Source organism: Peromyscus eremicus, chromosome 12 (assembly GCF_949786415.1).
Source record: "Peromyscus eremicus chromosome 12, PerEre_H2_v1, whole genome shotgun sequence".
In the NCBI taxonomy this organism is placed as follows: domain Eukaryota; kingdom Metazoa; phylum Chordata; class Mammalia; order Rodentia; family Cricetidae; genus Peromyscus; species Peromyscus eremicus.
In genome coordinates, this window is record NC_081428.1 from 11,574,888 (window position 1) to 11,719,066 (window position 144,179).

At 37.5% G+C, this 144,179-nt stretch overlaps 2 long non-coding RNA genes across 19 annotated transcripts; one reads left to right on the forward strand and one right to left on the reverse strand.

The window, feature by feature from the left end:
• Positions 1 to 51,238: 51,238 nt before the first annotated feature.
• Positions 51,239 to 54,798, reverse strand: LOC131922417 (uncharacterized). Of its 2 annotated transcripts, XR_009382272.1 has the most exons (3): positions 54,739 to 54,798; positions 52,203 to 52,252; positions 51,239 to 51,690 (listed from the first exon to the last, which is right to left on the reverse strand). It is a non-coding gene; the product is annotated as an uncharacterized LOC131922417 (long non-coding RNA). The 2 variants fall into 2 exon arrangements; XR_009382273.1 differs by lacking the exon at positions 52,203 to 52,252.
• Positions 54,799 to 60,192: 5,394 nt separating this feature from the next.
• Positions 60,193 to 105,489, forward strand: LOC131922794 (uncharacterized). Of its 17 annotated transcripts, XR_009382401.1 has the most exons (11): positions 60,193 to 62,890; positions 63,911 to 63,985; positions 64,765 to 64,799; positions 75,854 to 75,919; positions 85,569 to 85,668; positions 88,770 to 88,845; positions 88,928 to 88,981; positions 91,017 to 91,177; positions 97,209 to 97,390; positions 102,121 to 102,226; positions 104,554 to 105,489. It is a non-coding gene; the product is annotated as an uncharacterized LOC131922794 (long non-coding RNA). The 17 variants fall into 17 exon arrangements; XR_009382394.1 differs by lacking the exon at positions 91,017 to 91,177 and adding an exon at positions 73,573 to 73,618 and having other exon boundaries at positions 88,770 to 88,981; XR_009382396.1 differs by lacking the exon at positions 91,017 to 91,177 and adding an exon at positions 73,573 to 73,618 and having other exon boundaries at positions 85,580 to 85,668; positions 88,770 to 88,981.
• The last annotated feature ends 38,690 nt before the right edge of the window (positions 105,490 to 144,179 follow it).

The following is a 144,179-nucleotide window of genomic DNA, read 5'->3' on the forward strand; positions in this document are numbered from 1 at the left end:
CAATCAGTGATTTATTTACTGACCAATCAGCAACACACTTGACATACAGACCATTCCACAGCACTTCCCCTTTTCTTTTCTTAAAAAGGAAGGTTTTAATTTTAATATAGTAAAATTATATATAACAAAACAATTATCAAGCAAGAATTATAGTTACAGTATTAAAGAAGAGATCCTATCTATCTTATATTTGTAAGTTTAAGGTTTTATATCTAACTTATCTTTTATTATAATTAAGGAAAATTGTAAGTATCTAGTCTTTAACCATATCAAAGACCTCAGAAGGATATATTATTACCTGAGAAATGGAGAAGGATATAAGCAACTTTTAGGAGTCTTGTAGGGTAGACAGAGACAGCTGGCAGCCTGGACAGTCATTCAAAGTTCTTTTGTAAAGTTGGGGCATCTGTCTTTAGCCCATAGGCCTAGAGTCTCTTATTTATTTTTTTCTGTGTCCTGTAGAATGTCTGGCAGTTTTCTCTGCAAAGCAGGAACCTGAAGGACTATTTTGTCAATTAAAGTTCCATGGTCATCTTTGTATGGGTCCTGTATGTCCAGTTGATCAGGCAGTCCAGGCAAGAACAGTTTCTTGCCCAAATGGCTATTTTTGTCAAGGTGAAGATAAATTCCGTATGGAGTGTCTTTGATGCCCATCCTCCTCTCTGAAGTAAATCGGTGCTGTCAGGAGCAGACATGTCTCATTGTCCAGAAAGTCTAAATTTTTAAAATATTTTAAATGCCATATTCTGTAGGTCTTTGAAGTGTTTGAAGACTACCTATCTATCTGAAATATAACTATGTATATCTAGAAGATTTAATTAACATGGCTATAAATATGATTATCATAGATGATTAATTATTAATCTATTTTTTAATTATCCATTATAATTTTAAATGAGTTACATAAACATAATACCTCAAACAAGAATAGAAATATATATATAGTATAACAAAATTAAGTTTAAATTTGTATCAATAAATTAAAATCTATAGCAATGTAAAATATTTTAAACAAGTTGTTATTCTTTAAAAGTAGGTTCATTAATCTACCCTTTTTATCCTATCATATCTAAAATATCCCCCTTTTTGTTTTAGAAAGAGATTGTATTTATAATCAACCTGATTTAAATAAAAATATTGTTTTTTTTCTGTCCCACACCAGAGGGCTCTTCTGATTTGGGACATAAGAATCTCTTAACCATTTTTTTTTTTTTTGAGCAATATGTCTGGGTTTAGAGGGGGAGTGAGCCAATTCCATCTCTAAAGCCAGCTTGGTATATTTGGGAATTTGGGCGTAGCTTCTCTTATTACTTCCTGCTGGAGGGGGGCGCTGTATCTTCTGGAGACAGAAAGAAAATTTTAGGATCATGGAGTAGTCCGTGAGGCTGTATATCTGAGCCAGTTGCCTTGAAACGGTTCTGGATGTTGGATCATCTGGGTCATGGTGTCATCGGAGACCTTTCAGGTGGTCTTGGCTGGTCAAACCTGATGTATCTTAATCTGGAACAAATCCATAGCCTCTGGCTTTCTGTGGAAACAAAATCAGAGCCTCCTTTCCAAAGCAACATATCCTTACATCCAAATTTTGAAGTCAAGGTACCTTTAAAATATACATTTTGGCATAACTCAACAGCTTTTACAATCAAATGTTTTTCTGCAGTTACGAATATCAAAGAGAACATAATCCAGATTCTCTGTGTGGTAGCCATCTTTACGTGGCTTATTTTTTTATATTAGCTTGAGCCTATTCCTTTTAAATTGCAGCCTTCTAAGCCTGAAATGGCGCAGTGGCTGCTGGCTCCACCCACTTCAGCTTCCCAACATGGCGGTGGTCCGCTTTCCGCCAGCTCTGGGAGCCGTAACTCTCAGAAATAGTGGGTCTACACTTTTACCAAATTAGCATGTAGCCCAGAAACCTCTTTTTTTTTGTTTTGTACTAGCAAAGGCTAAATGCACCACACAGCTTAATGTGCGACTTGCAGAGGCCTCATTCCCACCATACTGCAGGTCAAGAGCGCACGCTAGGAACCCGCCAGTAGCTCAAACCGGCAGCTGCCGCTTATTTGAGAGAGACAATTAGGAAGCTGTTTTTAGGTCCGTTTTAGAATCTTTTTTCTAAGTTTTTAGGTGGAAACTCTTGCCCCACGTTGGGCGCCATTTGTAGCTGGAGAATTTCTCTCCAGCTCCCACCACCAAGTCCCGCCAGTCCCAGAGCCCACTTATAAAATAAACACACAAACTCTTACATTATTTAAACTGCTTGGCCATTAGCTCAGGCCTGTCACTGTCTAGCTCTTACTCTTATATTTAGCCCATTTCTATTAATCTTTACTTTGCCACATGGCTCGTGGCTTACCGGGACCTTCCCACACGGCTTGTCATGGTGGCGGCTGGCAGTGTCTCTCCCACTCAGCCTTCCACTTCCCAGAATTCTTTTCCTTGTCCCGCCTATACTTCCTGCCTAGCCAATGGCCAATCAGTGATTTATTTACTGACCAATCAGCAACACACTTGACATACAGACCATTCCACAGCAACACACACACAAACCTTGTAATATATAACTTGCTCAGTCTCTATATTACTTGTATGCATGTTTTCAGGGCAGAGCATTTGGTATTGGATTTGGATATCCAATTGGTGTGCTCTTCCCCGGGAAAGACTATTTCCCCCACTCTTTGGCATTCTTTAGTTCTCTGTAGTTCCTTGTGTAGGGTTGAGGCCTCAAGACCTTTTCCTTACTCACTTTAGCATGTCCATTGTTGTCCTTGTTCAGCTTATATTTAGGTAGTCATGTTTATGAAACTTTATGAATGTAGCTTCTGAAATCGCAAGGACACACAGTCTCAAAAAAACCTCTCTGATCCTCTGGCTTTTACAATCAGTCCTCATCTCCCTCCTCAATGTTCCCAGAGTTTTAGGTGCAGGAGCTGTACTGTAAAGATATCCGCAGGGACTGGGCTCCACAAATCTGCGTTTTGACTGGTTGTGGTCTTCTGTAATGGTCTCTCTGTTGCAAAGGGAAGTTTCCTTACTGAGGAGTAAAGGCTGCACTCATCTGTGGTTATTTCTTTTCTTTATGATAACATCTCTCATCAGGTTTTTAGACTTTGAAGAACGTGTCTTCCATTCTAATTGGGCCATCCTCAGCTTCTCAGCTTTGTGTTGAATCTGTGAGTAAATGGCAGCCCATTGTTGCACGAAACACCCCCAAAGATGTGACAGAGCACAGATAAATGAGGCAGAATGCGTTTATAGGTGCTGTGATTTGGTTTTATATTACATAAATTCTCAAGCACGGGATAGTAAGGTACTTTTAGAATTCAATCCAGCTTTAGGCTGCCACATTTCTGTTTAAAGCTTGACATCATCCTGAAGTATATTTGCCAGATTTTATAACATTAGGAGTGAAAAAACAGTTATGTGCAATTCATGTTGAGCACATTTAAATAATTTAGATATAACTTACTCCTTTGCATACCACCAGAGCTTTCTCCAAAGGAAGAACATTTCAAAATAAAAGAGAAGTTCATTTTAAATTATGAAAAAAATGAAAACATTTGAAAAAAATGTCCCAAGGCCCGAACTCAAATATACTAATTAGTTCTTTATCAGTTCAGTATGTTTTGCCAAAACAATATTCTGCTTGACTTTAATCTTGTTTTTCACTGAAGATCAGTTTTTTTGGATGTCTTTCATGAAGAAGTGAAAAGAAAAACAAGAAAAACAAAATAGAGCTAAGAATTATTTGCATATGACATGCAAATACTTGGCCTATGGTTACATCTCAAAGTAGGTGCCACGCGCAGCTTTTTACACAGTTGTACATGGAGATAACCATATAGGTTCCTTTCTGCTTGGATTTTCATAAAACCACTGTGGCAACTGGACTCCACACATTCTTCCTATTCTACCCTACTGCTGTGAGCCACAGAAATGTGAAGTAGGAACTCAGCTGGCTTTGACAAGGCTGACCCACCAGAGTCAAGGGCTCTGGTGCAGGTTGAAGCCAAAACACAAGCCTACCTCACCACAGTCAGAAAACTGGTGAGCATCTCTGGATACAGACAAAGGTGTATCCAAAGGTGTATCCATCTATGGATACAGACAAGTCTAATCCAGAAAAATTACAGAAACGGTGTAGAGGAAGAGAAAGCAAAGGGATATGTGATAATTGTGTTGTCCTTGGGAAGTAAAAGAAATGAAATTAGGGCTATGTGATTTTGATAGAGGCAGTGGATCTCAAAGGTTCAGATTTACACACACACACACACACACACACACACACACACACACACACCACACACACACATATATTCATATGACTCAAATTCTGGAGAAGATTTTTTCCTGACTTGCAGATGGTCTTCTTTTTTTTTTTTTCTGAGACAGGGTTTCTCTGTGTAGCTTTGCGCCTTTCCTGGAACTCACTTGGTAGCCCAGGCTGGCCTCGAACTCACAGAGATCCGCCTGCCTCTGCCTCCCGAGTGCTGGGATTAAAGGCGTGCACCACCACTGCCTGGCGCAGATGGTCTTCTTATTGCTTTCTCCTCATATGACCTTTCCTAGTGGAAAACAAAGGCTTTGCTCCCTATTCCCTGGTGTCTCTTTCAGAAGGACATCAATCATACTCTATAAGGACCTCACTTTTTTCCCCTGCTATAATTCATTTTTCTTTAAAGACTCATTTCAAACCCAATCACACTAGGTTCAGGATTGCCACATGAATGTGGGCAAAATGTGTGATTATTTGTTTCATGAGGTTCTCTGAGTCACCTTCAATGAAATCTAAAACCCAAGAATCATAGGAAAACAATGTTAAATTGTTTTTTATTGTTTAGATTTTAATAGACTGAACGACTTAAGAAAGTTATGAAATTTTGGTCCTGAGATAATAACTATGAAAATCTGAAAGGAACCAGTTTAGCTGGATTAGAAAAACATGGGTCTCAATTAGAAACACTTCTGGGCAAAAGGGTTCTAGTATAGACAGCTGTCTATACAAGAATATAGAAGAGCAAGTGTCTAAAATATGAATTTTCAGAGTGTAATTAATTTTGGCACTTTTGATAGACTTCCGTTTGTATCTGTTTGCTCATTCTATTTGTTGCCTAAAATAGATTCCATTTTGCCTCTGGGACATCATTGCTTCCTAGTCTAATTTAGAGAAGGTATTTAAAATGTGCACTATTACTGCTCATGTGGAAGTTTATTTTAATTGGATTTTCTAATTAATCCCTTTGTTTATTTATGGTTTTACAGATACTGGATTTTTCTTCATTCTTGATCATGCTATCTACTCTATAGAGTCCTCTTGCCTGTAATCTTTCTGTTGAAACTCATGTCATTTTGGTTTAGATGATTCTTCTTACTGTCTGGCTTCCACAGCTCTCATCCTGGGATAATGATTCAAAACTTCCTTAAGTGGTTAGATTTATTATTTTCTTGATCTATCACTGCCTTCCTTTTGATATTTCTCCTTACTTTATCATAACATACTAGTTCACATTCTATTAGAGAAATGAGCTTCTAAAGATTAGAAAACATTGTCTGGATGAAGCCTTAGATGATCATGGGAACTGGTGAGGAAATTTACAGAATGCTGTTGCCACTGAGCTTGGTATTAAGACTGAAGCTGCTATATGTTTTACAACCAGGAAAAGAAAAGTTAGACATAAAGCATCAAAGAAATCAAAATGCAATCAGCAAGGGTAAGTGAGAACATTTAGGCAAGAGCCAGAGCTGCGGTTTGTACCCCCTTTCCAGTTTTATGGCATGCATGCCTTGTTATAAAGGAATAGTTACTCTCACATGGAACATGTGCACTGGAGGCTGAAGTACAGGAACTGGCAAGAGCTGAAAGAGCTGTGGGCCTTGCGGCTTCTCCATGCATAAGAGGGGCCCTCACAGATCAGTAACTTCATGTGCAAGATGCAGAAGTGTCTGGCTCCCTGACACCTTTCATGTTCACAACCACATCACTTGCGTCATTTACATCTTAGCTTGTATCTCTCTTGGGCCACTGTTTCTCAGAAACATATGAAAACAGACACTACGTGAACCTTCTACAGTCTTTCCTTGGTCAGTATTATACCAACATACAAAGCCTTTTCATTTCCAAATAAAGACCATCAGATTGTCTTTCAGTTTAATGAATGAGCACATAATATTCACCTAAGATGGTTACAGTCACTAGGAGTTTTGCTCTACAAAGTTTTGTTACTTTGGTGTGAATTTACCTTTAAAAAAAATCTTTTATTTATTTATTGATTGATTGATTGATTGATTGTCTTTGGAGTTTTCCTGAGAACTGCTTCAAGTTTTTTTTTTAAATCACTCTTATTTTAATTTACTACCAAGGAAAATAGGATTCAGAAAGTATCTTATGCCACTGGCAGTGGTTCAAACTCAAGTTTGTATCTTTCTATAGTAACTGTATTATGACATGCTACCTTTTCAAAATTTAGTCTTTAGTAATGGACTAAAGTTGAACAATATACTAATACAAATACCAATGGATTCCCTTTTCTTATAGCTGTGGTTTTGAAAACCACACAATATCACTCAAGGGACTAACTAAATGAAAAGTTCTGTGCTTTAGTTCAGTCTTACAATTAGAGTCATATAAAATTATCAACAAAAGTAATTATTGAAAGACTTTCTAGACATTTTCCATGACCCATTTTAGCATTAGAAAGAGTTTTGATTTTTAGCCTTCTTTTGTGGAAGAATTTGGCTTTGTTTTTTTGGTTTCTGGGTCACTAAAATTAGCCTTAAGTCTGTGTGCTTCAGACCCCCTCCTTCCCATGTCTATATTGGAAAACTAAATGTGGCAACTCATTTTGTTTACTAAAGGATTTTGTTCATCATTTTGAAGTAGTAATGATATTTATTGAACGGATCCTTGAAAGCTGTGGCCATGTGCTTTAGGCCTACCAAACTCTTACTTAAAGCAAGTTTACAATAGGAAAAGAAATACTTAAAAATGCCAATGCAGTTATTTTTTTATTAGTGGACATTTGGACAGGAAGGAAAAGTTTCACATTTCTTTGGATATGAAGTTAAATTTTAACAAGTTATTATTCTTATTAAAAAGCTTCATAGTTCAATAAGGAGGTGTCTCAGCTTTGATTTTTTTAAAGATTTATTTATTTATTTATTTATTTATTTATTTATTTATTTATATATTATGTATACAGTGTTCTGTCTGCATGTATGACTGCAGGCCAGAAGAGGGCACCAGATCTTATTATAGGTGGTTGAGAGGCTCCATGTGGTTGATGGGAATTGAACTCAGGACCTCTAGAAGAACAGTTAGTGCCCTTAACCACTGAGCCATCTCTCCAACCCCCAGCTTTGATTGTTATGTGGAAGCTAGTTGCTATGAAATCTGTTCTTCATTGTAATGGGTCTATTTTTACCTGAGCAAATTCATTTAAGGTATTTTTTTTTTCTATTTCACTTAACACATATCCTACTCCTGAAATAAAGCATGGAGCATCACGCATCATGAACAAATTGTTTAGCCCAGCTCTATAGCAGCAATCATTAGACATTTCAAGAAGATTTAAAATAGAGTGATAATTTCATACTCCCTTACGTTCTATTTAGCATCTGTACAAGATACTTTCGTTTCATGTATTTCCATATTCACAATATTACAGGAATGGCTTTTATATTTCTTTTTCTTGATTGAAAAATCCAGAAGCAGTGTGAACAGCTCTTGAAGCAGATGAAATCAACACAGAACAAACAGATCATTACTGAATATCTCTTGAGTAATAGGCCAATGTTGATAAGTGACACCTGGAATATAAGTGAATGTTCTTGATAGAATTTAAGAAGGAGTACAGAATCTGGAGGTAAAGAGTGAGGCAACTTTTTCATTTGGAATCACAGTAGCTTAGGCTGATTTTTAAAATTTTTATTTCTGTTGTGTGATCACATTATGTCAGGAAAACTATTCCATCCTTTTTAGACTTGCATAGATAATTTCTTTGTCTTCATGTCCTTATTTTAAATCATATATGTGATACTGTGTATGAATTTAGTTATTCTCTTTCTCCAGGAATGATTTTTTAAAAAAAAAAATCAGCATTTTTCAAAGAAATATTCCTGACAGACAGAGTAGACATATTTCTGTGAAATACAATTGAAAACCAGGGCACCGTTTACAAATACACACAAGAAGGTTGCAAGGTGCAGAGGAGGAGCCAGATTAGCTAAGATTTAGACTTAAAAATGGCATGGTGGGGAGTTCTCTTAATCTTCTGTGTTGCAAGTATATGAGACTTAGAAATGAAGGGGATTAGAATTCTCAGAAATCATCAAAAAATCATTTGTGGTAGTATTGTGTTCCCCAAAATATTGTGCACGCTAATAAACTTATCTGGGGTCAGAGAAGAGAACAGCCACAATATTAAACATAGAGGACAGGCAGTGGTAGCACACGCCTTTAATCCTAGCATTCCAGAGGCAGAAATCCATCTGGATCTCTGTGTGTTCAAGGATACAGCCAAGCATGGTGACTCACACCTTTAACCCCAGAAAGTGAGCCTTTAATCCCCGGGAGTGATGGCAGATAGCAGAAAGGTATATAAGGCGTGAAGACCAGAAACTAGAAGCATTTGGCTGGTTAAGCTTTCAGGCTTTCGAGCAGCAGTTCAGCTGAGATTCATTCTGGATGAGGACTCAGAGGCATCCAGTCTGAGGAAACAGGATCAGCTGAGGAATTGGTGAGGTGAGGTAGCTGTGGCTTGTTCTGCTTCTCTGATCTTCCAGCATTCACCCCAATAACTGGCCTCAGGTTTGATACTATTAATTAGACCCTCTAAGATTCCTGCTTCAAATCATAGTATCTGTATTTAAAAGAAAACTTTTGTATAACGTCTGCTATTCTCTGGTCAAATACCAGAGATAACGGTGGTCCTTACCCCCTACCCTAGTAGGCAAAGGCTAAGTAGGAAGGTTTGACTTCCATTCTTGCCTTACTTGTAAGTAAAGATGTCCTCCAAACTTTTACAAAAGAGGGATGCCATGGTCTCCTATTCCTTGTTCTCCCTCTCTGTTGTTGATCCAGCTGGGATCTCCCGCTGCTCCCCCAAGCTCTCTTTCCCTCGGCCCTCGCCCTTCATTACCCCAACTCACGTCCAGGCTGTTCACGTAGATCTCTTCCATTTCTCTGTCATTGGGTGATCCCCGTTTCTTTCTTGGGGTCCTGTTTTCCAGGTAGCCTCCCTGGTGATGTGAGTAGCAGTCCAGTCATCCTTGTTCCACATCTAGTATCCTCCTATGAGTGAGTACATACCATGTTTGTCTTTCTGAGTCTGGGTTACCTCACTCAGGATGATTTTTTCTAGATCCATCCATTTGTCTGCAAACCTCATGATGTCATTGTTTTTCTCTGCTGAGTAGTATTCCATTGTGTATATGTACCACATTTTGTTTATCCATTCTTCAGTTGAAGGGCATCTAGGTTGTTTCCATGTTCTGGCTATTACAAACAATGCTGATATGAACATAGCTGAACAAGTGCTCTTGTGGTGTGGTTGAGTATTCCTTGGGTATATGTCCAACAGTGGAAGAAGCAAAGTGCTAGAGAGGCCCACAGAAATCCACAAAGATACCCCCACAACAGACTGCTGGCAATGGTCGAGATACAGCCAGAGCTGACCTACTCTGGTGATAGGATGGCCAAACACCCTAATTGTGCTAGAAACCCCATCCAACTACTGAGGGATCTGGATGCAGAGATCCATGGCTAGGTGGATCTCTGGGAGTCCAATTAGCGAGAATGAGGAGGGTTTATATGAGCGAGAATTGTTGAGACCAAGGTTGGATAAAGCACAGACAAATAGCCAAACAAATGGAAACACATGAACTATGAACCAATGGCTGAGGGGTCACCAACTGGATCAGGCCCTCTGAATGGGTGAGACAGTTGATTGGCTTGATCTGTTTAGGAGGCATCCAGGCAGTGGGACCGGGTCCTGTGCTCATTGCATGAGTTGGCTGTTTGAAACCTGGGGCGTATGCAGGATCGCTTGGCTCGGCACGGGAGCAGGGGACTGGACCTACCTAGACTGAGTCCACCAGGTTTATCTCAGTCTGCAGGGGAGGCTTTGCCCTGGAGGAGGTGGGAATGGGGGGTGGGCTGAGGGGAAGGTGAGGGGGGCCGGAGCGGGGAGAAGAAGGGAATCTGTGGCTGATATGTAGAACTGAATTGTATTGCAAAAAAAAAAACAAAAAACAAGGGATGCCAGAGAAAGCTCAGCAGAACCTGTAATTTTCATTCCTGCTAAGACTGATCAGCTGCCCTGGCATCTTTACTAGCATCAAGGAATACCTCTAAGGGAATTTGAGCTTTCATACCCACCCAGCAATAAAGAGAACTACCCTATTTTCTTTCTAATGGTGCCAGGAAAGCCACAGTGGTGTCAGGGATTACCACCTCAAAAGCTTGAGCTTTCATGTTCATCCAGCAGTAAAGATAACACCGCCATTTTCTTTACAAGGTTGCCAGGCAAAGCCCAGAGGAGAATTAGGATTTTCATCATTGTCCACATTCTCCTCTGCAGTTTTATAAAGGACATACCAGAAGAAGTAATAAAGCCCACTTACTCTTTCTCACCAGAATAATATATGCTAATGATCAGTGGTGAAATAGAATGCCCCCAATCCATAGTCAATAATAAAAATGATCCTTTATGTCCCTTGAGTGTTAATGGAACTTAAGTTGATCTGAAATTTTACCTTTACCTCCACCACACCCTCCTTCAAAGTACCATAGTTTTGATCCCTGCAGAAGAAGCCCAGTAAAACATATCAGAAATACTAAAGTTTTAAAGACTGCCACTCATTAGGACAGCAAATATGAATATTTCTAACAGAGTGCAAAAATACAGGCAGTAGATGCCAAGACTAAGAAAAGGGAGATGATAGGACTCAAGAGCCCCAAATTCAAGGCAGTCATCTACAATTATCCTTTAACAGGCAGTTAGAACAACATTGGAAAGAAAAAACTGAGAAGTCACTTTTGTTAAAAAATAATAAACCAAGAAGGTATAAATAAAATTAAAATAATAAATTGGAGCTGGAGAGAGACGCAGAAGTTAAGAGTGCTTGCTGCTCTTCCATAGGAGCCAATGCCCATGTTGGCAATTGCTAATCATTGTAGAAATGCAAATTAAAACCACAAGATATCATGTCATCATGTTTAGAATGGCTGTCCTCAGAAAGGCAGAATATCTCTGCATGGTGCAGATGTGGAGAAATGGAGGTGCTCACACAACTACTCTGAGAATGCACACTTACTATGGCCATTTTGTAAGACAATATCAATATTCCTTTCAAAAAGCTGGAGATATAATTACCATAAACTTTAGTAATCACAGTACTTGATGTACAAACCCAAAGGATTTAAAATTAGTGTGTTAGAGATACTTGAATTCTTCTATTAATTGTAGCACTCTTTACAACTATCTATATATTAGATAAACTTATTTTTCATTGATGGATGAATGAATAATGAAATATGGTATATTTACTTATATATACAAGTTGGTATTATTCAGCAATTAAAAATATTACATATTGTTATTTGTAGATATATAGATTGAACTGGGAAACATGTTAAGTCAGCCATTAAGGGACAAAAAAAAGCAATTCTCATGCTTTTACTTACATTTGGAAATTAAAAGATTGATTAAGGAAGGAAGTTTAGTTTATACTATCGGTTCTCAGAGCATGGAGAAGGTTTCTAGATCTGACATAAAAGGCTCCTATCCAGGGACTAGCTTTCATGGTACTGCAAGGCATCATGCAAGCTTCCAAAAAGGGAAGCAACTGATACTCCTACCTAGCTATAGTCCTATAAATCAGGACAATGGCCATCATCACACGATAATCTTAGGTGTGCTGTAGGAGCATGTTCTCTACTTGAACTTAAGATTCCCTCTCTGATACCAGGCACCAATCTGGTCACAGGAGACAGCTACTTATCCACTATTGCTTGGCATCTAAGCTGGGATCCTCCCCCATAGACTCCTGGGAGATTCCCCTGTGCAGAACCAACAGCCAAGGAGCCTGCATGAGACTGACCAAGCACTCTGTATATATGTTACAGTTGTATAGCTTGCTCCTCTTACAGGACTCCTAACAGTGGGAACAGGGGCTGTTTCCAACTCTTTTATTGGCTTTTGGGACCCTACTTCTCATACTGGGTCGCTTTGACACGGAGGTGCTCAGTCTTACTGCAACTTGATATGCCATGTTTTATTGATACTCATAAGAGACCTGCCCTTTCCTGGATGGAGATGGAATAGGAGGGGATTGCAAGGTGAGTGGAGGGGATGGGAGAGAGAGACTGGAAGGGGAGGATGGGGTGGGGAGACTCTCTAAACAAGAGGATCATGCCTGTTCCCGGAAATCTAGCCAATTATCTAGGGCTGATGAAGTCATAGGTCATGGAGGAGAACCTACAACCACTGCTTTCCTAGACCAGCACAATCCATAACTACATTCTAATACCTATCCTTATACCACAGATAAGTGTAATTCTTAGAATGTTTGGAAAGAAGATTGTTAAATAGGCACTAGGGTGGAGCTGGTAAGAAGAACAACTTCTAACTTTCTACAGGATAGTAGATAACTACAGTTATCTGAAATAATTGATTGCATACTCCAAAATAACTAGTATAGATGACTCTGAATCATCTCAAAGGAAACAAATGATACATAATAAGTGTCTGATATGATCATTAAACAGCATATACACATAATTATTACACTGTACTACATAAACATGTCTAATTACTTTGTGTCAATGAAAATTAATATATATTAAAATGACTTTAGAGTTGAAAAATAAAATAATTGAACTAAAAATTTATTACAGTTATTACAAAAGACAGAGAAGAAATAATGTAAGGCCAGAAACATCATGAACAGTTAAGTTGGTGGGAAGGGCTAAAAAGAACAAAAATGAAACTATAAAAGTTTTATTAAGAGACTTGGAGATGACATGGATTCAAGCAGATGATTCCATACACACTACGAAAGAATTCAGAGGAGAATGGGGGAGAAAGGATAGAAATATATTCAAACAATTTATAGCTTCCAATAGATTCACAACTGTACAACATTAGTATATGGCCTAGATAACATCATGCTAATAAGAGGCTCAGAAGTATTATGCAAGTGAAAAGGAAAGTAACACCAGGAATGGAACCCGTAGCAACGAACACACAGAAACTGGAAAACCTAACTTGATACCCATGGGACTAGGAAGCACAAAATTGACAGTGTAAGAAATGGACAGGATAAGAAAATGTTAGAATAGGAAGATATAAAACAGAAGAACTGAAAACAAAGAAAAGCTAAACACAATTTAGAGTTGTTTGTTTGAAAGGACAATCCAAAGTCCCAAACTATTAATCAGACTAAAGAAAGAAAGAGCCAACAAGGAGACGAAAGGAAGAAATAAAGTTTCAAATCAATAAAATAAAAGAGACATTACAACAGAAACCATGGGAATTAAAGGTTCAGGAGAATACAATGAACTATATTATACATCCACAAGTTAGACAACCTAGAGTAATAGATGAATAATTCTAAAAACATATAACTTTCACAGACTAAATAATGAAGAGCTAGAAAGGTCTGAAAGATCTTTAGGTAATATGGATTTGCATTAGTAACAAAAACCTCTCAATGGAGTAAAATCCATGATGACTTGCTTCACTTTTTTTTTTTTTTTGGTTTGTTTTTTGTTTTTTGAGACAGGGTTTCTCTTCAAAACCATCCTGGCTATCCTGGAACTCATTCTGTAGACCAGGCTAGCTTCAAACTTACAGAGATCCCCCTGCCTCTGCCTCCCAAGTGCTGGGATCAAAGACACTTTGATTTTTTTTGATTTTTGTTTTATGTGCATTGGTGTTTTGCCATGGGTGTCAGGTGCCCTGGAACTGGAATTACAGACAGTTGTAAGCTGCTCTGTGGGTGCTTGGAACTGAACCTGGGTCTTCTGGAAGAGCAGTCAGTGCCCTTAACCACTGAGCTGTCTCTCCAGCCCAACTTGCTTCACTTTTGAATTCAACCAAACATTTAAAGGGAAATTCAAATTAATTTCAAATCCTTTTCAAATTCTTTCAGAAAACATGGAGAAAACACTTCCACACTCATTTTACAAGGCTAGCATTATAGTCACACCAACTCTGACACTACAGCAAAGAAAATTACCAGTTGCTTTTTCCATGATTTTTAATTTAAGATCCTCAACAAAATATTAGCAAGAGAAAACAAACAAATAAACAAACAACAACAAAACACAAACCAAAAACAAAAGCAAAAAAGCTACCAGACTGTAACACGAGTCTTAAAAGGTCTTATAAAATAAAAAAATAAGAAGCCAAATATAGGGGTGAAAGCCTTAGATCAGGGAAATAGGGAAAGCCACCAGCCAACCTTACCTCACCAACTCTGCAGCTTCCAAATTTGTATTACTTCCTGTCTACCCACGCCTTTATTGCCTTGCTGTTCTGCTGTTTTCTCATTGGCTATCTTAGCCCAGCTACCTCACTTCTTCTCCCTATGCAGCTCTGTCACTGTCTGTCTGTCTGCACAGACCTCCAGGCCTCTATGATTGGTACTGGGAATAAAGGCATGTGTCACCACACTTGCCTCTGTTCCTTAGTGTGGCCTTGAACACACAGAGACCCTGCCTGCTAAGCGATAAGATTAAGGGCGTGTGCTACCACTGCCTGACTTCTTTGTTTACTTAAAATGACTTGCTATTTCCTCTGATCTCCAGGCAAACTTTATTAAAGCACAAATAAAATATCACCACATTTCAGCACAAATAAAATATCACCACACCAGACCACTAGTGGGATCGTACACTATGACTAAGGGAGAGTTATTCCTGGGATACAAGTACATTTCAACATGTGAAAATGAGATAATATGCTGCATTAACAAAATAAAAGTTTAAAAATCTGATTGTATCAATCAATTCAACAAAAACTCCTGACAATACTTAATTACATTTCATGATAAAACAATTTTTCAACAAAATAGAAATTGGAAGAAGTTACCTCAACATAATAGAGCCCTAATATTACAAGCCTAAACTTGTTGTACTCACCAGCATAATACGAATCTTTCTTCTAAGACTAGGAGCAAGGTAAGGATCCCAATGCTTTCAGTTCTTTGCAATGAGAGATAAGAATAACAACAAAAAAGAATATTCATTTCAAGTTATATACCAGAATAGGGGTTAATCAATAAAGTATGTAAATAACTAAAGACTAGTAATAAAAAACAAGCAAAAACAATAAATCTAAAAATTCATTATAATGGTCTCAGAAAAATAAATTGCCAATGATGACATACCAGTGGCTAATAAATCTATCAAAACCATGTTTGGCATCAATAGTTTTCAGAGGAACAGGAATGAAAATCATGATGAAATATCATCCTTTTCAAGATGGCTAGTGAAAAAATAATGACATATAATTTTGTCATAAATAGGCAGAAGTGGGATCATTTCTACACTATTGGTGGGAGTACAGAATTTTTTAGCAACTATACAAAGCCATGCCTCAGTTATTTAAAACTTAAAATTATAATTTCTGCATGACACAGCAACCCCACTCTTTAAGGTTTATCCAAATAATTAAAATGAAGATTTTTAAGAAGGTTCCAGTAACCTTATGTTTCTGTATCAATATTCACAATAGCCAAAATATGGAAACAACATATATGTGCATCAACAAGTGAATAGGCAGAAGAGATATGGCATATTTACACCACTTAGGCAGTATAGCATACAACTGCAAGGAAGGGATTCTACTATATGACAAAATGGATGAATCTTGATAATATGCTTAGTACAACTGTTTTATTATTTAATTTTTCATGTAGTTATATATTGTATATTAATCATATTCTCTCATGCCCTTCTATCCTACCATGGATTTTCTTTGATTCCTTACATTGTTTTCCTTCTATTTTCATGTAACACATATGACTTTATGTATCTTATAATACGTACAATTATAACCAAGGGAAAGCAATATAATGACTTTATAAGACTGTGTAAGCTCATTTAATAAGATTATATTGAGTTGCATACATTTTCTTGCAAATAACATCACTTTTTCGTGGCTGAAAAAATTCCACTGTGTATATACTCCATTTTTTTTTTGTATATTCAACTGTTACCAGGTACCTGTACTTATTTCACACCTTAGCTACTGTGAACGGTGCTGCCGAAAACATTTTGTCCATAGCTTTTTCTGTAACATGAATGTTAAAAGGTCTTGTACTAAAAAAACCCAGTACCAGATAGTGGAGTAAAAGCTGAAAGATCAGAGAGACAAAGGAACAAGACACAGACACCTCTTACCTCCAGGACTCTTTGACATTTACCAGCCTTTTAAATTTGTTTCCTTCATGGCTGCTATTCTGAATAGGGTATGATGGAATCTTAGTGTACATTTGGCTTTCATTTCTCCGGAGGCTAGTGAAACTGGACATTTTTTTTAATAAGCTTACTGGATATTTGTATTTCATCTTTTAATGGCTTTTCATTTCACTTGCTCGTTTACTGATTGCCTTGTTTGATTTCTTATTGTTTAGTTTTCTTTTCTAGTCTAGATATGAACCCCCTGTCTTTTTATTGCCAAGATAAATGTGTCATTGTGCTTATGTAGTAATATTTCATATTTTAATTTTCATTCTTGCCTCTCAAATTTCTTTTCTTAATTTGTCATTTCATTGAAACATTGTTCTTAAGCATTATTTTATTTTCAATGAGCTTTCCTTTGTGTGTGTGTGTGTGTGTGTGTGTGTGTGTGTGTGTATGTAGTGCATAGGGCTTAAACATGCTAAGCAAGTATTCTACCACTGAGCTGTACCCTCACTCCTTTTGTCTATTTATAATTTTTGAGACAAGGCCTCATTAAGTTCTTCAGACTTGCCTTGGAGTTTCTCTTTAATCCAAGCAGGCTGGGATTTGAGGTCTTATTACCTCAGTCCTCTGAGTAGCTGGGGGTCACAGGTTTGCACTACCAGGCTCATTTCACATCTTTATACATATTTTGAATTGATAAGTGAATCTAATAAATTCAGCATCTGGGTTTCCTCAACTACATGTCCTGTTGGTTCTTTTTCTTTTTTAATCTCTTGTGGATAGGAAATATATTCCCATTTCTTTAAATAAGTTATTACTTTTAAAAATCTGGATATGAATTTTATATCATATTCTGAATATTGTATTTATCAAGTTCTGCTTCCATAAAGTTTTGTTTTTGCTCTTTCTGTCCCTGAATTGTTTTTATAAAGTCTGCATTCTTTGTTGTGTGCACACATACACTTCACTAGTCATGGAACTTGGTCACTGATTATTGATTTTTTCAAAACTTCCTTGAGCTGATTCATCTCTCCAACATCTCTGAAGAACTCTTCTCACATGTTGGACATTTCTTTGTCCTGTGCTCTGGCATTTTAAGACTTCTAAGTTAGCCATTGTTGTGTTTTCTATGTGGAAAAAGTCTGATACTCTGTGAGTTACAACAATGATCATTCTTACAAGAAAGAGTGGGATGAGAATAACCAACCACTTTCTGATTATAGTTGGGGTCTGATCTACAAGTTGAAACTCATACTTGGGACCATTATTTGGGCTGAGAACCTGTGGCTAGAGAGGTTATAGGTCCTAGGGGAGAACAGACTACTATTACTCTCCTAAATGGACATAATATTAAACAGACTTGAATGACTTATAATGCTCTATAATACTTCTAATAGCTTCCAATACTTTTGGCTAGTGCATCTGTCAGCCCTCATCAGAGAAGCTTTCTTTTGCAGTATATAGCAGTTAATATAGAGGCGCACAACTGGTCAAGTTACAGAGAATACATGACAATGAAATACGCGGGCCAAAGTAAGACATTTATATCACACTCATCCTCCTAAGGTTTGGAAACCATTGTGGAAGAAGAGGTGGGAAGATTATAAATGTCAGGGATGGTAGATAACTATGAAACAACAATGCTTTCTGGACAGAACAGGTCATTCATATGTGAATTCACAGCAATTGGGATAGCACACACAAGACAGAATTCCAGCTTGGAGAGTAGAATTAGGCACAAACTCCAGAATCCAACTAAGAAGCTACTAATAATTCATGGAAACTAAGGAATCAGAAAGACTAAAGTAACATTTAAAAGAATAGAAAAAATTGGGAGCTGGAAAGATGGCACAGCAGTTAGAAATACTTACTGCTTTTGCAGATGACTTGGGTTCAGTTCCTTCACAGTGATTCACAACCATCCATAACTTAAATTCTAGGGGATTGGAAGTTCTCATCTGACTTCTGTGAACACCAGGCGTATAAAGTAGGTCTCAAATGACCCATTCATTGAAAGGTTAGTCCCAAAGGCAATATTAAGATTCTGGATTGAAATGACACTAATTTTGTTTGTAAGCCAACCCATTGGTGAATTAATAGCAGAATGAGATATCAGAAAGTAGGGTCTTGTTGGAGAAAGTTAAGTCACTGGTGACATGCCTTTGCAGATACGCTTGTCTATTGTTCCTGTCTCTCTGCTTCCCATTTACCACGAAGTGCAAACATTTTCCTTCATTATGTCCTATATCCTTCCATCATTATGTCTTTGCCTTGCTATAGACCTGTCCTAGTTTACTATCTGTTGCTATGATGAAACAGCCATACAAAAAACTATTTGGGAGCAAAAGGAGGTTATTTCATCTTACAGTTCTGGTTAAAGTTCATTACTGTATCAAAATCAAGATAGGAACATCAAACACTAGTCATAACATATCAGAAGTCAAGAGCAGAGAGAAATGCATGCATATAGGTTTGGTTGCTTGCTTGCTTTATTACACTCAGCTTGATTTCTCACTTTAACACAGTTCAGGACCACCTGTCTAGGGGATGATACCACCATAGTTGGTTGTGGTTTTGCACAATAATTAGCTTAATATGGTCTCCCACAGATATGCCTACAGGCCAATTTGATATGGACAACTTGTCTTTGAAATTCTTTTCTCATCTGATTCTTGGTTATGTCAAGATGATAATCAAAGTTAGCTATTATTGGGCCTAAATTAGACAGCCTAGCTTACAATGAAACCTTTCAATACGAGCCAAATTTTCTTCAAGTTCTGTTACTTAGTTGTGGTTCTACAGTAACATAAGTTACTACGAGATTTGGTAACAAAAAGTGGGGCTATGGATCAAAAACCTTAGACGGGAGTTTGAGGAGCGAGTTTGAAAAGTTTGGAGAAGATAGTGAAAAAAGGTTTGGAATGCTATAAGCAAAGCTAATGCTTTTGGGGCTCAGAGCACCCAACACTGATGTTATTGTAGGGAATAAAAGCCATACTTACAGGGTTTTGAATGCAAATGACAACTCTTAGTCTCCTCAAATACTAGGCATCATTTTCATTAAATTATGGCAATGAACTTACCAACATTTTGTTTGAGTCCTTTGAATTTGAGTGAGGCAGAGTTTGAAGGCAACAAATGAATGAATTTGTCAAAGGAAATGTCAAGAAATCATAGTATTCTGGCAGTAGTGAGGTTATGACTGCCCATGTTTGGCCAAATTTACATGAAAATCGGGAGCAAAGAAGCAGAAGAGAAAAAATGTTACAACATTCAGTTTGGCTAGAAAGGGAGTATGCTTCATATTGAGGCCAAGGAGGGTGTATTTAAGAGATTTTAAAATAGTGGTTAGAAAGCATATGAAATGGGTTTGTGGGAGGAATTTGAAAAATGTGGATAAGCTAGTGAGAATGCTATACACAATGCTAGAGCTGTCAGAGCTGAGAACACCTGAAAGCTAATATGAACATGGAGAACAAAAGCCAGACTCACAACGTTTCAGATTGACGGGAACTGTTTGGAGACTAGGAATAGACTCTGTTTGCCTTTAATTCTGGCAAAAAATCTCTGCCTTACTAGCGAATTAACATGTCATGTTAGTAGATAGGTCACAGTTCTTATAAACACAATATTGTACAATGTGAATAAATTAGTTCTTAGTAGAAGAAAAGTTACCTTCAGAGAAATAAGTCATTTGCTCAAGATTATAAAAATAAAGCCTAGAAATGAACCCAGAACTCTTCTTCTGAAATCTTTTGTTCTGGGACAATTGGCTAGGAACCAAAAAGGAAGGAGGAAAGGAATGGCTGGGTTTAGCATGACAAAACTTTGAAATTAGCTTCCATATGATCTAGTGTCCAATAAAGTTTTGATCAATAACATGTGGCCACAATCTCAGATAATTTACTATTATATTTTCCTTACACTAATACAATTAAATAAACTAATCCTATTAAGTTTAGCATGTCAGTATTTTTGTTTCATAACTGTCAATTTACCAGAGTCTTCAACTGCAACCATTTTCCTCTTGAGTGAAAGGAACAAAATTGTTTTTTGAATGGGAACTTACAGTTCATGTTCTAATAATGGATGTACTAAGAGTTTTTCTTAACATTTCAGCATTATTTTTTCTAATGTACACTGCATATTAGCAAATGATTCTTACTAGATAGTTCTTTTTTCTTTCTATTTTTAAAAGTCATTAAGTAATGCTTCTTGGAAGGAGACTCTATCCTAACTGTTCTACTATCGAAACTAAAAAAAGGTCATTGAAGACAGTGTTTCCTTCAGTGTGTGATTTTGAGAAATTAAATAAATATGGTCAATATCATAGAGAAAATATATTTTCTTTGCCTATTCCACAGACAGCTTCAAATTTACGTGGTCATGTAATCATACTACTTCATGTTGAAAAGGGTAGTAAAATAATTTCATTCAATTTGTCATTGAATTATAGCATAGTTTATTAGCATAGTCTAGCGAAATTCAATTATCCACATGAGACTTTTTATACATAAATGTATTGCACAAAAATTCATATATATAACATTTTATAATACATATAAAATATATGAATTTTTGCACATACATATGCAATTTGAGCTTACTTCTTTGGATAACTTATTGTTGACAATTTTTTTTCTTAGCAGAGCAAGAAGTCCCAGTGATGTGTTCTTCTACTGGAAAATAATGCTTTAATTTACTCTTTATATTTTAGTCAGGTCTTACTAATTCTGGGGCACTTCTTAGAACTGTTGTAGTAAGTAATCTGAACATAACATTTAATGACATGGGCATGCTCTTTTCTGACTTTTTAGAGGTAACTATTTTTAATGAGTTACATAAAAGAATTATTTTAACTGTTCATATAATATAATAATATTAATATTAAAAGAGAAATTAGTACATTCTTTTCATCATCTTCATAGAATTGTATATATATTATATATAATATATACTCTTATATATTATATATAAAATTATGGGTGCCCATTTTTAGACTAAGTTGACATCCATTTGTAAAAATAATAATTATTCAATAAACAAACCTAACTACTCTTGATAAACATTAACATTATTTTCAGTTTAATGCAGCATTTAAGAGTTGGTATATAGTTGATAAACCATGGCTGTATAATAAATTTCTGTTCATTAGTTGTTTTGTGTACTCTATGGGATTGCACTTACAGGTTTTAGTACGCTTTGCATTTGGGCATCTGTCATAACATATGGTTATGGGTAAACGTATATGATGAGTTCTGACATTAATAGATATTTATTATTATAGTACTTTTCTTCATTGACTCTGGGAGAAGAAATTTATTTAAGTTGTGCAACCACAGAATCGCCTCTAAGTTGGAATTTGTGGCTCACTGTCTGAAGTATGGTCTAGACAATTTCAAATTCCTCAATTCTGAACATGCTGCAAAGAACAAATTGCCAACTTGAACACTGATTTAGCTGAACCATTGAATTTCATATTTCAATGCTTCATCTATTTGATTTTACTAAATGTTGGACACAGAAATACAACCCTGGTGTTCTGGTTCCATGATCTAGGCACGAATTCGTACTTCTTGGATACAACCCAGACAACCTTGCAGTTTGTCCAGCACAGTGAATACCAGCTCCTTGACTTTAAGTACTGTGTGGTGCTTTCCACTTTGCTTCATGGTAAAGGCTAAAGAGAAGAACAGTGTCTTTAATGAATCCAGTCCTTCTGGTGTAATAGTTATATCCTTGAAACTGTTTTGGTTATGTCAGTATTAAGAGTTAATTGACACGAGCCACTAGGGATATTCAATATGCCATTGATTGAAAAGTATTCAAGGCTACACAATTGCTTTCAGGAAATTTGATAAAGGCTAATAATATAATTATTTGTATTTGAGCTTAGATATGAAAATCCAATTCAGTATATGATTCAATCATTCAAGTATGATGTCTATTATATGCAAAATATTATCCTCAACGTTGTTAAGAATTCGGAGACAGTCTATAATCTATCTCTTAGAAAATTGTAATCAAATTAAGATGTCTAGATATGCAAATATTTATATGTGGGTGATGGTATACACTAGTTTCCTCTACATGTAGAAAAGTGAAGGCAAAGTATAATCAAATTATCAAATCTGAGACAAACAGAAATTAAGTAGAAGAGAAATATCACTCTGTGGACAAGATAAGGCTGACTTCAATTTACAAAGAATGAAAAGTGAACTACTGAGAAAATATAAACATACAGGACAAAGAAGTAAATGAATGATTTGAGAGATAAGGACCAGCTCTTCTGATGATAGAACAGAAACTGTAGGTATGAATTATGATTCTTGTTGGCATTAGTTACATACTGCATTGGCCACATGGCTTTCTCATGTATAGGATTAGGGTAAATTAAAAGCAGTGGAATTCCTTCCACAGACATTTATGACTTAGTGAACTCATCATCCCTCAATAATGTAGTACTTTATTTAGTAAAAATTCAGTATTTCTTTACTTAAAGTAATTGGATTTCCCTAAAGAGTAAAGAAAACTTTTATGTCCCTATCCTGTTCATGTTTAGTATACCTTTCCAAAAGACTATAAATAATATACAAACAGGTAAGAGAACCAGTAAACATAAGTCAGATTTTTTTTTTTTGATGAAGCATGAAGGTTTAGAGAAGTTGTCCAGACTGGGTCACATAGTGTACCAGGGAGGAGATAGAATCTCTAGAGTTCAAAGTATCATTTTTTTAAATACACTGGAGAGGGCAAGGATGAAATGGATAAATGTAGTGGATTCCAGACACAGAAGATTGCATGTGGGAAGTCTGAAAGTGAGGAAGCATGGAATCTTATGGCCAGAAGAGTGACGTGGAAAGAAGGGTAGTTGGTGCTAAGGAAGGCCTAAGATGATATGTCATACTCCACTGACTAATTGTTTAATATCAACATTAGTCCATGTAGTTTGATATAAACTGAGCACAACAATATCTAGATTTCTTGGACTATGAACTTATTTTCAGAGTTTTACTATAAAGATTAGTGATTGATATATTAGTTATGTAGGAAACCAACAAACCAAGGGTAGGAAATTCATGTGTCAGGTCTATGCAAAGTACATTCTGTCCTGAGGAGGTGCTGATGAATGAATCGGGGTTTAAAAGTAAAGTACAGAGTGTGAAGTTACAGCCGATAGAGGAAAAAAAGCAAGAGAGGTTGCCAGGAATTATTCTATAAATTGGATTATGTTGGAAATTTAATTAGTTAGATTTTTGTTATGTCACCATAATTAATTAATTTTCACTTGGTGAAAATGCATAACTTGTAATCCCAGCACTTTTTTGGTGGATGCAGGAAGGTCAGGTTCTCAAAGTCATCCTCAGCTACTGAGCAAATTTGATACCAGCCTTGGCTACACAAAACCATGTCTCAAATAATAAATGGATAAGTAAATAAGTAAATAAATGAAAATATGATAGAGATTATGTTTTATTTGGTTAATGGCTGGAATTGTACTAATTGTTAGTGATGATGGAAGACCTGAGATTTGAGATTTAAACTGAACACAAGGTAGCATGCTACTAATGCCTGAGTGTTATCAGAGGTGTGATGCTTCTACGTCAGAGTCAAGAGATTCTACTACTCACTGCAGAAAGTACAGCATGAACGTCATGCTTAGGTTGTTTTTTGTTTGTTTGTTTGTTTGTTTGTTTGGGTTTTTTGTTCTTCTTCCAAATCTTAGTGCAGCTATGTAAGGGTGGGGTTCCATATCCTCCATATGGCTGCTTATCTTTTGTGTCTGTGGTCTGTGACAAACTTAGTTAAATACGACCATTCTACCTAACGTACATCTTCCTAGAGAATTACTGCACTCAAGTATGATGTTGGTAATATCTGAATTTGAAGATAGCTGGTCTGAAATAAATGTGGCAAATGTAACCTCACACATTTTTTTCTATTTATCTATCATATATCTATCTATCTATCTGCCTACCATCCATCCATCTATCTATCTATCTATCTATCTATCTATCTGTCTGTCTGTCTGTCTGTCTGTCTGTCTGTCTTTCTGTTCACCATTGTCATTATCTATCATCCATTTCTATGTGAAGTATATATGTGGGTGTGGCTGTACATTGCACGCATGTAGAGGTCAGAAGAAATCGTATGGAGTAGGTTTTCTTCTACTCTGTAGTCTCTGATGGTCAAACCAGGTCCTTAGGCTTGGAGGTAAACATCTTTACCAGCTCAGCTATATTTTGGCCCCTTCAACTCTCAAATAGGGTGTTGCTGAGACTGCCTCAGAATGTCTGTTTGTATAATTTTGGGTTATGTAACTTTCTTGGGTAGAGTTTTAAGTATTTGTTTTTATTTGGACTAAAATAAGGAGTATAGAATTTTTGAAGTGATACTTTTATTTACCATGTTTTTATTTAATATGCAATTCCTTTTCCAAGGCAGAAGAGGTAAATACAGTACATTTTATTTGTTTATATTCTTTTACCTCTTTTCCTTACAGATATTGGGCACACCTTTTGCAAGCTGAGAGAAATACAGACTTTACTTAGATGATATTTTCAATCAGAAATTCAGAAACACAAGATGGCATGTTATAGCCAAAAGATTTAAAAAATCAAATACTTTAGAGAGTTACCAGTAATGCTATTTATTTATTGCCATGGAACTACTCCAAAAACTAGTAGCTTGAAACAGAACCTTTGTCTTTCTCTCTAGTCAGTTATCTAGCCAGGTAGAGCCAATTTACTCCTTTTCTTCAGGATCCCTCACCAATCTCAGTCAAAATGTTGGGATGTCATCTCACCTCAAGGTTCTATTAGGAAAGGAAAACTTTCCTAACCATTTACATGGATACTGTAAGGACTAGTCCTCTGTATATGCTAAATTGAAGAACCTTTTTTATTGCCAGATGGAGTCCTACCATTGGTCTGTAGCAAAGGTGGAATGGGGACAGTATCCTACAGTCTCGTTTGGTAGGATCTTGTAGGGAAGTGATACCCATCAACTTGGCTCTATTGTATTTTGTTGCATGATTTTTAGGAAGATGTCAAAAGACCATATAAGCACCTTAGGAAAAACCCCAGAAGATCGAAAAAAAACTGAGGAAGAATAGGTAGGAAAGGAAAGTTACAGTGACATGGAAAGTGGAAAGGGGCCTGATTGAATACTTTTATTTATTATGTATACAATGTTCTGTCTGCATGTATTTCTGCAGGCCAGAAGAGGGCACCAGATCTCATTACAGATGGTTGTGAGCCACCATGTGGTTGCTGGGAATTGAACTCAGGACCTCTGGAAGAGCAGTCAGTGTTCCTAACCTCTGAGCCATCTCTCCAGCCCCTGATTGAATACTTTTATCAGCTTAGAATGAAGAATTTCAGCACAGACTACACTTACTGTGGAGGTTGCTGACATATATACATGCGTGCATGCGTGTGCCACACACATATGCACACAGACACACATACACACTCTTTATATTGAAATAACAATGAACCAATGGTCACAAGTGCTGAGTATAAATAAGTGTGAAGGTGCAGATGGCTGTGAGTCACCTGATATGGGTACTGGGAACCCATCTTGTAGCCTCTGCAAGAGCAGCAAGCTTGTGTAACCATTGAACCACCTCTTTCTCTCTAACATTCCCTCTTAGAGATTGGCTAGACCTTAGTGGAAGTTGCAAAGAACACTGGGAATTACAATCTTTATTATGGAATGCTGTGTATGTAGATGAAATGTGAGGGACTTTGGAATTAAGACAGAAGAGAAAGAAAATTGTGTCTGACTGAGAGTAATGGATTTGGCAAAAAAATTTTCACTTTCTATGCCTTAGCTGGTATTGATAAAACTAGAAAAAGAATGTTTCCCACCAGGAAATGGAAAGTACTCAGCACATGGCAGGAACTACATAATTTGAATTTCTTTTCCTTATTCTTCTGTCATTACTGACCAAATTCAACCTTCCACAAAAGTGAGAATTCTATTATTGGCATTTTTTGTAAGTGAGTTGTCTTTGGTATAAACTTTGACAATATGAGGCTTGTTTTCTTAAAAGTCAACTTAGTTCATAGTTTAAAATGTCTAATATTTGGAATATTTGACTCTATATTGATCTTTAATTAACTTCTAGTTGCTTCCACTAATTTATTTTTTAATACCCACTTGCCATTTAATTATTTTACAAAAATTGATAACTAGTGATAAAAATAGTTGCAAATGTATGTCTGTGTTATTACACAATCATATATTACTTATTTGATTTATTACTGTAGACTTTATATTATATAATAAATTCAATGTCATGAAATCTTAAGACAACTTACTGTGACCTTAAGAAAACGAGTTATTCCTGGAGGTCTCAGTCATTATCTCCTTTGCTTATGGACTATCTGTGTCATGCAGCTCTTGTCCCACTATCTTTCTTGCTTTAGTTTCCAGTGGTATTATCCTCTGCATAGGGGGATGGCTTCCCTGGTTTTGGAAGTGATGCTTTGTAGTCATGGCTCTTTTCTTCTTCCTCAAACCAGCTACGGTGTTGTGCCAGTACAGAGATGAGTCAGAGTGATTACTAATCAGGGCTTTCAAGTTGCTACAGGAGGACTCAGGCTAGTCCCTTGATACCCATTCTTTAACAAGATTCCAGCTGGAATCCTGTAATACAGCTACTCCCTCCTCAGAGACTTATTTACACTTCCTAACAGCATATGCCAGCCCTATCCATGCTGATTGTCTTCAGACCACAAGGCCTCCCTCAAACTTTTAAGGACACATCTTTTTGGAGATTTCAATTAAGAGTCCAAATACGCCGGGCGGTGGTGGCGCACACCTTTAATCCCAGCACTCGGGAGGCAGAGCCAGGCGGATCTCTGTGAGTTCGAGGCCAGCCTGGTCTCCAAAGCGAGTTCTAGGAAAGGCACAAAGCTACACAGAGAAACCCTGTCTCGAAAAACCAAAAAAAAAAAAAGAGTCCAAATACATCGATAGATAACCACACCCTTGTTTAATTAATGTATTTCCTGGTCACCCAAAACAAGAACATTCTGCATTTATCTGCATATTCCTACCCCACCTTATATCAGCATTGTGTTTCTTCCACTCTGATCTTCTCCATCTTTGAATCTATAGTTTGACTGAATAAACCTGCCACCATCTACGGATGTCTTTGGTTCCCTAAATCACGAAATTGCCCCTAGAGCACGAGTAGCTCTTGGGCTTGTTTTGAGAGGCAGTCATCCTTGCATACTGGGGGAAAAGTAAGGCTCATTATTTTCTGGATTCTCATTTTTTTAGAGCATCTCTCCACACCAAGATGGACCTCTGGCTGATCTGTTACTGTTATTTTCTGCTTTTTTTTTTTTTTTTTTGGCATTTCTTCTTAATTTTATAGATGCTTAGGAATAAGTTATTAATGAACTTACTTTTCTTGCTAACTTTTGTTAAAATCCTAAGGATTTAATTAAGTGCACACCTCCTGGTAAATGCCATTATGACTTCAAGGATTGTTTTAAATCTCCATGCAAATTTTACCTTAAGTCCTTTCGATCATATCACTTGAAAGAGCAAAGAGTACTCTATTATTTTACTGTTTCAAACTCCTTAAATTTCAAAATGCAGAATCATAGGTGGGATGGGAAGAGGTACATCAATGCTCCCTCTCGCCTTCAGTTAACATGAGAATCAGCAATCCCCCACTGTTTCGTAATTTGATCCATATTTGACATTGGAACACAGGTGGTTTTCTGAGCCATTTTCTGTGACTCAATCTATCAGCCCCAGTGACTCCCATTCTTACTGCCCTTGGTGCCAAATGTTTTTACAGTCACACAAAAAGTATTTTTGTATTTCAATTTAATAAAAGTCAGCAGGGGAAACAAACAGGATGTCAACTGTCATGTATATTTTAGATAAAAACAATTTGGCCTCCTCCTTCCCCCTAGTATTGTGAACTCCTCTCAGGGTGACTGTGGGTTTTGTAGACTTCACAAATCACAGAAGAAACTGAGAGAAGGGAAACAGTGTGTAACAGATAATTTCGTCTGATTTGAAGAGCTTTGGTTTGTACTTGTAAGAATCCATGCCTTAAAATGTTCAAAGCTAAAGATTTCCAAAATATTTTAAGAGTTTTATTTCCTTGTGTGTATGTGTGTGTGTGTGTTTGTGTGTGTGTGTGTGTGTATTTGCTGTATATAAATGAGGGTTCTTTATATATATATATATATATATATATATATATATATATATATATATATATAGAGAGAGAGAGAGAGAGAGAGAGAGAGAGAGAGAGAGAGAGAGGTTGTGCCAGCATACCTTGCTGAGAATTTGATTTTTAATTTTTTAAAATTATTTCATCTGTATGGGTGTTCTGGCTGTATGTGTGTCTGTACACCGCATGCCTGCCTGGTGCCTTCAGAGGCCAGATCCCCTGGAACTGTAGTTATAGATGGTTATGAGCCACCACATAAGACCTGGGAATTGAACTGAGGTTCTTTGAAGGAGCAGGCAGTGCTCTTAACTGCTGAGCCATCTCTCTGGCTCTGAGAAATTGATTTTTTTAAAATCAATTAAAGGATTTCTTGTCACCAGGCTGCGGTGATGCATATCTTTAATCCCAGCACTCAGGAGGCAGAGCCAGGCAGATCTCTATGAGTTTGAGGCCAGCCTGGTCTAGGGAGAGAGATCCAGGACAGGAACCAAAACTACATAGAGAAACCCTGTCTCGAAAAACCAAAAAAAAAAAAAAAAGAAAAAAAATTTTTTCTTATTGCCTTGAATCATGGTCCTTCACTGGAACAGAAAGCGACCCTTTTAGCTTGGTTAGTTGCTCAAGGAGCTCTCAGGATCTCAGGATCTGCCTCTCTCCTCCTGGTTACAGGCATGTGGTCATGGCCAGATGGAGATTTCAACTCAGTTCATCATGCTTGCAGAGCAAGTGCTTTTACTTACCAAACCATCTCTCCAGCCTCTATTTGGTTTTGAATTAAGAAATTATTGTACACACTTTGGAGATACAGTTAGGTATGTCTGGGTTCAAATCCCAGATCTTCAAAAAAATGAACAAAACTTAGTGTGGTGATTTGAGTGTAATTGACCCCATAAGCTCATAGGGAGTGGCACAATTAGGAGATGTGGTTTTGTTGGAGTAGGTATGGCCTTGTTGGAGGAAATTTGTCACTGTGGCGGTGGCCTTTGAGGTTTCTTTCATTCAAGCTTCCCTCAGTGTGACACTGAGTCCACTTCTTGTTGCCAACTGATAATGATGTAGCCAGCACTGTCTGCCTGCAACTGTAAGTAAGCCATGGCAATTAAATGTTTTCCTTTATGAGTTGCTATGGTTATGGTGTCTCTTCACAGCAATAGAAACCCTAAGACACTTAGCATTGTGTTTTGGTAGTTACCTTGAGTGCAAAGACTAGAACATGTGATGTATAAAGACCTTATCAATAAGACCAAAACCACATTCACTATCCAGGTCTTTCACTTCTTAACTGGCTGAAAATAGTCCAGCCTTCACTGCTTTCTCATTGGTGGGGAGAAAGGATTGCATGAGAACTAAATACAATTATAAACCACTTTCATAACCTAGGAAACAAATTTATATCTATCAAACTATTGAACTAACAAATATCTATCTGTCTAACAAACTCCACTAGTCATGAAGATGACTGACTTCCTGTTATCTTATTTATCCAATTGACATTCAAGAGGTATATAGGTGCTGTGGGATGTCCTGTATGCTGTAAATATATATTGTTATGATTGATTGATAAATAAAATGCTGATTGGCCAGTAGCCAGGCAGGAAGGATTGTGTAGGCGAGAAAAGGAGGAGGAGAATTCTGGGAGGTGGAAGGCAGAGGCAGTGAGACGCTGCCAGCCACTGCCATGGGAAGCAGGATGTAAAGTACTGGTAAGCCACGAGCCACGTGGCAAGGTATAGATTTATAGAAATGGGTATAAGAACAGCTAGTGAGAAGCCTGAGCCATTAGGCCATACAGTTTATAAATAATATAAGTCTCTGTGTGTTTGCTTGGGTCTGAGGGCTGCAGGAGCCAGGCAGGAACAGGATAACTTCAGCTACATATAGGTAAGCAAGCAGGAGAGTGCCAGACAAGCCATAGAGAAACTGCTGAAATGTGTCCTATAACTTAATTTGAACCTATACACAAACTTGACCATCAATATTTATTTATTCACCAATATGTATTTGTTCATGTGATTCTCAGAGGCAAAATTCACTTATGGCTAAATATCTAGAGGTGAATTATTTTATTACAGTATTCTGATATAGACTAGTAAGACAGTTCCTTTGACTGTCAATTTCAGGATCCTTTATCCTTTAACACATGTGTTTCTTTGACACATCTGTGCAGTAACGAATGAAGCATTCCCAAAATATTTTTTAAATCTTAGAAAAAATCAATTTGGGTGTAATTTAATTTCCTTGTAAGTGTGACAAATACAAGCTCTTCCAGAAAAGGGGAAATGTATACACATTTTTCTTATACCTAATGATTTTTGATCCAAACTGACAAGTGTATTTTAATATCAATTTAAAACTCTATGACTGCCAGCTATTGGCACTTGTACATTGTGAAATGAGTTTAGTGCTCAGGAGAATTCCAAGTCTCACAGTTGTTGAAGTAAAAGTCAGACTATGTCTGTAAAGCAAAACAAATACTACCTTGGAATCACAAACTGTCTGGTATTCTTAACCACCTCAAAACATTGAAATATTAAAAATATTTGATTTGGTATCAATTGTGCTGTTTGAAATGGCTCCAATACAATATTGATAGAAATGGTGATTTAGTGCCTATGCATTAAGTCCTGGAAAAAACTCATGTATATGCCAATCAAACCTGTTGAGTTTACTGTCCAATGTAATAATGGTTAGCACAGAGATTGGCCCACAGTGAAACATCAAGGATGTTAGCAATTGCACTATTGCTACTAAGGGCTGCTCATCAGAACAGGCTGTGGGAAGAATAGATGGGAAATAACCACAAAATTCTGCAAGTTAATGTATTCATAGATTTCTTAAACTAGCAGAAAGTTTAAAGTACAGAAGAAGGCTATGAGATTCAGTTCAAATACACAGAAAATGAATGTTATATGTGCTCTATTGATAGTCAAATTGTACTGTATTATATAGATTAATGTTATTTGCACCAGATAGTTGAAAAGAATAGATACAAATACATATATACATACTCATATATGTATTTATAGGTACACATATGTACACACACACACACACACACATATATATATATATATATATATATATATGTACACACAATGTTATATATATTCAAGCACAGTTAGAATGAGATAGCTAGGACATCTGATAAGTTGCCAACATTTTGGTTTATTTTTCTTACCTTTTCTTTTTCCTTCCTCCACCTTTCTCTCTCTCTGTCTCTCCCTCTCTCCCCCTCTCTCTCCTTCCTTCTTTTTTCCTCCCCCCCTCCCTCCCTCCCTCCCTCCCTCCCTCCCTCCTGGGTCTGGGGCTAGACCAGTAATTGATTGGCCACTCCCACAATCTTAGTGCCACCCTTATCCAAGCACATTCCATAGGCCAGACAGACTATAGGTCAAAGATATGTGGTTAAGTTGGTGTCCCAATCCCTCCACTTATAGTCTCACCTGGTCACAGGAGGTAGCCAGTTCAGGCTGCATATCCACAATTGCTAGGAGTCTTAGTTGGGGTCATCCTTGTAGATTCCTGGGATTTCCCTTGTATTACCAGGTTTCTACCTGACCCTAAAATGACCCCCTTTCCAGTTGGCTCTTTCAGTAATCTTTTCCCCCACCCCACCTGATCCCTCATGTTCCCATCCTCACACACCCCAGTCCACCCACAAAATCTCTTCTATTTCCCCTTCCCAAGAAGATCCGAGTGGCTCCCTTGAGCCCTTCTTGTTATTTGGCCTCTCTGGGACTGTGGATTGTAGCACAGTTATCCTTTATAGCTAATATCCATTTATAAGTGAGTATATCCTTTGCCTTACAGAAGCTTTTCAGTTTCATGAGGTCCCATTTATTAATTGTCAATCTTATTGTCTGTGCTATTGGTTTTATATTCAGGAAGTTGTCTCCTGTTACAATGTGTTCAAGGCTGTTCTACACTTTTTCCTCTATCAAGTTCAGTGTATCTGAATTAATGTTGAGGTCTTTGATTCACTTAGACTTGAATTTTATGCAGGCTGATAGATATGGATCTATTTGCATTCTTCTAAATGGCGACATCCAGTTATACCAGCACCATTTGTTGAAGATATTTTTCTTTTTTTCCATTGTATAATTTTGGCTTCTTTGTCAAAAAATCAGGTGTCCATAGGTGTGTGGATTTACATCTGGGTCTTCAATTCAATTCCATTAATCCATCTGTCTGTTTTTATGCCAATAACATGTGGGTTTATTACTATAGCCCTATAGTAGAGCTTGAAATCTGGGATGGTGATTTCATCATCATCCAGAAGTTCTTTTATTGTACAGGATTAATTTAGCTACCCTGGGTTTTTTGTTTTTCCATATGAAGTTGAGTATTATTCTTTCAAGCTCTGTAAAGAATTGTGTTGGGATTTTAATGGGGATTGTTTTGGAAATTCACAGTTAAGCCATACCAATTAGCTTCAAAATCAATTTAAATTGATTTTGTATAGAAGAATAAGGAGTGGATAAAACTTTGGCTCCCTCAACATGTATCTTAGGGCATATCTTCAAAATTAATTGCAGTCAAGTGTCTCTTATTGCTGTTAAGCAATATCTACACAGAGAAAATTATATAGTATACTTAGGCAAACCTAGATGTTTATATATCACTTTTTCAATGAGTCCTCTTAGTGAAATCTGAGGCTTTACTGAGCGGGAGATGCATGAATGCTGGTATTCACAGTGTGTTTAAAGCACTCTTTTGTGTTGTTCTGTTTTGTTTCATAGAGTAAGAAAATACTTTTAAGATGATAATGAAGAGTTTATTGTAGTAAATATAAAAACCAGTAACATAATCCTTTGTTATCATTATCAGGCATTACATGCTACACAGAATTGTATGCACCATAGTTTTGCATGACAGGAAGTACAGTGTCACCATGAGTAGATGAGCAGTGAGATATCTCAGTGGAAGATGCTGTTAGCCAGGGGCTGATGAGATGGCTCAGTGGTTAAGAGCACTGGCTGCTCTTCCAGAGGTCCTGAGTGTAATTCCCAGCAACCACATGGTGGCTCACAATCATCTGTAATGAGATCTGGTGCCCTCTTCTGGTGTGCAGGTGTGCATGAAGACAGAGCATTCAAGTAATAAACAAACAAATAAATAAATAAATAAATAAATGAAAAAAAAGATGCTATTAGGCATAGGAATTTTTAACTCTGTTATAATCTTTTGATACCACCATCATGGACAGAGTCTGTCTTCCACTGAAATGTTGTTAGGTGACTATAATTATACATAGAAGATATTTCTGATGATGGGTGGCTAAGAAGCCAAGATTGTGTATGTTGGGCACTGGGTACAAGGTATATCATTATAGAGCATTGACCTAATTCCTTTAACTAGGCCTATCTCCTACTTTCTACCAACCCACAATAATTTTATTAGTAGGCCATCAATGAGTCAATCTGTTGACTAGAGAGAGACTCATGGTATACATCTTAATAATGAAGAAAGCTGGAAAGAATTCACCTATGAACCGTGTGGGTTTTCTAGGCCTGGTGAGCTCTGGAACACCAGCACAGCTCCACCCTAGGTCCCTAGACTTGAGGTGGGAGGAATTCACCCATGAGCCTGCCTGGTGCCCCTGGTGCCAGGCTGTCAGGCACCATTATGCTCTCTCAGCAGAATCATCTTGCCAGTCCAGATATCTGGATAAGTGACTGTTTTTTTTGAAGCTGCATACTGTGACCTGGAATAGAAGATAGGAACCTGCACAGTGCCAGTAAGACTGAGCAGGAGATAAAGATCTACATGCTGGTCTGGTCTCTCTGCCTTGGACCTGGAAGAGAAAATACAGTCCCACCCGGTGCCTGATGGGCTCTATTATGGTGAGCAAATATATGGTGCATTGTGGAAGAAAGAGAGATAGAATGGTTGATGTCCTGTGGAGAGAGGCAGATCTAAAGAGGTGAAGGCAGTGAGGAGCAGGCTGAGGTGGGTGCCCTACTTGCCACCTGGGGCCAAGATGCTCTTCAGGCTAGAGCTATGGCCAAGGGCCATGTCTGTGCCTGTGGCCCTGTTGCAGCCATGGTTTGGGTTGATGTACTTGGCTCCTATTACCCCTGAAGGCCTAGAGGGTAGGGCTGCACAGAATTAGATCTGCCCCTTACTGGTGCAACACTAGGGAGAATTAGACCTACCTGCAGTGCTGGAGAGAGTGAGTGGGTCCTGTACCTCACCTGGGCAGCATGTCAGAGCTGACCCTGTTGGTGAGGGCTGGGGCAGGCTGGCCCTTAGAGCATGAGAGTGGGAGAAATGGTCCAGGCAATGCTCCCTTGTCTGCCATAAGTAGTGAGGGCAAGGGAAAGATTTCTTTCCCCCCTTGCCTTACTATCTGTGACAGACAAGAGAACTGACCTAGCCCCTCACCAACTGAAGCGCTAGAGAGAGCAGGCTCTGCACCTCACCTAGGCAATACAATGGAGCTGACTCTGTTGACAGGGATGCAGGTGAGCTGGCCCCGAGAATGTGAGCATGGGAGATCTGGCCGTGTCCCACATCTACCATATGGTGGTGTGAACAATAGGAACATCTCCCCTCCCCCATCCTCATCACCTCTGGCAGGTGGGAAAGCTGGCCCTGAGCTCAGGAGAACTGGTGAGCTGGCCCAGCATCTCACTGTCTGCAGGACCTAGGAAAGCAGACCTTGCACCTCACCTAGGCAGCTCGGTAGAGTTGACCCTCTTGATAATGATGCAGGGTAGCCTACCCCAAGGGCATAGGTGTGGGAAAGCTAACACCAATTCTCATCTATCATGCAGCATGGGCAAGGAAGAGATGCCCCCCCCCCTTTGCCCTTTGCCCCTTGCTGCCTACAGCACTCAGGAGAGCAGGCCCTGCACCTCACCTGGGCACTGTAGTAGTGGTGACCTTGCTGGTGGGGGCATAGGTGAGCTTACCCTGAGGTTGTGAGAGTGGGAGAGCTTGCCTGAATCCCTTGTCTTCCATGTGGAGGTGAGGGAGAGGGTAAGATGCCTTCCCCCTACCATGTCCCTGCCGCCTGTGGTGGACAAGAGAACTGACTTTGCTCCTTACCTGATTCAGAACTAGGGAGAGTGAGCCCTATACTTCACCAGGGCAACATAATAGAGTTGACCCCACTGATGGAGGTACCACTGATGGGTAAGTTGGCCCTGAGAATGGGAGTATGTGAGATTGAGGCCCACCCCTTATCTACCATATGGTGATATGGGCAATGGAGAGACCCCCTCCATGCCCCTCAAGGTTTGTGGTAGGTAAGAGAGCTGTCCCTGAGGTCGCTAGAGTGAGAGAGCTTGTGCTGCCTTTCATTAGCTACAGCACTAGACTGGCAGGGATGCAGGTAAGCTGGTCCCAAGAATGTGAGCATGGGAAATCTGGCCCTACCATATGGTCAGCTCCGGTCAGCTCCACTGTGCTGCCTGGGTGAGGGGTGGGCCTCAGTCTCACATATTCACATTCTCAGGGCCAGCTTACCCATACCTCCATCAGTGGGGTCAGCTCTGCTATGTTGCCCTGGTGAAGTGTAGGGCTCACTCTCCCTAGTTCTGAATCTGCCCTGCCTTTCATCAGCTTCTGCACTAGACAAAGTAGCCCCTACACCTCCACTACACAACACAGAAGAGCTGGTTCTGGGGGTGTAAGTGTGGGTGAGCTGACCCAGAGGACATGAGAATAGAATTAACCTGCCCCTTGATGCTTACTACATAGGGTGAGCCAGTCAGGGCTTACCCTGGTGTTGAGGGTGAAGAAGAGCTGGTGGGGGCAACCACCCAGACCCAGAACCAGAGCTATGAGTTGGCCCATCCCATCATCCACCTCATCTATGATCTGCTGGAGCATGTGAAGGGGTTGGTCCTGCAGATCCAAAGTGATAGGATCTCCAAAACACAGGAAAACAACAGATATCCAAGAGGAGCCCCAGGGAGGGCCCAGTATTGATGATGTAGCAAAAGTCAGAGACCTCAAACCAGACCAATGACTCATTGCAATGAACACTTGCAAGTAACAATATATGGACTAAAGAACTGTGTGACTCAATGTGTTACACTACAGCTTTCACAATGAGATTTTTTTTCTTTTTTTTTCTCCTTTCTTTTAAATTTTATCTTGTTTTATCCTGGGTGGGCAGTTGCAATGGTAGAGGGTGGATGGGAAGGGATGGGGAGATGAGTGGGATCAAGGTGGGTGATGTGAAATCCACAAAGGATGAATAAAAAATTAAATTTGAAAAAAAATAATGTAGAAAAAAAATAAAAATAGAACATTCCAGATGATAGTATGCTTCGTGTTTTTCCGTGGGGGTTTCTTTGTGTGTATGTCTGTGTGTGTGTGCATTTGTGTGCAGTGTACATGAATGTGAATGAAGGACAAATGATAATATCATGTGCTATTCCCCAGGAACACTGTATTCCTTATTTTTGAGACAAAGCTTCTTCTTGGCATGGAATTTGACTATTAAGATAAGCTAGATGGCCAGTGAGCACCAGGAATTTTCCTGCCTCTACCTCTCTGGTACTGAGATTGAAATTGCCCGCCATTGCACCTGACTTTTTCACATAGGTTTTGGAGATCGAACTCAGGTTTGTTCTTGGCTTGTATAGCAAACTCTTACTCACTGAGCAATTCCCCCAGCTGTTTCTGTATTTATAAAGCACTAATTAGTCAACATAGTTAACTTTCCTCTCCAGTGTTAACAACCCGGTCCCACTGTCTTCTTGCTTCTGTTGTTGATGTCTGAATTCTATGAAGGCATAATACACAGGATAAGATAAGGAAGTGACTGCGTTCCAAATGACAAGTTGCCAAAGAGGTTCTGGTTTATGTAAATGCTACACTGGAATCTTGGGGGCTCTCACTATCTAGAAACATAAAGCCAAAATGAGTCACCCAAAGAGAAAACATATTTTCTATATGTCTTTCTTGAATGTGTGATTTTCTTCCCATTTTACTCTGCTCCTGTTTATTTTTGAAATTAATACGTTAATCTATTTAGTCTCTGTGATCTCTTCCTTTAGTCAGAGCTCTAGTTCCTGCAGACAGCCTTCCAAATGTGTCTTATGTGCACTTTTTGTGTGTTTCTGAAAAAAATAGACGTACTTCATATAGGTGTGCTTTTAACTTCTGAAATGTTTTCTATTCAAAGCAATATATACATTTTTATTGAAATTATGGCTTTAGTGGGGGAGATGGCTCAGTCAGTAGAGGGCTTGCCCTGAAAGCATGCATCACTGAGCCAGATTCTTTGAACTTCCATAGACACCGGGTGTGGCGGGACATGCTTGCAGCTTATAACTCAGGACTCACTGGCCAGCCAGTCTAGCCTACTTGAGCTACAGGCTAGTGAGATAATTAGTCTAAAAGCAAATGTTTTTAAAAAGTAGATGGTCCCTTTGCATAGATTCACACATATGTCCACTTATCTATTCACAAGAGCAAGTGGGCACATACACAGAAACACAGTCCCACAGTTACTCTCTCTCTCTCTCTCTCTCTCTCTCTCTCACACACACACACACACACACACACACACACACACACACACACACACACAAGCACACCCACTCTGTTTTATGATTCAACTAATGGGTGGACTCTGCCTTTCTCTTGACAAGACCTTATCCATTGTAGGGTATGTGGTGCTGTCCTTAACTGACATTCACCTCCCTCCCAATTCTTATAGTTAAATCTGCATTAAATTCTGGGTTTTTTTTGTTTTTGTTTTTTTTTAGAAAACTTCAACTTTGCTTCATTAGAAAAGTAAGATTCCCTGGGCAGCGGTGGAGCACACCTTTAATCCCAGCACTCAGGAGGTAGAGCCAGGTGGAGTTCAAGGCCAGCCTGGACTACAGAGTGAGATCCAAGACAGGCACCAAAACTACACAGAGAAACCCTGTCTTGAAAAACGAAGAAAAAAACAAAAGAAAAGTAAGATTCAACCATACTGTTTGAGAACAAAGAATCCATTCCTTCTAACCACTGAGTGGTACTACACGCTGCATTCACCTGGCCATTCTCTGGGTGGTGGACTTGCTCAGTGCTATAAACCCTCACATTACCCTGAACATCCCACGTATTTCCCTGAGCAAGAGGAAGTTTGATCTGTCTCACAGAAGAACTACTGATCTTACAGTAATGCTGACTTTTCCATTCAACTTATGTAAAGGAGAGATTTGATCTTTTTTGTTGCTTTTTTGTTTGTTTGTTTGAGACAGGTGTTTTGTTTTTTTTTAAATTATTTTCATTTTATGAGCGTTGATTGGTGTTTTGCCTGCATGTCTATTTGTGTGAGGGTGTCAGATTGTTTGGAATTGTAAAATGCCATGAGGGCACTGGGAATTGAACCCTGGTTCTCTGGAAGAGCAGCCAGTGTTCTTAACTGCTGAGTTTTCTCTCCAGCCCCAAGAGATTTGATCTTCAACATGACTTTTCTCATCAACAACAGGAAGTGTTCCATATACTTGAATTTCCTCCAGCACACAATATCATATAGCTCTCTATGCTGTGTGATAAAGTATACAAGTGCTAAGCAGCATTCTGTTTTAAGTTAGCTCACGAGTAATGATCAATGGTTTTAGATGATTTTTTATGTGTTCGATACCTTTCCTTGTTTCTTCTTTTTTTCATGATTTTTAGCTTTTATGTTTTCACCCCAGGAACATTTTTATTTTCTTGTTCATTCATAGAATTGCGTATTATTTATTTAATATTTTGAGAAATTTTAAACATCTGCCATCTTATCATCCACCTTGAAATTGGTTAAGATTCAATCGACTAAAGTTCGGTGCAAGAAGTTATCACTCTTTGTGGTATGTTTGTAGTTTTGATATTTTTCTCTACAGTTTCTTTAGGAGGTCCTGCCACAGACATGATAGGGAATTTCCTCTGATCTACACAGCAAGTTCTAAGCCAGTCCATGCCACATGGTGAGACCCTATCACAAATATTCTTTTTCTGTATAATGTTTATCTTTCCCACTTAGCAGTTAATTGATCATGTGTGTGTGGATGTGAGTGTACTGCATGCATGCATGCATCCATGTGTTTGTCTCTGTCTCTCTCTGTGTGTATGTGTGGTATCTGCAGGTAAGTGTATGTGTGATTTTATGTAGGAATCTGGGTTTTTCACTCTTTGTGGTATGAAACCTCTCAGGTACAGAGCAGTTTGTAACCACAGGATTAAAAACATCATGAAAAATTTAAAAAGAAATATGGCATTTTCAATAAAAATCTCCTTCATAGTCAAAATAAGTACAGACCCAGGAAGGAGAAGTTGTTGGACGATCCATGCAAATTTGTACTCTGCCAAAATACCACGAGCTAGGCATCACTGCTTCCTATTTGATGTTTCGAGAGTTGTATTCTATCAGGAAAACCAAAGACTTCACTAGCAGAAACCAATTTAAGGGGTAAGATTTCCCCTAACTCGTAATGGTTTTCACATGGGCTTTGACTGAGAGAAGGAAAAGGGGACCCCTTCTAGCCATGTGATCTACTACTGAGCTGCATCTTCAGCCCATGTGGAAACCTCTTTCTGATAAAGTACAAACAGTTGCTCGAATCACTCTGACTTCACCTTGACCCATTTCTAAGTGATCTAGTTCACTCCATAAATAGCTGCAGCACCTTACTGACAGGGCTTCACTTTGACAGCTCTTTATTCCTGGCCTTCTGGCCTCCGTTTCTTTACTATTTATATCTTTAGAGGCTGGCACTGCTTTTTCTTAAAACAATGCAACAATGACTTCTAAATGTAGATTTTTTTTTAATCTTCTGCCCAACCTGACCAAAAGTGCTGATGCTTAGAATGCTGTCCTGTAGACAGACAATCCATCAAATGTGTGCTGGCAGATGGGCTGGCTTCTGCTTTTATGGAATTCAGAGCCTTGCCAAGTAAATAAATATAGCAAAAAACATCCCAAATTAAGCATACCCTTAAATAAGTTATTACTGGAAAACTGCCAAGAGCATTTCTTTTGTTTCTCATTCTGCCTATGTTCAAGGTTGAAAGGTCACAGCTCAGTGTGCCAAGGGAGCCCAGCCTTCACTTGTTCCACTGCACCAAATGAACTTCCATTCTTATCAGAGCAAGCCTGGGGAAGTCTGTCTGGATTTACTGATGGATTATCCCGCAGACTTGCCAGTGCTTCTTGCATATTGTTCATAAGCAGCAGTTACCTCATCCATGGGTCCAGAACACCCCTTATCTTCATCAGAAAGATAGATAAGGAGGTACTTAGAACAGTGATGAAAAGCAAACTCAATGAAGAGCTGTTTGCAGTCTCAGCTCCTGGGTCAATCTGTCTTATATCTAAATAGATCTGCTTTTGTTACAGAAATTGCCCGATTTAAAGAAAACAATAGAGGTGAGAGGGAAAGAAAACTTTAGAGATGGAGAAAGAGCTTGGATTACAAGTAACTCAGAGTGATATGCCTTGCTTCTAAAACCCGCAGAAAGAAAATTTTTACTCATGTTTAACTGGCATGCCCATCGAGCTCATAATGGTTTACTTAAAAGTATGTTTTCAAGTTATTTTATATGCATATGGATGTTTTGCTTGAATGCATGTCTGTGTACCATATGCATGCATTGGGACTGTGGCGGCCAGAAGAAGTGGTTTGATCTCCTGGAACTGGACTCAAAAGACAGTTGTGAGCTGCCATGTGGGTGCTGGGAATCAAACTTTTGGTTCTCTGGAAGAGCAGCCAATATCCAAACCACTGAGCCATTCCAGCCCTTTATAATGATTTCCTTTTAGAACAGCACAAACCAAAAGAATTTACCAAGGAGATTTACCAGGCATTTCTTAAAAGAATCACTAAGCATATCCCTTCTCTATCTTTAAAACATGAAATGTTTTATATCAGAATCTAATTCTGGAAGCTGATGATCAATTAGGTATCTTGAATGCCTCATGCATGACTAGAGCATGATGTGGTGTATCCCACTTATCTGGAGCTCTAGGGTCTGACAGCCTTTCTGTCCATGAGCACTGTTGTGAGCTTGGAAATGAGGAGTGAAAACGCATGAATGGCCAAGATTAACACTGCCAAGCCTTGATCTGAAATCCAACATAAACTCTAGCGAGTCTCATGTTGTAAATCACTGGGACTTAGGTCTTAAAGGTACTTTCCCATTTTACATCTGAAAAAGCAAGCAGAGCAGAGCAGAGGACCGGGTCTGTGCTTATTATTCTAAGACTATTGTAACAATCTCTTTACGGATGTGAAAACTCAAGCTTCTGAAGGTCATATATATTGTCCATGAGCACTACTAAATAACTTAGTCTTTAGTGGAGGATGTGTTTGGAGAACAGTGAGTGTCTGACTCTCAGTCAAAAGGGGAGTGTAGAAATCTTTGTGAAATGAGAGGAGGAAAGTTGGCTGTCCCTGGCCCTCCGGGTGGCAGCTCTGGGGGCGTGGCTCTGGGGGCGTGGCTCTGGGGGCGTGGCTCTGGGGGCGTGGCTCTGGGGCGTGGCTCCGAGACGTCAAATTGTTTCACCAGTTTGTAACAAGCTATTGACATAGATTAGAAGTGGGGAAAAGAAGACTGAAGGGCATGGTGGATGAAACAGAAATGAGAACCTGATTTGAGAAATGATTTGGAATTATATTTGAGACTGATAAAATGTGAGCATCTGTCACTACTATTGCACAGTTCAGGGCCCAGCCCAGGACATGGAGCCACGCATGGTCAGGGTAGCTCTTCCTACCTCAACTAACCCAATTAAGAAAATCTCACTGTGGCATTGGAGATGGATCAACAGTGAAGAGAGCTTGCTGTTGTTCCAGAGGACTGAGTCCAGTTCCTAACACCATTTTGAATATCTCATAAAACTGCTGGTAACATCAGCTTCAAAGGCTACAATACCACCTTCTGGCATCCAGAGGCACCCTCCCATCTCTCACACTCATACATGTCCACACAGAGAGACACACATACACATAAATTAAAAGAAATGAAGTAAAAAAATAAATGTTAAAAAAGAGAAAAATCTCTCACAGGCATGCCAACTAGATAACTCAGTACAAACAATTCCTCATTGAGACTCTCTTACTGGGTAATTCTTGATTGTGGATTCTTGACATCTAAATCAATGCATCGCACTTGTCAGGAAAAAAAGAGGCTAAATTCATGGGTTTGTAAGGAACAGCCCATTTAAAATGGTACAGTGCACAACGTTGTTGAGGGGTTGAAATCCAAAGACATTTATGGTCTATTTCATTGGGTCTGAAAAAATATTTAATTCTTAGCCTGTCCTACAAGACACATTTTTATTTCAATATAACTTGTTTATTACAATAACTCATTTCCATCCCTTTAAATACTCCTATATAACCTTCCTTGTTTCTTTTCAATTCACGGCCTTTTTATGAATTGTTGTTACTTACATATTACACACACATACACACACACACGTTTATACATGTGTGTAATATATGTAAATACAAACTTCCCAGTCTGTACATTATGATATGTATGTATGTATTTATGTATGTATGTATGTATGTATGTATGTATGTATGTATGTTTTCAGGACTGACCATTTGGCATTGCATAATAATTGATGTGTTTTTCACTGGGGAAGACCGTTTCTCCTGCTCTCAGCATGCCTATAGTTCTTTGGAGACATATTTTGAAATGCTAGCATTGTTAAAACTAAATTTTCAGGTGAGGTAGTTGTATCTTGAGGCAGCAGATAGTGGAATAATTTAAATATACTTGCTTAATGTTAGTGTTACAGATATGACTTTTCTCTGCTATCTAGAGTAGTTGTAGGAGGCTGTTGAGCGAAAAACCTATGTGTTTGAGATGATGCTGAGGGCAATGAGTAAATAATTTTTGGATATTTAACTGGTTTGCTATAAAAGCAGACTTCAGTATTTGCTAATTCAGTGTTTTTTTTTAAAGAGTTTACAGACGTATCTGTAAATGGTATAAAGAAACACTTCATCAAATCCTGAAACAGATTTCTTGCACAATATCACAGAATAGTAACCAAATGTTTGACTAGTTAACCCAGGATAGTTAACCCAAGAGCAAGTTTCATTAGCAATAAAAAATACATACCACAGTATGTGAAAGATTATAAAAAAAACCCCACCAAAATTATATTCTTCCAACAAACAATGACACAGAATATACATTTACATTCAAAAGAGATAGTGATATGTGTTTCTGGGAAGCAGCAAAAAGATATAACTTTTTTTTTTATAATCCAAGCTTTGTTATTCTGTGCCTTTTTAATAGGGAAATAGAGACCATTAATATTGAGTAATTATAAAAGTGTGTGTATCCATTCCATAATTTTGTTGATTTGTTTTCTCAGATTTCTTTTGATCACCTACTCTGTCATTGTTTATTTGTTCTCCAGAGCTTCCTGATCATGTTCACCCTTTTCATATTGACTTATTCCTCCCAGTATTTTCTATAGGGCAGGCTTAGTAGTCGGAGATTCTGTTCATCTCTTCTTGTCATAGAAAGACTTTATTTATTCTTATAGTCTGATGGTTTTTCTGGCAGTAATAATCTGGGTTGACAGTTGTGGTCTTTTAGGATGTAGAATACATCCTTCCAGCACCTTCTTCTGGATTTCAAGATTTCTATTGAATAATTCAGTGTTATTTTGGTGAACCTGACTTTACAAATGACTTGACATTTCTCTCTTGCAGCTTGTAATACCCTTTTTTTCATTCCTTGTTTTAAATGTTTTAATTATAATATCTCAAGGGAAACTTATATATGGATGATATCTCTTTTTCCAGATTTGGGAAGTTTTCTTCTATGCTTTTACTAAAGATGCTCTCTACACCTTTGTTATGGTTTCTTCATCTTCTCTGCCCATAACTGTGGGTTAAGTCTTTTCACTGTATCCCCTAAACTCTTCATGTTCTGTTCATTTACTTTAAAATTTTTCTCACTGTTATTTACTGACTGACCCAATTTCTGTATTTCTGTCTTCTATTCCAGGCTCCCTGCTTTTGCTGTGATTCATTCTCCAAGTGATGCTTTCCAATGAGGTTTTTAACTGGTTCATTGGGGTTTCATTTATGGAATGATTTCATTTTGGGTTTTCTTTTAAAAATTAGGGTATATTTAAATATCTTGGATTGAGTTCCTCATTTAATTAATCTATTTGTCTTCTTTGAATTGCTTGATCATAGTTATAATAATCCTTTTGAATTTTGTCTGGGAGTTTTTCCATGTAATTTTCAATAGGAGCCATTACTAGGAGATTTATATTTTTTTTTGTAAGACATGTCATTTTTTCTGTTGTTTTTATTTATGTGTTGAGATTTGTGCACCTAGTATTAGTTTGTTGGTTATTTCTTTTTTTTTTTTTTAAGTAGAGGTGTTTACATAACCTATAGCATGACTGGGATCTCTATTCCTCTATCTGGTATTTAGGGATACAGCCTCCAGCTCAGGTCTTCTGCTTGTCACCTACAATCATATGCCTTCAGCAATTTGGTTAAGGAATGTGAAACAAGTTTTCCCTGGTTTATGGACTAGTTCTGTGTCTCAAAGCTGGATGGCGCAAATGGAGGTTCCTAGTCAGGGAGCTGGCAGGGCTCCCAAGGAGTCCCAAATGGAGAGTGTGGCCCGGGTCTCTCAGCCTTGTGTAATGGCTTTAGAGTCCTTTGTGGGGAGCATGCTAGGAACTGGTGGGTTCCAAAGGGGGAGCCAGGTGCTGATAGGAGGTAGTGATATCTGGTAAGCATTTGCCATGCTTTGGGGTAATCTAAATCAAAGGGAATTGGGAAGCCGAGTGTCAATAGTCTATCTGGGTCTCTGTACCACATGGGCTGAAGTATCCTTGGTGGGGAGTGGTCTAGGATCTGTAAGTCTCAAAGGGAAAGAGAGGTCCAGGAGAAGGTGTTGCCCTGGCCAGAAGCTGTAGGTCTTTACTGTGCCCTGAGGAGGTGGGCACTTAGGAAGGAGGGAGGTTTGTTTATCCGGGTCTCCATCCAATGCTGACTGACTTTCTGTGTTACTTTCCAATTTTCAATATATGTGTAGCATCATTTCTGAGGATTTGAAACTTTTGAAAAATTAATATATTTGCCAAAATTCCAAATTGAATGATGCTTATACTGAATCTACAATTGTGTATGAATAGCCCTTAAACCAAACATGATCTTGAGTTTAAATTTTCAAAATATATGTAACAACTCTAGTGCAGCCCAATGTAGTACCCATATTTCAACTCAATAGATTTATGCCACAAGTCATAGTATATTTACCCTAGTTTGAATAAACATACAATATAGATAAATTCATGTCAGGCCATTGGTTTGTAGCCAAAAAGAATTAAAAGAAGATATGATTTTCAGGATATTTTAGATTTTACCGTCGTGGATAAGGATTGTGAATATACACCTGCTCCTCCCATCTTTACTTTACTGCCTCCACTTAACCAAGTAATGCAGTTCTACTGGAGAAAGTTGTAAACACAGAGAGAAAACTGTCTTCTTATTAAGCTGTCCTTCCCTGTGCTTATAGAGGCTCTGGATATCACCCAGAAATTCTTACAAATTTTTTGGGTCTTGCATAAAAATTCCACTTAAAAAGTCCCTTCTTGGCTTTTAGATGATGCTTTTTTGAATGTGATTATAAGGAAGACGAAGACGTTAGGAATCCATTTCCCATTTTTTCTCATATGAGAATGATGCTTTTGCTCTAATGAAGGGGTTTTCCACATCCTCTGAATAAGGAGGATGATCATGCTCCGTGTTTGAGGCCCTAGCCTCTTTATCACTTCTGTTAGTGCCTCCACGTGTTAAATGGAATGACTTGTTGTCTGCTTTGTTGTTGCTGTTGTCATTATTGGAGGACAGTGATGATCTCGGTGTCTCACAACAGTTGGAAGATGATGAGCGTGAAAGATAAAGTTAATGAGTTTATTAGATATTAAAGGAGTGCTTGAACCAATGTAACCAAAGGTTCATTAAGCTATCTGTGGAGGTTTTGATCAAAATTTCAGACATGTTTCTAACTGACCATAGAAGCAGTAGAGTATGAAGAAGGGAGACAATAGTGAGGTAGCTTCCTATCACAATGACAGGTGCCTGAGATAATGAACTTAATAAAGAGAAAAGTTCATTTTGGTTCAATCTGTTCCTTTGGTTCTATTGCTACTAGTTTTCTGGAGGTATCATATCTTGGTAGAAGTATACCAAAAAAAAAAACCCAGTTAATTCATGTCAAAGAGGCAAAACAGCAAGAGACAATACCCACACTCTCTTTGGACATTATTTCCTCAGGCGATCAGTGACTTATCAATGAGATGTCCCCCCCCCCATCCCCAAGGATCCAACCACTTCAGAATCTCTCTCCTCTGGGGACCTGACTCTAACACATGGAATCGGGGGACATTTTAATACCATATTCCAGCAGGTTTATGTCTGACCACTAGCTAGATGACAACAAAAAGGGTACTTTCAAAAGAGACAGCCTGAGGGGTGGGATGTCAAGACATTGTACTCTCTGCATGGTTACAAATAATCCTTTCCAAAATTTGACTGTAAATAGGAAGTTGGAGCTGAGATTTCAACCAGAGAGCTGAAAAGAATCATGTAGAACTTTTTTTCTTTCTTTCCGGAGCCCTGGAGCCCTTTACATTATAGAATAAAGAATGTGTTTCTTCCAAGGACCAAATCATATGTTCCTAATTACCCTTTATTTTATTCAGTCCATAAATTCTATTTTATTTTTTAATTTGTGTGTATGATGTAAGTGCATGTATGTATGCACATTTATGTGTGTGAATGTTTCTATGCATGTGTATGCCATGGTGTGGGGTGGTCAGGAGATAATCGTAGGTGCCTATCCTCTCCTTGCACCTTGTTTGAAATAGGGTCTTTTTGTTGTTCGCTGCTGCACACTCCAGGCTAGCTGCCTTGAAAGCTTCTGGCGATTCTCATGTGTCTACCTTTTTATTTCACTCTGGAGAGCTGGGGTGACAGATGTGCTCCACAGCTGGCTTTAGGCTGGTTCAGAGGATCAGAATCTGGTCTATGTGCTGATGCAGGAAGCATTTCCTCAGAAACTATTTAAATTTTAAGTTCTCTCTGTTAGCCTAGGAAAGAAAAGGTTGAATGGGATGTAGTTGAAATCCAGTGAGGAACTTGTCAAACATATTATGTCAAACATTATACTGGATCCTGTCACTGCATCTGTTTGATTATATGGATATATATATATATATATATATATATATATATATATATATATATATATATAAATGTAGTGATAATGCCCTTTATAATTTTTTTGTGTGTGTGCTTGTGCATTCCTATGTGTGAAAGGAAATGTGTGGAGTGTATACATGAGGCCAGAGGTCAATCTTGGGAGTCATTTTTAAGACTGTTCATCTCTTTTATTTCTTTGAATGCAGAGACCCTGCCTGGGCTGGGTCTTCCCAAGTAGGTCAGCCTGTCTAGCCAGCTATCTTGGGCATCTGTTTGTCTTTCCTGCCAAGAAATAGGATTTCAAACATGCTCCATGACATTCACTATCTTTATACGGGTCCTAGGGATTGAACTCAGGCCTTTATACTTACGCAGCAAGCACTGTACCCACAAATCCATTTCCCCAGTCCCAGTGTTGTCCTTCATTATGTGTTTAATGCCTGAGGTCCAAGATACTGTCGACATTAATACAGAAAACTAGCATAAACCCAATGTACCACCTCATCCTGATTATGACAAAAAGTCCTCAAGTGGGTGAACTGCAAGGCCTCAGAGCCCAGATTTCAATATTTATGATTCAAAGAATGCTTCTGAAATTATTATTTTTGGAAAAGACAGGACTCATCAGTAAGATTTTCCTTGATATTTGTACCATAAAAATCACATTTTTACGCAAAAGACAAATTATAATTATGAAAACTGATAGAAGAAGCCCTTGAAGGGCTTCGTTTGTTCTGGCCCTTTCCACAGTGCTTCTTGGGTGCTTTCAAATACAGTTTGAAAAATATATTGCTTGCATCCTTCAACCTTAGTTAATATTCTGTTACAAAGATAAGTTCAGAAAAAAGTATTGCATGGAAATATATCTCAGGTGTACTAAGTAAATGTTTAAAATTTACATTGAACTCATGTCCTAGTTGAATTATTGCTTACATTTTGAATTTTCCACCTTCTGGAGTAAGTCTAACAAGCAAATAGGTTTCTTTCAGTGTTATCATCCAGGAGGGATCATTACCATGTAATATATGATCTGTTTATGGTTTCTACGGAGGGCATGTAACCTAGAAAGTGAGTGATCATGGTGAAGCAAAGCAGATGGGGAGGGATCTGGTTTGTGTCTGAGAATAAATGTTCAAGACGTTTCTAAACTCCTGAGATGTGGCTCACCCATAGTGGCCCTGACATGCTATGGAAAGCCCTTTCAAGCTTGAAATCATCAGGAATTTCCTGAGGAGCCCTGGCATTATAAAAATATGGCAAACCCCATCTTTCTTGTGTTTTTCATTTGGATTATTTAGCATCCTATATATATATACATAAATATAAACACTTAAAAGAAAATAAGAATCTTTGCAATGAAGTGATTATGCCAACTTTGTAATATGGGATACTTGAACTTCAGTTACTATGAATTAAACGTTTTAGAGAAGTTAGTGTAAGCTTTGTTTTTAATGTTGGTGTAAGTTTTACCTTGTGGCTACATTTTCAAGTTCCTTGGGCTAGAGCTGTGTTTTATAGACTTTGGCATAGGGTTTGTATTCCTGACCCGATTTCATCAGTGTGTTCTGATGACATTTCTGTGTCTTCATACAGTAAGTCTGAGAGGGTAGACTTGTTGTCCCATTACTGTGCCCTACCATTTTGAGTGCATGCAATACCATATACAGTTTTTAATGAATGAATTGAAACAGATTTAATACATGTGTCTATTTTAGGTTAAAAACAAAAAATAACTCCCAAATTGTCTTCTCATTTAGAATGTATCTGTTTCTAGCTAGAGTTTTTCTCTCCGGGTCCTGCCAAGCCCGGCAGTCCCGTAGCCCACTTATAAAATAAACATACAGACACTTATATTATTTAAACTGCTCGGCCATTAGCTCAGGACTACCATTGTCTAGCTCTTATTCTTATACTCAGCCCATTTCTGTTAATCTATATGTTGCCACATGTTCCATGGCTTTACCTGCTGCCTTTACATGATGCTCCCTGGATGGCAGGCTGGCGTCTCCTCCAGACTTCCACCTCCCAGAGCTTCTCTCTGTTTGTCCCGTCTATCCTATACTTCCTGCCTGGCTACTGGCCAATCAGCGTTTTATTTATTCACAACATACAGGACATCCCACAGCATCTGTTTTGTATAGCATCAGGAATGAAAAGTACTTAACAACATTTGTACCTTCTACAGTTTACTTAATGATCGTATTGTATTAACTATGCCCAATTCTAAAATAAATGTGAAATGTTTTCAGTTATAGTAAACAAGAGCTATAGATTTGCATCTGTTGGTACAACAGAATCAGTGGATGATTATGCAACTATTCACTCATTAAAAAGCATGTTTAAATTTTATTTTTACTTATAATTGTTTCCATATACTTTCCTTAGCACATATTTATTTCAGACAACGTCTCTCCATATAGTCCAAGGGGCCTTGGACTCACAGCAGTTCTCTTTCCTCAGCCTCTGGGTGCTGGTTAACAGGTGTGAGCTACAGTGTACTATCTCTTAGTACTATGATTCCTATAAAGCTTGAGCAAATTAGCCTTTCCTACAGTTTCATGTTCAGAGTCAAGCTATCTTAAAAACATGCTGTTAATTGTAGAAATAGGAGGACCCATTGTGGTTGATTAAGTTTAACAAGATGGACTTGTGAATTCCAAACTTATACTTAAATTTCCTTCCACCCAAAACCATCATGTTCATTTTCAGACTGTTTAAAGAGATAATAGAATTAACTGTGGCTTCCAATGAAGTTTATTAGTTGAGATGTCTTACATGCACTTAAGTGCAAAAACATGTAAAGAATTCTCTGGGAAAGTTTTACACGTGGCGACAACTATGTAACAGGCAGTCAGAGCAACACATGTTTTTTGAGTTTCATATGCTTATCATACACGCACAGTTTTGTTTTTCGGACCTGACAATATTATGTCTGCATAAATCCATAACACTCTACTCAGTAACGATCCAATCTTTCTCATCAGCTGCTTCAGGGAAATGAATTAAAAAGGTTTCATCTCTTTCTACCCTATCAATGTATAGTCCCATCTGTGCATGTTGTACAAATTCTACTATTTATAGATATTTGAGTTGCTTTTAATTTTCTTCATTATGAACACAGCTGCTGTAAAAATTCTCATTTGTTTATTTCCATGGATGCAAGCCTTATTTTGGTTAGGTATTTATGAAATAAATGAGCCATAGAAATGCTATTTAAAATTCTTAAATGTGATAAACATAGTGAATGTGCCAGGATCAGGATTTAAAAAAATATTATAACATCTAGCTTCCCCCGAAGCCATTGTACCAGTTAACACTTTCATTAGTAACACAAGTGTTCTGGTTTTCCATACTTTTAATGACCCTAGAGATTGACCATTTTACCTCTCAACCTTCTTGTGTGTGTTCTAGGATTTCCCTTCATAGTTGGTTTGATTTTGATTTTTTTTTATTATTAATTATGTTGATCACTTTCTACAAGTTTGCTGGCCATATGTTCCCGTATTTCGTGCTGTTGTTGTTGTTTTTCTTCTTCAAGTTTTCTACTTTTCAACTATATATTCCCTTTTCTTACTTGTTTATAAAGTCTCCATTTCCTCTAGGTAGTATTGCTTTTTCTAATTGATGTGTCTTAAAAACTCTGTTTCAGTTGCAGCTTCTTCTCATTTCTCTTATCAGTGACTTAACAGAATCAGAATCGATTAATTCGAATTAAGAGAAGTGTGATGGTTGGTGTCAGCTTGACAGGATCTGGAATCTCTTAGGAGCCTGGTGCACCCATGAGGGATTATTAAGATGAGGTGAAGGAATATCCCAGATAGGTCATTTGAGGTGTTAAGACTCACTCTGAAAGTTGGAGGCGTCATATCCTAGGCTGAGATCCAACACTGTATGAAAAGGAGAAAGTTACTTGAGCAAAAGCAATCGTATCCCTCTGCTTATTGACTACAGTTACAATATACCCAGCTGCCTTGAGTTACAAAGTATCATCTCTGCCACAGTGGGATGTACCCTGGAACCACAAGCCAAAATATATCCTTTGTCTCTTAATATGCTTTTGTTGGGCATTTTATCATACCATTGAGACAAATAACTAATTCATTCACTATGAGTTGCAATGGGAACCATTTAAAAAAATTAAATATCTCGTATATTTCTTATTATCTTGTGTGCATAAGTAGAAAATTAGAAAATGTAATGATGGGCTTGGCAAGTCATTTAGCTAGGAGTAGGGAGCCCTGGATTTGATAACTCTGTAGAAGCCAGGCAAAATGCTGTATGCCTGTAATCTCAGTGCTCAGAAAGATGAGGCAGGAAGACAGCTCAACTTTAAATGTAAAGTTGTTCGAAGTGTTCATTTATTCACACTTTGTAAGAAATGTGCTAAGAACAAACTCACCATCAATTATATAGTTAATGTGAGGCCAGCCTGGGTTGCATGTAAGCCTTCTAAAAAAGAAAAAAAATAAAGAAGCAATATTAACTTAGCCCACTACAGTGTTTACACGTGCACAGAAAGGATTGACACATGCAGGAACATGAATAGGTCCCAGAAGCATGATGGCACATGCTGTGTTTTTTTTATGCACATGCCATTCTAGAAGAAGATAAACCTTTCAAGTTTTAAAACACAGGTCCCTGCTTTCCAGTGATCACAGTACAGGGATGACGTTGCTTGAAAAGAGTCATGGGGAAGTTTTAAGGGTGGTGATGTTCTATGTCCTGTTGTTGTGTAGAGAGGAAAGGCTGGGGGCTGGCTGGTCAGATTGTACACAGGAAGCAGAATGAACGGGAAGTAGGGTCTGTCTATAAAGCTACATGGCCCACCCCCAGTTAACCCACTTTCTCCAATGAGGCTTCATCTCCTTTAACTTCTATGAATTCCCTAAACATTGCCATCAGCTATGAACTAAATGTACTAACACGTGAGCTGATGTGGGACATTTCACAATCAAATCATAACACTCCACTTCCTTTTAAGTGTTTGTTGCCTGTTCAGTCATTTAATTTGCAACATAAATTGAAGCTTTAAAAAAGAAAAGATTGGGGGTAGAGAGTTTGCTTGGTGATTACTAGTACTTGTTGCTATTATAGAGAGCCTAAGTTTAATTTTCAGAACCCAAAAGGTGGCTCACAACTGTTTGTAACTACAGTCTTGGGGAATCCAAACTCCTCGTCTCATCTCCTCAGTCACCAGGCATGCATGTGGTGCACATACATACATATGGCAAAATAACTCATATGCATGCATTAATAAAATAATTTGAAAATATTTTTAGAAAAGAAAATATATTTAAAAAAACATTCATTTTATTTAATCACAGCCAATATTTCCATTCTATTACTTTGCTGAACACATTCACTAGTGTTACATAAAATTTGAGAGTCTGTGTTGCAAAATCTGGAGTAATTTCTGCTTCTAATGTCTGTTTATTTGTTATGCAATTAGTATGTCAGCAATTGTAAGTATCAAAAAGATCAGTTCCGTGATCATGCAGAAAAACAGACTGTACTTTCTGAGTGTGCTTGGTGTAAGAGTTCACAAACAAGCAACAGCACATGCTTTGTGATTACAAGTTCATTCCATATGTCTTAGTTACTTTTCTGGTTGCTGTGATAAAACACTCTGATAACAGTTACTTAAGGGAGAAAGGGTTTATTACAACGTATAGCTTCAGGTTACAGTCCATCATTATGGAGAAGTTGTAGCAGAAGATATTCTAGACTGCTGGTCACATTACATCCATTGTCAATAAGCAGAGAGTAATTAACTCTTTGTTTAGCTCTCTCTCTCTGGTTTTTATTCAGTCCAAAACTCAGCTCATAGAATGCAGTACCCACATTATACTAAGTCTTTCTACCTAGAAATCAAACTGATATTCACTTGGAAGCTTCATGACTACTGGTTAGCTTTCAAGGTGCTATGCACATTGCTGGAGGAGAAAAATAAACCTCAATATCATCCATCTGTGAACTGTGTAAGTACAACAATGACTGGCATGAGAAGATGTACTCAGTGGTACAGTAGTAGCACAAGTGTTACAGGAGTAATGACCCACTTTCTGATTGGATGTAGTACAAACTCCATGCAATGGAACCACTATCCAACACTTATAATGAGGCCAATAACTTGTGGCTAGGTATGCCCTAGAACCTAGGGGAGAACCCAATATTATTATTCTGCTAAATGAACATGGCATTAAAATAATGACTTATGGCTTTACATTTGGACCAGAGTATCTTTCAGCTCCCATCATAGAAGCTTCTCCTTGCAGTGGATGGCAATTAACACAAACCCCCAACTGGTCGTCATGCAGAGAATAAGAGACCATGGAGTGCTCAGCCTTAAAAGGAACATACCTATACACCTATTTCATCCAAGGCTCAGAGTCTTGCAGAAGAGTGGGGGGAAAATTACAAGAGACAGAAATAGACAAATAACATCAAGGAAAGATTATTTTCCAGGTGCATCAAGGCAACTGTACGTATGATCTCATAGCAGTTGTGACAACATGTATAATATCTGTGTTAGTTCCAGCCAGATAAAATCCCAGTATAGAGATGGGAAGAAGGGTATGAACTCTTACTATTAGCTGAGGAGCTATCAGATAACCACTTGGGAGGCTCTTCCGTGGGGAAGACCATTTCCTTCTTGTTGAACCAGTCTTAAGTCCACTAAGAGGGATGTTGATTACCAAGATATTTGTGCCACTGCTGCAGCCTTCTGGTTCTCACACCATGGTAGTCATTGCTGTGGTTTGTAGGCATCATAGCTGCATAGACCTGTTGGTTGCTTCCTTACCTCCTTCACAAGCTTGCATGGAACCTTCTGGCACCATAAAAGCTAATCTGTTTGGAGGAAGTCTTCAGGTTAGATACAGCTTGGTTCCTATAGGCCCTGTGTCTGAAGTACATCTTCAGCAGTAGAGACTTACCCTTCATCTCTGGAGGTCAACCAAGTGCAATAGCAATCGCCTGTAACATTTTGGGAGTCTCAACAGTGAGCTTCTCATGCCTGGTGTTAAGATTTCGTGAGGTAGTCCTTTGCTATTGGAGGGATCTGAAGGTAGAAATGGGAAAAAAAGAGGGGTCTCCAGTTAAGGAGGAGAGGGGAAAATAAATACAGAAGAAGGAAGGAGATAAAATAACAAGTTGTCTGAAAAAGTCACAAAGAATAAAACTATTAAACTTCTACTTAAACATACCTATAATAAGTGTAAGTAAGTGTATAAATAACATGTGTGATTTAAGTAAAACTCACCAGAGTTTTTCATTCTATTCATTTTCAATGATACCTAACAATTAGAGTCAAGAATGTATTATTCAAAGGAAAGGATAATGCCAGAAAAAAGGAACTGGGAGAAAAGAGAAGTAAGAGACAAGGTGAGAACTGTCAGCGGAGACAGCCCTCTGACCTCTATGGGTCATGGCACATGTATTGTATGTATGTATTGTAAACATGAAAATGTACACATATAGACACAAAACACACTACACATATACGCATATGCAGGTACAGTCCCCCCTCTCAACTAGCATGCCTGTTCACCCAATCACATTTTTATTTTGCTTATATCATGTCTTTATAATAGAGTCACCTAGTCATTACATTGTCTGTTAATAGTTTGCCTTTTTCTACACCCTGATTCCCTCCTTTTCTGAAAGGGGGAAGGTAAACTGTAAGTCAGTAGGGATGAGGGATTCAGCCTGCTGTGGGATGTTCTGTATGGCAAATATGTTAATAAATAAAACACTGATTGGCCAGTAGCCAGACAGGAAGTATAGGCAGGACTAACAGAGAGGAGAATTAAGGGAACAGGAAGGGAAGGAGGAGACTGCCTGCAGCCGCTGCCAGGACAAGGAAGATGTAAGGTACCAGTAAGCCACAAGCCACATGGCAAAATAAAGATTAATAGAAATGGGCTAAATATAAGAGTAAGAGCTAGACAATGATAGACCTGAGCTAATGGCCAAGCAGTTTAAATAATATAAGCTTCTGTGTGTTTATTTTATAAGTGGGCTAAGGGACTGCTGGGGCTTGGCGGAACCTGGAGAGAATACTCCAGCTACACAGCCTCCTCCACTGAAAGTCATTGTGTGCTCACAGGAAGCAAGGTCTGATTTGCACTACCTTCATCAAGAGACTCGTTCTAGAGGGTAAGGCATGTGGTTGGACACCTGTGGCATTTAGTTTTCTCTCTCTCCCACATCCAAACTTGTGTTCTCCATGAAGTTTAGTACCAGTAAAGGAAATACCAAACTTCACACCTTCTCCTTCCAATTTCTCTGTCTGTAAGACATTAGCTCTGAGCAGATTAAGTACTATTACTTCTTGTTTGACCCCCTAAGCCTCAGCATTCCTCTTTTATAATGTCAAAGATGTCTTTCCATGGACACATCCTTCTACAACAGTGAGCAAATCAGCTACAGTTTACCACCAACCATGCTGTCCACTTTGTATGTTTTCTTTTTCTTGATTTTGTTTCCCTTTGTTTTGTCATGGAACCTAATAAATTATATTCCGTATTTGCTTTTTCAATGGTTTTGTTCACTTAGTCTTCTAACAACACCATGGAAGCCATTTTGGAGAAGTCTTCAACATTTTCTAAGTCCTTTATCTTTTTTATTTGTCATCACCTTCCTGGAAAAGAACAGGTTTGATTTGTCTGAAACTTTTGTGGGTCAAGATGAGTAAGTGATAAGACCACGAGTCTGAGCATGACCATAATAAACCTCCTGTATAGAGCCCCTCATAATGCAGGGGGCCATAGCTTCACTTGAACAAACTGACAAACTTTCTGTAAAGTGTTGGTTAAGATTAGGACTAAGCAGCTAAAGAACAGCTGGTCAGGTGTAGGTATTTCTCTAGATGAGATAAGATGTCTCAAGGAGCATAAGCAGGCAGGGTAGTATGTCCCTATATTCTTACAATGCTGGAGTATTAGGTAGAAGGATTTTTAAAGTTTAAGGTTAGCCAGTGCTAGAGAACTAGACCCTATCTAAAGGAAAAAACAAAAAGCAAAACAAAACAATATCAACAAAACATTAAAAGACTGATGAACAAAAGGTGTTCATGAAACACTGACGTCTAGAATAAGTACATTGGTGCAGTTTTGGACTCTGCATGGAGATAACTGGTTAAACTTTTAAAATATAAAAGTAGTATTTCTAATCAACTTAGGTTACATTATGAATGTCCAGTCAACATCTCACTCAAATTTAAAAAAAAAAAGAGATTTAACCTGTGTCTCTTTCCTAAAAAGATTTTCTTGGATGCACCATCGTTTTATGACCAAAAGTTTAATATTTTCATCACTATCTTTCTTCATTTGTCTTTTCTTATGCAATGTTGTGTATTCATGATAGTTTCACAGTTATAGATGTGATGTTCTTGAGCAAGTAGATATTGATTTGAAGATAAGAAAAGCAGGTTAATATTGATTAGGAAAGATGTAGAGGATTTTGTGTTTGTGAAGATGATGAAAAATTTGAAATGATTCTGAGCAGGTACAGAGTGGATCCAGTCAAAAGATGTCGGTGGAGAGTCACAATGAAAACAATTTTTCCACATTTCTGTGTGTGATTTTTTTACAGTCTATATTTTGAAACTGTTTATAGTATATGTAAGTTAATATGAGTTCATGAACCTAAGAGACAGAGCTAATGATGGTTGTATAACAATCATTAGTCAAAAGGCTGTCCTGGGGCATCATATGTTACAGCTCACTAGTTCCACAGAGTTCTGAGACCATACCACATAAATCAAGTCTCATGACTTCACCTCACTGGCCTTCTCTGTTTCTCTTAAAAACCTGCAGTTGAGAAATGATACTGCATTGTCCTAACAGAAATAGAATGAAAAAACAAAAATGTGTTTTCTTACTTCAGTTACTAGAAATTAAAGGAAGACTGATGAAGTATTATTCTTAGTGGTGAGTTTAGGATCATTGCTATCTTTTTTTTTTTTTTTTTGCCAAGATAAAACCACAGCAGTGCCATTTTGCTGGATCTCAGAGAAACTCACTATTACCCAGTTTTGAATCAGTACATGCATACACACATGTGTGTACACGGAGACAAACATACAGACTCAGATATGTACACACAGAGATAGATAGATACAGATAGACAGATATCCCAATGGGAATGAATCTAAGTCATTTGGTAACTTCCTTATTAAAAAGTACCAAACAACAAAACTCAAAACATAGATTTTTCTTAATATTCTTGAGGCTAGGAGAAAATTAAACTATCTTTTGAGATAATTTGGTTTATCATCAGAAGTTGTTGCTCTTTCAAAGGATTCCTGCTAGGTTTGTGACTTTTTCTTAATAAAAGCTATAATATTGGCTACTTAGTTTTCTGAAATAACACATTTACTTTAAAAAGTTGTTTTAAAGTAATATTTTAAAGTTATTATTACTATTATTATAAGTATTATTTATGTCTATGTACAAGTACAAGGACTTTAAGTGGAGGCCAGAGGACTACTTATGTGAGTCTATTCTCTCCTTCCTCCATGTGAGTATCAGAGGTCTACCTTGAGTTCTCAGACTTGGTGGAAGGTACATACATGTCCTTATTCAGTCATCTCACCAGCCTGCATTTCTGTTTGTTTGTTTATTTTTAATCAAAATTGAATTTTGTGTTCACAGGTATACTTTGGTATTTATTCATTTATTTTTGAAGATTTTTTTATGTGTACGTCTGAGTGCCTATATGTCTATATGTACATCATAGGTATATCTGGTGCTCATGGAAGCCAGAAGAATGTGTTAGACATCCTACAACTGGAGTTACAGTCAGCTGCCATGTGTGTTCCAGGAACCAAACTAAATTCTTCTGTTAAATCAGCAAGTGCTCTTAGCTGTTGACCCATCCCTGTATGCCCTGCAGTGTTCATTTTTAAGGTAAACATACTACTTAACAAAGCTGCTGAAGTCCAAAGAGGAAGTTCTAGAACTGAGAGGAAAAAAGTGCACACACAGAAGTTACACTATGGACTTAGGGGATGTAGGGTAATTTAAAAGTTAGTGTTTAAGAGATAGGGCAGAGCTCAGGGTAAGAGCACCTCCTCTGCATGAAGACCATGACTCTACCTCCAGAAACCTCAAAAATGTGTAGGTTTGTTATAACTGGAAAGAGTGACTTAAGGTTGTTCTTCTGGATCTGGTCCATAACATTTCAAGGAAAACAACAGTTATTTCAGTCAACATGATCCCAATCCAACTTCTTTCAGTCAATTTTATTAATGTGTTTCTAAAAAAGAAACAATTGACCAATTCTTGGGAAACTAATAAGTTTGTTGACAACAACTGATTTCAAAGTAATTCCAATTCAATCGTTAGCCAAATGGCAAAGAGTAATTCAAATATCTTGGTATTTTAGGATTTGGGGAAAGTTTGGAAAATTTAATTGAACTTTTATACTTCCTTTATACTTTTCTTATCCCTTAAAAGAATGAGTGTTTTTGGTAGGTGTCAAATTCTTGGGACTATTTTTTTTAAATTATGCATGTACACGTGTTTTAATTAATGTTAATACCTTACAGGTTGTTATATTTATAAATATAATAACAGTATTATATCTCATTATCTTGTCCATGATGTGTAACATTTTTTTTTCTGGCTAAAATTAATAGCAGTTCACCCATGCTTCCCCTGTGCAACTGTTAATTCTATTGAACTGATAAGTCAGAGTTCTTCCTTTGTATGTAACAGGTAAACTTGCTTCATAAGAGTTCCTTTGGACTTGTTCATTGCATGATCTTCTATAAACCATAAACCTTTAAGAACAAATCTCTATTTATAAAATAGTAAAGTGGAAACATAGATTAATTACTAAAATTGTTAAAATTAAAAAAAAAAGCTTCATATTACTGTAGTGACCTGGCCATGTATGTTTCTGATTTTAAATGTAAAATTCGTGAAGTTTCTGGAGGCTTAACTTTTGACAAGGCTAACCCATTTCTAAACCAAAGAATGGTTTTATGACAACGTGGACATACAGACATGTTTACTTGGCTTTTGGGGAACATCAAATGTTGTCACCATTAGCTGCGTGTTTGCTACCCTCCCATGTTTTAACACAACTGCTCTGTGGAAGCTAATGTCTACATATAAAGTCTTACAATAAAGATGGTGGGCTTAAGTCATGATATCAAAGGATATTTTTATTTATGTCACTTACTTATTAAATGTGTGACTTTATGCAATTTACCTTTTCTGTGCTTCCAATTGTGTTTCTGGAAAATGATTCATTTCGTAGGGTTTGATGATTAAATGAGATGGTATGTGTCCTTGGCATATGACTAATAGCAACAGTAGGATAGTGATTATGATGTCACCACTAACTAAGCCAGGCTTGGTGTCAGAATCCTGTAGAACTAGTGTCAGGAAACACGGGGAGCAACATTGGTTGAGCCCAGGAGCTGGAGTCAGGCTCGGCGGCATGGAAAGAATAAAAGAAAAGAAAGCTAAGTAAACTTATTAGTATTTAGTACTATTATTTCCCTGTAGCTGGCGTTTCTATTTTGGAGGGTTCTGATAACTATAAGATGTACGGCTTGATTGAGGAAGTATGTCCCGAGGGTGAGAAAGTATATCTTGCCTAGGGCTTCCTCCACCTTTGTGCTTCTTACTCTCACTTCTTGTGGACCACAAGTAGGGTTAGCCCTTGCCACATGGTCCTACTGTCATTCATGATAGTCAGCTCCACCATGATCCAGAGCAGGCAGGGCCAAAGACTAGAGAGTGAGTCTTCTGGAATCAAAAGCTAAAATAAATCTTTCCTTTCTGTAGTTAATATCTTGGGTATTTTGGTCAAAACTACAAACACATGCCTGCAAGGCTTTGGTTAAATAGATCTGGGCTTCAGATTTGGTGGTCTTAAAGAGAGATTGGGACAGAAGCCAAAGCTCTGGAATGGGGAATACGTTACAGGCTCGCCTATCATTAGTTCGGTCATCAAGAAGGTATAGACTCCTCTCCTTCTTCTGCTTTCTTTCCATGAAGTGTGCACCCCTCACCCTTTTCTCTCTCTATATCTCTTCCTTTCCCTCTTTCTCTCTCTATCCTTCCCCTCACCCCATCAAATAAAACTCTTCACTGAGAAAAAAAAAAAAAAAGAAGAGACAGATTGTTTGGCTCCACTTTCTGCCACCAAGAGACCACATAGTTTACAAAATGCAAGTTGGCTTTCGCGGCCCCTAGCTGTAGACAGTGAGAATCCTTAGTTTACAGCACTGGTGTCTACTTGGTGTCTGCTGAGGTCTGAACGCTGCTTCAATCTGTGGCAGGAAGCAAGCTGGCCCTTGAGCATGCCTCAGAGATGGCGAGATTCAAGGAGCAGACCTGCTTTATAACAGTCTGCTAATCCAGTGGAACTGGAGAACAACTTACACCCCACAAAACGACCGTAAATACTTCTTAAGAGCGCAGCCCCTATGACTACTGCAAAAACTCCCAAACCTCCCAATATCCTCAAACTATGAACTTAATATGAAGTGTTTTCAGACTGACATTGTCCCCAGAAAGAAAGCCTATTTCGTCCTGAAGGTAATTTCATCTAATTCTGAAAGAACTTCATGAATGTTCTTATATCAACAAGCGTGTCCCTCTAAAGTCCCAAAATACAAAAGAAAACCAAATGCTATGAGCAAGGGCCAGCAGGGCAAGAATAAACAATAAATGCTAATCATCACAGGGTGCAAGTTACATGATTCGAGACAGCAAAAAGTAGCTCTGATAGAAATAAAAAGCAAAGGAGGTTTTTGAAAATCTGAAAGAAACAAGAAATGTTAAACAAGGGTGAGCGATTCAACAGCATACTTGTTTTAGAAAAAAAAAATCAAATTTCTAGAAATAAGAAAAACAAAAACAAAAACAAAAAAACCCAAACCAAACCAAAACAAAACGAAAAACCCAAATGACTGACAATAAAATATAGTCAAATTGAATCTCATTGAAGGCAAAGAATTTCAGAGTAGACAGCAGAATAAAATTCTAACTACATGCTACTACTGGAAAGACATCTAAAACCAGAGGATGCCACCTTGCCCAGCCTTAATACATGGGGAGCTGCTTAGTCTTACTGCAATTTGATATGCTGTGTTTTGCTGATATCCATGGGAGGCCTGCCTTTTCCTGAACAGAAATGGAGGAGGAGTGGATTGGGAGGTGGGGGCAGAGGAAGGATTGGGGAAGGGATTGAGAGTAGAGGAGAGAGAGAAAACGGTGGCCAGGACATAAAATATGTAAGTAAGTAAGTGAGTAAATAAATAAATAGAAAAACAGACCAACAAACAAATATAAATAAACAAAAACTCCAAAGGACAGAACAGTTTAGAGGGGAAAGAAGAAAGAAAAATAAACTAATCTTGAATAAAACCCAATGCAAGCACTTTTATCAGAAAAAGTACACTTTAAACACAGTGGTTCAGTCCTCATTTCTGTCTGGATTGCTTTATTCTGCAACACAATGGGAAGAGCCAGCCTTCTGTTGCCCTTTCTATGAGTTTATGAACTTTGTTTTGTGCACACAAAGCTGGACAGTAACCATGACAGAGATGACCAGGGGTTTCTGCAAGCCAGGAGCAAACTGATAGCAGTGATCACCAAACACTTTCAGAACTTTCTTCACTGAAACAGATGGGCTTTCATCTTAGAGACAAAAATAAAAACTGTCAGCGATATATTGAAACTTAATGAGAAAGCATGCTTCTTGGTTGGTGCAGAAATCATTTATTTATTGAAGAATAATTTAGCTGTAATGATGATCTCTCTCTTCCTCTCTCTCTCTCTCTCTCTCTCTCTCTCTCTCTCTCTCTCTCTCTCTCTCTCTCTCTTTTGCAAACAGGAATTAGTGTATGTGGATCCTTTGTACTTCCTTGAACATAAATCTGAACCTGTTTAAAAATTGTTTAGCATAATCCTACAGCATCATCTGTTTCATTCTGTTTATTTTGGCTCTGATGCTCTCACAGATGTTCATGATTACAGAATGAAAACACGAGAGCACTGTAGTATGTGGCTCACCATGGAATGCAAAAGCAATGCAGGACATGAAGGACCCCAGTGAACTTTACAAGTGAGTTTATATATGCTCTGGTCATGAGTTAGTACGCACACATTAGCAACTTGTAAGGGCCTGGTTTCCTTTCAGGACCCCGAAGCAAATTCACTTAACCCAGGAGAAGCTGTTGAGATAACTGAACAGTTGCTAATGGAATGGGGGTGGGATTGCACAAAGGTGAAATTGCCTTCAAAGGGATGTTTTGCAGGATCTGGGAAAGATAAAATACCCAGCTGGCTCCTTATCATTTTCCCAGGCCAGTGTACCTTTACTCCAACCTGGGGAATTTGGACCTGGAGGTTATGTTCTGTCTTCACTTGGGAATTCTGCATGACCTTGTCAACTCTGAGAGCAGGATGATAAACAGCCTGGAGCTCTCAGGAATGACCATGTTTGTGAAATTCTATAAATGGACTTTATGGTTAATAATTAAGCTCTCAAGTCTGTCTAGGAGCTGAACAACGACACCGCCAACTTCTAAAGCTAATTCCCACACAGTTATAAATCCTGAGAAGATTGGTTCAATGTTTTCTTTATCCTGCCTATTAACAGACTTTATTGATTTTCACCCTGGATTCCTGAAAAACTGTACACACAGAGAAGACAAATGATGATATATAAGATTAACTCCTTATGCATAAGTCTAACTTTAATGAACACATTTAGCTATTGTTTGTAAACTCACATTATTTATAAAATTTTCTTAGCATTGCTAAAATTTACAATTTCACTTCTTTAGTCTATTTTTTTCTGTCTAATTTTAGCAGCATGAAACTTCTTTTTCTGAACCCTGTCTCTTTAATCCCTGAAGAATGTGACTTAACTGTCATAAGCTCTGGGCCCCTTTTATTCACTTCAAACCTCAGGTCTCCAGATATCAAGTAAATATTTTGCAAAAAGCATACTAAAATATATTTTTAATAATATATATTATTTTACATATAGTAATTTTATTATATTACACCAGCTTATATCCTATACAAATACAACAACCCACAAACAATAATCCTCACACAACCATGTCTTTGCATTCAGGATTGATTTTTCTCTGGAGCAAGACTGGTCATAACATTTGTCATACAGAACTTTTCATTTCATGAGGTTCACAAGGTAAGGCAACTGTTGTTGCTAGGGGCTCCTTGCCAGGACATAATACATTGTTACATGGAATGAGCCATTGCTGTGGTTTACATTGAAATGGATTGGTTCTTTGGATCCCAAAACATGCTTGGGGTCATGAAAATATTCATTCTCTTTTCAGTTTAAACACTCTGAAATCATGTACCACTCTCAATTTGCCATTTCTGTGGCCATTTCTCATGTCCACCCTACATTTACTGTTTTGCCGTCATCTCTTCCAAGTTATAATAAAGTTTTACTTTCTTTGAAATACTGCTTTAAGCCGGGCGGTGGTGGCGCACGGCTTTAATCCCAGCACTCGGGAGGCAGAGCCAGGCGGATCTCTGTGAGTTCGAGGCCAGCCTGGACTACCAAGTGAGTTCCAGGAAAGGCGCAAAGCTACACAGAGAAACCCTGTCTCGAAAAACCAAAAAAAAAAAAAAAAAAAGAAAGAAATACTGCTTTAGAAAAGCTGATTACTCCTGAGCTCAAGATGCTAGTATGGCACAACATGGATGGTATGTTCATGTTTTATAATAAAAAAATTAAAGTTTAAATGCGTTGCTCCCTGGTAGAAATCTTGGCCAGCCTGGACAAGGAACATAGTTTAGCACACAGAACCATAAATAATTAATAGATAAATATATAACAACTACTATTAGATACTTAAATGTTGTAAGCGGTAGATAATCTTGATATCTGTTCTGTTTGTTTAATTCTGATTTATATGCATTTTAACGAACATAATTTGTTGTCTATTATTCACACAGAGCAAAAACAATTATGTGCTTATCAACACAAGCAGGTATGGATTATCATGAATTTGAAAGATAGACTTTCAAAATGTATAGTTGGAGGCATTTTAATACTAAGGTTTTGGATAGTATGTCAGTTGCTGGTATCTTAAGTCCCCGTGTTTAAATAATTAAGTCAGGAAACAAAATATGGGGAGAAGGTTAAACTAGATACAGACTCGAATTTGCAGTGTATTTCTTTGTCATGACATAAGATTTTTAAAATCAATCTGACTTTCATTTTAGTTCAGTCAGTGCTATGTTGTAGGTAGTTGTGTCAGGGACAATGATGAATGAACTGGACTTCGCTGGTTAGATATCTCATTGCTGGTTCCCTATGCTACCTTGGGTTGACTACACACAGGTGGGGTGCAAAACTTAAGCTTTATGAGAACAGAAATTCCCGCCTCTCTTATTTACTAATGATTTTGAACACTTGCATACAGGCCACAGCATTATTAAATGATAGAACACAAATTCTCCATCTGAATGTTATGTACCACGACAATTATTACATTTATAGTATTGCATATATTAATAAGATTGTTCCTGAGGACCACATAAACGGTGGTGCCCATAAACGAAGGTATGTCTGGGATTTTATTTCTGGTACCTTCATTTTAAGAAATACTTCAGCGTGCAATGCATTTAAGTTAATCATCTTACATGACAGTCTGCTGGATATAATAACATCTGAATCCAGAGATTTTTTTTTACCTTATTGTTATTTAAAAACATAGCCAGTAAAATTATGCCCCTCTTTTGCAGAAGTCAATACAAAATTGTAGACTTGAGAATCAATCATGCAAAGCAGCACATCTGTGTAGTGTGCTAAACAAAGGAGGCACCAGATACTCAAAGTAGGCTCTGGGATATATCAGGGTGTCTACAGCACAGTACTGCTTTGAATGAAAACATTCCAGAAGACACTTTGGCTGTGCGTGTCATAACAAGAGGGAAACAAGCATGGAAGGCAGAGAGGATAACTGAATTCCCTTCCCCTGCCTATTCTTTGCCATGCTATCTTCATTTCTGGGAAAGTGAAAAATCCAACCCATTGTGGGAAAAAAAATCAAACTCATAATAACACATCATCATGTAGTAGAAAAAACTCAATGATAATGAGAACACGGACGCTAGATTTGAAACATGAGGCAAGTGCCATGCAAGAGAGCCATGCATTAGATGAGGGAGAAGCAGCTAAGTTTTTGAAGGAATTACTTAGTTTAGCATATAGAATTTGCTGGAGTGGAAATATGCATGAAACGTATTCCAATGAATGCATATTGTCTGATGGTAAAATGTAAAATATGATTTCAGTTAACAAGCATTTGTGGTGTGGCTAACCTTTTCCAAAACACCATAAAATCGGCCTTCAGTTTTTCTTTATGAAACAATAAAATAGTTTAGAACGTGCATGTATCCTGTTAACTGGTGACACGACAGTGTTCACACACATCCACTTATAAATAAATATAGCACCCTCTTTCCTCTGTATTTATTACTGATTTTGACTTCTAAAGGTCACTCCATGATTTAGCATTCCACATGCTTACAAATGGGAGATTTGGTGATGCCTTACCACCTAACAGCCTAAAGCCCTTACAAACATCACCACTCCAACCATTTCTGGTCATCACCTACCTTAAAGGATTTGGGTCTGATTTTGACATATGGTGTTGCCTTACATACAAGTTTCAATTTTCTTAACTATTTTGCTTTTTTAGTAAATAATTTATGGTATATGCTTTACTAATGGGACTTGAGAAAGATTTTCTTACTTGAAATTCCTTCCACTCAGAAATTTTAAGGTAATTATTAGCCATTTTGTGCCTATATCAAAATACTCCTAAATAAATAAAAATGAATCATTGCTAATTAAGAGATTTTTCCTTACACTATTGATGATATATTTTTAAATTTAGATAGAAGAAAATACTTTCTTCTAGTTGGCCTCACCACATTGGCTTGTGATCTAGACAAAAATTACTTGCCTCTGTTAAATAATATTGATTATAATTTTAACAAATTCAATAGTAGCTTAAATAATCAACAGAAAATAAACTTCACCAATGTGAAAACATTCAGTAAGTGTAGCAATAAATATGCTATATATGAAATGAATGATGCACACAATCTTTTGTTCAAAACGTGCTATAATAGTAGATTTCCTAAAAGCTTGGAAAGTATAAATGCATTTTAAAATTTCCTTTACCATCATGTTGCCATTTATTTATTTTGTCATACTTCTAATAAGCTATGAAATGCTTTAAGAAGGTAGCTCATTTTTATACTTCCTCAAAACCAAATTTTACTCTGTGTGTTTTTCTTTTACCCAGATTGGTCTTTAATGATACAATCATCAATAAACTTAATGAGCTCACATTCTATAAATCATTAATTAATTTAATTTAGATTATTTTTCCTGAGAGGCCCTGGAGTCTCATATGTTGGTTAAGACTGAGAAAAACAAAGTAACTTGAAACTTGGGGCAGTAGTTTTGGGGAAGCTTTTGACCCCAAACAAAATGGAAAGAGATAAATCCTTTGCTGTGGTTTTAAGTAGTGTGGCGCCTAAACAGTATGATAAATGTGCTGACATTTACAGAGACTCTAGTTAGAGCCAAGATATCTTAATGCACTCCTTGGCATTTCAGAACACACATACTCTGTATGAAGGACTCCTCAGTTTATGGTGAAATGCAGCAGAGCATGTGGGCCACAGCCTTTTCTTATAGCATCTGGAGAGATGCACACTTTTGTTCTGATCATTTCTCGCTACATCTTTCCCCCCACTTCTCTTACATGCAATCTTCTCCCTCATGCCTTCTGGTTTCTATTTGCAATAGACCAAGAAAGATGTTTAGACCCAGTTTTATTCTCATAATGAGGATTCCTAAACAAAAGTAACTGGAGTCCTTCCTTCCCTACCACTGAATATATTCACTCACTCTTAAGTTTATTTTCAGAGAAAATAGGCTGAGAACATGGACAGGATAGGTATATTAATTTCTTCTGAATGTTGAACTTTATAACATTTATTACACAGAAATTTTCACTTACGACAATAATGTTTAAAGAGTGAAAACAGGGTTGGTGAGATTACTCAGTGGATTAAGACGCTTGCTGCCAAGGCTGGAGAACGAAGTTTGACTCTTGGAAGCCGTATGGTCGAAGTAGAGAACTGACTCCTGACACTTGTTCTCTGACCTCCACTAGCACACCATGACATGCCCATTCCCCCCACCAATTAAATAAATAAATGTATTGAAATTTTTAAAGAGGAAAAAATCCGAATAGCGTTATTGACTTTTGAAGGTCATGAAGATCCCTAGCTATTTCAGTTAAAGGATTTTAAGAAAAATGACTGGACTATTCAAAGGCTGTATTTGATTTTCATCTGGTTAAGAAATGCATTGTAATTAATCATGATGTATTAGATATTTATAGAACATTTTCTGTGTGCAAAATACTGTTCATGGAATAAAGCCAATTATTTTAATGGTAGGTGTATCAGAATAGTTTTGAGGATTTTGTTTTTAAAACTACCAAGCCAATTGGAAACAAGTTAAGTCTCCTTGAGATCTTTAATCTGTTGAAGTCATGTGGATTGAACACTGATCTTAGGTCCAGATGGTCCATTTTAATTCCACGTGAATATGCTAGCTGGGGAAAGTTCCATTCCAGAGTTTACTCTTTTATCAAAATAAAATTTATGATGGTTACTGTATCTGAATTTATTTTCAAATACTTACCTAGTTGTAACTTTATGCATCTTTTGAATTAAGTAAAATCTGAATCCTTATCTGTGAAAGAGATATAATTGCTGTGGGATGTATGGCAAATGTGTTGCTAATTAATCAATAAAACACTGATTGGCCGTTGGCTAGGCAGGAAGTATAGGCGGGGCAAGGAGGAGAATAAAGCTGGGAAGTGGAAGGCTGAGTCAGAGAGACACTGCCAGCCGCCACGATGAGAAACAGCTTGTGAAGATGCCGGTAAGCCATGAGCCATGTGGCAAGGTATAGATTAAAGGAAATGGATTAATTTAAGCTATAAGAACAGTTAGCAAGAAGCCTGCCACGGCCATACAGTTTGAAAGCAACATAAGTCTCTGTCTTTACTTGGTCGGGTCTGAGAGGCTGTGGGACTGGCAGGTGAAAGAGATTTGCCCTGACTGTGGGCCAGGCAAGAAAACTCAAGCTACATATAATTAATAAGTTCATCTTATTAGTAAGTAAATCACATCTGTTAATCATAATTCTGTTGCATTTGATTTTAAAATTACTTCATTTTAATTATATTTCATACAATATATTAAAACACTTAAAATAATTCTATATGTCCATGTTCACTGAAAGTATTTCTATTTTATGATATTTACTTTTATAGTATAATCTGTAGCTTGAGTTTTCCTGCCTGGCCCACAGTTAGGACAAATCTCTGTCACCCGCCAGTCCCACAGCCACTTAGACCCGACCAAGTAAAGACAGAGACTTATATTGGTTACAAACTGTATGGCCGTGGCAGGCTTTTTGCTAACTGTTCTTACAGCTTAAATTAATCCATTTCCATTAATCTATACCTTGCCACATGGCTCGTGGCTTACTGGCATCTTCACAAGCTTTTTCTCATCGTGGCGGCTGGCAGTGTCTCTCTGACTCAGCCTTCCACTTCCCAGCTTTATTCTCCTCCTTGCCCCGCCTATACTTCCTGCCTAGCCAACGGCCAATCAGTGTTTTATTGATTAATCAGCAACACATTTGCCATACATCCCACAGCAATAATCTGAACATACCATGGGCACAATGTCTGAAAAGTTGGGCTTAAAGGATGCACACTTGTTTCAGAGTACTTTTTAAATGTACAGTTTTCAATATTTCATTATATCTAATATTTCAGGTCTTTAGCATTTAAAATTCAATCTTTATTATCATAGACATTTGCGCTCATGGGAGACACTATCTAGTTTTTTGTATGTATATGAATGATCAACTAATTTTTTTTTTAAATTTTTATTTTGCAATACAATTCAGTTCTACATATCAGCCACAGATTCCCTTGTTCTCCCCCCTCCCGCCCCCTCAAATTTCATATATTTTGATAATATTATTTCCCCTCCCCTAGCTCCTTCTAGACTCCCCCTACCTTCCTACCCACCCAACTTTATGTCCTTTCACACATAAAAAAAATGAAAATCAAAGCAAACAAACAAAAACCAAATAAGACAAAAAATTACCAAAGCAAAATAAAAATTACACAAGATAACATGGAGTCTGTGTTGTATAACTACTTCTGGCTGTGGGGCCTGCTCTGGAGTGTGGTTGGTATAATCAGTGACACTCTATCAAAGAAAACTGATTTTCCTTTTCCAAATATGTATCAATTACAAATAGTTTCTTGGTTAGGGGTGGGATTTTGTGGCTGATTTCCCTTTTAGGGTTGAGTTTTTGTCTAGTTTGAACCTGTGGAGGTCTTTGGTGTTCTGTCAGTCTGTGTGGGTTCATATGTGTTTCAATCCCATGGTGTCCAGATGATGCTATTTCCTTGGATTCATCCACCACCTTTGCCTTAAAAAACAAATAACAACAACAAAAACAAAAACCAGAACATTCAGAAATAGCGTAAATCAACTGAAGCGTGGGTCCTCTTTTCTCCACCATTTCTACCTGTCTTGTTCAAACTTAAAAGAGATGGAAATTGTTTGAATTGTTTAATACTAAAGTTTTTCAACATGTTTTCAAAGAAGTAGCTTTTTGTCATTTTTAAATGTTAATACAGAAACTAGTTAAGGGTTATGATTAAAATAGCAGCTATAAATGAAACAAGACATTGGGGAAAAATAATTGTCCATACCATCCAAGGGTAGTGGGTGTCAGCAAAGCAAAGCAGAATTTCTATAGGGAGTGGGGGGTGCGCACAGAGCTTCACCTGCTGCTTTCAGAGACATCAGTGAATTAAAGATATAAGTAGAATAAAATAAAAATGTCATTAATTGCTTCTGTGATAGATGTCATATATTATAAATGGTTATGTTGTATCTGTTACATTGATTCTGTGAGGTAGTAAGTTTAAAATACCTATCATACTTAAATCTCAAAACAACTGGATACTCTTGAGAACTCTGACTTACTAAACAATACAGGAATAGTTGTTTGAATAATATTCCCAGGGTGAGAACAAAACTCTTGAGTACAGGATCTAGTTAGGGGCAATGTTTCTAAAAGCAGAAAATGTCTCAATAATCCCTAAGTACTTGAAAAACTAATTAGACTTATTGGTACAAATATAAATTGTGTTTCTTACTATTATAATCTTATATTGACATCATTATACAATTGTATCCAAAGTTGTTTATTAAATTAGGAGAAATCGATTGCAATTTCCATCTAACACAACTTTCAAAACAGTAAATGTCCATTTTAGAAATTTACAATTGGATAGGAAAGGGTAAAGTCAACAATTAGAGGGATACTTACAATCCTACTATTTAGTTATAATTATCTCAATTCAATTTTTTATATGTTCACATAGGTATCTCTGTATATGTATATTTATGTGTACTTATGTCTTAATAGGACAGTTTTATTAAGTTGTGAACTTTTTGGTGATATACAAGAACTCATTCTAGGATGGCATATCATTTCAAATCTCGGGCTTTGGATCTTGTCCTTCTGTGAGATCTTGACAAGTCCAGCATCCCCTAAGTCCCCACCTACCAGTCTGGAGAGTGCTAGAATAACAGTAGCTCTCTATTATCAATGTACAGAGATGATGCACAAGACACATCAAATTTGTCTTTTTTTTGGTTGGGGGGCTTCAATACAGTGTAGGCCTGGCTCCTAGGGAACTAGCTCTGTAGACCAGACTAGCCCCAAACTCAGAGATCTGCCTACCTCTGACTCCCAAGTGCTGGGTTAAATTTGTTTTAATGGCAGCCTGCTGTGTGGTAACTATTAGGTACCTTATTTAAACAAATAAGCTGTTTCCTACAGAATTCTCAGAGGAAATATATACATGCTGATGTGTTTTAAAAAGTCTGAGGTACTTCAGTTGTTACTCAAGCTCTTTATATAAAGCAATTAAACCATGAAGGGAGAACTTCCCAGTAAAGAATGAAGGTAGAAACCAACTACACTTACACTACGTAGCTATTTGCTCAAGGGGCCATTCTTCTTTGTCATATCTGCTTCTTTAGATATTCTGTTGCCTATTGACACAAAAGAGATCACACCTCTCATATTTGTAATGTGTTATTCCAGAGTGTGCTGTGGGATGTTCTGTATGGCAAATGTGTTGCTAATTAGTCAATAAATAAAACACTGATTGGCCATTGGCTAGGCAGGAAGTGTAGGCGGGACAAGGAGGAGAATAAAGCTGGGAAGTGGAAGGCTGAGTCAGAGAGACACTGCCAGCCGCCATGATGACAAACAGCATGTGAAGATGCCGGTAAGCCCCGAGCCACGTGGCAAGGTATAGATTTATAGAAATGGATTAATTTAAGCTGTAAGAACAGTTAGCAAGAAACCTGCCACGGCCATACAGTTTGTAACCAATATAAGTCTCTGTGTTTACTTGGCTGGGTCTGAGCGGCTGTGGGACTGGCAGGTGAGAGAGATTTGTCCTGACTGTGGGCCAGGCAGGAAAACTCTAGCTACAAGAGTGTGATCAAGGTTTTGAACTGGTTACTAGATTTGTGGACAGAAAATGTAACAGATTAATGAAGCATGAAACAGTGTTAAAATTGTCATTCCTGGTCTAACACTGCTGTTAATATTTTACTGACTCTCATGTTTTTCCTGTTCATGCTTACTGAATCCCTTAAACCTCATCATTCAAAGAAATTAATTAACTCAGTCACTTTTTGTAAGCATGCTATTTCTGGGAATTAATGTTTCTATAATAATATCTATGTCATTTGTTGCATTGACTAATACTACGGGATGAGGTTGAATCACACGATTTAGTTAATTTTTAAATATCTCAATCACCTATTATAGATGTGGGAACTTGAAGCTTCTCAAAGGTCAAATGGTGAAATTCCCATGGTAGATTACAGGTTGAGTTTATAAGTATCACACAATGTTTCTCAATTTCTTCCTTTTCTATAAGGTTTTCATTGAGCATGTAATTCACCATCACATGACCTTGCTTGCCTTCTACATCTTTCTCTTTCTGTCTCTATACCTATATGAATGTCTTCAGTGTTGTAGGCTCATCACTCTCTCAGGCTCCATTTTCTCATGCATTATTTAAAATAAGAAAGGCCAAATGAAACACCATCATAGAATACTGAAACTTTCATTATGTCAATCATATTGTCTTTCATTCAAAGGATCAAACAGTGAAGTATGTCCATTGTCTAAATATAGTTTAGGATTTTAGTGTTCTCCTGGAAATACCTAGAAGGCTAATTTTGAATTACTATGATCAAACAGTCAAAACCATCTGAAACAATATTGAGCAGACAAGAGATCCCAGGAATAAGAGTCTTGATTCCAATCATGCCTTTTTCTTTCCAGAATGTCCAGAAAATCTGGCAGGTTTTCTTCTAATTTATATACAGATAGATATATTTTTATATTTCTTTGTATTCTGAATATGCTTCCTCACCTATAAGAGTATTATAAATATTTGTTCAATATGGAAATGAGAAAATAAATTACTATTTCAACCTTTTACTTGAATGAGGAATCATTTGAATATTCTGATAGATGGGTACTTAATATATTTAAACTTAGAGCCAGGAATCTTCCCATTACATATTTCAAATATTGTCCCTTAGGGCACTGAGTCTTACTTCCTTTTTGGCTGGAGATTGGAGAAGGAAGGTAATTGCATTTTGAGTTAATTTTATCATGTCATTCATCTCAAGACTGTGGAGAAAATTAAATTACTTAAGGGCTGACAAGAGGGTTCTAAAGATACTTTGCACCAAGGTTGTTGACCTGGATTTGATCCCTTCTAGTCATGTGTTAGAAGGAAGAAACCAACTTCTAAATGCTGTCCTCTTCCAAATGTATGCCATGGTAATTTTGCACTGGCTTCTCCCCATAAACACACTCTATCTTTTTTGGTTTGGTTGTTTTTCGAGACAGGGTTTCTCTGAGTAGTTTTGGTGCCTGTCCTGTATCTCTGTAGACCAGGCTGGCCTCAAACTCACAGAGATCTATCTGCCTGCCTCTGCCTCCATTGTGCTGGGATTAAAGGCGTGGGCCACCACCGCCCTTACTTCCCTTATCAGCCCCTCCAGCCAACTGCCTCCACAATGAGGCATCTAGTTGTTTATTAACTCAGATACGTCCATAGCAGATCTAACTTCTCAGGCTATCCTGGCTCACTCGCCCACCTCCCACTACTCTAACTCCCAGGCTGTTCCAGCTCACAGAATCCTTCCACCACAATCTGTCTCCTTAAAATTGGCAGGTTCTCCCTACATTTTTTTTTGCTATTCTCTCTGCTCACCCCCCCAGAGGTAACCTTGGCAGTTTGAATAAACCTTTCTTTCTACCTACAGGGGAAAAAAACCCCCACAGACCTCACAAACAAATTAGTAAATGTAATAGCACCTCAAATTGCTTAACATGCAGACGATATCCTGGTTAGTTTTGGGTGCATGTTTTCTGCTCAGTATCTTGCAGTTCAATGGTAAATTGATTGTTTCCTCTCAGTCATTTGGTTACTTAGAAATGAAGTGTTTTTTTTTCTAAACATATATATTTGAACCATATGCTTGCACAAGTTCTTTTTTTTCTGGATTTTTATTTGACTTTGTGGTAAAAAAAAGCAGTAGGTATCTTTAACCATTAGAATTCACAAGTGTCTAAATCTCTCATGTTCAAGCCACCTGGGGTTGTGCTCCAGGAAACCATTCAGCAAGGTCACTCTCAGATCCATACATTCTTTCCTACTTGGTCTTTTGTCTCTCTAGGTTATGATATTTTTATTTTTGCAGAAGAGACTCACAGACAGTAAAACATCATAGTCTATATTTCTTTTAAAATTTTGTTTTCACACTTAAATGAAAAAAGGTTGCACCTAGAATTGAAAATTCATTGTACTTTCTGAGATTTGTGATCTTTTCAAAGTACAGTGGTATGAGGAAGAATATGATGTCTAAAACCCTCCTTTCTGAAGTTCAGCTTTTATAATACAGCAAGGTTCTTTCCAAACTGTCAAGGGACCAATAATCTTACCCAGCTGTGACAACTATAAACCTCAATGACAAGCTGGTTACTTCTTGGCCTCTCTGATCTAGCAGATTTTTAACCCCTACATTTGACTTCCAAGTCTTTGTTGGTAAATAGCACAATAGAGACTTGGTTTAAACCTCTATATTGCAGCCATGGCAGAAGGGCTACTGAAGGGCCTCCAGGCCATGGCCTGAGTGGCCAGTGGGGTGCTGACTGAGGACTATGGGGCCACAGTTGATAATTAAAATATCAATAGATTCCTGTACAGCTGCTAAGCTGACAGAAAAACATCACAATATTTATCTTTTTATTTTAGATTATTAATCTATGATTGATAATTTTTATTCTAATTCATGTGATAATTCTGACAATAACATTTTAATTTCTAAGGAATTTTCTTTTTTCTCTTACTGCTTATTTTAAGAAGTAGCCTGATTTAGTTTAGGAATGCAATACCCTTCGGCTCTTTCTGAGATTACATGAATTAAAAATAAATTTGTAGTTTTGGATTTTTCTCTCAAATCAGTTGCCTGATTTCTCTAAGACTTTATGGTTGTTCAATCTCACAGCCTTCTCATATTTGTGAATTAACAACTGATTTATACTTTTGCCCACAGGGTTTGCCATGGAATTTGTATGTCCAGTCTAAAGAGTTCCTCCACTGTGGTGGAGTCCTGACTGTGAGGCAGCTCAGGTGTCAGGCCGGCTTCTCTTCAGATAGCAGTCAGCAAACCAAGCAGGCAGTGAGCACAGGGTGGCTCTGTTGTGAGTGTGGAGTGCTTGGAATGGTTTGTTTCCAGAAATGTCTAACTCTCGGAGGAGATCCTGAGCCACTCTTTACGATTCTGCCTCTCCTTTCCACTGATGCTCCAGCTACTGTGGGACCACCAAGAGGAATTTCTGCTCAGAATACAGGGAAGAGCTGCAGCTGGGACTCAGGTAAGTGAGCTCCTGTGTACACAGCAGGTGGAGAGTGGGGACTGGGTGTCTTGCTAGCCTCCTACAAGGACCCTTAAGTTGTATCAAGTCATCTGAACTTTCTCAAGCTCTCTAATGCTAGGAAGTCCAGACTTAGTGCTGTTTATTTTGTTTTTTCCTTCCCATCAATGACAGCATCTTGACTTACCTGAGACCTTCTTCACCACTTGACAAACTCAGGTGTGACTCAGTTAATCCAAGTCTGACTTCTCTCAGCCCCTACATTGTTATTGTCTTTTAAATTTATATTTGCAGTTATTGCCTGTTTTTCCCCCACCAATATCAGCAATATCACGGCTTTACTTAACTTTAGGTAAGCTATCTTTGTTCTCATTCAAAAGTATGTTGGAAATAGGCTCTTTAATATGAAACAAAGAACATAAAATTATTTTTTCTTTTTTCTTAATATAAAAAAGAAAATTTGGTAAATATGTTACATAATGCAACTCATGGATGTGGGTAACTATGTACCAGGTTCTATGCCTTTCTTCTCTTATTTTACTTTTTGATAGAGGTAGCATTAAAGAAATTAGTAAATGATAGTTGTTTCCAGATTCAGTGAAACCAATCAAATTCAAGGAAATCAACTTAGGAATGAATACTGTAGGGGCCAGTAAACATGGGCAATCCTTACACCACAAGACCTTTATGAGCATTAATCCAGTCATAGAAAAGAATGGCTAAAAGAAATCAGCCTTTGGTAGAGAGATATAGTCATCAACCCGAGAAGGGACCCAGGGAGATATATACTTTATCTCATTCTTTTCCCTTTTCGCAATCTATGGGAATTCCCATTATTTGAATTCTACTGATGTTACATGATGCAAGAGCTCCTTCTTTTATACCCATGAGGAACTTGAAAGGGAAATCCCAGGGTTTTCCGAAAAGGCATTGAAGAGAAAGAGAATAGAAAGTAGAAAATGAATAATTAACATAACACTTTCTGCTTCAGCTCCCATTTCTGATGAGTCATCATGCCTAATTTGACTAATAGCTGCTTTTCCCATTACCTGGGCTACTTTTTTTTTTTTTTTTTTTTTTTTTTAACCTCTGCCAGCACCTCAGATGAGTGGTGTTTTATAGGTGCTGAACTGATTCTAAATGATCTATAGCCATTGTGCCCTTTTCATTGTGTTGTTATCCTGTCTATTGTCCAGGACTCTTGGTAAGAATGTATCAAGAAGCATGTCAGGAAATCTCTTGGGTTCCGCTCATAGATTTACTGGTTCCAGCGGGAACTCATTCTCACTGTGCCTTGAGTCATATGAAGAATGCCCTAACCTTTAATGAAACAGCATATCGCTGTGTGCTCTGATGGAAGTGTTGCTTCTTTAGGGACTATGCCCTCAGCGTTGTGGTTATGAGAAGTAAAAATTCTAGTGAATTCTAGTGGGAGTTGTAAGAAGACTTACTTTTGTGATCATATTGCAGTACCTTGTCTGATAACTTCTGATTACATGAGTAATAAATTCATATATTGAGGGTTACTTTGCTACTTAACACACTCTGTAGGACACAATATTCTAACCTAGAAGATTACTTCTTCCACTTGGTTACTCAACTGAAGCTTTAGACCTTGATATTGGTATATCAAGTCCATCGAGCTCTGCTTTATGAGATCATGATACGATCAATAAAATTTCTGGTTGTCATCCAATTGTTCTGCTTTCTCTATTGAAAATGTGTCCCAATTTGGGAGGTGAGATTTGAGTTCCAGTGCTGATGGAGGAAGTAAACAAAAGAGATCTTCTCCGAGGCAGAACATAGCAAGAAAAATGAGGATCAGATCGATAAGGACCAATTAAAAATAATTGGGCACACAAGAGAGTTTTACTGGCTGGCAGTTTAGAAAGACATTGAATTAAGTTACTTTCTTGATAATTGTCACTATTAAAAGAACAATTGGGTTATTGTTAAAAATCAAATGTGAACAGGGAGATAAATAATGTAAGTTAACTGAAATGCCGTAGGAGCAACTGTCTTAGTTACTTTTATATTGTTGTACCCAAGGAAATTCATAAAAGAAAGAACTTATTTGAGGGGTTGCTGACAGTTTCGGAGGGTGAGTCCGTGACTGTCAGAGCAGAGAACAACAGCAAGCAGTCAGATATGGTGCTGAGGCAGTAGCCAAAGGTTATGTAATGAGGCAACAACCACGAAGCAGAAAGGGAGAGCTGAATGGTGTGGGGTTTTGAAACCTCAACGTCCACTCTCAATGACACACCTCTTCCAACAAAGCCACACCCCTTAATCCTCGCCAAACTATTCCATGAACTGGGGCAAAGCATTTAAAATATATGAGGCTATGGGGACCGTTCTTATCAAACCACCACAGTAATTAATGACTAATACAGTAATAATATTGATTTGGGCATCAAAGTAGTTGTATTAAGTTGCACATCCAAAGAATGTAGACATGGAGTTTTCATATACTAATCAAATAAATCTGACATTCAGTCATCTGAACACCTACCTCATGACATGTACTGTACAAAATGCCAACTGTAGAGGAATGAAAAGTGAAGGTACCAACAGTCTTGCTCACTGAACACACACACAAATTAGCAGTTTTTACTATGTACCAAGGAAGAAGAAAAATGGTTCAATGTTCCAAAGTGGAGAGGGGAAAGAAAGAGAGCTAGGGAAATTTCACAAAATATTTTACTCTGAGTGTGATCTAAACATACAATAGAATATAAAAGAAAGTATTATCTAAAAATGCAATAGAATAAGAAAGAAAGAAGGAGAACTAAAAAGAAGTGTAACAATGGGAAGGATGACATTTTTAAGGTAATAGTTCAGTATGGCTGTCAGAGAGCATGTAAAGGACAGAGAGGCTATCAGGCTAGTGAAGACATAAGAGACAGAAAGCCAGTGAAATTCACTTCTGTTGTTCTTTCCACTGCTATGTACAAATGACTGGCATATGGAGGTTCTTGGAATATGGACCTTTGAGAATTTGATAAACCATGGATGATTTTTCTCCTTTCTTAGCATCACCTGTCAACTTGGCACAGGCTAGGTTTGTCTGAGCGGAAAGTCTTGATAAAAGGATTGTCTGGATGAAATTGTCCTGCAGACATGTCTGTGTATGTTGTCTTGATTGTTAACTAATGTAACAAGTTCTCAATGGGGAGCACCATTCCCTGGGAAGATGGTTCTGGGCTGTATAAAAAAAGCTACTTGAGTGTGAGATCAGGTGAATCAGCAAGCAGTGTTTATCCATTGTTTCTACTTCAAGTTCTTGCTTGAGTTCTTGCCATGATTTCCCTAAATGAAGGACTATATCCTGTGAGTGTAAGACACATTAAATAAAAACCCATGTGCTCTAAGTTGCTTTGGGTCAGACCATTTTATCACAGTAACAGAATTATAACTAGAAATTACTCTATTGCGTGTTGTGATAACAAAAGTTTTGATTATGAGATAGCCTTTATGTATACAGTCAGTCACTTATCATTAAAAAATGGTATCACCTGGACCACTCTAATATACATATATATAATACGTATTTTTTATATATATATATATATATATACATATATATATATATATATATCATCCAGTTTCCTGAAAGCTTAAGTGTATTTTCATGATGCTTTCTGAATCATGCACACAATCACATATATGCATATGTATATCTGTATATGCTTATATCACATGGCAAAGAGAAATACAATTTATGTAAAGTACTTTAATTTATTAGGTTATGAAGAATTCCACTAATTTTTTCAAGACTTCCGTACTTCTAACTTCATTCTATCTCAAATCCTTAGGCTTAGTAAGCACAAAACTAAAGTATGTCATTTTTGGAAGACATGTGAAAAGTGTCTATCATTTTTCATATTTTTATTGGACAAGAGAGTGAGCAGAGTCCCCAGGGCCCTATTCTGAGACATTGGCCACAATTCCATTCCTAAAGTGAGCTTGAGAACAAACAGTTCAAGTACATACATGACATAGTCCTAGTATTTTTTTTTTTTTGGCAAGGTTGCAGAAATGTTTCCAGAAACTGCTGTATTTTTCTGTTTTTATTTTTTCTAATACTGCTGGTAACAGAATATGCTTACTTTTTTCTCTGATTTAATTTCTTTTGCAAAAAAATGCATTTTATACAGATACAGAACAGTATTGCCGTATAAAAAGAAAAATAAGTATATAAATACCACTCTGATCTGACAGCTGTGAATCAAGTTTTCTTATTTGTTTACACTCTATGACCTGAACTAAGAACTGAAAACATGGTAGCATACATCACTTGTGTGCATATTCGTGCACTCATAAGTGTGTTCATATGCACTAGCAGATTCCATGCATTGTTAATCAGCTTTACTTTTCAAGTGTGAGTAAACGCAAAAGGAAACCAGCAGCGAGAACATGACATGCATCAGGGTTAATTCTCAAGAACAGATGACATTATTCATTGATTTTTCCCTTTTGAATTTGGACATTTTATATAACAGCTTACTTTCTCAACCTTTTCCCTAGGGAATGATGATTGCACTGTCTAAAGAAGTCTGAGAGGAAGTGTAGATGACATTTGATTCTTTTAACGGGGTTTCAATAATAATTTCTTTTCATGCCCAATTATGCAAGGCACTAAGAATTGTTCTCGAACTCTTTCTAGAACAAAGTAGTATATTAATTTTGAAAGGAAGGGGAAAAGTAGTAATAATATTTCAGAAGAAAGTATCTGATTGTAGTTACTTCTTAGGAAAAAGGTCTTACATAAATAATTAAAGTATGTTTGCATAATGTACCACAAATAATATTTAGGATATCAGAGTATGAACTTCCTTATATACAATTTCATTAACAATACCTTATTATTCTGACAGTATATAAAATTACAAGCCCCTTAAATTATATTAAAATATTTTGAATGCTATCCATGGATTATATTATTTTTTCTATTTAAAATTTTAATACTCAGGTCTTCTTTCCCAATTATAATTCCTATGAAATATATCAGTTTAATGAAACCATATACAACCTAAATCAAATAACACATTTTAGCTGACACAAATTTGACTTGAGGAAATACCTGTGATAGAATTACACACATAAATAAATTAATACATTTCCACTTAAAATACTTTTTGTGTCCCGGACACTAAGCAATGCCAAGTTAAAACTTGAATATGTTTCAATATCTCCAATAGTGCTGTAATATAATAGTGTACATGTTGCTTCAAGGCCTTTAATAGTAATTAAATAACAGTGCAGCAGTGATTGGTAAAGTACAGAAGTTGAAGAACGGTACTCCAGTATTTCTATTGGGATCATTTAGATGGCTATGGACTCAGCTCAACCCATTTGCCGCTTATGGTTACAGACTCAGATCAGCCCATTTGCTGCTTATGTGGAACTTGTGAATTCAGTCTCGTAGATAGCTGCAACAGAGAGTCTAATTAGAGATGAGGAGTAGGAGGAAGGGATGGAAGAACACATGGTGAAGATGGAGAGAGGGGGCAAGAAGACAGAGAGGGGAGAGAGAAGAGGGAGGGAAACAGAGAAACAGAGACAGAGAGACATAGAGAAAGAAGGAAGAGAGAGACAGAAACACAGAAGAGGAGAGAACCTCTTTGCATTTATGGTAGAGAAAGAGAATTTAACAAAGGAGGGTTGAATTGTCTTTGCTTCATTGTTGCTTCTGGAATGGTAGAGGGCTGGCAGTGATGGTTACAATCTGGTTATGCTTCAGTGTTCAGACTTCTAGACTATTCACCTGCAGAGCATTCAGTATCACAGTTCCAAGAAACAGGACTTTGAGCAAAGTCTAGCTGTTTTTAGATATCTTTTGTATTTAGTTTTAATGTTTTTAATAGCTTTCATCATTGCATATTCTTACATATGTGGCATACTTCGTCTAGTTTCTCCTCTTTGCCCACTGCCCTCCCCCATACTCACTGTTTTCTTCTTGCTGATCTCCTCATCCTTTTGTTTTGTGCTCATGTATCACATGTACCCCAATACCCTTTCCTTTCCACCTGTCTGAGTTACAGTTTCTATTCCTATGGTAAACGCCATGTCCAAAACTAACTAGGGGAAGAAAAGGGTCTGCTTCATCTTACAGCTTGTAGTTCATCATCTAGGGAAGTCAGGAGAGGAACCCAAGTCAGGTACATGGAGGCAAGAAACTGAAGAGTTAGTGAACATTTTTATATTCTCCTATTTTATATTTGTAACTCATATGTGTCTAAGATTTAGTCTATTCTAGATTTTCCAGGATTGGAAGGTCAGAGGTTGTTTCATATATTCTCAATCAATCTACCAAATTTCACTGGAATCTGTTCTAAAAGTTCCTGGTTATTTAGGTTTTTAATAAGTTGTATTCTTTTGGTGGTATCTTAGTGTCTTTTCTGTTACTGTGATAAAATACCATGACCAAGGTAACTTATGGATGGAAGAGTTTATTTTTGCTTATGGTTCCAGAGGGTTAGAGTTTATAATGGAGTGGAAAGAGTGAGAGAAGTTGGTAGACATGGCTCTTAAAAATTACCTCCAACAACATACTTCCTGTGGCAAGGCCACACCAGCTAATTCTCCTTAAACAGTGTCACCTTCTATGGATGAAGTGTTCAAGTTCCTGAGACCATGGTGAACATTTCTTATTCAAACCACAACATTTTACCTGCTGGACCCCAAAGTTTTATGGGCATATGATGATGCAAAAGTCACTTAGTCAAACTTCAAAAGTCTCCACAGGCTTTCATATTTAAAATTCCAAAGTCTGAAGTCTCTTTTGAGACTTAAGGAAATCTCTTCATTGTAATATTTTTGCAAATGCAAAAGTAAATTAAATGGCTCCAAGATATAATGGCACAGGATAAATATTAAAGTTTTCAAAGGAAAGAATGGGGGAACAGTGGGAAAATACCGGACCAAAGCAAGACTAAAACCCAGCAGTGAAAACACCAAGTCCTGTATGTATGTTCTTTATCAAAGGGCTTTGACGGCTCTGACCTTCCAGCTTTACTGCCTGTAACATGTCTCTCTTGGGCTGGCACTATTCCCTGTATCTTGTTCTCCTTGTCACATGTCCCATATTGTGGCATTGCCGTATCTTGGCATCTTCATGGCAACCTAGGCTTCAAATTCAGCTTCATACAATGACCTTTCATTGTTTTTTCTCAGAGGAGTCACTCCCTTGCCACACAATGGCTTTGGTGGCTCTCTGAAGTCATGAAGGAAAATTCTACAACTTGTTTACTCTCATATCTTTCGTGTTTATAAAGCCACCATAACTTAAGCAAGACTGCCCAGTTTGACTTCCACCTTGGGGTAGACCCTGGCCTCCTTGTATCTCATCAGTAGCAGCTTTCTTATGGGGAGTCTCTGCAAGTGTCACAGCTGGCTGGGAAATGATCTGATTAAGGTTAAGAATGAAACTTGGAGTCCAGTAGTGGTGCCACATGCCTTTAATCCCAGTACTTGGAGGCAGAGGCAGGCAGATCTCTGAGATCAAGGCCAGCCTGGTCTACAGAGTGAGTTCTAGGACAGCCAGGGCTACACAGAGAAACAAGCAAACAAACTAAATACAAAGAACAAAACTTGGGTCAGCATGACTTTAGCCCATGCTGGGTCAAAGACTTCTAGAGTCTGACCAACTGGCTTGTTTTTCTTACACATTCAAACACAATGAAGCTTTGGAGAAAAGTTTTCTTATGACAATTATCAGTACAAATTATTAGGCATGTCTACAACTAAACTCCCTCAGAACATACATCTCTTTAGTAAATCACCATAAGAATGGGTTCTTGAGAGCTTGTTTGGAAGTTCTAGCAGGGGAGCACAGCTAGCCTGGGAGGAGGGGACTATACCTGCCTAGACTGAATCTACCAGGTTGAACTCAATCTCCAGGGGAGTCTTTGCCCTGGAGGAGATGGGAATGGGGGGCAGGCTGGGAGGAGTGAGGGGGCGGTAGGGGGGAGAACAAGGGAATCCGTGGCTGATATGTGAAATTAAATTAAATTATAAAATAAAATAAAATTTGAAAAAGGAATGGGTTCTTATTGACAGAGAGACAGTGTTCAGGATAATGGCCTAGGGAGGCAGGATATATAACTAACATAAGGGATCGGTTTTGCTGACTGAGAATGCAAAATCCATGGGACATCCTTCATAAGAATGGGTTCTATTGACTGAGAGACAAAGCTCAGGATTAGGGCTTAAACAATGCTCAGGATTTGGGGAGATTCAGGTGAAGACTGGCTCCATAAAATAGGTAAAAGGTCACCAGGTTGTCCGACAACATCCATGCTAGACTGCCAAGTGAATAGATGTCATTTCCTTTCCTTGAAGAAAATGTCTGTGTTCACCTATTTTGGTTTCTCTGGTGGTTTATGTAAGTTGTGACCTTTACACATTATGATTCAGTTACTGTTTAAGTAGCAGAAAACTGATTAGACTCTTGTATATAAGTAAGAAACTTAACTGGGTGGAGTCTTTTGCTGAGGGTACCTTTCCCTTTATTCCAGTGCAGTGGAAGGCTTCTCCTTAATGCCATTAATCTCCTTATCTCTTGCAGCAAAAGTCTTTGCTGCAGTTGTTACTTACTGGGCTTGAGAATGGACCATGAGATACAACGAAACCCACGTTGAGAGTTTTATTAAGGGGGGATAGGGTTAATAGTATATAACATACAATTATGTATTATTTATAATTATATGTTATAAAATATATCATCTCTCTCTCCCCCCCCTCTCTCTCTCTCTCTCTCTCTCTCTCTCTCTCTCTCTCTCCCTACACACACACACACACACACACACACACACACACACACACACACTTCTAGATGTAGAAAAATCCTAGTTGTAAACAGTACCTTTAAAGACTCAAGCATTTCACTTAAAAGCTTATGTGTGTCCATCAAACTCTTACCTAACTTGTTTATAATTCTAAGGCAAATGAATTACCATGACAGCTGTTGACACATGCATATGCACAGAGGAATAAAAAATCACATCCTGAGGATGTTGTCAGGAATCTTCATTACACTGGAATCCAGGATTATGATGGTGTTCAACAAAGCCTACTGAGCCAAGTTTAGAAGCATATCATTTCACTTTTCATACTAGCTGCCACATCTTTGTGATTGAGTCTCTTGTTGTCTCACCACATAGCATAAAATAATATATCCCCTGCTAGGTTGTTGGTCTCCATTTAGCTATGTATGGTATGTACCCAATAAATGCTGTTGACATTGCATTCTTTATATGTCTGCATTGTATTTTTCTGGATAAAATCAGTACATTCTGTTTCCTTTGTTTGCAATAGGTAATCACCAATGTTTTACAGAAGTGTGGTCTAAGGAAGAATTATGAGGGAAAAAATCATGGGATACCCTATGACAAATGCAGATTTCTGATGCCCAGTCCAGGTTTATTGAGTCAAAATGTCCTACAGAAGAGATATTAGAGCATTTACTTAAAAGAATAATGTGTTTTTATATAAGTCAAATATAGAAAACCAGTGCAAAAAGTGTACCTTTTCTTTTTTAATTGAACAAAAAGGACCATATTATTATATTATTGTTGTCATGTCTATGTGTTAGTTGACTGATATAATAACCATAAAAGTGTATCTCATTATTTGCTAAATTAATCAGAAAATTTCCAGGGAGAAGAAGATGATGGATACACAACCACAGACTGCTACAATCTCCAAGAAAGAAAACAGGAAGGAACTGGGAAATGGCATCCTACACAGTGAGTGATGATGGAGAGACTGAGTTCAGTTACAAAGAGAAGGAAAGTTTACAAAGTAGAACAGGAGAGAGACTTCTTAGGCCAAAGAGATAGTATTCATCTCCAAGTGCTGGGTTAAAACAACCACAGAGTTTCATTCACTGTTTAGAACAAAGAGACAGCCACAGAGACATCACTATGAACCACCAGCTAAATGACAGCATGTATCCACTTGTCTTAATAGGCACTGAATGAAAATGCTGCATCATCACACTCTGAAAGTTTCTTTAAAATCTGATGCATAGTAAGTTTTAACAAACACAAGGTAATTGAAATACTTATTTGTAGTCTAAATGCTGTAAAAGAATAAAAGTGGAAATCAAGAGCAAAAGAATCTACAGAAAATATGCAAACTTTAGGAAATTGAAAATGAAAAGGTCATTGAAGAAATCAGGTTGGAAATTTAAGAATCCACGTAATTGCACAAAAATGAAAACACAATACACTAGAACATATGAGAGAAAATGAAAAGTTCTAGCAAAAAAATGAAAATTATAAACTAATCTCCCTGTGATGCAAAAGTTCTTAATGAAATACTCGCAGAATGAGTTCAACAACACATTAACGTACCATTCACTGTGACTAAGTTGGCTTCAAGTCAGAAGTGGCCCAATGTATAACATCAATAAATATAGTACAGTACTTAAATAGAATTAATGGAGAAGAACTATATGATTATCTCAACAGATGCAGATAAGACCTTTGACAAATCTCACCTTTTTTCATGATAAAATATCCTTGAAGATATTAGGAAGAGAAGGAGAAAAACTCAATCTAGGGAAGGCAATGGATAATGGACTTTTAGCCATCATTATAGTAAATGGAAAAAGAAAATCCTCAAATCATTTCAATGAATATTAGGAATGGGACAGGGTTGCTATACTCTCTACTCTTATTCAGTAAATTTCCTGAAGTCTTAGTTAACAATAAGACAGAAGAAAAAAGTAAAAGGAATAAAAGTGGGAAATCAAGAAGTCAATTTATCTCTATTTGCAGGTGATGTGATCATATACATAAGAGACATTAAAGAATCCATCATAAAACCCTTAGAACTGATGAACACATTCAATAAAGTATCAGCTAACAAATTTTACATACAAAAGTCAGAATCAGTAGCTTTCCTATGTACAAATGATGGACATACTAAGAAAATAAGAAAAAATACTCTTGTGCATAGTAATTTCTGAGAAATAATAAAGGCAGGAGAGATGGCTTAGCCATTAAAGTCTAGGCTCACAACCAAAAATATAAGAAACAATACACCCCATGACAAAACCTAGCCATAGAACTGAAAGACTTACACGATGAAAAATTTTAGTGAAGAACAATAGTTAATGAAACCTAGAAGGTAGAAAGAAAAACCTTGCTCATGAATGGACAAAATTACCAGCATGAGATTATCTGTATGGACAAATGCCAACCCCAGATTCAATACAATTTCCACCAAAATTTAAATTACCTTAGTCACAGAAAATAATCTTGAAATATATAGGGAAGAAGAAAATATAACTACTGCCACCACCCTAAGCTGAAAGAGCCAAAACAATCCTGAACAAAATGAACAATGTTGAAAGTAAACAGGTTCATACTTCAAGTTATGCTACAGAATCATAATATCCAAAACTGCATAGCACAAAAACAAACATGTAGAAAAGCAAATCAGGTGCAGGGAGGCTTAGAAACAAGCAAAATAAAACACTAGCAAAATCACAACAATAAGTTAAGATAGTCTCTTTCACAAATGGTTGCTGGGAAAATTAAATACCAACAAGTAGAAGAGCAAAAATAGAACCTAATCCTTCAGTTTGTGAGTATATTAACTCAAAATGGACCCACGACCTTCATGTAAGACATGAAAATCTGAAACTGCTGAAGGAAAACCTTTGTAAACCACTTTAAGATATACACATAGGCAAAGACTTTCTGAAAAGGTTATCCACAGCACAACGAGCAACTCTAATGATTGACAAATGGGGCTGTACAAAAATAAAAAGTTCTGCACAGGAAAAAGAAACACACTCCACCATATAAATGTACATCCTAAAAGTGGTAGAAAAGCTTTGCTACTTTTATATCTGACAGAGGATGGCTAACCAAAATCTGTAAAGAACTCAAAAGTAAAAACATCAAACTAAACAATCCATGTAGTTAATGGGATAATGAACAGATTGTTCTCAAAGGAAATAAAAATGGCCAATAAACATATGAAAATTATTCAACATCATATATATCAGGGGATTTCAAATTAAAACCACAGTGAGATTCCATTCCATCACTGTCAAATCATTATTACATGAACAACAGCAGCCAAGACAATGCTGGTGAGAGTTGGGGGCTTTGGAAGAAAGAGAACCCATATATACCATTGGCAGCAATCCAAAACAGAGTAATTATGTAGCTGAAGTTTTCTCTGGTCCTGCCCAGCCCCACAGACCCCACAGCCACTTATAAAATAATCACTCAAAAGCTTATATTAATCAAAACTGCTCAGCCACTAGCTCAGGCCTACCACTGACTAGCTCTTACATTTAAATTTAACCCATTTCTTTTAATCTATATGTTGCCATGTGTTCTATGGCTTTACCTGTGTGCCGTTACATGCTGCTCCCTAGATGGTGGGCTGGCATATACTGACTCAGCCTTCCTCTCCCAGAATTCTCCTCCTCTCCTTATCCTGCCTATACTTCCTGCCTGGCTACTGACCAATCAGATTTTATTTATCAACCAATCAAAGCAACATATTCACAGCATACAGTGCAACATTCCCATCATAACTATTTTGGCAATCAGTATAGATAGGCCCACTGATTTTACCCAGTGCTTGAATATGCATGATATAATACTGACCTGTTAGGTGTCCTCACTTTGTAATAGTGGCATGATGGTTCTGTGGTAACCAACTACTTTTTGATCATATTTGCAGCCTGCTCTATGAAAGGAATCTATGATGACTACTGTAAATCTTGTCTAAAGCCCAGGGGCAGAATCTATAATCTAAAATTGTTTAGCTATATGGTCATGCTGTTAAACAGCCTTCTAAATGTTTGTACCTTACACTTCAGCTACTTACAGCCTTTGTCAGAAAAGCATCTATCTGCAGTGGGCAACAGTCAAGTCAGAAACTCATAACTGATCAAGGTATTGAAAATAACTGACTCTAATTACTGGGCCCTAAATGGAACATCTTCATCACACACTTATTCCCCATTGCCTTGTCAAGACACAGGGAGGACTGAGGAAGGGAAAGAAGAAAGAATGTAAGAACTATAAGAAGGTAAGGAACACTGTGAAATATGGTCTTCCTGGCATGAAATGGCTACAACAATAATGAGCTCACAGCATCTGTGTTTTAGATTTAGATCTGGTTGCCCATGATCTAGACAAGATCAATCCAGTCAAAACTGGGCTGTGGATTTGAGAGTAACTCATGAGGCCCCGTGTCTAGTTGAGGATCTACTGGCAGTTGATAGCTGCTGGAGGGGAGAATTAATCTTTAGGAATTTAGGTATGTTGCCCATGCTCTAGTAGATGGTCCCAGTCCCGTACAGATATGTTCAGCACAAATTGGACATAGTGGATTATGAGGAAAAAAAAAGAAGTGGAGATGGTGTTAGGAGAGGAAAGTATTGGGGTGGTAGTGGGGGAGTTAGATGGGGCATGAATATCATTATACTTCATTGATTTAATTGTATGCATACATGGGATTCTCAATAAATTTCATATGAGAAATCTGTATGGAGATTTTAAGGTAAAATGTCCCATCCCACTTTTGGATTTTAAAACATACCCAAACCCACCAATCCTATGCCTGAACACCCACCAATCCCTGAGTTAGAAATCCTACCAATCTCTGAGCTTGAAATTCCACCAATACCCACCCAGGAAATCTCCACCCTTGAAAGCTACTCACAAAGAAACCATATACAAGCCTGTCTCCTGCTCAGTTTGCAGCTACTTCTTACCTGAGTAGAGGCAGCCACTGTCTTGTGTCTTTCCAAATAAATCTCTTATGTGAGGTTTATTGTACAATGTGACTTTGTGGTATTCCTTGGCTCCTGACTGCCAGGATCTTTCCCCTCAGAGCTATAACACTTCAACTGGGGAAGCCTTTCCCTTAGAGCTGTAACACAAGAATCCTAAAAAAACAAAACAAAACAAAACCAAAAAACCCTCAAAACCTAAAAGGATTACTACATGATCAAGCTATATTACTGCCGGAATACCTAAAGCAGACTAGGTTAGCATAGTACAAAGAAATCCACATATTTAATTTCACTGTGACACTATTTGTAATTGTTAATATTCTGACCTGCCCCTTGAAATCCCACCCCTTGGTGCCACCCTGCATCCTCACATACAAACCTCATTTTAAGGGAAAACCCCTCCCATTCCTCTCTCTCTTTTCTCCATCCCCATGAGGTGTGCATGCTCGAACCCCTACCCTCTCTTCCTCTCTCTTCTTTCTGCCTTTCCCTATCTTTCTCTTCATCTCTCTGTTATAATAAACTATCTCCACATGGAAGCAGTGCCTGGAGTGTGAATGACTTTCCATCCACCGCCCCCCGCAACTGCATCTGCCCAGCATGTTTTCCCTCACACGTGGGACACCCTGGTCCAGCCAGTGGGGGGCGGGGTCCCCATGTGCAATATCATAACAAATACATCAAACTTAAACTTCAAATATAAAATCCTATTCTAGTTTATAAACATCAGCTTATAAATCCAGATGTGGAAAGAGGTGAGCTAAGGACACTGTACTTGTTCAAGGCAAATGGGTTTAAGTGGTTGCTAGAAAACTACATATGAATTGATAATATGAAGTTGCTGCCAAACACGGGGAACTTGTTTTTACCTTAGCCACAATGCTTTAGTAAAATCAGTTCGAATAAAATTCACCATAACAACATAATGACCTCCCCGTTACACAATGTTAATTGCTTACCACTCTCTTGCAGGCTTTGGCCACAGACTTGCACCATCGTTCAAATAGCCTAATTGTAACATACACAAGATTATTCAGATGTAGTTTTTCTACCTGATACTCTATCATAAAGTGTGATATTCAGCTATACTAAATACAGCGAAATGCTTAAGGCAAGAAAAATAGTATCCAGACTTTGTTTCATGCGTGCCTCTGGCATACGAGGACACATCTGGAGATGAGCTTCCAAACAACATGGAGTTTAAAAAGATATGTTCTGCCAGGAAGAAAGAATCTTAAGAAAGCATGAGAACTGTTTTTCTGTACTTGAGGGATTATTTTGTGGAAGTCCGTAGTACCATTCCAATTTTTCGTTGTTTGTTTCTAGAGATCCCAATTAGATATATTGGAGTCCATTTCAAGAATCCTTCAACAATGCTCTTATTCCAGACCTTGGCTTGCAGTTGAGGATTAAGTGAGGAAGATAGAACATATTATCTTCCATAGAAAATCTTGTGGATGACTAGAGAAACTACCACTAAACACCAAGTCAGTTTCTTTTAAAGCTTGCAAAGTAAATTCCCAAATATTCTTAGTTTTCTCCCCTATTACATACCATGTTGTTGTTGCACACTGTATTTGTAGTACGTATGTCTGTTCATACTACTAAGTGCCTTCTATTGGTAATAATGAACTTTTAGAAGTGTTCATGTATCTCCATGGAGAGCATATGCCTAAGACACAAAAGGAAATGCAGGGCAGATTTACTCAAGTAAGCATTAGTGTCAATACATGAGAATACTTTTAATGGGGTTAATAGAATAAACATATTAGTGCATTGACTTAGCAGCAAAAAAAGCGAATTGTCAATTTGGTTATTCTTAATAAAATAAATTTATTCTCCTCTCTTCACCAGAGAAAACAAAGAATGGCATTGGTTCCACCTATTAAAAGGGCAGGGCCCCTACACTACCCCTGGACACAGATAGATATGTTCAAGGAAGAAACAAGTGAAACATGGTGGTGACTTATGTGGCTGTTGGCTTTCATTAGGAACAAAGACCTTTCTGAAAACCTCTCCATATGTTCCTGTAGAAGTCTGATTTGTACTGAGTACTATGGCCACATGAAAGTAGGAGATTCTGGGAGGGGGGACCTGGACAGCAGTGTTGGACCAGAATTTCTCAGTGGAGATCCTTCTGGCTATATGGACAGGAGAGTTCTTCACCATTTCAAAATATTTCATGTCCTGTTGACCAAAAGTTAACAATTCTTCCCAAACTTTTTGAGTCTATTAGTATACTCAAAGTATATAACTCCTGGGGGGTGTTTGGGATTATGTGAGTGCTAACATCTTACAGAGAGTTAATTATAATTCAAGGCAGGAACTTTGAGAACTCAAATATATGTAGAAAGAAAGACAAGAAAGTAAATATGTGTCAGGGAAGCAGCATTATCTGCCATGTTGAGCTTTCAGACTATAATTAAAAATATATAATTTAACATGAAACCATTTAAACAATTTAAACAAATTTCTATTGATTGGCCACTTAGCATAAGTAAGATAGGCTACATCCTCAAAAGAGACACCACTAATGCAAAAGGGGATCTTTTGATGATTAAAATGTAACATGACAGCAAGGAATTATTAACTATGCAATGCAACTGGAAATTTATAATCTAGAGAGGGAGAGAGAGAGAGAGAGATAAGAAAGAAGAGAGAGGAGAAAGAAGAGAGAGGAGAGAGAGAAGAGGGAGAGAGAGAGAGGGGGAGATTTAGATTTATAGGGAAAATTTAACTGGGATGCAGTCACATTGTATCATAAAAGTTACAAACATTTTGCATGGGAAGGAAATTTGAACAATTATCTGAATAAAAATAAATAGGTGGTGAATAGCAACAAGCAAAATGACACTGTGCAAGGCTGTGGAATGTATATTTTCCTAAATTTCCCAGAGGCCCAGTAGTGTCTTTAGAGAGTCGAGTATATAGAAAGATATCCTTGGACAACAAAACCATTACATAGCTCGCTTCTAATTTGAAGGAAAATGTATTGCTATTCCTCATGTTGACAAATCCACATGTGCACAAAATAAAACCACATGGCTAGGAGATTGTCATAAATCTTAATTACACCTAAATTCCATATTGTAACATTTATGAAATAGTTGCCTGTTACTTATTATATTCTGGGACTGCATTTGACAAGTGTTTGTTGAGATAAGCTTCATTTGTATATTTCTTTTTAAATTTACTCATATATATTATTGTTTTTCTCATGTATTGTCTTCTAATATATTATGTACCTAAATAATTACTCTTAGATTGTACTTTTTTATATCACTGTGTATGTTTTATACTCAATATATATTGTTGACATTGCATTTCTTACATGTTTGTTTCATAGCTCTTTGGTTTTTTTTTTCCTGTATAGTAGAAAACTACTGATGATTTTGAAAAGTTTGGTCTAAGAAACAATTCTGCAGGAAAAACCTGGAGGGACAGATGCATTCGCTCATGAATATTTCTGATTCCTAATTTGGACCTACTGACTTGAAATGTTCTATGATTTCTAGCACGATTTCTCTTCTGTTGAGTGGGTCTTAAGTCCAATTAGGGAGGTGCTGGTTACCACAACACAAGTGACATCATTTTACATTTAGTGCTGTCTTGCTTTGCCGGTCACTGTTGTCATTCATTGATGTCATAGCTGGGTAGACTAATAATTGCTTCTCTCCTTTGGTGGCATGTGTAGTAATTACCATATGAAAGCTAGACTGCAGAATTTCAGGTTAGACTCAACTGGAATCGCCCAAGTCCTATGTTCTAAATGTACAGTGTATTTAGCAGTAGGGATTTATTTTCCACTTCTGAAACACAACCAAAGGCAGTGACAATGGTCTATATTGTCTTAATTGGTTACCCAATACAGAGTGCTCAGCCATGAAATATGCACACACAATGAACTCATCAGGTTGTAGTTATGGATTTGTGCATATGTATGAGTGTTGTTATATTTATGTATCAATAGGAATAAAAGAAAAATAAGTTATCTATTTTGAGAATGGAGGTTTTGAGATAATCTGGAGGAAGGAAAGGGAGGGTTCATATATATTTGTAACTAATTGTCTATAATGTTGAGTAGCATTTCATGGTTAAGAATACATAGGATAGAGTAGTATTTCCAATTTGTGCTCCACATCTTTCCAGGATGCACTTGAAGAAATGAGACCAAATCAATATTACTGCTGGTTTGATATCTCTTCTGAGGCTGTCTTTTGACAAAGGATAAGTCATCTTTTACAGTGCTTGAGTCACAATGATCAGCCTCTTTGAAGCAAGGGCTTGAAGACTGAAAATGACACACTTTCTCTGTGGTCCCTCCTTGAATTTTTTGTGCTTCACCCTGCCCCCTCCCCGTTGGAGTCATCACTCCATGATCCCTGTGTAAATGAGTGGTTTCATGTCTTCCCTCTCATCCACTCCATCTCTCCAAAGGAAACAACACTAAGTACTAATGTTTATGGTTAGAAATTGAAATAGAAAAGCAGAAGTTCTCTATATTACTTATAGTCACCATTAAATATTTAACAACACACAAACTATTTTCTCAAACTGACATTAAAAAAAATAAGATTATTTATGTTAGCTTGAATAAATTCTGTTGAAACTATTCACCATATCTGAAAAAATTAAATGCTGAAAGACTGAGTAATGATAGAAAGTGATGATAGAACTTTGTTTCATAATTTACGTAAGTTTTACATATAAATCAAGGATGAGGAAGATATTCTAAATGAACCAGAATAAACTTCTATTAAAAGCTTGCTTGGCATGTGGATGTAGCAAATGATAAGAAGAAGCTGAAATGGAAGTTTTACCCCTTTCCCTAGCATCACTAAAGCCTGGAAGTGCAGTGTTCAAGGCTAATCTGTGAAATGACCAGCTTTAGTTTTCTGGTCAGTTATTCCCAAAGTCTTCCCTTCAACATAGCCTGGGGCATTCTAAGGGAAGAGAGAGGGGTCTAAACTCAAAGGCTGCAGTGCAAATGGCAGATAAGCCAACCTTTTGTGTTGGCTTTATAGAAAGCTGCATTCAATGATTCTAAAGCTTAAATCTCATTGGCCAAAGTATGTATGTGGTTACCCTAATACTACCACTTGGGGATCCTAAAAGCTTATTTACTATTTGTGTGTGTATGTGTGTGTGTGTGTGTGTGTGTGTGTGTGTGTGTGTGAGGGAGAGAGAGAGAGAGAGAGAGAGAGAGAGAGAGAGAGAGAGAGAGAGACAGACAGACAGAGACAGAGAGACAGAGAGACAGAGAAAGACAGAGACAGAGACAGAGAGACAGAGAGAGAGAGATAGAGAGAGAGAGAGAGAGAGAGAGAGAGAGACTGAGTCTTCAAGTGGAAAGCCAAATGAAAAAAATAGCATGAGTCAGTTCACAACTTCTATAAACTTTTCCAAAACTGACCATATATTAGGACAAAAAGTCTCAACAAATAAAAGAAAAGAAATAACACTCCTAGATCTATCTGGCCTTCATGGATTAAAGCTGGATATCAACAACAATAGAAACATAACCCACCATATTAGTGTATTTTGAATCTACAAGTTACTGGGTTTCCCTTTCAAATTTTCTCAATTTTTTAAAGACATTTTCACTGTATAGTTATGGTGGCCTAAAACGGAACAGTCCTCCTGCATCAACCTCTGGAGGGCGGACATTAGAAGCATGTGACCCCATACCTAGGTTGACTGCTCCATTCTCATACATGCACACAAATATTTTAATAATATTCATCCTTCTTTATTGAGTCAACTTCCTTACCATCCTTTTACTCTTCCCTGACATTTCACTTCTCCTTTCATGTCTCCATTTTTCCCCCTAGATTCTATATGAGAAGACAAATGTAATACTTGTCTTTGACTCTGGTTTATCTTACTGGGCCTCATAATGATCTCTAGTCTCATTCATCTTTCTGTAAACAATATGAGTTTGTTCTTTATGGCTGAACAGTACACCCTTAAAAATATATACCACATTTATTTTCATATATTTATCAATTATTTAACATCTACGGTCATTCTTTAATTTGTTTATTATAAGTGGTACTGTGGTATACATGGGTAGACAAATATCTCTCTTTATGCACACTTTAAAATCATCCTTGCATCTAGGACACACAAAGAAGATTTTTATGTTGGGCGCTTTTGATTTTTTGAGGAACTTCTATACTGATTTCAACAATGGCTGGGCCAATTCATATTCCTACCAACAGCATGGTGGTGAAACCCAATCAGTAAGAAGATGAATCAATTCAGGCTTCAGAACGGAGAACAACTTTGCAAAGCTGTTTAGTTTAGTGGGAAGAAGAGAGATGATATTGGAGATGCAAATTATTAGTTGTTTGCTGCAACAGTGAAAGAAAGGATTATGTTCAGAATGAGTATATATAGCATCAAAATAATGGCTCTCATTATCCACTTGCTTTGACTCTTAAGGAGTTCCACAGGCATTGAGTTCCTTACAATCAGTATTAGCACTCAGAACTTCTCTAGTTAAATTAAACTGACACCAAAGCAAGTAGTTGATGGAGTATATGCAGTGTGTACAACCTGAGTGTTCTATGTTGCTTATATCTATCATTTGCATAACTATCTGCCTTTTGAAAAAAACAACACAAGCTAGAGTTATCTGGGAAGAAGGACTTTAATGTCTCCATCAGATTGCTTATAAGCAAGTCTGCAGTGTATTTTCCTGATTAATGATTGATGTAGGAGGACTCAGCTCACTAGGTGCCACCTCTGGTTAGGTGGTCCTATGTTGTATAAAAAAGCAGGTTGAGCAAACCATGAAGAGTAATCCAGTATGTATCACTCCACGGTGGCTTCTCCACCAGTTCCTGGCTGCAGGTTTTGGCCTTGAATTATTGCTCCGATTTCTCTCAGTGCTGGAGTATGACCTGAGAGTTGCCAGATGAGATAAACCTATTCCTCCTCAAGCTGCTTTTGGCCATGGTATTTTATCATAGCAATAGAAACTCTAACTAAGCCACCACCTTGCCTGAATAGTGAGTAATTTGGAATGATGCTGTATTGATAAGTCTAGGTACTCATAGTAGTCATGACTGCATTCTATCACCAGTATAGTGATCAAAACCTTATCTCCTTGCGTTCTGAGAGGTGCCATGAGTGTGAACAGGTACACCACTGTATTAGTTTACTTTCCTATTGTTGTGGTAAATTACCATGACCAAGGCAATTTGTAGAAGGAAGGGTTTATTTACTTACACCGATCAGAGGCTGTCATGGTAGGAAAGCGTGGCAGCAAGTAGCAGGAATGATGGCTATAACAGGAAGCTGAGAGCAAGCTAAAAACGGTGCTAGGATTTTTCAACCTCTAAGGTCCTCTTCCCCAAAGACATACTTTTTACAGAGTGGCGGCGCCATACCTACTAAATCTCCCCAAACAGTACCACCACCTGGGGACTAAGTATTCATACACCTGAGCTTTGCGGGACTTTATCATTCAAACCATCACAATTATTCCTTGTCCTTCTGTGCTTTCCTCTTTAGCAAAGGAAATTGAGCTCTGTGGTCTCCCAGGGCCCAAGGCTGTAGAGGTGGAATCAAATCTGCAAATGAATTATTGGAGAAAATAATCTCAATATTGGACTTTTGCCATCTCTCATCATGTGCCGATCGTCAGTTCAGTACATGAACTAGGATCTTCTAAAGTGCCCAGCCCCGTAACAGAGGTATGATCAAAGTCTGGTCCACAGAGAGCTTTTGTTCTCCAGATGGATGCCTAGTGATGTTTACAGACTTAAATGTCTGCGGTTGATGAAAGGGAATTGGAATTCCAAGGCCAGCACTTCTTGTCACTTGTTCTCTGCAGATAAAAAGCAGAACAAGGCACCGAGGTTCAGAGATTGGTAAGGACGAAGATTTGATGGTGGAGGGGAAGCATAAAAATGTAGTTAGTCCAGGGAAACTTGTTTGAATGTCTTAAATTTACTGAGGAAAGTTTCGTCAACATAACACTGAGTGGTATATCTCTGGATTTATGACCACTGCTCAGATACCTGACCATTTCTGAAAATAAAAATTCTATTTATCTCATTCCTTGCTGGACCCCTACAACTCAGAACTATTCCATCTAATCACCTCAGGTCCAAATCTACGAAGACAATGCCATATCCTCTTTTGATAAGATACCACATGTATGTTGTATCTGCGATTTAGCAAGTATCTGGAATGTTTCATTTTCTGAATATCTATCATTAATTCTTAGTGTATCTTGCATTTTCTTATGAGCTCACTTTCCACATATGTCATGATATTAGTTTGTGTGCTTGTCAAATTTAGTTCTCTGCTATTCCAGACAGCATCTAAAACTCTTCCCAGTTGATGCCTATACTGAACTTCAACACACCGTTTACTTTGGCTTTAGTATTATTCAATAAAAATAAATTCTTGTCATGTAGTAGAGTTCATATAAAATGCTGTGAGTTTAGCAGATAATGAATTATTCCAGCATCAAATGCTTCTAGGGCCATGACTTATAGCCACTTTCTCCAAATATGACTTACATATTCTCACCCATCTCTCCCAAATGCTTTCTCTCTCCCCATCTCACATCCAAGGAAGGAAATTAGTTTGGTTGTACAAGTTCAGAGATACTACTCAAATATGACTGCTACTGGGTCTTCTTAGTGTTTGAAATCACTGTTATTTGTTTCAAAATGAGAAGTTCAGGTTTGGTATTTCCCAATGCCACTCCTTTTCCGTACAAGGTTTCTCTGTATGGTGCCTGTCCTGGATCTCACTCTCTAGACCAGGCTGGCCTTGAACTCACAGAGAGCCGCCTGGCTCTGCCTCCTGAGTGCTGGAATTAAAGGCGTGCACCGCCGCCGCTCGGTTGCAGAGTTACCTCTTAAACTTTAGTGGCTTTTCTCCTCTCATGCTGTGCTGGGTTAAGTGAAAAGACTCCAGCTACATGGTTTCCTTTTATTCAAGTGTACCACCACAGCCTTATATTTTTAGTATTTAAAACGTGAAGTTCTTAATCTGAGTACAGTGTTTAAGGGATGCCTTTCTGACTTAAAGACAAAAGCAGAGGCTTTATTTACCATCCAATGAGGGCTCGAAGATGAAGAATACAGCAGCCTTTATCATATGTATATACATCTATATTCCTGATCTGTTTGTTCTTAAGATGCCTTACTTGACATCCAGATAGGAAGAGAGTCATGATTGTTTGGGAAGTGATCAGGACTTCTTCAAAATTTTCTACTTTGGGGACTGGAGAGCACTTACTGCTCTTACTCAGGTCCCAGGTTAGGTTCTCATACTCACATGGTAGCTCATAATCATCTGTAATTCCAGTTCCACTGTCCTCTTCCAGCATCCATAGGCCATTACATGCAAGTAGCACACATAAAATTTGCTCAAGCATACACACATACATTTAAAAATTTTAAAGAGAAGAGTTGAAAATATATTTCACATACCTTAAAGTGTTTAATGAGATGTTAGTAATAGCTAAATTAAGTCTCCATCCATGTGAGACTTACCATCTGAGGACAGAGTTCTTGTCTTTCCATTGCTTGCACACAGAAGTACACTTCTCTAGAGACGATGACAGAACTGTCATAAAAACAACCTGAACAACAACAACAAAAAAAACCCCAAAATCTGAACAAACTTTCTCTGATGTTCACAGTTTTCATGGTGGTAATGAACTTACGCTACCTTAAAATGTATTAATCTTGCTTTAGAGATGGGAAAGTTAATGCTCTGAGAAACTGAAGAGGTTACATTTCTATGGTATTGAAGTTTCAGGCTGGAGATTAAAACAGATTTGCTGCCAACCTTAAAGACATCTTGCCGGGCGGTGGTGGCGCACGCCTTTAATCCCAGCACTCGGGAGGCAGAGCCAGGTGGATCTCTGTGAGTTCGAGGCCAGCCTGGTCTCCAAAGCGAGTTCTAGGAAAGGCGCAAAGCTACACAGAGAAACCAAAAAAAAAAAACCAAAAAACAAAAAACAGACATCTGTTGGCAGAGTATCACAGCCTCATCGCTAGCCTAAGGACACGGGGGAATCCTAGTATTCGTCCTCCTGAGCCAGCATCATCTCATGTGACTTAACATCCGTTCTGGATCTGACAGCAATTCGGATGCTCTTCATCATGAGACATTCTGGTCTATGACTGTCGTGCAAGCAGCGTCAACTGAAAGCCTCATTCTAAGTAATGTGTCCTTTTTGTCATGTTTATTTACAGAAAAAAATACTTGGAGCAAGATGAAAGAAGGAAGAGGAAAGGCAAGAAATCAAGAACTTCAAAGGAGACAAGCCAGGGCCATATGAAAAGAAATTACATTTTAGCTTTGTATTAAGAAAATTTATATTATATTGTAATAATTATAAATATCAGTGAGCATCTCCTTTGTCAGGTTATTGTTTGGCATGTGTGGTGTCAAAAAGCTTAGTTTCCAGACTGGGCAATTTCTTATGATTTGTTTAAAAAATTATCTCTGTAAGTATTGTAGTATGGAAGGCTGATTTCTGACTGATCTAGAATAAAACTAGCCCCTAATCATGGAAATCAGTATGCAATTCTTCAGAAAATTAAAAGAACTACTGTATGATCCAATTAAGTGTTTACCTGAAAGATGCCCAGTGAAGGAATCTCAGAGAGACCCTCTTAATAGTTCCCATGAAGCCCAATTCACAGTAGCTAACTAGCAAAGTTATGGAAACAACCTAGAAGTTTATCAGGAGAGGGGATAAAGAGAAAATATGGAACACATACACACATATACACACAGAAATGAGCAAATACACACATATACACAGATAAAGACACAGACACACCCAGAGATACACACAGACACATACACAGACATACACACTGACACACAAACATACACATACACAGACATACATACATGCATACACACATTTTTCAGTCTTAAAGAAGAACAAAGTTACATTATTTTCAGGAAAAAGGACGTAATTGCAGATAATCATGTTAAGCAAATTAAGACAATCTCATAAAGACAAATACTGTATGTTTTATTTGTGGATTACAGATTTTATAGAGACATATAAGCTCATATATAAGCCTATCACTTGAAAGTAGAAATTAAACTGTCTAGGACAATAAAGAGGTCTAACAAAGGGAAGGAAGTTAGTGAGGTATTTGGATACCATGCTCAAAGCACATATTTTTATAATATAATTATAATATATTTAAAATAATAAATCCACTTTTAAAAGCTAGCCTAGGGGCTGGAGAGATGGCTTATTGACTAAGAGCACTTGCTGCTCTTGTAGAAGAACCATGTTTGGTTCCCAGCACCCAAATTGGGTGGCTCACATCTGCCTGTAAGTACTATACTACAGGATCTGATGCCCCCTTCTGGCTTTCACAGGCACTGCATGCACAGAGCGCACATACAAACAAGCAGACACAGACACATACATGCACAGATCATAAAAATAGAGAAGCAGTCTACATCATGCCTTCAGTTGTGCAGACTTAATCATTATTGGAAACAGCAACATTAGCAGCTCATGTAGCTAAGAGGAGTGAATAAAGTTCTAAGTACTGCCCTTTATTGTAGTCAAAAGGATTGCTAATTTTAATCAGTTAATCTGGTCTTTATCTGGGAAATTCTAATGAAATAAAAAGGAAAGGAAGATTAGAGGATCTGAAAATTCTTGTTTCTATATTGACTATATTATTCTTGAATACCCTACAAAGATTGAGGAAGTTTATTAGCATTGAACTAATGATATAAGACAATTAAATTTATTGATTCAAGATCATGGGAAACAGAGCCTGAAATTAAAACACACACACACACACACACACACACACACACACACACACACACACACACACACCAGGGAAGAAGATCAGGTAAAGATATATAGATCGTAATTTCTTAGATAATAACTGGAGTTAGGTCTGCAATCCTGTGCTTTTTGGAACCCAATAAAGAAATGATAAAAAGATAATGAAGCATATCATATCTTTAGTTATCAGCTTGACAAACATATTTAATCTTAATATTTGGGCTTTTAGCACATACACTCGAAGTTGTCTCAATGAATGCTTACAAGTGCAATCTGCAATCAGTAGTGCACATGGAATTTCTGTCTTTCATTGTGTCCTTTATGGTAGCTGCCTTGGAACAAATGTTTCTACCACTGGATACCATGGGACTCAGCTGCCCTGTTCATTTGAAGTCATGTTTTACAGAAGTCCTTCAACAACAAAAGAAACAATATTGTTCTTTTTTTTCAGACTTATTTATAATCATTTTTTTTGGAAACATATAAGCTATAAGGTCCTACGCTTTTAGATTAAGATCTTTTTAAGCTCAACTAATTGATTTCTTTTGTCAAATGCATGGCCTTATGACTTAATATATCTCTGCTTCTTTAAGGAAATAGCTCATATTTGAAATATCTCCATAGGCAGAAACCAGAGCAAAAGGAACAATCCAGTCCTGAGAATGTGATACATTTTTACTGGAGTAAGGTGTGCAGTCAGAAGACAGATATCAGACCACAAAGCCAAGAGGTACTTGTCGGCCTCCTTGTATTTATGAATCCTAGAATGCATGTTGGCCAGCAGAATGAGGGTTTTCTTTTTTCTTTTTCTTTCTTTTCTTTTTTTTTGAGACAGGGTTTTTCTGTGTAGTTTTGGTGCCTGTCCTGGATCTTGCTCTATAGACCAGGCTGGCCTTGAACTCACAAAGATCCACCTGGCTCTGCCTCCCGAGTGCTGGGATTCAAGGTGTGCGCCACCACCGCCTGGCAGAATGTGGGTTTACAATAAGCTCATCAATTGCCTTGACTGCAGAAAAATTAGGTTTATATAATTATATCACATGAAAATAGCTACTTTTGAATGAGGGATGAACATCTGGTTTAGTCACATTATCTGAGGTTCAAAATTGGTAAAAAATGGAAATCACATCCCCCGAGTGTTTCCAAATGAAGCTGTGGCTTGCAGAAATAGATATGGTATAGCCATCATGTGATAAAATAATACAAGGGATCTTTATTTATTTGTTTGGTTTGGTTCCAACAGCGCTTCCTTTTCAGTGTCTGTGAACTTCATTATTATTGGAAGCATAAAACTCAACTGAAAGGCATTTAGAGAGTAGTTTTTTCTCTTTCTTATTATTATTAAGAGATTTTCTATTCATTTTACATTCCAACCACAGACTCCCCTCTCCTCCCTCCTCCTGCCCCCCAGCATTTCCCCCAGCCCCCCCAATTTCCACCTCCTCCAAGGCAACGTCTCCCATGGGGTGTCAGCAGAGCCTGGTGCATTAAGGTAAGGCAGGTCCCGGTCCTAGAGAGTAGTTTTAAGGCTGCCATAGGGCGCTGAAAAATAATCACAGTCACAAGACAGAAATATATAAACCTAGATAAGAATTCTGATTTTAAAAAGTGTTGAAAAGTCAACATATGATTTATTTGCGTGTTTTAGATTTTGTTTCATCTGACTTCCTTAAAACTATAAATATTTTAGAATGTGAACAAATATATGAAATATTCATATATCATGATGATCTTTTAAGTAATTGAACATTTTTTCAAACTTACTTCTAATTACATAAATCATGAGTATCATTTAGTACTTAGAACAAGATTTACATGAGAAAGTACACAGTGGTGCTCAGTGCTTGTTTGTTTTCTTTGTAATCAAGTGCACCAGAGAGCTCTCCTCCAAGGCCAGCATACAGGAATATATCCATGAAAATATTTATTTCTGGTGTCCTCGTACCTTACCCACTCAGGGATCTGGTGCTTTTATTCTGATTTTAGACACCTGTAAGTTCTTCCTTCATGTCATCCAAAGACAGTGTAGGCATATTTTCTCATAGTATTGGTTTATTTACCAGGATTGTTTATTCATTTTAATCTTTTGCTAGCTTTCCTCTCATTCAATTTTGCTTTGTTAAATTTGATGAAAACAAAATCATAAATCTACCAGGTCATTCTTTGGTGTGGGACCCTATGAAGACATTTTGAGGAGTCCCTCAATCACTAAAGCCATTGACCTCAGGTCAGACCTGCAGTTTTTCCTAAATTTTTCCACCCAGACATTCCTTACCCTTTCACTATCTGGCACACAAACTTTTCAATATGTAGGTATAATCACGTCATGCACTGTCAGGCATCTTAAGTGATTGCTTGTGACACACAAGAAAGCAGAAATAGAGAAACATAGGCAGCTTGTAGCCCACATTCCTGCTACCTACTCAGCTGCCACCTTATCCTTAATCCTCTGTGCCCTGGCTGTATCAAGAGGTCTGTCATTTCCCAACAACATGTGCTGCTTCTCTGACCAGAGGAATTCTTTCCTTTTGCTGTTCAGAAAGCTTGTCCTTCAAGTTCAGTTGAACATTCTCCCAACTGACTGGGAAATACCATTACACACTCACAGTAAAATTTTTACTATAAAAACAAATGGAATGCCCGGTGGAGGTGGCGCATGCCTTTAACCTCAGCACTCAGGAGGCAGAGCCAGGTGGATCTCTGTGAGTTCGAGGCCAGCCTGGTCTCCAAAGTGAGTTCCAGGAAAGGCACAAAGCTACACAGAGAAACCCTGTCTTGAAAAACCAAAAAAAAAAAAAAAAAACACCAAACAAACAAAAAAAAACAAAAACAAAAACAAAACAAAACAAAAAAAAACAAATGGAAAATCAATAAATGGTTCTTAAATCCTCTAACCACTTAGCCATTCATTGAATGCCATTAAATAGTTGTGATCACCATGTTTGAGATACTGTGTTAGAAAAGATGGCTGCAAAAATAATCAGTGCATGATTCCGTCCTTCAAATACATGTCTTTCACTTGTCTCCTTTCTGCCATATTTTCCCACTACTTACAAGGTCTATAGATTTCTGAGATGGGCTGCAGCTAAGTTCCTTAAGTGAACTGAATGATGGAAACACTGATAGGCTCATGACCAAGGAAACTGAGATCTGAGTTGGAAGTAGATAAAGCTGTTGCTGTCTAAGCTTTTCGGACTTATATTTCAGTTTTGAGAACTTTGGTTCATAACTTAAAGAGATCAGTACTCTAGTGTCCTCTGCAACAAGCTGCTTTGAGAAGCAATAATGAAGATGGGTCATTTTAAACCATCAACTGTGGATCTGAAGCTCTGGCTTTGAATCTTTGCTGTGTTGTCTGCCTCACGAACATCTCTTTATCTTCAAACCGGAGTTCCACTTTCTAGTTTCTTGCTGTTTATATTTAACCATACCATATGTAAGGACCAAGTCTAATGTACAGGAAATTACTTTTTTAAGTCTTAAAGTTCTGTTCTGGAGTATTTCATCAAACCTACAAATCATAGATATCACAGCAATTGTTTCTCTCCAGACTCGTGCTACCTAGAGCCTGTTTTGATGAGGCCACTGGCCAAGGCCCTTTAACCTGAACATGGGTGCTGAGAGCTCTTTCTCTTATAATTCCACACCTTTGCTGTGAAGCTCAGCAGTGAAGCCAGCAGACATAGATGGACCAAGAGCCCAAGGCTATGTGAAATGAGGACTACTCTGGATTAAATTGTTGTGCTCGAAAAATAAAGAATGAGTCAGACCATGCCTAATTCCACAGGAAGGAGATTCGTCGCAGCAGAAAACATGTGGAGTTCATTTGGTCAGAAAGGAAATATTAACATCTTGAATTCCACATGGACTCCAACTCCTGCACATTTGTTGGATCACTGACAGAGCCTTGTTATGGCTCGGCACAAGCATGGTGGGGGAATTACAATAGGATGTTATGAAAGGTGAATAAAGAATGACCATTATTACAGCAAATGCTTGTGCTTTAAACATTGTTCTGAACCTCATCCCTCATATGGAGTCTCTACTTGATATGGGGCTCAGGGATTTTGGAAGAATTGAAACAAGAAGTGATTTTTACATAATGTTCCCTCAAGTTCTATCTTGGCTGAGTTCTGTGACATGCTTTTTAAAATAATGTATACTTGGAATGAAGCAGAAGAATACATTTTCTTCAACAATGTGGAAGTCAGCTGTAATTGTCTCACATGAATAATTTATTTTTAGTGTCTTATTTACTGCTAAATTCTTTGTCATTCAAACGTTGAAATTGCCTTAAATATGCATTTTGGGGAAGATTCTGTAATTACTTTGATTCTTTCCCCTTCCTTAATTGTTTGCATTTATTGTGTGCATCTGAGAGGAAGAACAGAATTTGTTCCTTTCTGATTCTATCTGTAGACTCGCTCTGCAAACTCTGCCTTGCCCTTTTTCTTTCTCTGTAGCCTTATAGTCATGTACCCTTCTTCAGGTGCATCCTCCAGTATTGTGTGTCTATGTGTTCATGTATTAAAGATTGTCTCTGATGGTTGTACAAAGGTCTTTACAAATGGTTTGAAAGAAGAACAGAAATCAGGGCATTAAAAGTACCCCCAATCAGGATCATTGTGTGCTAATGCAGTTTATTTAGGAAGAATATATAAGAATAAGATTATATAATCTCTGCTATGTTTCCCAGAGTTTTCAGCTCATCTGACGCACCTAGGATTGCAAAAGATCAAAAGCAGCACACCTCCTTTCACTTGAGATGCTTTAACATGCTTTTATGTGTTTCAGCACTAATTTCATATTAATTGAGTGTTTCTTTACAAATGCTTTGAAATGAACTGTTTGTAAGGAAGAAATCAAAACAACCAAAACAACAACAAAATTCCAAGTAGCTCATGATCTTATATTTATATGTACAATCTGAAACATTTAACCTCATAGCAATTGAGAGTACAGTTGTGACTGGAGGCCTGGGCAAGTGGGGAGCAGAAAGAGTATAGGGTTACTGGGTAATGGGTTACTGCTAGGCAAGATCAGGCTCCAGTATAATTTTTGCATTTTCAGAGTTGGAAGTAAGAACTTTGAAAATTACAAACTTGAAGAAATAGGAAATGTTTAAGAAAATATATCTAACCTGACTTAAGCCTTACACAATGTGTATGTGTATTGAAGAGTATAATACATTGTCCTGCTTATATCTCATTTTGTATGTTTTCATGTATTAGTTAAAAAGTAATCAGCATGTAGCATGGCCATGCAAAAGTATCATGAGTTTGAGGCCAGCCTGGACTACACAACAAAACTCTGTCATCACTAGAAAAAAAATGAACTTAAAAACCAGTAAGCAAATTATAAACACATGCATCTTTTAAACAATAAATTCCGGGCTCATTGCTTTGCTTGACATTTCTGAAGTATAAAATCTAAAGATCTTAGAAAAATATATTCAAATTGTATGATATAATGATCTATTTGTATATATAGCTCACAGCTACACATACACACTATATATGCACATACACATAAAATGCTTTCAAGATTTTGTAATCCACAATGAATAGTTGCATATTCACAATTATGGCAAATAAATCTTTTTTCATTGTTTTCCAAATTTTCAATGCTCTAAAACTCCAGTTTTTAACTTCTGTTTATGTATCAGGAACTCTTGGCATCCTACACATGGTCTAAGCTCACACAATTTTCTAAAGATTTCAGTGTCAGGTGAATGCTTCCCTACTGGGCCACAGCTGGAGATGCAGGTAGTTGAGGCCACAAAGGTCTTCAGAGGCAGCACAGGACTTCTATCCTGCTATTTTCATCTCAACTGCTGCATTGGTCATTTTGTTCACTGTGTTATCATATGGTACTCAAAAGACCCTATTGGCAAATATTTGGAATTCAAATGTAGGCAACACAAGTAGATTTAACAAATATATTTTATGTCAATAGTATACAAAGGACCATCAAACAACTGTGACTTATTCTAGACAATGAGTGGAAATAGTGGGGGAAAACATTCAATGAATAACAAAATTGGGTTGGGATTAATAATTTTACAGAGGAAATCATTAAACATTTTAAATAGCAATTAACATCTAGACAGAAAACTAAAATGTTTTAAAATTATTAAAATGGAAGTTGCTTGATATAGTAATTGATTAGAAGAATAGACTGAAGTTCTTTGGGAATGAGCAGAGAGATGTTATTGCCTACAGACTGAATGGTTAACCAGAACACGTGTTACCAGAGACAGAATCATGTTGGACTCATGGCTGGGAATCCCAGAGGTACCCTCAGACGCAGTTGGAGTTGTGGAGGAAAGCTACAGCCACATGAAGCAGAGGAAGGAGAATAGAATGATCTATCCCTTTTGTAGCCTGCCACACATTGGTTCAACTTGCTCATTTACGAGCCCATTTGGAATGGCAAGGACTCTAGAAGATGTAACTACATAAAATGCAACAAACTCACAAAAGAACAAATACAGATCTCAAGGAGTAACATCCAGACACATTCCCTCCATCCATAAACCCACCCACAGAAACATCACAGGATGGTTTTGGATGAATCATGGAATTAGACTGACTCTGCTTCCTTACATAGAACATAAAACTATCACATGCAATTTCTGAGCATAGGATTTTTGAGGAAAGAATACAAAGTGGTATGAAATGCCATCTATATGGTAAGTTCAAATACAAATGTTTACTACATTGTGTTCACTAAAGGCACACTACTTCTTGCTCTACTGATTGCTAAACTTGTTTATACATAAATAATATGCATTTTTCTATAGTTGTATCTACAAACAAGTGAAAAGCTAAGCAATATTGATGAAGTAATCTCATTGACTTACTAATACACATGGGTCTAACATAGTGTTGGATCTCTGACTTTTACATGAACCAGGTCTTCCTGACTTATATAATAAACTCCTTAATCATGAAGTTTACCCCATCAAGTGGAAGACTAAATTTTTTCCAGACTATTCTCTTTCAATCTGTTTTTTTTTTGGTATGGATATATAAATTGTAAAAGAGTCTCATCTCCCCCAAATAAGCCTTTTATCTATTGGTCATACTCTATTCTTCACTCACTTTATCCCCTGAACCGTAGGCAGCCACTAATCCAGGTTCTGTCTCTGTGGACTTCCTTATCTGTGTATTATATATGCATATGGTACCCAGGAATAGGTCATATTTCCTGAGTGGCCTCTTTCATTTAACATAACATTTTCCAGGTTCAACCACATTGTGCCATGAACTGGTCCATCAATCCCCATTGTTGCTGAGTAGACTTTTGTCTCACGTGTATATCTGGTTTTGTTCATCCATTCACTAGTTGGTGAACATCTGTGCTAATCTCATGGTTGCACCCTGATGAATAATGCCAAAGCCACTGTGTACATTAGGTCACATGTCTTCGGACATGTGTTTTTATTTCTTTTGGGGATGTACTTTTATGACTGGAATTGATAGACTGTGTGGTTAGTTTTGCATTTTGAAAAGTTGCCAAACTACTTTCCAGAGATACGGAAGCATTTTAAACTCCAGCCAGCTTTGTCCTCTAGCTGTACCTCTTCTATGTTTTTGCTGGTACCTGCCTTTCTTTGTCCTGGAGCCCCTCACTTTGCCAATGCACAATTCTCTTAACCACCAGTACATCATTCTAGTCATTTTGACCTCCAGTAAGAGATTATTTTTGTTTATATCTCTGAGAGTTATTGAATATAGGTTTGTAATGCTTATGTTTAGCGATCCCAGCATAGTTCTGGCTGCATAGCATGAACTTGGAAGTTGGTTTATATATTCTGAAATACATGTATGATTTGCTGTTTCTGTGTCCCTCTGGTAGCTTTTGCTTGTATTTTTTTCTTTAAAAGGTTTGTTTATTTTTGTTTTATGCGTCTGAGTGTTGGCCTGTATGCATGCTTGTGCATCACATTTGTGCCTGATGTCTGTGGATGTGAGAAAGAGCATCAGAAACCGGAGTTACAAATGGTTGTAGGTCACCACAAGGATGTTGGGAACCAAACATGGGTCCTCCAAAATAGAAGTATGTTCTCTTAACCTCTGTCTCCAACCCCTGTTTTCATTTTCTTGATTGTGTTCTTTGACACCACAAAGTTTCAATTTTGATAATCTATATTTTTCTTATGTGGATGTCAGATACAAGAAGATTTTATCTCAAGATCAGGGATAAATATGTATGTTTTCTTCTATTGATGTCATAGTTTTAGCTTTGACTTACTGTTTGTGTGTGGGACATGGAGATATTCTCAGCCATTCTCTTGCATGTTAACATCTTTCTATCCTGTCAGTATTGGTTGAAATTATTAATATTTCCTGCATTGGAATATGTTTATACCCTGGGTGAAATCTGATTATTCAATTGCAAAGGCTTCTATTTGGGTGCTTAGTCTGGTTTTGCTAACATCTTGTCTGTCCTATGCCAGCGCCAGTCTGGATTTCCATAGCTTTGTAGTAAGTTTTTAGATTGTGATGTGAGATTTTTAGAAACTTTGCTTTTGAAGATAATTTTAGATGATTTTGAATTTCCATATTGCCATGTAATTATTTATGGCATAAGGTTATAGCGAGATATGGAAGTATGGGATCAGGTTAGGTTTATTAATAGGTGAAATCAGTAAGGCCCCTTGCTGCCTGCTCCAACCAGCCAAAGAGAGAGCGTGACCTTTCCCCCACAGGTTCTTAAGGGATCACCTATCATCAGAGAAAACCATGCCTATTGGGGCAAACCACTCCAATCAATTGGTCATTGGACTGAATGGCAGAGGCAGAATTCCCACAACATAAGGTCTTGCTATGTAGCCCAGCCTAACCTAAAGTTCTTACATAGATTGAGCTGGCCTCAAATTCAAGATACTCCCAAGCACTGGGATTACAGGTAAGTACCAATCACATTCAGCATGTACCCTCTGCAAAGAAGACAACTGGCTTTTTACAGACATTGTATGCAATCTCATGATCAGTTTGGAACATATTCTAGCTTCATTTCTGTTGCTCTGATAAAAGTCAACTTAGGGAGAGTTTATTTTAGCTTGTAAATGCAGTCTATCATTGCAAGGGAGTTATAGCTACAGTAGCTTGAAGAAGGCAGTCACATCACATCTAGAGTCAAGAACAGAAATAAGTGCAAGCATGTTTAGTGCTCAGCTAGACTTCTCCACTTTTACACTATCCAGAGCCAAACCCACACAGTGGCTTTGCTCATTTTCAGGGTATGCCTTCCACCATCACTTAAAGCATTCCAGATAATCCATATACAGATCCACAGGACAACCTTATCTAGACTATTTGTCACGGAGACTCATTTCCCAGGTGATTCATAGTTTCATCAAGTTGAAAATTAAAAATCTCCATCACAGGCTGTACTACCATTTTGTAATGTTGCCTTCTGAACCACAAACAAGGGCTGTTTTTCTAATTTTTTAAATGTTTCTCTCAACCATAGGTCAGTTATTTTTACAATACATATTATATACTTCTTTTAGAGATTTATTCCTAAGTGTTTATATTTTTGTTACTATTATAAATAAAATCACCTTTGTATTTTCATTTCAGACTACTCATTTCTGGTATATATTTTATTTGTATTTTAAGGATACTACAGAAGACTTTTATTTGCCCAAAGTAACCCAAGTTATTGAGCAGAACAATATCCACAATTCTCCCAATATTATTTTAAAAATCAACATATGAAATTTGATTTTCATTAGAAAGTAGTTATTATTTCATGTTAATAAGTCAAAACCCAAGACCCAGGTTTTACAAACACACACACCATCCAGTGTATATATATACACTGGATGAAAATACCAAAATTCATCTTCTGAATGCCTCATTATCATTCAGGAGGCACAGCATTATGATCCTTGTGAGTTTGAAGCTAATTAGGACTAGATAGTAAGATCCAGGATATCCTGGACAACAAACTGAAAAATATCTCAAGCAACAACAATAATAACATTAAATCCCTAAAGCAGTTATGATTTGATGACACTTCCATTTGCTTCTTTTGATGGGCCCAACTGGTTTACCCCTGAATCATACCATCTCTTGGAGAACAGCAATGCTCCCTGCTGTCTCTGGCAATGGTGCTTTCCCTGGCCAAGTATCCTTGCCAGCAGGTTTTCTTTTCACTTCTCTTTTGTTATCATCATATTCACTGTCAGATAAAGATCTGCTTTTTGAACCACCTTTTTCTTTGCCAAGGTTTTGAGAATTAAGAAATGTTTCAATTAACCCTCAGTGATCTAAAATTTTCTTCAGTTTCCCAAGTATTGTTGTTTTCTGTAAGTCTCTTCCAGGCCAGGAAATTCTCTTTCTTTCAATCCAGTACTTTTCAGTTGGTAACTGCTCTACCACAAATTCTTTAGATGTTGGCTTATTGTCTTTTTCATCTCTTTTATCCTATTTAATATATATTTCCTCACAATTCAGTTTTATTGGAGGATTCTTTTTTATTGAGAACTTAAGCTGTTATGTGTGACCTCTCCTGCTCCATGCCACAGGTATGCAGTGTCTCTGAACTTACTAAATTAATAGTTAATTTCCTTCATTAAGTTCATTCCTAAAGACTTTCTTAGTTTTGCATTCTTTGTGTGTATGGTGTATGTGTGTGGGGGCATATGTATGTAGAGGTCACTGGAAAGCATAAGGTAACTTGGTCTAGCATTCTTTGCCTTATTCTTTTGGGACAAGGTTTATCACTATGGTGATAAACTGGTGTTACTCGTGGTGGCTAGCAAACCCCAAATAGTTTCCTGTACACCCCACCACCTTGTCACAGTTAAGCTTCAGCCTCACCTGGCTTTGTGTGTAGGTTCTGGGGATTCTAATTCAGGTCTCCATACTTCACTAGCAAGTATGTTTACTGACTGAGTCAGCTTCCAACAGCCTGGCTTTTCATTCCCAAATGGACTTTTCTTATAGTTCCTTTCCTTTTCATTGGTAGAGCAAAGAAATTCAGTTGATTTTACTGTTCTTATATTTGATAATTTTCTCAACTCTTTTTCTTTCTTTATAATTTCCAACAATGTTTACAGTGAATTTATTAACATATGCCTTTAGTTAGGACTAGTTTTAGAGATGTAAATTGCTTTTACATTGATATTCACCATCATTTCTCTATCTGAGTTCATTTCTATATTAGAATTTTCAGTCTGTTTACCTTAATTGTGGTCATAAGACTGAATTTCAGAATGTGAGTGGAAGTGATCATCCTTTCAGGAAGGATCTAGACTTTTCTAACCAACCTACAGTACTTCTCCTTTATAGTTGACAGGTACTAATGAAGATGCAGTAAAGGATTTGGGCATTTGGGGATAAGGCTTTGGAGGTGATTAAGGTTGGGTGAGGTCTATGGCTAGGCTCCAGTTTGATAGGGTTGGTCACCTTATGAGAAATAAAATAGGAACTTTCTCCATGACAAATGTCACACTGAGTCATAGCCATCTGTAAGCCAAGAAAAGACTCCTCATCAGGAGTGGATGAGGATGACCCTTGATCTTGGACTTCTAACATCCAGGATGTTGAGTAAATACATTTCTATGATCTGAACCACCCAGTTGATGGTACTTATTATAGCTGTCTACAATCACAAGTGCATTTTTAGCAGTGTTAATGTGCTAAAGACCGTTACATGAATGAGAAGCAAAGGTAGACCATGAAGCCCACAAGAACTGAGATTGTTAAAGCAATTAATCTGCTATGACTCATATGGCAAGACACGAAAATATGTGGACAAATACAAGACAGACACATGGGCCCTGCTGCAGACTTAACATTTTAACAATGAAAATAACCCAGTGAAACTCGTGATTCATCACTGATACTGAGCATGCAGACTATTACTGCTTAGTTGCCTTGATAAAGAAGTTAGTGATTATAAGATCTTATGAAATTGGAAAGAAGAAAAAAAGGTTGTTTTTAAATTTTTGCTTAGAAATTTTTCTAGAAGAATGTCCTAACCACGTGAAAGTCTGAACCAGATTTAGCAATTTTTGGTACAGAAAAATGGAAATTATTTGTTTTTCAATAGTTGTCAAAACAAGAAAATCGGAATAAACTATGAGCAGAAGGATGTGGAGCAAGTGCTCTGGTGACTGGAACTGAGACGAAAGTAGAAGCGTTAGGTTGGCTGAGGTATGGGACCCACGTTATGAAACCATGCCTGATGGGCAAAGAGTCCTTAAAACGTGGCACAGATCTGACTTGGAAATTTTCTTCATCTTTCAAACAAGAATAAGAAGTTTATTATTTCTTCGTTGTGATTATAATATGATTACTTTTTTTCCTTCTCTCCTCCCCCAACACCCTCCAATATATGCCTCCCTGCTCTCCTTTAAGTTCATGGCATCTTCATTGTTACTGAATCTTTATTTTTTATATATATTGCATATGTATTACAACTATATATATACACATTGCACATATATATGCAATAACAGATAATGTTATTATGCATATTCCTATATGCAAAATTCCTATATTGTATATATGTATATATTATATTTCTAAATATAACCTGATCAGTCTGAGTAATGTTACACACACACACACACACACACACACACACACACACACACACGTTTTTCAGGGCTGACCATTTGGCTCTGGACAACTAATAGGTATGCTCTTCCCTGTATAATACTACCTCTCTCACTCCCAAATTTTCTCAGTTACCTAGCCCTTTGTGTATAGCTGAATCTTTTTGGACTTTTCCAAGTCCACTTTGGCATGTCCATTGGTGTCATCCTTGTTCAGCTCACATTTGGGAAGTCATGTTGGTGAGACTTTATGGGTGTACTTTTTGACATTACTAGGAGGCATAATCTCACAGAAAACTTCCTGATCCTCTGACACTAACAAGTAGGAGTTTATTTTTAAGAGAGGGACCATGTGTGGTACGTTTGAGCCATTGCATATTTATGGGTGTTTTTATGTGATTTTGCGAGAGAAAATCGTGGGGAGTTTATTATGTATTTACTTTATGGTTGTACAAATCCATGTTGGGTAGGCAGACTACTAAACCAGCAAAGATGTCCGTGTCTTAACCTCGGAAACTTGGAATATATTGATAAATTCAAAGAGAGTTTGAAGATATAATTAAATCAAGAATCTTGAGAAGGGGATATTATTCTGGCATATCTAAGTAGGCCCAATCTTATGATAAATGTTTTTTTTTAATCTTTTTGTGGGATTTGACTTTAATGAATGGAGATGAGCATTGATAGAGGAGACCCTTATAAAAACGGTAATCCTAGGCTTTTTAATGAATGCCCTGAATTTAACATAACATTAAGAACACGTCTTAGAGAACACAAAGAACATGGAGTTGGGCAGCTTTGGAGATTGAGAGGACTTTGGAGAAATTGAGGGAGGGAGTATATGTGATCAGAATATATCATATAATTTTTTTTCAATTAAAAAAGGCAAAAAGGATGGGTGTTTTTATGAGGAAGTAGAGGCAAGGTCAGAATCAAGATGTAAAGGGAGGATGAAAGCAAGTTGTGTGGCTTTGTCAAGACCTCGCACTATGTAACACCTTCAGATGCAGAAGGGAACCATTGTCTCATGAATTCTTCAGAGAGGACAGTAGGCACACACCTTAATACTAGCCCTGTGGGAACTATTGTACCTCCAGAAATGCTTGATACTGGATTTATTTTAGTTCATTGCAGCAACAATAGCAAACACACATGAGCACTTTACTGCTATTGACATCTCAAAATAAATGCAAGGATGATTGATTCTCTTTTTCTGTGTCCTCTTGCATTATGCTTTATCTTTGTCATATATTTTATCTTCTGTCTATAATTTTGCCTTAGGTTGATCCTCAGAGTTATTTGAAACTATTGTCCTAAAATGTGAACTATATTTATTTGCTAAAATGTTTTACAGTGTTTTAAAGAGTTAATGTTTATGCGTGTTTGTCTTTGTTTATTGTGTTTGTGTATCCCAGTGAGTGTCAGGACTTGTACTCAGGCAGAGGGTCTTGGTTCCCTCAGAACTGGAGTTATAGACATTTGAAATATACGAACTCTGGAATCTGAGCTCAGATAATCATGATTGAATGACAAATGTTCATAAAAACTGGTTTTTCTGTCCCACACTGTCATGGCAATTTTAAAATTTCATAATATTAATGACATTGATTTGAAGTATATATCTAATAGTGATGTTTATTTGACCTTACCATAATGATTATTTAAAGCAATGAATATTTCTTAGATATATTTCAAAAAATATGAAGATAAAATTCAGTAATATTTGTAAAATGCTCAGGGCATAACAAACATGAAACAGATTTATTAAAATTATTTACATTTGGAATTACAATGAATGATTGGACACATTTTCTTTTAGAACTAGGGGATCAAAGGCTGAAATCAAACTTTGTCTGCATGTAGAATGCACAATATGAGAAGGAACATACATTTAAGACATAATGTGCTAGAAGTTAAAGAAAGCTATTTAGATGTATAAATGTTTATTTATATGGCTATATAATATGCACTAAATTTAATTCCTTCATCAGATAGATTTATTGTAAGAGTAAATGTGACCCAGAGTTTTCAAAACTCTGATCTTAGTTTATTTATTAAGTCAGCATGCAAAGCAGCTAAAATCTCAACTATAATGAAAACTGAGCATGTAGCTGGAAATTCATTGTTATAATTTGAGAACCATGCTAATGTTTAATCTCCATTTTTATTATTTCAATATTTTTTGGGTCTCTGAATCTTGCCAAATCACTAGAGCTCTATTATTTTAACTAATTATGATTTAATATAATTGGCACACTTAGAAGCTTAGCTCAGCATATCTGAGATTAGGTGACTTTCCCAGGGATTTTAACGGATGTTCCAAAGTTTTCTCTAAAACATATGGAAAAATATTGAAGCATGATTTCAAAAGAGTAGTCTAGTAATCACTCCTTGAGAAGAGTTTTATTTTAGACATGTCCTGTTTTCTCATATGGTATATATTACAGAATATAAAACTAGCATTGTGATTATGATCTATTATGACTAAGGAGGTATTTATATAGAATAGAATATTAGAGTCTAAAGAATGGGCCTAAAAAAGGAAGTCTTGAAATCCTTACATTGCTCTTCTATAATTCTGAAATATTACCTCATACATAATTGTTCTTAGGATAACCAAGATAAAGACAGAAAAATCAATTTCATGAGCATGAATTAATAATGCCTCTTTTATGTTGACTGGTTGAGTAATGTACTTAATATCAATATATTTGTCTTTTTTTACAGGGAATTCTTTAAAAAACTTTATTTCTTTTTTAATTAAGAGATTTTCTATTCATTTTACATATCAACCACAGATTCCCCTGTCCTCCCTTTTCCCACCCCCAGTCTTCTCCCCTAACTTATCCCCCATTCCCACCTCCTCCAAGGCAAAGTCTCCCATGGGGAGTTAGCAGAGCCTGGTACATTCAGTTGAGTCAGGTCCAAGCCCCTCCTCCCGGCACCAAGGCTGTACAAAGTGTCTCACCATAGGCACTAGATTCCAAAAAGCCGGCTCATGCACTAGGGAAAGGTTCTGATCCCACTGCCTGGGGGCCCCCTCAACAGTTCAAGCTAAACAACTGTCTTGCTTATCCAGAGGGCCTAGTCCAATACCATGGGAGCTCCTCAGATATTGGTCCACTATTCACGTTTTTCCAATAGTTTGGCTAGTTGTCTTTGTAATTTTTCCAATCATGATCTTGACATCTCTTGCTCATAGAATCCCTCCTGTCTCTTGTCAATTGGACTCCTGGATCTCTGCATCTGGTTCCATCAGTCACTGGATAATGGTTCCATGATATCAGAGAATCCCGCCATCTGATCACTGGAGCAGGTCAGCTCAGGCACCCTCTCGAGCATTGCCAGTAGTCTATGGTAGAGTCATCTTTGTGCATTCCTGGGGACCTCCCTAGCACTCTGCTTCTCCCTATTCCCATGATGCCTTCATTTATCATGATATCTCTTTCCTTATTCTCCCACTCTGTTCCTGATCCAGCTCAAAAGAACCTCCTGCTCCCCTAAGCTCTCTTTCCCCTATTCCTTGCCCTTCATTACCCCACCCCCAGTTTTTTCGTGTAGATCTCATCCATTTCTCCATCGCTGAGTGATCCCTGTGTCTATCCAAGGGTCCTCCTTACTAGGTAGTCTCCCTGGAGCTGTGGGTTACAGTCTGTTTATTCTTTGCTTTACATCTAGCATCCACTTATGAATGAGTACATACCATATTTGTCTTTCTGAGTCTGGGTTACCTCACTCAGGATGATATTTTCTAGTTCCATCCATTTGCCTGCAAACCTCATGATGTCATTATTTTTCTCTGCTGAGTAGTACTCCATTACGCATATGTACCATATTTTCTTTATCCATTCTTCAGCTGAGGGACATCTAGGTTGTTTCCAGGTTCTGGCTATTACAAATAGTGCTGCTATGAACATAATTGAGCATGTGTCCTTGTGGTATGATTGAGCATCCCTTGGGTATATGCTCAAGAGTGTTATAGCTGGGTCTTGAGAAAGACTGATTCCCAATTTACTGAGAAACTGCCATACCTATTTCCAAAGTGTCTGTGCAAGTTTGCATTCCCACCAACAGTGTAGAAGTGTTCCCTTTATTCACATCCTCTCCAACATAAGTTGTCTTCAGTGATTTTGATCTTAGCAATTCTGATGGGTGTAAGATGGTATCTCAGAGTTGTTTTGATTTGCATTTCCCTGCTGACTACGGATGTTGAACAATTTCTTAAATGTCTTTCAGCCATTTTAGATTCTTCTGTTGAGAATTCTATGTTTAGCTCTATAGCCCATTTTTTAATTGGACTGTTAGGTATTTTGATATATAGTTTCTTGAGTTCTTTATATGTTACTGTGATAAAATATGCTGACCAAAAAAACAAGTTAAGAGATAAAGGGTATATTCTGGCTTATTGCTCCAGAGACATGGAGTCCATCCTGGAGGGGACGACATGGCCACAGGTAGAGAAGGCATGGTGTGGGAATCAGGATGCTGGATAATCACATCATCCATATAGAAGTGAGGTTGGATTATAAACCTCCAAACTCACCTCCAGTAGCATACTTCCCACATCAAGGCTCCCCTTCCTAAAGATTTCATACTCTTTCCAAATAGCACCACCTACTGAAGATCAAGTGTTCAAATATATGAGGCTATGGGGGACATTTTCTGTTTAACCCACAGCAGTGTCTATTATCAAATAATTATTGATGGCAAACAGCAGAAGTTGGCATTAAGTATTTTGCAGCCATTATTTTTCCTAGCAAAATTTTAAGTGGAATTTATAAAATTAACTGTTTTAAATATAATAATTTACAACAGACCAACATTTTACAATTTTCCAGGCTTCTGTCAGTTGTATCATCTCATTCTCAAATTACTTTCTGTAAAAGATGATAAAGTTTTAAAATTTTCTATCATTATAATTATGAAACCTAGGAAAAATCATAAAACAAGTTAGTTGTCGATTTTTGGAATTACACAACTTTTCTCTGCTCCAACATAAAAAATAATCTCATACCTCTTCAGCAAAAGTCAACTGTACAAAACTGTAGGGAAATGAAAAAATTACCATCATCAGGCAGTGAAGGTTCCGTTATATCTCCATGTATACATGGCAGTACATGTCGTAAGTCAGAGGACAATTTGTTAGAAATTGTTTTCTCTTTCCACTCTTTGCACACTAGGTATTTTATTTGGCAACCTATGGTTTCCAAAATGAGTATTATGTCCTGCTGACAATAACTTCAATTAAACACTTATGTATATATTATGTAAGTATGTATGTATGTATGTATGTATAGGACGATTATAAAATAGTAACTTTCCACATGGCTTTTTCAAACATCCTTACTTTAGTTATCATGCTCTGAACTCCATCTTCAACTCTACCACCCATCTATCTTTCTGTCTCAAACTCCTTCCTCATTATTACTCTACTTTCCTTCATATCACCTGCATTCTACTACTCTTAATGGGGCTTTAATGTCTTTGTTCCTCTTCATCACCCATGACACTGTTTCCTAGATTCTGGAGGTATTCCAAACTAGACACATCTAAGGATTCAGTACTAGTATTCACATATGAGTGAAAATATGTGTTATTTGTCTTTTTGAGCCTATGTTATCTCAATCTATATAATGTTTTCCAGTTTCAGCTATTTACTTGAAAATTTCATGAGTTCATTTTTCTTTTCAGCTAATAAAACTCCACTGTGTATAGGTACCACATTTTCATTATCTATTCATCAGTTCATGGACATCTAGGCTGTTTCTAAATCCTAGCTGTTGTGGATGTGTGTCTATGTAGTCAGAAAGAGTTTATGTATATACTCAGGAATGTAATAGCTCAATCAAATTGTAGATATGTTTCTAGTTATTTTTGCTTTTGGGGCATCTCCATACTTATTTCTATACTGGCTTGCATCAGTTTGCACGCTCTCTTGCACTGTCTGAAGGTTCACTTCTCCCGTTATTCTCACTGGTATTTGCTGCCTTTATTTTCTGAATCTCAATCATTCCAACTGGAGTAAGATGAAATCTCAAAATAGTCTTCATTTGTATTTTCCTGATGACTTAAGAATGATAAACAACCTAAAAAAAAAAACCACTTTCTAGCATGCTTATCATGCTTCTGTTGCATTCTTCCATCAAATTTTCCTTGAAAAATGAAGATTTCACAGTCTGAACGCAGTATATGTAAGCAGAAAATCCCCCTTTTTTGCACTATTTTCTGGTCATAAAACACAGAAGTAAAAGGTATTTTCCATTATTTGTAATTTACTTTAGAGGTATGGTGTGTGTGTGTGTGTGTGTGTGTGTGTGTGTGTGTGTGTGTGTGTAATCATCTGCTGGAGTATGGCAGTCACATGTGGGTTTTGTCCCTGAAGAAAACTCACTCTTTCTCCTCTAGTAGTCAATGGACTCTCACCTAGGGGTAGGTGGGGCTTCATAAGCATCTCCCCCATCCATGCTGGAATTTTGGAGTCTTGATCTTGGGCAGGTACTGTGTATCTGGTGCTGTGAGTTCATGTGTGCAACAGGCCTGTCATGTCATCCACTGCCTTTGTCTCTTAAATTACAGTTGCTTTGTTTCGCAGAGAGATCTCTGAGCATTGGGATGATGGGGTGAGATATAGATGTGTCAATTAAGGGTTGAACATTCGACATTCTCTTGTTCTCTGCATGTTGACTTATTTTATGTTTGGGCATTAATACATATCTGTAAAATATTAAGAATTAGTTTAATACTATATCCATTTAGCAGAGTAATAGTGGTAGATTCTCCTATAGGGCCTATCACCTAATCAGCCACAGGTTTTTGGCTTAGTTAATTGTGGTGGGCATGGGCTTTATCTTGTAGAGCAGGGCTTAACTCAAATAAGAATGTCGTTAGATTCTCCCCTAATATGTGTGCCAATATTGCACCAGAGGGTATATTTTGCCAGGCAAGTTGTTATTGTAGCTCCCAGTGTTAAATGCTGGGTAAAACTGTTGAATATTTTTCCCAGTAGCATACAACATCTTCCAGAACTATGAAAGCTAGCCAGTAGAGAGTTGAGTAATTACTATTTAAAGTCATTATTGAAAGGTGTGTGCTGAGTACAATCATTTATTTTTTCTTCTGTTTGTGTTCTTACTCTTATTTTGTGTTTCAGTAATTACAGCTTGAGTTACGATGAACCTTTCACCTTAATAATAGCTTAATTTCTCTGTGCTCTGTGTGATATCTTTAGCAACAGAGTCTTACCATCAAATTCTTAAAGGTATCCAAGAGCAGTGGCAATAGACTGTCATTTTTGGAGCTGTGTTGGACCTCACTGACCAACAGCTTGTAAAAAGGTAACCCATACCTGGCATTGGGCCTTTTATTCAATATCCTATAGTGTCTGGGAGAGGCATTGCTCCCCTGTTATAAGGTAACTCCATTCAAACTCTCTCTGTATACATTTATGCACATGTTTTGGGAAGCTTCTCCAGCATTAGGGTTTTTTCTCCAGCATTAGGTTTTGTTTTTTTTTTTTTGAGACATAGTTTCTCAGTGTAGTTTTGGTGCCTATCCTAGATCTTACTCTGTAGACCAGGCTGGCCTCGAACTCATAGAGATCCACCTGGCTCTGCCTCCTGAGTGCTGGGATTAAAGGTGTGTGCCACTATCACCTGGCTAGCAGTAGTTTTTTTTTAATGCCTACCCTGTCCTGCCCCCCATCCTATTTAACCTTCCTGCTCAATTATTTCCTCCTTTATAGCACCCCTGTTCTATACTCCCATGCAAAACCCTCCCCATGGTTCGTGACTAATTTCCTGACATCTGTAGGTACTCCATTTTAAATGTACATATATAGAGCTTGCATAAACCCATGAGAGAGAACATGCAGTTCTTGTTATTCTTCTTCTAGATGACCTCACTCAGAATGACTGTACATGTATGTGTTTGTGTGTGCATATGCATGTGCATGTGCAATGCATATGGAGGCCAGAGGATGACTTTAGGTGTCTTCCTTAACTAACCCTCACCTTCTTCCACCCCCTTTTTGAGACAGAATCTCTCACTGAACTTGGGGATGACCAATTAAACTAGACAGTCTGGCCAGCAACTCTTTAGAAACTTCCCATTTTGGGTTCTAGGATTGTAATATACCTGTCTCTTTTTATGTGAGCTTTGGGAATTGAACTAAAGTCCTAATGTTTGCACAGGAAGCATTGTGCTGGTGATCCATCTCTCTGGCCCTAGTTACCAGTTGACCAAAGATCAATGTCTTTCAAAAATGATTTAATTTTTTTTCTGTATTCTCACACACATATACCTTCCAAGGATACTTTAGTAAATTTTAAAAATTGTATTAGGGGGGAAGGCGGGGGTGGGGGTGGTGGAGGTGGAGGGGGGAGAACAAGGGAAAAAAATTGTATTAAAAACTACTGTAAAGGGACCTGTCCTACATAGAAGCTTTAATTTGTACTTTAAGTCAGATATTGAATGAAAAGGGCACAAGTAAGTTACTTTCTTTTCCTTTCATTCTCCTGGATACATGAAAAACAAGTTATAATTATGCAGATTTTAATGTTTAGTTACTAACATCCACAGATTTTTCCATTTTATTTTTTAAATGTCATATTCTTATACTTCTTAATTGTTCATATTTGGGGTAGGAGAAAACTGTCTAGCCTGAACAATTGCTGCAATGTCACACATGTGGTTTAAGAAAACTATTTACTCCTTATGTTGTGAAAGTCATTTGTAGTTTCCAATTAGGCTGCTCAAAGCTATTAACAGATAATGATACACAAACACACATTGTGTACTTTCCAAACACTTGAGCTAGTTTAGTATTTCATTAGTAAAAAGCCAGTGTGCATCATATCTGCCAATTCCCCATCTCTGGAAATAGCTGTGTTAGGCCAACTTCACCTCACAAAACTTTAATGAGAAAAATAGCAGAACTTGGCTGTCTTGAAATACTTCAGCACTTCGTGATGTCTTTTGTGGTGACTTTGTGCTTCAGAAATTCTTCCTGAAGACAGAACATGGTCAGATGCAATTAAACTTCTAAAAAAATTAACAAATTTTATATTATTATTATATTATATTATTACTAAATTTTTAAATTGAAATATTGTGAGTTAAAAATATAGTGCAAGGAAAATAAACACACATCTAATTCTTTGTAAGTGTCAGATATTAGAGGCAGAGAAAATAAGAATTCAGCCCATATCTAAATGCCTAAAATCAGATATCTGCTATCACATACAAAAGCTCTTGATAGAATTCCATTTAATGCAACAGCATTAGAAAGTTAACATGCTGTCCAGACAGCATTATTTGTAGCATGATGATCATTTGTAGGAGGTAACTGATATAGCCTGATCTTTCTTGTTACTTTCTGTGTCAATCTTCTTAATAACATTGCTTTATTTTCTGTATTGATTTCTTCTTGATGACTATTTAAGCCAATGGATGATCATTTTATTTAAAGTAAGAATATTTGCTAAGGAGAAGAGCCAATCCATTTGTTCTTTATTGTTCCTCATAGTCTTGGTGCTTGAGTAATATGATTTTCTCTCTGAGTTAATGATGTCTTAAAAGAAATAATGTACCAATCTCTCAACCTCATCAAGTGTAGTCTTGCCGTTAAGCTCTTGATAAAATATATTAACTCAGTATCATGAAACTACCTTCGCTTTCATCAGGCAATGAGGGAATATTTGAACAGTCATCCCTGCCAACACTTGTAGAAGTCTGTTAATGAATCTATAGAAGCACATGTCTCTGGATTCACATCTTCACCTCCACATTTATCTACTGGATAAAGAACTCCCAAGAATTATCCAGACCTCATCCACGTAGCTCAAGATTGTACATAGCAGCCTCTTGTATGTATAACATGAGTATAACAAAGTCCTTACTTTTGGCTTACAAAGAGACATGTGTAAAACTGAAATTTTATGCCCTTAAAAGACAGTTGGTAGAATTCTAGTTTTAAAGTTCAAATATCAAACAGATTTAGTTGAATCAACAGAATTTTATTAGGCATTCTTGGTCTTATTTCAGACAAAGCACTCTGTTTACGATCCTATTTCATCTTTGGAGGCACAAAAAAGATTGTTAATGGCTACTGCTTTAATTAGCTTTGATTTTCAATTTGACGCAGCCTTCATCTGAGAGGAACTTCCTAGGTCAGACGTCCTATGGGTGTGTGTCTTTTGGGATGTTTTAGTTATTGATTGGTGCAGTGTGATCAGTCCACTGTGGGCTATATTGTCCCAAGACAAGTGGTGCTGAGCTGTAAAAAAACAGGTAGCTACATATAAGCCTACAGGCTGCCAGAGAATGAGCCGGCAAGCCTTATTCCTCCAAGTTCCTGCTTTGACTTCCCTCAAAGATGGATTGAAATCTGGTAGTGTTAGTTGAAAAATCCTTCCCTCCTTTCCCAAGTAACGTTTGGTTGGAGTGTTTTATCACAGCGATAGAAAGGGAACTGGAACCCCAGCTTAAGCAGCTCTTAATTCCATTTGTCTCAGTTCTGACAGAAGATATGTGAAAAATTTTGAAAAGGCTTTCAGCTCCAAGCCTTAAGAGAGAACGCCAGAGATGCTTTAATTATCTCTGCCATTCCAGTAGTGACCTCAAAGGCCAGATACAGTTTAGAAATAGCCCGTCACTATGTCAGTAGGTAGGAAAGAGCTCTGAAGAAAGCTCAGAGACCCAGGTACTTGCATTTGGCAGACAAAACAGAAATAAAATTATATTGCATTAAACTAGTGAGATGCTGAACTGTGTTTGCTATTGCTACAGTCTTGTTTCCTTCTTTCCAATAATTTAAATACTTTTATTGGAGTAAATTAAATGTGGCAGTACTTAAAATGTTTAATATTTTAAAACACTACTTGAGAATTCAATATATGTACATAACAAAATATTATCACATTCACCTCTTATATCTATCTCTATGTCCCTCTGGATATCCCTCACATAGCCCTCTCTAGTATCATAACATCTCCTGTTTTTAATAACTTATGAAGTACGATTTGTGCTAACTGTATGTGCATGGATTTAGGGTTATTCACTGGAGAATGGGCAATCTACCAGTGGCCACACCCCACAAAGAAGAATGATTCTCCTTCTAACAGCAGCTGTTAATTACCAGTATCTCCTCTGTTAAGGGTTTGTCCTAATGATCATCTTCTCCATCTGTGCTGGGGTTTAGCTTGACTTGATCTTTCGCATGTAACCACAGTTGCTGTGAGTTCATGAATTCAGTAGTTATGTGCATCCTGAAGACAGTATTGCACAGTATTCTTCCACATCCTCTGCCTGTTTCCATTCTTTTTGCCTCTTCTTTTGTTGTATTTCCTGAACCTTAGTGATGGGTGGGCATAGGTTTGATAAGGGGGTGATATGGATGTCCCATTTAGGGATGAGTCACTTATTCCTAGTAGCGTATTCTCAGCACTTTGACTACTTAATGAGTCTCTCACTTGACTAATACCCACTGCAAAAAAAGAAGCTTTTTCTGATGAAGATTGTGAGCTGCCCATGTATATTAATATAAACATAAATATTTAGAGTGCAATTTAGCAAGATAACAGTACATTCTACCTTAGAGACCATTTCTAACCATGTGCTTTTGACCTGGTTTACAGCGTGAAACATGACTTCCTTCCCATTTGTGCAATCCACAAACTCAATCACAAAGTAGTTGCTTTCTTGTAACAGTTGTGTCACCATTAAATCCGCTGGCACTTCTTGTTTCTCACCTATAGTTTTCAGAGTTCAGCACTGTGAAAATTCAGGTATTAGAAATTGCAATGATGATCATTACTGTTTTGTTACATGAAGATATTTAGCAATACCTGGATCTTTAGTTAATTGGAAGCATAAAATAGTCTGAGAAGAGAACAGTTGAAATGAAAGCATGGCTATGTGGCAATGGGTATTAATGACACTTGATACCTAATTAAAGAAAAATATGTTTGAAAATACTTATGATCATAATGGAAAGAAATTTCACCTTTTGCAGAATTAGATTTCTAACACTGAAGGGTAGGTTATGAAAACTTTGATAATAAATTCATGTAATTCTCGTGTATTGGATAAACATGGAATAAAAGAAAAACTACAGCTAAAATATAAATGTTTACTAAAACTCACAGCTGAATAAAGGGCCTTGGGTGTTGTTTTTCTAATATTGTACAGAAAGCATCCTAGTAAGCACTATTGTTTGAATGCATAGATTTAGGCATTGGCACAGTAATGTAAATAGGGAAATTGATTGCTGTTGATATTTAAATCAAAGAAAGAATTATTGGTATGATTCTTGCTATGAAGTAGGACTGATACATAGATGAGAGCCTATGGAGATTTTGGCTTTAATGGTTTAGCACATTTTTTTCTGTTTGACAACTAAAAGAAGAGTCAAATGATGTTATTGGAAAACAGAGGTCACTCAAAAATTTTTCATTATCCAAATATGTGAACAGGAGAGTCCATGAATGGTAGATTAAAAAGCTAACAATACGTTCTTAGAACTAGTGATTTAGGAAAACATACATGAAAGAAAATTCCCTCAGAGATAGGAAAATACCCAATCAAGGATCCCCTCAATCAAAATAAATTGCTTTCAAATTGCCTACTCAGTGAGATTTGAGAATCTCACCCCCACAGAAACTTTGTGTCTCTCCTAGTTTGGTCATTTCTGATTAGGTTTCCTTCATGTATGATTTACCCAATGGCAGGTAGTGATAAACACAACTTCCCATTTTAGTTAGTAGGTCATTAGACTAGGTATGGGGGTGGGGATCCAAGCCTATTATAGACCACTGCGTATTCTTGATGATTTGGGTTTTGATCTTACGAAACGATGACAAAAGATGGATCGAAAACAGGCTCATTTATGTTGACTAGAACAGCAAACTATTGGACAGGCAATGTTTTCAGCATATTGTTTCTCTAAATCTGGCCGGTAAAATGCAGATGAAGTGACTTAGGTGAGCTCCTTGCGTATATGTTAATACATATCGCATCATCTTCTAGCTCTTGCTAGATTTAGAAATTCTGAGTCCCACATGTTAGGACTAGAACCTCAGTACGTAACTGGTAGGTAATATTATCATTTACTATTCATTAGACAGAGATCAGGGGCATACAAATATACTCACAGACACCTACGTACTTTGCCATAGTTTATTACAGGAAATGTTCAATGTAGGAAATATTCCAACAATATATTCCTAAAACAACAGCTACAATGAGCTATGAGCAAGATGAGTTTTTTTCTCTGTGAACTTTGAGTAACAACTTGTAACTTTTCTGGTAATTGTTGGCATAGCAGTCACAGGCTCCAAGTACCAAGCAGAAAAAAATCATATGAGCTACTAAAAAGCATAATGTTTGAGCAGTAATGACATTTTATGTACAGAATAGAAATAAATAACAAAGAACACAATTTCAAATGGTATAAATACTTCCTTATTCAGTGAAAGATTTAATACAGACATGAGATAGATCAGACCCCCACAATATTTATTTGACAGATAACCTTTTTATATTTTTCAATCTTTTTTTTTTTTTTTTTTTTTTTGGTTTTTCGAGACAGGGTTTCTCTGTGTAGCTTTGCGCCTTTTCCTGGAACTCACTTGGTAGCCCAGGCTGGCCTTGAACTCACAGAGATCCACCTGGCTCTGCCTCCCGAGTGCTGGGATTAAAGGCGTGCGCCACCACCGCCCGGCATATTTTTCAATCTTATTGAAAGAAAGAGAGTGGTCCTGAGAAGGTAAGCTATGAGGTCATCAGCTTAAATACGGTTACAGTTCATATGATGCTGGTGATGATTGGGGGCCCTGATCAGTTGAGTTCAGCTGCAAGACTCAGTCATACTATGGAAGGAGAGAGCCAGTTCACAGAGAAGATGCCTGCTGGTGACAGACGAACACCATCCGGAGTTCTAGTCTCTGCTCCTTGTTTCCTGGTTGAAGTGGGAATGTCTCCTGTTCCATATTAAGAACCTACACCTTTTGGTCCTGTAGGGAAATTGCTTATGGGGCTGTCATTTGACTGTTACCTAAACAAGGAATGCTGTTATACAATATTCCCGTATCTTCTCCTCCCTGCTTGACGTACAGTCTCCTTCGGATGGCTCCTTTCTCTGCCATCATTTCTATCATCCAACTGCCTTAGCAGTTAATTCTTTTAATGCAGCATGTGATAGTTTTTAAAAAACAGAATGAGAAATACAAAACTAATATTATTGAGATAGGTTTCCTCTCAATTTTTCTGCAGATAAAAGAAAATTACTGTGCGATTTTCAAAATTATGGATATCAAACTCTTATAAAAATCATGTTTTTGTCACCTAATTGTAAATGAATGAGAAACATATGGATTGAGTTTCCATCAAATCACACACATTAAAAAACCCAAGTTAACTTGGTTTGGCAAAATTCTTTCTATATTTTGCCAATTTCAAATATTTGAAAATAATTTGAGTGCTTTTTAACATTAAGAAATCATAGGATTTTTTTACAAATTAAACAAAGGATGAAAAAAAGCCATGAAGTGATTTCTACAGAAATAATTATCAGGCAAAAAATACTGTCATCTTGATATCCATGAATTAGCTAAAATGTAATTACCTGAAGGAAAAGTACATCATGTTCTGAAAACCAGCTGCACACTGAAAACCTTAGGAAACTATTATCATCCAAAGATATGTTGTTCATTTTCAAATATAAAGGGAAAAAATCTTTCAAGTTTTTTTTTAAAAAACTTATTCTTCTTATTTTTAGTATGAGAAAAAACGTATTGAATAATATTGGTTGCACATGGTAATTGATTAATTTTTGCCTTTAGCCACTAGTAAATGGATTTCTCATGGAACTTGAAGTACAGGTGAGCAAAATGAGGAAGATTTGAAGGGATAGTGTGAGAAATCTGCCTCACCAGGCTCAAATGCTGAAGAAAAACTGAAAATGGGTCATGTATTTGGGAAATTCAAGTCTTCAATTGGTGTCTCAGTTCCTGACTCTCACTTTCTGTGTGTGTGTGTGTGTGTGTGTGTGTGTGTGTGTGTGTGTGAGAGAGAGAGAGAGAGAGAGAGAGAGAGAGAGAGAGAGAGAAGAGAGAGAAAGATGTGTGTGTGTGTGATGTGTGTGATGTGTTTGTGTGTGATGTGTGTGATATGTGTGTGTGTGTGATGTGTTTGTGTGTGTGATGTGTGTGTGTTTGTGTGTGTTTATTGTCTCGTTGGTATGTCACAGGTGGTGGTGAGAAATGTTTGGCTCTTGTGCCCCTGTCATCACATCAGGGAATACAGAACTTCTTTTAGTACAGCTTTAGCAAAAATCCTAAAGAAATTAGGACAGTGCCATATGTTGTACTTATCTGTCTATACATCTGTCACTCAGCCCTGAGGAACTCATTAGCTAAACTCCAAGAGACAGGAGCAGGACAGTGCAAGTGACATGCACTAGGGCAAAGCATATTGATTTGTCAATAAAGGGAAGGAGAATTAAAAAAAAAACATGATTATTGGGCCAACAATAAGCACAGAAGTTTACAGGAAAGACTGATTTCCCTTTAATCATTTCTATCTACAACTCTCTCCTAAAACTATTGCCTTATGGGTTTCAAATATGATTTGTGTAGAACATGAACATGCAGCTGGTTGGTAACAAATGTGTTCCATGCTTTGCTTCTCTGAGTGATTCTGTGAGCAGATCAGAGCTGGTTGAGGTTGGGTGATCATGCTTTTCATTTTCATAACCTGTTGATTCCTTTCCGCATAAAGCAGAGACAACCATTATCAAAACAACAATATTTTAAAGATTTTGAGCATTCTCCTACACTTTGAAAATTAGGTCACAAGGAAATACTGAGCCACAATCCGAACTTCTAATAACCAGACCATACTACTAAAACTGTTGCTGTTATAGTCAGGTTAAGGAATTATATGTTATAAAAGTTTAGTATTATGTGAAAAATTAATTAGTTAAAGAAGAAGAAATCTAAGTGTACTTGTTAACTTATGCATATATCAATATTTTTAAGTACAGAGTACTTTTTGGGTTTTCAAATTATCTTTTTATGTCAAACAAGAGGCTTATTATATTGAATTTGTGGTCTTACTCATGGCAACAATTTATATTTATTGATAAATATACATATAATTTTCTAATCTTGCCTCTATATTCCAAGGAAGATAATACCAATTGGTTATCCAATAACAAAACTGTCTTAGATGGGGTTTCTATTGCTGTGAAAAGATATCATGAACACTGCACCTCTTATACAGGAAAACATTTGATTGTGATGGGTCAATTACAGTTTCAGGGGTTTAGTCCACTATTGTCATGGCAGGAAGCAAGGCAGCATTCAGGCAGACATAGTGCTGAAGAAGTAGCTGAGAGTCCTGCATCTTGACATCTTGACTCACAGGCAATAGGAAGTGGTCTGAGACTCTGAGTGTGGCTTAAGTATATATGAGACCTCAGAGCCTGTTCACATAGTGATGCACTTCCTCCAACACAGCCACAGCTACTCTGTCAAAGCCACACCTCCTAATAGTGCGAGTTCCTTTGGGGGCCATTTTCTTTCAAACCACCACATTCCACTCCTTGGCTCCTAAATGCTGGTAGCCAAATCATAATACAAAAAATGCATTCAGTCAAAAGTCCCCAATAATCCACAACAGTCTCAAATTTACTTAAAAGTCTAAAGTTCAATGTTTTTTATGAGATTCATACAATCTCTTAAAAATATTCCCCTATAAAATCAAAATAAAAAAGCAGATCATGTTCTTATAACATATAATAGCATAGGAAATACATTACCATTCAAAAATGGAGGAAAGGAAGGATAGTAAGGCAACACTGGACCAAAGCAAGACCGAAAACCAGCTGGGCAAACTCTAAACTCTGTATTGCCATGTCTGATGTCAACATGCTCTTCAGATCTCCAACTCTTTTCAGTTTTGTTGACTCAGCATACTTCTCTCTCTTGGGGTGAATCCAGTCCCTGTTAGCAGCTTTACTCAGCAAGTATCCCACTTCTCTGGAATCTCCAAAATCTTGGGGTATCCAAAGCAATCCTGGTTTCACCTTCACAGCTTCATGCAATTTACCTCTAAGCCCTCATTCAGGGACACCCTGACACATGCCTGTCCTCAGCACTTTTTCTTAGTCTCAGAGGAAGCTTCTATAACCCTATAGTAATTCTATCCTTGACTCTAAAGCCAGAACCACATGGTCAAAGCTGCCAAGTTCTGCTGCTAGCTGGGAATGGAACATGGACCCCCTTGTTCAACTATAACTTCACCAGCTTTCTGTTTTCTATGGTTTCCTTCACTTCCTAAGCTTGTCTTTTCTGAAACTTGATCTGTAGACTGGCCTTGAACTCAGAGATCAACCTGCCTCTGTCTCTTGAGTACTGTGATTAAAGGCATGCCCCACCACACTACGCTCTAAGATTTTCTTTAATTCCTTCCCACAATTAGGAAACTTAGTTTGGTGGGATCTTGTCCTGAGGTCACCACTCTCCTTATTTGATTTCTTAATCTTTTTGTCTCCATATAACAGGGCTTAGCTCAATTCCAGTTCCTGGTGCTCCTTTTCTCTTCAAATTATAAATTTTATATTTTTCCTTGCTCAGCTTCCTCCTTTTCATTACATATCTTCATTAGAGTTAACACTAATAACCACATGACCGAGACTACACAAGGCAGAGGCTGTCCTCTGCCAACAGAATTAATCCAAATCTCTTTTCTTTAGATTCGGGCAGTCTCTTCAGACAAGGGCAAAAATCAGCTACATTCTTCACCAAAATATACAAGAACAATCTCTAGGAAACATCTTCCTCTTTGAAACCTTCTGAGCCAGGCTCCCACAGTCCAGATCTTCCATGTTCCTATTAGTATGGTTCTTTAAGCAGTCCTTAAAGCATTCCACTGCTTTCATAACCCAAAGTACCAAGTCCTTCAAACAAAAACATTGTCAGTCTATTAAAGCAATACCCCAGTCCCTGGTATCAATTTCTGTCTTAGTTAGTTTTTTCTATTGCTTTGAAGAGACACCATGGCCACAGCAACTTTTATAAATGAAAACATTAAATTGGAGTGGATTACAGTTTCAGAGGTTCTGTCTATTATTATCATGGTGGAACATGGTACCATGCAGGCAGACATGGTGTTAGAGAAGGAGCTGTGAGATCTACATCTTAATCTGTAGGTGACAGGAAGTGAACTGTCACACTGAGTATAGTGTAAGTAAGCACAGGAGACCTCATAGCCAACCTCCACAGTGACACACTTCCTCCAACAAGGCAATACCTATTCCAACAAGGCCACACCTCCTGAAAGTGTCATTCCTTTTGGGGGCCATTTTCTTTCCAACCACCACACCAATGGTCAACCATGAGAACATATATACAAGTAGTGTTATATAGACTGAACAGGGTATATTTGCAAATATATACACACACATAAATATATATGTACATAAAATTATAGAAAAAGAGACCATGAATTTTAAAGAGGGTGACAAGTTTGGAAAGTGAAGTATGTATGTGGGGGGGGGGGAGGGGATGATGTGATTATATAATCATCACAAAAAACATTATTTAAAAAGTTAAATTGAGGTCATTAATAAATTTCAATACAAATTAACTTTTCAATTTGTTTGTAGTCTCTTCAACAATTTAATTTAAAAGGTATCTTTTTTATAAGAGAAATAACTTAGAGATCATTTAAAAATACTTACCAGATTATTCTATTTGTCTAGTATTTAATATTTTGTCTACTGAGATCATACTACATTTCATTCTTAACACACTAACACACTTGGCTGTCAAGCCCTCTGTTTTTGCTGTCTAATTCACACACACTATTTTTATTTTCATCTGAACTGCTCTCATCCTGTCAGGAAATATTTTTGTAGTTCTGTTTTAGTTTACAAGTTACTCAGGAAATACTGTATCTAAAATGGTACACAATTATAAAAATTGTAGCCTTCAATTCATTAGCTTCACCTGTGCTTCATGAAAATCTCACATAGAAATACATCATTTAGCATGTAAGTACTATCCACTAGCAATATATGCATTATTCTAGTATAGCATGCAGCTACATAAGACATATAAGAGCAGTCATCATGCTACCTAATACTTCCCCAGAACTTTTGTGTAATATGCCTTATTGCAAATGTACTACCTATATGGATACATTCATTCTCTAAACAGATGATTATTATTATCTGTACTGTATGATGAAGAAATGGAGTACATGTTTAAGAAACGGCTTAAAGTCACACAGCAGAGTAAAAATCTCTCCACTTTTTTGCTATGCTTTGTCTTCTTAAATTGTTTTAAACATACATTTTAAGGGCCCTTGACTCTCTGGAATTAAACTAAATTTTAAAGTGACCTTTATTATTTGTTCTTAATTTTAAACAATTATGTGATATAATTTTTAAATAAAATTATAAAGCATAATTTTGATTTACAGTGAATAACACATCTTTTTAAAATTGAGAAAATAATAGAACAAAATTCGTTGTTAAGCATTGTAACAAATCTATTTATCAGGCTTAGTGCTGGAGTGACATCATTTTGTTAAGAACTATATGCTCAATGACATTTATAAGATAGCATCCCTTCTGCTGTTTTTGAGAGTAAAGCCCAAATATGGAGACTGTGATGATTAACATCAATCAGCAATTTTATGAGTTTTAATATGCTTGGAAGATTGGTACAATACAATTCTGAATAGGTTTTTTTGGGGGGGGGGTCTTTCTAGAGATGACTGGTGTGTCAGAAAGTAACTGATAAATACCAGCTAAAAATGGGCCATATCATCCAATAAGTTGTGGTCTGAATGGAATAAATTGAGAAGAAAAAGGAAGCTATTAGCATAGGAGTGTTCTCTCTGCTTCCTGGCTGTCACGGTGTAAGCAGATTTCCTGCAGCAGCCCATTACTCCATGTCTCTGCATCACCACAGGCTTAATGTAAGTGGGACCAGTTGAACTTGGGCCAAACAAGCAAACCAACAAGAACAGTAACAAAAAAAAAATAAAAACTTTGAAATTCTAAGCGAAGCTCAATTGTTTTCCATTAAATTATTTATATATTTTTTCATAGCAATGTAAAGTCTAAAGTAGTATATTGTGTTAGACTGAACAGCACTTCCTTCTATGGAAATAGAACCATTAGGCCTGCATTTTTATCACTTTTTCTTCTTACCTTGCATATTCATTTATATGGGATTTACCCTTGATGTTACCTGAGATATAAATATTCTGAAGTAATGATAAATTTGTTATTAAAGTGCTCAGTGCCTAGCTATGTTAAGAAAAAGAAGATGTGTTCAGAAGGGCTCACCCCCACCAGTGTTCTGACCTGCTTCTGAAGAGACAGGAAGCCAGCATCTCTACTGACAGGTGATTGACTCATTTTTATTTCTTACTTTGTTGTTATTCTACTAGCTTTTGCTACTTTTGATAGCACAGGTTTCTTGCCCATAATATTTGTCCTGGGGTTATTGGAGGAGTGCTTTTTGCCTCAAATCCGTTTGAAACTGGCCTCTTTTCCTTGTGAACACTTTCTTCTTTTTCACCCCTCACCATTGAAGGAGGTGTTTCCTCTCCCCTCAATCCTTATTTATCTCAGTCTCTGCCTGTACACATCCAAGTTGATTTCTAGTCTCTCTTTATTCCAGGCTGTTTGTATTCTGAGCAAGCGTTGGGAACACTTGTATGGTCATTCGCACATGTGTACACACACACACACACACACACACACACACACACACACATTTTAACAATGACAAAGTGGGAGTGCCAGCTTCCCTTGATCAACCACCCCCTTTTGGCTCATCCGTCAACAGCTGTCAGCCAGTCTCCCTACCCTGCAGATAGCGTAGCCAGATCCTAACATCAATTGACCTTGCATTCCACTTGTACAAAACACTACTTCAGAGCACCGGATTGTCTTTTTGAATTATTCTCACTAGGCTTCGGGTAAGGGAAAGATGAGACTGTCTTTTCTGTGTTCCTCTCTTTAATCATCTCAAGAATGGCATTTCTTCTTTTAAATTCAAACTCCTTTGGATAAAAACGTGGGAGAAATTATCATCCAGCTTGACCTATTGCATTGAAAATTCTTCAGAGTTTAGACAGCTCTTTTTCAATATATGCTTATTTATTCGGGGCGTGTGTGTGTGTGTGTGTGTGTGTGTGTGTGTGTGTGTGTGTGTGTGTGTAGACACACGCACATGTCTGGAGGTCAGGAGACAAGCTGCAGGAGTTGGTTTTTGCTTCTCCTTTGTAGCTTCCACAGTTTGAACTCAGTCAGGCTTGGCAGTGAGTAAATTCTAACCAAGTATTTTGACTGGTGTAGCTTGGATGTTAATATGTCTTATTTCCTATTAGCTCTGTGACTCTAAAGCCTTAACCTTTCTTATCAGTCACAATAAACTGAGTTTAAATTTGACCTTAATGTTTTCCCAGAAAATACCTGTTTCAAGACTGAATGAAAGATGTGGCAAGTCTTTATTTTCACTAAAATGGAGACAGAAGGTCATTAACTGATATTTTACAAACACACACATACACTCATGTTCAGAATGCTCACCATTAAGATAAGACACTGCTTATCCAAAAAGAGGTCCTATTTATATTTTTGTTCTTTGTCAATTCTGCCTTGTTTTATGTTTGAATATGGAACTGAAACAATGTGACATGAAGTGAAACAATTATTTGGGACAAGTGTAAAATATAATTGAAATATAATGTATATGAAATATCTTATTTTAATTTTAATAGTGATAGTTCCAATGACTTTAGTGTTGGGGATTGTCTTTCTAAATGATACTATTTCAAAATAAGCTCCCACCAGAGCTGATAAGAATTATTTGGTGGCAGAAACTGTGCCCTTGTGTTATTCACTGATGCTCATCTTCCAGATGTGCATGTTATCTCCTTACACAAAACAGCTCCAGCCAATGAAAGTATGCCAGAAATTTGGGAACCAAATAACACATCTAGTCCCTGGTACTTTGAACAACTCATTAAAGCGAGTTGGGATAATGACCATATGCCCCCCCCCCCCCCCGTATCTATACTACTTTTCAATTTCATCACTCAGGAGAATGCTACAGCAACATGATTGCCTCCCCAAAACTAACGTTGTTGACATGGTCTGGGATTGGTGATTTGTCACATTTTTTACCCCCAAATGTTTGGTGTTATGATATACAAGCTTAGCTGTGTTGAAACTTTAAGTTTTGAGAACCGTTTAATCATGTTATCATGAAAGCTAATCACATTTATTAAAGATACAAAAGGCAGGATTCACCTCCTTTGGAGACTTTGATTAAAAATAGAAGATTAATCAGTCTGTGAAACATTTACTAAATTCATTAAAGGTGGTATATTATGAACAAATATATTAATATCATGTTTTATGTTCTATGGTGGTTTTTTGGGGGGGTAAAACAACTAACATTCTACAATTAAATTTCTCCTTTGTAAAATAGATACTATTTCTTTTTTGATGCAAAGTTTCTACAAAATGGCAGAAAGATGTTGTCTCCAGAAGGTGATATGCACTGTTAGAGGAGAAAACAAAGCAATAGTTTTACCTACAGTGGACCTTGCATGCTGCAATACCAACATGCCACCCAAAATATATCTACTGGTGCAACAGTGATATGACTTTTATGGAGAAAGCAGTTTTTTTGTGATCGGATTTAAAGTCTGTTCCCAGGAGGGAATTTTATGTATGGCACTGTAACACAGATTAAAGGCTCATGACTGAGGAGGCCATCAACTCTAGGGTATAGCTGGCTACTGTTATTTTGCCCAATTGTGGTTGGTTGTAAACAGGTCATTGCCCAATATCTGGGATTATGATCTTCTGGGCTCTGAAGGGCTTAGATACCCCTGCCTCTCCTCTTCTGGCATCTTCAGTACACACACAGTGAACTCTTGAATACACAGACTCTGTTTTTACTTTCAGAAGACCTACTCAAGATCAATTCAGCCAGAACCCAAGCTTAAAGGTCAGATGAGCTCCAGGTCCCACTCAATACTGAGGAGCTGATGTGAGAAGTTAGTGGCAGTGGACAGTTGCCTGGGAAAGGAAGAGCCATTCTTTATTGAGAATTGTTGTGGGAATTCAATCTGTTTAGCCAACTGTATTGGGGTCACTAGCCATATGGGAATGATCTTCTTTGGGTGTGTGACTGGATAAGAACTGATGAGGAGCCGGGCGGTAGTGGCGCACGCCTTTAATCTCAGCACTGGGGAGGCAGAGCCAGGCGGATCTCTGTGAATTCAAGGCCAGCCTGGGCTACCAAGTGTGTTCCAGGAAAGGCACAAAGCTACACAGAGAAATCTGTCTCGAAAAACCAAAAAAAAAAAAAAAAAAAAAAAAAGAACTGAGGAGGAGGGTCACATGTTCTCTTGGACATGGAAGGTTTCTTGACATCACGACTTGGTGAGCTGGTCTGGAGCTTTCCCCATCCTTCCCTGATGGACGAAGAGGCAGCGGCACCACTTCATTCTGTATTTGTGAATGTGTTATTCCCATGGCATCCCTTAAAAAATTGTTGTTTCCAGACTACTGTGGATTCTTGCTTTAGAGAATATGACCACTGGTAGGTTTCTCATGTGTTCATGGATGGTGCCACATCCATCCATGTACGGGCAGTCTAACTGGACTCAATGTGTTATAAAAAAATAACCAAACTCAGGAAGTTGAGGGAATATGGAGAGAAATGAGAGAGGAGGCCAAGGAAGGAATAATGGGATCATATTTAATTTTATATACTTATGAAAAATTTAAAAATGAAGATATTTAAAATTGACAATGTAAGCTAGTCACAGGACCCACAATGTTCATTCTCCTTTTTTCTTCCTTTTTCCTTTCTTTCTTTTCTTTTTGTATTTGTGCTATAAAACAAAAAGAAAATTTGTTTTATTTAGGGTAAAACAGTATTGGAGTTACTTCATAGATGTTCATTTGTTACATTATTCTGTCACTTTAAATGATATCCTACTTCTTTGTTGTTTGTTTTTTTGAGACAGGGTTCCTCTATGTAGCTCTGGCTGTCCTGGAACTCACTTTGTTGATCAAGCTAGACTCAAACTCACAGAGATCCACCTACTTCTGCCTCTGGAGTGCTGGGATTAAATTCTGGAATTCTGGGATTAAAGTTGTGCGCCAACACCATTAATTTTATTTTATTTTTGATACACTACATTTTAGGGAAACTAAAAAGACTTCATTGGCTCATTATAGAAGAGTAGGAAATGGGTAGTATATAGAAAAATATTCAACAGCCTTAACTAAGTTCAATGTATTTTGAAAGATTTTTGAATCTGGAAGAAATGCACTCTTTATATGTCAAAACTCAGTTTTGATATGGTTTTATTCAGAATAATTAGTGTTAGAACATAGGGCCAGATCTGTATGTCTTTGTTACTCTCTATTGTGGAAGAGTTAAAGTAGTTTACCTACAAATGTATTGATTCAGTTTATGGACATGTGGTTACAGTTTAGCTTTACCATTTGATGTTTGCAGTGCAAGAAAGTAAACATTTCTGTAAAAAATATATAGCTTTTCTATATGTTCTCCTAAGCCTAGACAAACTTTAGAAAACTTGAAATAAAATTAGTATACAATGTTTTAAAGAGTGTTGTTTTCATACTTTGTTATCCAAACACTTTCTAAACCTGAGATGTTCAATCCATAAATCTCACTACTCTGCTTGATTATCTGTTCCCCTTAGAAATTAACATGGGCAAAACCATATTTCCAATCTAATGGTGCTGTGTGGATTTTCCTTGGGAGACATCAACACATGTCTGTCCACACTACAGAGGGAACCAATGACAAATCAGTGAAAGGATTCTACGATAGCCTAGGGTTGTGAATGAGTGAGATTATTTGGGAGTTATTTACAGAAATATTGATGAGAAGCTATTTAGAGGAGTGTGGATGACTCAAAGATAACTGAATCAATGAAAAGCCCACCTAAGAATGGGTGATAAATCTTGACAACTGTATTTTGGAGCTCCCTGTAGAACCTGAAATCAGTTTGACTCATCTGGGAACCTCATCTCCCTGGTAGGTTTTACCGCCAAGGAGGTGCTACAGGAACTTTGAAAAATTCAGTGAATTTATGAACTTTGTAATTTTTTGATTATTTCCCAAGTCATCCTTCTTTTTCTCCAGGAGGGAACATTTCAGTTTTGTGGAAAGTATTCATGAAAGATGGTGAAGGTAATTAGGCAACAAGGATGGAAATTTTGTGGCTGGGACCTGAATCCTTATAGAATAGAGTTTAGAAAACACTCTTGATTTCTCCATGGTGAAGATGAAGTCAGATGAAACCACCTGTGAATCTGAAAAGAGCTATGTTTAGACATTGAATCCCTTGGCATTTTTTATTTAGATTCTCATCTTCCATAACAGTGATAAGTCAGTTTCTTTTGTTTCAAAGCTACCCATTCAGTGGTATTCCCTTACAGTTTCCCAAGTAGACTTAAGAAAATTACAGCACAAAGTTTCTGTTGCTCCTAACTTCTAAATATTACATCATATTTAAGGTCTGGCTTGTATTCAAATGAATATTCCTAAGAAAAGTAATTTGATATTGTTTTTAAATGATTCTGAAATTTTTGACCTATGGTGTTGATTTTGTTGGAAATTCTTGATTGAGTTGTTACTGGGGTGCATTTATTCAAAATGTACCCCATGGTATGAATTAAAATAATTCTCATGTCCATGATAGTAATCAAGGAAAAACATGAGATATTTTCAATTCATGATTTTACAAGATATTGGAATAAATGTCATCTTTCCCAATAGCAATAAGTCTATTTGAGAACTGAAACACTCAGGTAAAACTATTTCTCTTTATTTAATAAATAATTTTTTCAGTTTCTCATTCTTTAAATATTGGAGAAATCTTAGAAATCTTAGAAACAGGTAAAGAACATCCAAGAGTGAAATTAGTGTAATGCTTGGAATGATGGAGGTGTTCCAAACTGATACATGTATCAGTTATCCATATTCAAGCAATGTTTTTGAAATGTGAGCCATATAATCATTGGACAATAAAATGGTTAAAAGAGAATTAATAAGTTGAATGAATCCAAGTCAACTACTATAATGCACTACATTAATAAAACCAAAAGAGTCAGTATTACTGTATTAATAAATTTGGGGCTAGAAAGATGGCTTAGTCGATAATGTGCTTGCTATATGTATTAGTCAGTGTTCTACTGCTATGAAGAGACACCATGACCAGAGCAACTATTTTTTATTATTATTAATAAATTTTCTATTTAGTTTACATACCAACCACAGATCTCCCTTCCTCCCTTTTCCCACCCCCCAGCCTTCTCCTCAACTCACCCCCTATTCCCACCTCTCCCAAGTCAAGGTTTCCCATGGGGAGTCAGCAGAGCCTGGCACACTCAGCTGAGGCAGATCCTGTAGCTAGAGTTTTCTTGCCTGGCCCACCTCAGGACAAATCTCTCTCACCTGTCAGACCCACAGCCGCTCAGACCCGACCAAGTAAACACAGAGACTTATATTGGTTACAAACTTTATGGCCATGGCAAGCTTCTTGCTAACTGTTCTTACAACTTAAATTAATCCATTTCTATAAATCTATACCTTGCCACGTGGCTTGTGGCTTACCGGTACTTTACATCTTCCTTGTCCTGACGGCGGCTGGCAGTGTCTCTCTCACCCAACTTCCTGTTCTCTCAATTCTCCTCTCTGTTAGTCCTGCCTATACTTCCTGCCTGGCCACTGGCCAATCAGTAATTTATTTATTGACCAATCAGCAACACATTTGACATACAGACCATCCCACAGCAGGTCCAAGCCCCTCCCTCCTGCACCAAGGCTGTGCAAGGTGTCACACCCTAGGCAATGGGCTCCAAAAAGGCCGCCCATGCACCAGGGATGGATCCTGATCACCCTGCCTGGGGCCCCCCAAACAGTTCAAGCTAAACTACTGTCTCTTGTATGCAGAGGGCCTAGTCCAGTCCTATGGGGGGCTCCACAGGTATTAGTCCACAGTTCATGGGTTTCCACTAGAGACCACAGCAACTCTTAAAAAGGAAAACACTTAATTTGGGCTTGCTTACAGGTTCAGAGGTTCAGTCCATTGTCTTTATGGCAGCATGCAGGCAGACATGGTGCTGGAGAAGGAGCTGAGAGTTCTACATTCTTGAGCCACAGACAACAGGCAGTGAACTGTGACCACTGGCATAGTTTGAGCATAGGAGACCTCAAAGTGTCTGCCTCCACAGTGACATATTTTCTCCAACAAAGCCACACCTGCTCCAACAAGTCCACACTTCCTAATAGTGCCACTCCGACGGGGGCCATCTTTTTTTTCAAACCACTGCACTATACATATAAGGATCATACATATTAGTTTGATCCCCAAAACCTGTATAAAACAAATAGGCATGATGGTACGTGCCTCTAATTGCAGCACTGGGGAGATAGAGACAGGAGGATCCTTGGGCTTGGGTAGCCAGAAGCTTAGCTTCATCTGTGGGTTTCAGGTAAAAACAGTGTGATGGCTTCCTGGGCAAGGACACTTGAGGTTGACCTTTTGCTTCTATGTGTACATGTAACAAAACAGATGCATACTTGTGCATGTGCACATCCCCACACATGCACATGCACAATACACACACTCCATTTCTACACAAAGATACAGCTTTGCTGATGAGTTTTTTATTGCCTCCAGTTGCAATTAAAAAGATGATTAATAATTTGTGTCAGTTCCTGTTTACAGCCTGATTCTTATGAAGATTTTATGACAATTCACATATCGGGCCAAAACAAATTCTGTTGAACAAATTGTTCTGTTTTGGAGTAACACCAAAGGACAGTTAATTAAGATGGTAATAAAATTGGCCAAAGCATCTAACCTCAAGAATCTTACTATTTACACATTTTCTGTCAAAACTAAATTCTCCCTTTAGTTTACCTGTCTTTAATTTAGTTGACTAATTATTTCTCTGTGTTATTTATAGTCTTGTGATTTTGCTGTAAGAACATGGTGTGTGCACACAACACAAACATACACTGTGACTTGGTCACATTTTCTGACTCTTACGAAAACACAGAGAGTGCATGGCATGAGCTTTCCACACACACAGAAACATGATTTATATCTGAAAATATTTTTTAAATTTCTGATTAGCTCCAGCAGAGCTGCTAAGTAGGGTTGGAAGAGCTACCAAAGAGTAGCATTTTACCAATAAGAGTTACATGTACAAAGACTATGAGTCCATGGAAGCAACAATATGCTCAGGAATGTAGCACATGTTTATGAGTAGTGTGATCTAGGTAAATCACTCATTGTGGAACTAGAACTGAGACTGCTTAATGAGGCTATTCAAATACCTTCATCATTCTCCAAACTTTCAAAATCAAGGACTGAAACTTAGCTATTAATTTTGTGTTGTAATGTAGAAGTTCCGTATATTACCTCTACCTCTGGAGACAGACAACCCTTTCACAGCTCTGAGAGACACAGATTCTAACTTACCAGGCTTCCTTTAGTTGAATAACCCATCTCTACAAACAGTTGTTTAAACACAACAAATTGATACCTATTAACTGTGAAAAATCTCATGAGTGAACTTTACTGCCAGAATGTTCTATAAATTACTCTGTATATCTTGATCAATGACTGATAATTGAGTCATTTCATTTAAAGGCTATCAGTGATTTACCAGTGTCAGTTACTCAGTTTAACCATATATGAGAAGTCATGTAATTTTGTTTTCTCCTCATCTCCCAGTGGGAGCTAATATCAACTCCTATATCAAAATCTGAGTTGAAGATTTCAAAAAAGGTGAAGCAAACAAACAAAACTGTTAACCCTGGAAGTGAAATTCTAGTTAATAAAGTGTTGTAGAAAAAAGTGTAGGTAGAGGTGGACATTAGCTCCTCTGCTATTTGGGTTGTATGTGTGAGTGAGTGAATGTCTGTGTGTGTGTGTGTGTGTGTGTGTGTGTGTGTGTGTGTGTGTGTGTTTGTGCGTGTGTAGGGGGCATGCACATGGCAAGGTGTGCAAGCACAGGTCAGTCCTTACTCTCTACTGTGCTTGGAGACAGGGTCTATTTGTTTGTTTCCTTGAATGTATGCCAGGCTAGTGACTTCTGAGCTATTTCTGGAAATTCAACTATTACTACCTCCTAGATACTCCTAGGAGCCCTAGAATTACACACTTTGAGTTTTTATATGGATTCTGGAGATTCAAACTCAGGATCTTGAACAAGCCATGAGTCCCTGAATTCACTGCCAGTCACTGAAAAGAGACACTTCTCTGAATAAGAGTAGTGTTTGTCTGTGGTTACAAACATGCACATTTAGACCTCATTTTAATGTCCTGTTAATTTGGCTACACCGCCGTAATAAGGTACCTCTTAAGGTCTTTGACCTCCTCAGCCTTGGGGATTTGACTAAGTTTAAAGTATTAAGCAGAATTGACTTAACATATTTAGTTAAAATTAATGAGAGTTACAGCCATGCATGGTGGTGCATGCCTTTAATCCCAGCACTTGGGAGGCAGAAGCAGGATGATCTCTGAGTTTGAGCTCAGCCTGGCCTACAGAGTGAGTTCCAGAACAACCAGAGCTGCACAGAGAAACTCTGCTACAATAAGCAAACAAAACAAAACAAAGTTAGAGTTAGATGGACTCATTAATTTTCCAAAGGGTTAACTTTATAGAGAGATAATTAACAATATTTGCATTTCTTTCACATATTTGAGAGCTAAATAAAATAGGTAAAAAAAAAATTAAAATTGTAGTTAATTTGTTTTAATTAAACTCAGATTTTTACTAATTTTTAAACTTGTTTGCAAATGTCATGCATGCAGCTGAGGTGCTTTGATAAATTCACAATGTTTCCCCTCTACCTCATTCATCTCCTGTTCACCAGCACTTTTCCTCCTAGCTTCACAGTTTTCACTTAGTGTTGCCTCTATGTGCATGTGTGTAGGGACATCTACTGAAGCATGGGTAGCCTTCAAGGGGCCACATCCAGGAGGGAAGCTTACTCACCTTCCCTTGCTGTTATCAATT